Below are 144179 nucleotides of genomic sequence, written 5' to 3'. Positions count from 1 at the left end.
TAAAAAAAATATTAAACTTACGTGGAGTAATACATAATGACATCTTAATAAAATGAATATTTGATTTAAAAAAATGAATATTATAATTAATTATATACCTGATAAGCAGATTTTCCTATTCCAAAGTCAAAGGATGCAGGAAAACTTGCTCGATTAATTGAAATATTATTTTCATTCCCACAAGCTATAGTGGAAATGTCACGTTCGTATCCAAAAATATTATTTATGATGTGAGATTAGACTATATAATATTTTCAAAATCATTGATTAACTAGTTAGGTGTTAAAAGTGTATATTGAGAGTTATTTCTATATCAAGAGTTATATCAATTATTTAAAGTCATAAGATCAATTTGGAATTTATAAATTTGGATGATTACTATATTGTATTGGTAAATTGTATTAAGTAAGATTTTAGAAATGTCAAAGTAAAATAAAAAAAAATAAACGACAACTTTCTTTTTAGTAGAAGCATAATGTCCTGAATTTTTTTATGTATTCATTATATTTTATAATGCAAAATTTATTTTGTGAATTTTTATTTTTCATGTATATAATATAAATTTATATAATGTGCATGTATCAGTTAAGATTAAATTTATTCTACATATATATATGGTATAAATCTTATATTGTGCCAAGTAGATGGCATGTGTCATTTAAGAAATCAATGATCTAACATGTGTCATTAAAAGATGAAATGTTATGGCATGTGTCATTTAAGAAATCAATATTATAGCATGTGTCCCTTATGAAAACATCTTCATGGAAGTAAAAAAATCATTTTTAGAAAATGATTAAAAAGGAGAGATAGGGAAGTTTTTCAAAGGTTGTCTGGGAGAGGTATAAAAAAAAGATAAATATTAGAAACCATGAATTACAAGAGGAAGAAAATTCAAATCCTTCTTGCTTTTCTTCTTAAGAGGATTCTTGGTGGTGCTAAAGGATCATTCATTTTTTTTTTATAAAACCCAATCTTCTTAAATCTTTGTGGGGTTTAATTCCGTGCTTGTATACGGCGGTGGAGATCCGAAGTCTTTCACGGGGTTTTTCTCGAAACTCCTAGTGGTTCGAATTGAACATGCACTACGGTGTTCAAAGGTAAAATTGTATTTAGGTTCCTGTTCTTGATTTCTCATGTTCTGATATTTATACTGACATAGTTTCGTGATATATGATATATGTTATTATTGTCTGAGTTCTTTGATCGAACCGAGAGCGCGGGTTTTTCAGGTTTTCTGTTTGGGGTTCGGATTGAAATAGGATGAAGGAGGAAGATGACCTCCTATACTGATTTTCTAGGATATTTTTTTTCTTTCAGATTAGGAACATGGTTTTCTTTATTTAATAACATGAGTTGTTACAGTAATTGAGTTGGTTCTTGGTTGTGAGTTATTCTTGTGTTTGGATCTGATGCTAGCTGCAAAATACTATGTTTGTCTTGAAATTAAGTATCCTTTTTAATCCCAGTCAGCTTATTAAGAATTTTGGAGACTAGTTTTCACGAGTAGAAAAAAATGAGAAACAGGCAACATTTCTTGTGCTTGGCGGCGGCGGGCCATGAAGGGACGTTAGGCGTTACTACCCTTCCTGTTTCCCCTAGTTTCATCTCTCATCTTCTCTTAGAAGATAGGATTGGGGTTAGCTTCCCTAGGCTAATTCCTGGGTAGTTTGTTGTTATTCGTTTTTCTTTTCCTTTTCTACCAAAAAAAAAAAAAAAAAAAAGTACTATAAAGAAAAATATTATTATTAAGCAAAAGGACTATAAACAATTATTTATTTATATTATAGTTTCAAAATGATATTATTAGTAAAAGGTAGGATGCTGAAAATTTATCTTAAACGCATTATTATTAATGTGGGACTACAAAATTTTAATAAAAACGGTTCTTTGGTAAAAGAGGCGTGTTAGACCTTGGGTTAATTCGTTTTGTAAAAGAGTCGTATTAGACTTGGTTAATTCGTTTGATAAAAACGGTTCAGTGATAAAAAAATAGTCGGGTTAGACTTGGAATTTGATTCGTTTATGAGTCAATATGTATATATATGGGTCATTTTAGCACGTTGGGATGATTTTGAATATAATCGGGTATATTTGATAGAATGAGTAGTTTTAGAATTTAAAATTTTGAAATTATATCCTATGGTAAAACAAAATGGTTTAAACCTTGGTTGAATTGGTTTGGTAAAAAGAGTCGTTTATGGAGTAAAATGAGTTCGGTTAGTAACTGTTGGGGGCTAATTAAAAATTTTGTATTTTAGCATAAGTTATAGTTTTTACTCTATAGTTTTTTATTTTAATTAAATTCATCTCTCAACAAAATAAAAATGTGACAAAAAATAGAAAATAGTATCAAAATATTATTATAAAAAACAGAAATAAAAAGAAAAGAAAAAAAATAAATAATAAAAATCAGGGGCAAATTTGCACCATTTTTCAGCAACCCGTCTAGCAACTTCGACGATGAAAACGGATCCCGAAACAGCAAGATATCAAGCAGTTATATTTTTTTCTAGAAAGTTCGGGATATTAGCTTTCCAGAATGTCAAAAACGGAGCAAAACGGAGATAAAACGAAGCCGGTAGAATTTTTCAAAGGGAAGTGGTGCTGAAAAACGGGTTTGAACATTTCCAACACATCCGGGACATATTCAACGCATTATCTCCATTCTTCTAACTCCCCACTCACCCACTTTCTTTCTTCAACTAATGGGAAGGTAGTAGGATCATGTTTGAGAAAAATAAGGGCCACTAACCTTGAATTTGTTGCTCAAAATCCTATAAATAGAGCCTAATCCTTTCATTCCAAACCCCACTCAAAAATCAATCAAACTCAATCAAACACAGACAACTCAAATTTTTCTCTCAAATTCTCTGCCAAAATCGGCTTCTTTATCAATCCTTAGATTCGTAGAAATCGTTCTCTAGCATCTATTTAGTCTAAACAAGGTCTCAATTCTCAGAATTAGTTGTTTAATCTTGAGTTCCTCAAAAAAGCTTTCAATTCTCAGAAACTTGAAATCCGAAATTCTCTTAGTTTAATCAATCAATTCTCAAATCGTTTTTTGCAATCTCTTAGTTAAGTCAGTAGAATCATTACCCAATCCTCGGTTCAAGCTTTCTTAGTCTAAACCAAATTTCGCCATTGTTAAGTTCTTCGAAGCTTCAAGTATTTTCCGTGAAACCAAGATCACCGAAACCCCATTTTCGAGTCATTCTTAGTTTACACACCTATTCCAAATCATATTTGGGAACTTTTTATTGATCTCAATCGATTAAAAAGACCCAGAAACAAGCTTTTGAGTTTTTCATCATTGAAAAATTCATCAAACAACCTTTCTGGTGAGCCGTTTTCCAAATTTTATTTAGAGTTCGTTAGCTTATCGTTTTAGCCCATATTTAGAGTTCTAGTTGATGTCAAGCTCATTATGCCATTAAATATGGCATTAGCTCTCGGGAAATCCGTAGGCGACATAATGACGTCAGAAATTTCCGTCTCAGCTTTTACCGGAGAAATTGCTAAAACCTATGGGGTTTTACCTGTGTAACTTACCATCGGTACCCAAACCACTACGACGACATTTTTTATGGTGAGCTCTACAGCAAGTTATCAAGCTTTGCTCGGTCGAGATTGGATTCACTCTAACTCATGCATTCTATCATCTTTGCACCAACTTTTACTACTATGGAAAGGGGATGACGTTGAGGTGATTCGGGCAAATGAAAAACCTATTGAGACACATTCGGATATGGTGGAGTCTCGATTATACGAAGATAGCATTGGTCCAATCAAGATCAAGACTAAAGGAAAAACCAAGTCATGCGCCAATCAAGTGAAGAGCATCTTCAAGATGAGCACCATTGTGTCTTACCATATGCCGGTTAGCAATGAACCTCTCATCGAAGAGGTTTAATGATTTTGTCACAGCCGAAGGACAAAGCGGTAGCATCAGCCGCTATAGAAAAAATAAAGATGTGATAAGGTACGAGGTGCCTTTTATTTTTTGTTTTCTTCCGTTTTTGCATCATTTTACATTTTAGTTTTTCTTTTAAGTTGTTAATTAGCATCATTGATATTTTTAGCGTGCTTAGAGGTAATAAATCATCCATTTCAAAAAAAAAATGTGTAAAAAACGAAATGATAAAAGACATAAATGAAAAGAAAAATAATAATGAAGAAAAACAATAAAAGTCCATCTACATGTCCCAAAAAATTAAAAAAAGAATAAAAGAGCTGCGAGATATATATATATAAAAAGCAATCGAGACAAAAAAGCTCAATGTAGCATTTTCCACCCGATCCGTCGTCCACTCACTCAGTTTTTATCCCCATCAAATACGAGACAACAACATGTGCATCACCGATGGCATCCAAGCTCGAAGACGTCGGGGGGAAGGTTCCGTCATGTACAATATATCCATATCATCAAATGGATTCTCAACTCCAAGCTCAAGAGGTTCAAGACGGATATTGGCCAATCATGATTCTTGAGAAAAAGAAGTGATAATTCAATTTATTTCCGCTAATTAGTAGCTCAAAGAAGTTTATTAACAACGGAAGTGAAGTCGCGAATTCATAGAAGGAGTTAAACCAATTTTAGTAAGAAACAAATCTATATGGATATAAATCGGATTCAACTTCAACATTTTCCAGGAATAAGCTCAACTCAAGATCAATTTTTATACTATTTAAATAAAATGGCAGCAGCTATTTTGTTTAAATGAGAAAAAAAAACAGATTGCAAATTGATCCTAGTTACGAAGAAAAATAGAGGCAGACACGAGCTTATTCAGCATCAACAAACATGGCGTGATTGATGAAAATTTCAGTAGCAGCGAAGCATATCAGTCAAAGCCGAAGCAAGCAAAAAATCAAGATTCCAATATTAGAAAATGCAGCAGCAGATGTACATGTCTTGTAATTCAAAGAAAAATTCAACAAGTCATCCAGCAATTCCATCACACACCGTCAATTTTCATACAAATTTACCTCGGCGATCTTTATTTTCTTTCTGAGCCATCAACGAGCAGAAATCATGTCTGAAAATGACGAGGAAGCTGCAAAGAGTACAATTTCAGCTTCAACAAAATCAGTACTGACGGGTAAAAAAAAATAATAAAAGACTTATTTTATGTGCAAAATTCATTTTCAAATCTTGTACACATAAAATAGGGGGCAATTGTTGGGGGCTAATTAAAAATTTTGTATTTTAGCATAGGTTATAGTTTTTACTCTATAGTTTTTTATTTTAATTAAATTCATCTCTCAACAAAATAAAAATGTGACAAAAAATAGAAAATAGTATCAAAATATTATTATAAAAAACAGAAATAAAAAGAAAAGAAAAAAAATAAATAATAAAAATCAGGGGCAAATTTGCACCATTTTTCAGCAACCCGTCTAGCAACTTCGACGATGAAAACGGACCCCGAAACAGGGATGTTAGCATTCCAGAATGTCAAAAACGGAGCAAAACGGAGCTAAAACGAAGCCGGTAGAATGTTTCAAAGGGAAGTGGTGCTGAAAAACGGGTTTGAACATTTCCAACACATCCAGGACATATTCAACGCATTATCTTCATTCTTCCAACTCCCCACAAAACCCACTTTCTTTCTTCAACTAATGGGAAGGTAGTAGGATCATGGTTGAGAAAAATAAGGGCCACTAACTTGGAATTTGTTGCTCAAAATCCTATAAATAGAGCCTAATCCTTTCATTCCAAACCCCACTCAAAAATCAATCAAACTCAATCAAACACAGACAACTCAAATTTTTCTCTCAAATTCTCTGTCAAAATCGGCTTCTTTATCAATCCTTAGATTCGTAGAAATCGTTCTCTAGCATCTATTTAGTCTAAACAAGGTCTCAATTCCCAGAATTAGTTCTTTAATCTTCAGTTCCTCAAAAAAACTTTCAATTCTCAGAAACTTCAAATCCGAAATTCTCTTAGTTTAATCAATCAATTCTCAAATCGTTTTTTGCAATCTCTTAGTTAAGTCAGTAGAATCATTACCCAATCCTCGGTTCAAGCTTTCTTAGTCTAAACCAAATTTCACCATTGTTAAGTTCTTCGAAGCTTCAAGCATTTTCCGTGAAACCAAGATCACCGAAACCCTATTTTCGAGTCATTCTTAGTTTACACACCTATTCCAAATCATATTTGGGAACTTTTTATTGATCTCAATCGATTAAAAAGACCCAGAAACAAGCTTTTGAGTTTTTCATCATTGAAAAATTCATCAAACAACCTTTCTGGTGAGCCGTTTTCCAAATTTTATTTAGAGTTCGTTAGCTTATAATTTTAGCCCAAATTAATTTTAATCTCTTTATCGACATCAATTCTAGAACTCTCAATTTTTATTTCGTAAAAAACGACATCCTATACCCTTCTAAATCGCCCCTAAAGTACCCTCCACGAAACAGAATCAAGCTTTTGGTTTTTTCAACCATCAAACAATTATTCTGTCGCCCAATTTTCAATAATTTATTCCGACTCATTTACTCAATTTTTTTCTAAAATTCCAGCTCTAAACCCTTCCTTCGCACACTAACTTTAAATACTAGCCTTCGTTTCGCTATAATTCGACCTTTACAGCTCCCGAAATTGAGCCCGAAAGTCCCACAAAAGCATCAATTTAGTCCCATTTTGCTGTTGACTTGGTGGTAAATTTCTGCTGAAGTCCCTGAACTCTCCGAATTACTTCAAATTCACCCAGCACTACCCGGACAACGCTACAGCCCCCGAGCCGATTTTCTGGAGGTCCAATCCTCAATTTCACGCATCCCAACGGCATCAAAGAGATCGGTTAATTTTATTTCATCCCGCACATATTTGTTTTTGTGACTTATTTGCGTTTCTAGCTTTAAAGTTATTATTTCTTTTTAAGTTGTAATTTTCATGCTTTATTATTATTTGTAATACAAAAAACATTGAAAAATATTTACAAAATCAATAAAAATATAAAAGAAAATTAAAAAATTTATATCTTGTGTCGTTTTATTGCCTTTATTTTTAGTACTTATCTTAAAAATTGCTTTTTCCGACCGTAACGTCGGGGCCCAAGACCGTTGTTTTTATTTTCAGTCCTTGTAACGGTCGTCAATCGCTTTTCGTTTAGAATTCAAGTAAATTAGGCGCATTTTATTTATTTACTGTATTCAATTACCATTTTATCCTTTGAGAATTAGCTTCTCCGGCACACCCGCATTATTTTTACCATTTTTAATCCCCGCAAACGCGTATCAAGGTTGAAAATTGGGATATTTCGAAAATATCGCCAACAGTAACAAATTCTTTAAATAAATAAATTAAAATCGTATATATATATTCTAGTGAACATAAGTAGTGAGAATGGGGTTAAATATGTATATACCGTGAATAATTTAATTCGAAAAATGAATTGCATAAACAATTTATCATTTTAAGATATATTCCCTTCATGCCCGATGCCGTTAAGGGTCTGGTGTGACAGGAAACTAGTAAATGGGTAATTATGTAAACAAGACATCCAATTTTCTTGTTGAATTCAATTTCAAAATCAAATATTTTGTTCGTGTAGAAGATGTTGAAGAATGTGTTTCTTTTTAAAACAAGTGAAAACCTCAACTGATGTTTATTATTGTTAATGTACACATTTATATACACAATTAGTGGAAGTCTATCGTAAGTTGTAACAACTAACAATATAGGACCTCTTATAACATGTGTGGGTCCATGTTACACGTGTCAAAATATGTATGGAAGGTCCTCCATTTGACATGGAGAACCCGGTGCTTCTAATAATTTGCCACAATATAGACATGGTTTCAGTTTCTATGCAAACAATTAATTACAATATTACAACAAAACTATTCTATAATAAGAAAAATAATAATGATGATATAATAAATTCTTCATTAAAAGCATTTCTTTTATAAATATAATGTGGATACATAAAACCCCTTATTAAATATTTCTCATTAATAACTAAATATTTTTTTTTTTTGGTAGAAATTAATAACTAAATAACTAAATATTTAATTTGGCAAAAACTAAAAAAAACTTTCCTCATTAATGTTCTCCAAATCACTACAAAGAAAAAACACACACACATATACCAATAATTTTTTAGATGCGTTTTTATAGATCGTCATTATTAAAAACATTAAATAATTTGTACATAATCTTATGCCCCTAACGCATATCTCTATCTATATATAAAAGTTGAGTTCAAAACATATTATGTGAACATACCATGTCAGCAATAGATGAGTTGTAAAAATTATAAAATCTATTATAGTGAAACACGCAGTTGATAACAAAAATAATCTTAATTTTTTTAAGTAGATTAATGTTCATCCCCTCCATCGTCGGTTACAAAAATCATACAACCCTTCCCATATTTATCGGTTATAAAGAAACTTCAAATCATTTCATTCCATATTTGTCGGTTACAAAAAATTTAAAACCTTTTGATTCTCATATCTGTTACAAACCTTAAAACCGTCTAATTAAAAGAAGATTAATGTTCATTATACCCATCATCGGTTACAAAAAGCTTAAAACCATTTGATTCTCATAACTGTCGGTTATAAAAAGTATAAAACTTTTTGACCCAATATATTGTTGAAGCCTGTAAAATGGATAAACTTAAAGAACAATTTTTATTGGGACTAAATCGTAAGAAATCCCGCTTCGACCCAAGAATTAAAGTTTCTTGGAATAATGTTTTACATTTTCTGGAATTTTTTTAGAATTTTCTGGGTACTTGTTTTCTCGCCAGAAAACGCCCACCCGGATTCCGTTCACCGGAATTTTGAAGCACGTTGGGAGGTGATGAAAAAGTATATTGTTGAAACACCTTTCTACATAATTTTGATTTGACAAAAATTGTTAAAATACATATTCTAAACACACTAAGTTTAAATGCTTTGATTTATTCTACTAATGTGTTTGTTCAATGTTGAGTATAAATGTTATAAGTCATAAGGATTGGAAGGCCCAAGCCCAATACGGAAGCCAAGGCCCAAGTCAAACAACTCAGTACACTCGGCCCGCGTATATCAAGACGTTGCCGTTTTGTTCAAAACGCAACTCAGCAATCGGAAGGATCTAGAAGACCTTCGGGAACAACTTCAAGATGAAGCTGCTGAGTAGTCTCGACAAAGCGTACAAGACAGCAGCTGGCAAAGGAAAACTTCCAGACAAAGTGTTTCCTCTTTTGGCAAAGTTCAGACGACACAGTATGCTGTCCAGTTGACTTTACCATAAAAGGAGAGACCATCTGCTGTGCTAACCGAGGACAGAAGATACACAATTGTGATTGGCCGAGAGCTCTGTGCAAGTCAGGATGACAACGACACATAGCCGTTTCCCTCCAACGGTTATTTCGAAATTCGAAATGACCAAATGACCAGATGTCTCTATAAATAGTGCCATCACAAGCTTCACAAAATACAGAACTTGATCAAGCCATTACGCTGACCAAATCTCTACAAGTTCTGCAAGCAAGAAGTAAAGCAAAATTCTTACACTACATTTTCATATCTGTGTAGAAGTCTAGAGTGATTGTAAATCATCTAAAGTGTCTTAGCACATCTTTGTATTAGGACAAAAACACTTATCATTTCTAGAGATAGAAAGGAGAGGCTGAGTACTCGGTTTTAAGTACTCAGCGGAGAGATTAGGATTGAGTAGAAGTATAGAGGAAGGTACTAGAGGAAGGTACTCTTGTCATACTCAATTGCTGATATTGTAAAAGGTTTGAGGCTCTACCTTTAAAGAGCTCAGTAGAGGATTTGAAATCTCGGACGTGTTCCGGGGACAGGACGTAGGCTTAGAAGAAGCCGAACCTGGATAAATCTGCTGAGTGAAGTATTTCTAAACCTTTGACTCCTTATTTATATTGCTTGCTGAAACAATCAAAACTGACCAAGTCAAGAGGTCAAGTTGAGTTGTGCGCATTAAAACGTAAGAGCTCAGGAATAGACTCTAAGTGCTATCTCCTGACTCAAGCTAAGAAACTGACCTAGTCACCTGTTGACTAAGCCAGTATCTTACTGTTTACTCAGCGCCGCTGTTCAAACCTTTTCTTTAGTAAAAGAAGTCTGCCTAAGTTTGGAAAAAGTTTAAATAGTTCCTAACCCCCCCCCTTTGGAACTATACTTGCAACTAAATAAGGGACCAACATATATGTCCATGGTCAAACTACCTTTGCAAGAAGGAAAGCCCGAAGGTTGTAGTCTTAAAGTTCAATGAATCCCTAGGGAGGAGAGTCCTTTTCCAAATAACACACCGAATCTTATGAAAAAGTAAAAATGGAATGGCTCTAAAGCCAATTAATTACTTAGACGTGGAAAGGTACTCAATCTCAGGTATATTTTCAGATCTCTATAAATAGCCCATTGACAAACGCCACAAGGTATGCATTCATTCTTCAAACACATACTGTTTTCAAATTTACTTCCTTAAAGTAGATCACTGAGTTGAGCGGCCCCTCCCTAACTGTTTGTTGATTGTTTTAGGTCTTTTCAAGTCCGATCGTGATCATCGTGTGGATTGAGAGACATCACTAAGAGACTAATAGAGATAATATTATCATATTTTACTACAGTTCTAATTCATATGGTTATAAATTAAAATAAATGATGCTTTAAAGGCTTGGTCCATGAGATGAATTCGTATTAGCAAAGAGTTTTCTAAATAGTAAAAAAAAATTGATTTTTGGACAAAACACGTGGCTGACACACCGGCCACACCATATATATTCTAGTTTGAATCTCCTAGACATATTTCCTTCTGAAGTACTTTTGCAATTCTTTTTAGAACATCCCCCATTCTCGTTTTCCATTAGTTGATCTTTCACATATGTCATTACTATTTTCATTATAAGAAAGACAAAATCTCATGCTTTAGCTAAATTATTTTTAGATAGGTAATAGTTTTGAAACATTGCTCATTGACATAACTAGCTTCACCATATGTACAAGAAGGTAAAGGTCATTTCTTATCAAAATTTGTTCAATTGAGTGAAATATGAGGAAATAAAAGAAGGTTGATTGTCATTAGAAGAAGCTAAAATAAACTGAATGATGCAATATGGGGGAGTTTGTTGAAACACCTTTCTACATAATTTTGATTTGACAAAATTGTTAAAATACATATTCTAAACACACTAAGTTTAAATGCTTTGATTTATTCTACTAATGTGTTTGTTCAATGTTGAGTATAAATGTTATAAGTCATAAGGATTCGAAGGCCCAAGCCCAATACGGAAGCCAAGGCCCAAGTCAAACAACTCAGTACACTCGGCCCGCGTATATCAAGACGTTGCCGTTTTGTTCAAAACGCAACTCAGCAATCGGAAGGATCTAGAAGACCTTCGGGAACAACTTCAAGATGAAGCTGCTGAGTAGTCTCGACAAAGCGTACAAGATAGAAGCTGGCAAAGGAAAACTTCCAGACAAAGTGTTTCCTCTTTTGGCAAAGTTCAGACGACACAGTATGCTGTCCAGTTAACTTTACCATAAAAGGAGAGACCATCTGCTGTGCTGACCGAGGACAGAAGATACACAATTGTGATTGGCCGAGAGCTCTGTGCAAGTCAGGATGACAACGACACATAGCCGTTTTCCTCCAATGGTTATTTCGAAATTCAAAATGACCGAATGACCAGATGTCTCTATAAATAGTGCCATCACAAGCTTCACAAAATACAGAACTTGATCAAGCCATTACGCTGACCAAATCTCTACAAGTTCTGCAAGCAAGAAGCAAAGCAAAATTCTTACACTACATTTTCATATCTGTGTAAAAGTCTAGAGTGATTGTAAATCGTCTAAAGTGTCTTAGCACATCTTTGTATTAGGACAAAAACACTTATCATTTCTAGAGATAGAAAGGAGAGGCTGAGTACTCGGTTTTAAGTACTCAGCGGAGAGATTAGGATTGGGTAGAAGTATAGAGGAAGGTACTCTTGTCATACTCAATTGCTGATATTGTAAAAGGTTTGAGGCTCTACCTTTAAAGAGCTCAGTAGAGGATTTGAAATCTCGGACGTGTTCCGGGGACAGGACGTAGGCTTAGAAGAAGCCGAACCTGGATAAATCTGCTTAGTGAAGTATTTCTAAACCTTTGACTCCTTATTTATATTGCTTGCTGAAACAATCAAAACTGACCAAGTCAAGAGGTCAAGTTGAGTTGTGCGCATTAAAACGTAAGAGCTCAGGAATAGACTCTAAGTGCTATCTCCTGACTCAAGCTAAGAAACTGACCTAGTCACCTGTTGACTAAGCCAGTATCTTGCTGTTTACTCAGCGCCGCTGTTCAAACCTTTTCTTTAGTAAAAGAAGTCTGCCTAAGTTTGGAAAAAGTTTAAATAGTTCCTAACCCCCCCCCCCCCCCCCTTTGGAACTATACTTGCAACTAAATAAGGGACCAACAAGTGGTATCAGAGCCTAAAAGCTCACTGTAAAAGGTCTAACAACCTCGAGTTGATCCCTACCATGGGCGAAAACAGCACTCGGTTTCTCCCTGGAAACCAAACAACTCAAATACTGCCTGAGGGGCTGTCCATTACTAGGCCTCCCCTATTCTTCGGGTCAAACTATACCTTCTGGAAGAATAGGATGAAAAACTTCATTCAGGCTACAAACATGAGTGCCTAGCTATCTATAGTCCAAGGGCCGTTTGTACCTGTTGAGGTTGTGGCTGGCCAAACAGTTATAAAAGTTGAGGCCAAATGGACAGAGGATGATCTCAAGAAGCTTCAAAACCATGATTCGGCTATCAATATGCTTCACTGTGCGCTCGATGCTGTAGAATATAACAAAATCTCAGGTTGTGAGTCGGCACAAGAGATCTGGAAGAAGCTGGAAGTCACCTACGAGGGAACAAACAAAGTAAAAAATCCAAGGTGAATCAGCAGATGAGACTGTACGAGCTGTTCGAGATGAACAATGATGAGGGCATTTCAGACATGAACGCAAGGTTCACCAACATCATTAATGAGCTCAAGAGACTTGGGAAAATCTTCACTGAGGAAGAACAAGTCAAAAAGATACTCAGGAGTCTTCCAAAAGACTGGCAAGCAAAGAAGACAGCAGTTGAGGAAGCTCAGGATTTAACCACCTACAAATATGACGAACTCATCGGTTCATTGCTGACCCATGAGATATCCATGAAAAACTTTGAGGTGAAGGAAAAATCTGATGACAAGAAGCAGAAGTCACTTGTCATGAAGGCTGACTCCACTGACGGGAGTTCAACTGATGATGAGGAGATGGCCATGTTCACAAGAAAGATGAAGAGGCTGTTCAGGAAGAACGACAAATATTCTAAAAAGCCTTACAAAAAGTTTGATAAGTATAAGGCTGACTCAAGCGACAGCAAATATAGAAAGGACAGCTCAAAGCCCATTACATGCTTTGAGTGCCATCAAGCTGGCCATATTAAGTCGAACTGCCCCACGCTGAGGAAAGACAAGAAGAGTGGGAAGAAGGCAATGGTGGCTACTTAGAGTGACAGTGATGAATCTTCATCAACAGAAACTGAGGCCACCGAGTCAGCAAAGATATGCTTTATGGCTGATGAACTTGCTGAGCCATGCGTCTCTGAGCATGCTGACCCATCCATCGCATCAAATGATGAAAAGCAATCAAATGAGGTAATCTCTCTTCCCCAGCTCAGAAACGATATGGTTAATGCCCTGAGTGATCTCTATACACTTGTTAAGAAGTGTAATAAAAAGGTTAGAGCACTCAGCAGGCGCTGTGACGAAGTGGAAGAGGTCAAACTAAGTGACCTCAGATACCTTCTTCAGGACAATTCGACTCTGCATGATAACTTGAAGATCATGCATGAGTATGTGTCTGAAGTCCAGTCAGTTTCAAAGAAACTGAGGAAGGACGTCACAACCATCCAGAACCAACTAAAGGTTCCTAAGAAAAATAACATTCCTCTGAGAACTCAGTACCAAGGTACTCAGCAGAGATGGAATCCCCAGCGAAAAGTCCAGTGTGACTTTTGTGGGAAGTTAGGACACACTACTAAAGTGTGCTGGCACGCTCAGCACTGGGGTGTTGACAAGTCAGTAAAAAATCCTAAACAGAAGGTCAGTTGTGACTTCTGTGGAAAGAATGGTCATACTGTCCATGTATGTCTCCATAAAATAAAATATGATGTTATACCTGTCGCACCTAACAAGTCAAGACCCAAAAAGAATTGGGTACCTAAAAGTAACTAGCTACAATGCAGGTAAGCCTGAGATGTGCCGAGAAGTCAAAGATGTGGTATATTAACAGTGCATGCTCAAGGCATATGACGGGTGATGAAACTCAGTTCATCACGTTTGAACGTAAACGAGGAGGGAGTGTAAGTTTTGGAGACAACAAGAAGGGTAAGATAGTAGGCTCAGGAACCATCGGAGGTAATCCTACTATTGAATATGTCTCCCTAGTCAGCGGACTCAAATATAACTTACTCAGCGTAGCTCAGCTATGTGACAATGGGAGAAAAGTTATATTTGATGCTACTGGATGTAAAATATACGAGGGTAAAACTAATGAGTTAATTTTAACTGCCCCTCGGATAGATAATGTCTTTATGCTAGACTTAGAGAAAAAGTTTTCAAAAACTGTGTGCTTAGTAACAAAGGAAGAAAATTCCTGGCTATGGCACAGGAGACTTGGTCATGTAAGCATGGACCTCCTGGCCAAACTAGCAAGAAAGCAATTGGTTGAGGGACTGCCTGAACTTAAATTTCAAAAAGATCAATTATGCCACGCTTGTCAAGCTGGAAAACAAACCAAACAATCTTTTCACAGTAAAAACATTGTCTCAACTAAACGTCCGTTAGAATTACTACACTTGGATCTCTTTGGTCCAGTCCAGCCGCTGAGTCTGGGTGGAAGAAGATTTTCCTTGGTCATTGTAGATCATTTCTCTCGGTATACGTGGGTTATCTTGCTGACCAGCAAGGATGAGACCTTTGAGACATTTTCAAATTTGGTTAGGAAAATTGAAAATGAAAAAGACCTAAAATTAGCTCATATCCGTAGTGATAACGGTGGAGAATTCAAAAACCAAAAGTTTGTTGAATTCTATGAAGCCAGCGGCATTGACCACAATTTTTCTGCTCCTAGAACACCTCAGCAAAATGAGGTTGTAGAAAGGAAGAACAGAACTCTGGTTGAAATAGCCAGGACAATGCTGGATGAGCATAGGCTTCCAAAGTATTTTTGGGGAGAGGCTGTTAACACAGCATGCTACATTCTTAATAGGGCTCTAGTTAGACCTATACTCAAGAAAACCCCCTATGAACTTTGGAAAGGACGGAAGCCCAACATTGGATACTTTCGTGCCTTTGGCTGTAGATGTTTTATTTTAAATACCAAAGATACTTAGCAAAGTTTGATTCAAAAGCTGATGAAGCTATCTTTCTAGGCTACTCAACAAACAGCAAAGCATACAGAGTTTTTAATAAGCGAACTCAAGTTTTAGAAGAGTCAATACATGTAGAGTTCGATGAAACTGACCCTGCAGGTAGATACCAGCTGCTGACCGAAGATGATCCAAACTCAGTAACCATCGCTGACTCAGAACCAGCTACTGAGTCATTCACGAAAAGGCTGACCAAGAGTAAGAGTGAACCTAAGATTACTTTTACTGACCCATCTACTTCTGCAGAGATTGTTGGAACAGGAACAGCACAAGACATGAATCTACCCAAAGAAATAAGGATTCCAAGAGGGCACTCCGAAAGTGCAATCCTTGATTCTGCTGGGAATACCCTGATGATGAGGAATCAACTCAGGAAGTACCTCAGCAATGTTGCCTTCATCTCAGTACAAGAACCGAAGAATTTCGCTGAAGCTGAGTACGATGAATTCTGGATGAACGCAATGCAAGAGGAGCTCGATCAATTTCGAAGAAATGATGTATGGGAGTTAGTGCCTCATCCAAAGAGTCAAAAGACCATCGGAACAAGATGGGTCTTCAGGAACAAGATGGACGAACAAGGAAACGTAGTCAGGAACAAAGCAAGGCTTGTAGCTCAGGGCTACAGTCAGCAAGAAGGTATAGACTACGGTGAGACCTTTGCCCCAGTGGCGAGGCTAGAGGCAATTAGAATATTATGTGCATATGCATCTTACATAAATTTTAAATTATTCCAAATGGATGTCAAAAGTGCATTTCTTAATGGAGTTATAAACGAGGAGGTTTATGTAAATCAACCTCCAGGTTTTGAGGACCCTAAGTTCCCAAACCATGTTTACAAACTCAAAAAGGCTCTGTACGGCCTCAAACAAGCACCACGTGCTTGGTATGAGAGGCTGACCAGTTTCCTGCTGACTAGAAATTACGTCAGGGGCAAAGCTGATACAACCTTATTCATTAAGAAAAAGGGTAAAGATACCCTGCTGGCCCAAATTTATGTTGATGATATAATATTTGGTGCAACTAACGAATCAATGTGCAAGGAGTTTAGCAAACAAATGCAGACTGAGTTTGAAATGTCTATGATGGGAGAACTCAACTTCTTCCTCGGTCTTCAAATTAAACAAGGAAACAATGGCATCTTCATCAGTCAAGCCAAATATGCCAAGGAGATCTTAAAGAAATATGACTTGGAAAATTGCAAGCCAATATCCACTCCTATGGGCACTGACACTGTCCTCTGCACTGATGAGAATGGTAAGTCAGTAGACAGCAAGTTATATCGAGGTATGATAGGCTCTCTACTTTACTTAACAGCCAGTAGACCGGACATTCAGTTTTCAGTATGCTACTGTGCTAGATATCAATCTAACCCTAAGGAATCTCATTACATTGCTGTAAAAAGAATCCTTAGATATTTGCAAAGCTCAGTGAACGCAGGTTTGTGGTATCCAAATACTCATGATTTTACACTTATCGGATACACTGACGCTGACTATGGACGAGATAAGCTGGAACGTAAAAGCACCTCTGGAGGATGCCACTTCTTAGGAAGCTGTCTTGTATCCTGGTTCAGCAAAAAGCAGGCGTTAGTAGCCTTGTCCACCACTGAAGCTGAGGACATTGCTGCTGGTCATTGTGTTGCTCAAGTCCTGTGGATCAAGCAACAACTTGAAGATTATGGTGTTCAAACGAAGACAATTGAGGTCAAATGTGACAACAAAAGTGCAATTGATCTGTCCAAGAACCCAATTCAACACAGTAGAATGAAACATGTCAGCATCAGACATCACTTCATTAGAGACCATGTACTCAAGGGTGAGATCAAGCTGACCTTTGTCCCAACGGACGAACAGCTTGCGGATATCTTCATGAAGCCACTGGCTCGTGAGCAGTTCAGCATACTGAGAGAAGCAATTGGTATGTTTAATCCTCTTCAGTGAATTCCTGTGCTAAATGAATATGAATGCTGAGTGAATTACATACTGAATGATTTATTGTTTGCTGAGTTACTCATCGGAACTGTCTGAATATACAATAACTGAGTAAAACTTGCATACTGAGTAAATTAGTTTAGAACTTGAACTTAAAATCATCCTTAAATACTGCACTGACCACTCAGAATATCAAACGCTTGACATTCTAAATACTGAGTGATTAATCCGTTAGCATAAATGCAAAGCACGCGTATAGCCTAGGATGACGTATTCGCCGTAATGTGTCATAAATGCCATGATTATTGTCGGTACATGATCCCAAGGCAAAACTGACACATGGATTCGATTAAGATCCACACCGTTCATTTCGTCTATAAATTATGGGTATTTCCCCATCTTTTACTCTTTACGCTTAATCAATTCTTAAGGCAAAGAAATCACTTAGAACTTCATTTCTCTCAAATTCCTCTAATTCCTCCATATTCGAAGAATGACTAAGTTGTCTTTCAACGTCTCCGGTGCCGGCCACCAAAAGTCCAGCTCCGATGAACCTTCACGAAACCCTTCTACACCAAGCAAGGGTAAAACTGGCCAAACTTCTGGCCAAGGGAAAGCTGTTAAGATCAGGACCTACTCCAAGGTCTTCGACAATGTACGAGAATGGAAGGTAGAACCCTCCAGATGGGTTTCGGAGCACTTTGTACAGAACGAACAGCCATTTGCTGAGTGGATTTCCAAGAACGAATGGACTGGGCTGTTCTCGGTCAGGGATGAGACATATCCTGACCTAGTGAGGGAATTTTACCACAACCTCAAGGTTGCCAGTGACTCCGCCGACTACCTGAGCACTGAAGTAAAAGGGAAAACCATCTTCATCAACCCTCTGTACATAGGAAATCTCCTCCAGCTCAAAACTGAGGGAGTAAGGCTGAGGAAGTCAGGAGATCAGGACAAAACCGACTACGTCCATACCTTCTGCAAACCTGAGGGTCACTCAGGAGAGATCTCAGCATCTTCGATGGGACAGCATCAGAAGATGGCTCACTACCTACTTAGCTACTTCATTTACCCAAAGATCAACTGCACTACATCAGCAACCAACTTTGAACAGTGCTTCATATGGCACATGCTGACGTACACCCCCATCAACATGCCGGTTTTCTTAGTTGCTGGGTTCCTACGCAGCACGGGTACAATGAGGTTGGGATCAATCATCACCAGGATCCTCATCGACCACAAGATTGACCTCGAAGGTGAGGAATCTTTCAGAGGAACCGAAATCATAGCTGCCTCGCTGAGGGCACTTAAATTTGGACAGCCCTTGAAGAAAGGAAAAGCTGCTGCTGCTGCTGGCCAAGCTGATCAGACTGAGGAAACTATTGATGAGCCTAAGAAAGGGCGAAGAACTAAGGCCCCAGTTTCTCGCAAGAGAAAATCTGCTGAGGCACCTAATATTGTGTCTCCAGCAAAGAGGCAGAGGTCAGCTGGAAAGTCAGCTGAGAAGAGAAGCAGGCAAGATGAGCCTGACACTGAGGAAGCTGTTGAGCTACCTCAGAAGAAGTAGAAGTCTTCAACACTGGCACCTCTCGACGTCATGCCGACATATTTTATTGTACCGGGTGATTCTCATTTCACTCAATGCCAAGGTGCTGATGCTGAGGAACCTGAGGTCCAGTTAGATGACCACTTCATCTCCCAAGTTGAGGAAGAACTTGATGGAGATAATACTGAGGAGGAAGAAGAAGACGATGAAACCAGCGGTCAGGATGACGCTGAGGAGTCTGAAGAGTATGACAGCGAAATTGAAGCTGAGGACGCTAACACTGGGTTAGCTGGTGGAGCTGTGCAGACTGACACTGAGTTAGCTGCTAGAGTTGAGCAAGTTGATCAAGCTGACCAGACCCATACTGAGGAAAAGGAACCTACTCCTACTCACTCCGAAGAACCTGCTCATCATACCACTCCACCACGTAGAAGGCGAAAGCTGGTTAAAGCCAGTGAGAAAATGGTCAGTGAACCCCCGTGCAATCACCATCTATTCCTGAACTTGTCCTCTCCAAGACAACAAAGGATCCTTCTACCGTCCAATTAAAATTTTTCAAACGGCCCTCAACTTCCTCTACTACAACGCCGTTGGAAAAACAAGCCTCTATTTCTTCTCAACAGGAACATGCCGAGCATACCACTTCCACCACTTCAACAAGTCAGGTTGAACCAAGCACTGTCCATGCTGTTTCCTCAAGCATGGTGCTGACTCCTCATCCTTCTGCCGTCAGCACAGACAGTGTTCGGGTTATGACTTCCATCACCAACCTCTCTGCTGATCAATCAACCTTACCTCCAACTCAAGTGCAGATTGAGCCAAGTCATCCAGTCACTGACCAGGGTACTCCTTTCACTCCACTTTCTTCTGGTCATACTGATGTACATCGGGATGCCACTGAGTCCGGGAAAAAGCTCATTGACTCAATGCAAGCACTCCTCCACGATCTTCAACATTCCGCTTCGCCTGTTGCTGGATCTTCGATTCCTGAGACAACTCAGCTCTCCCAAGTCACTCTACTTCTCAACGAAGTCAAAGGACTCAAGGATCTGCTGAATGTAGTCTTGTCATTCCAAGCCCAGCAAGCTAAGCAGGATTCACTTGCCAAGTTGGCAGAGATACAGTTGTCAACAATTCAACATCTGAACTCTCTCCATCGGCAAGTTCAGAAGTTATCTGCTGTGAACACTGAATACGCCACTTCCTCAGAACTCAAGATGCTTTTTGCTCAGCTTCATACTGAGCAACTTAAGACAAATGAGCAAATGGTGTCCTATAGTCAGTGCTCAGTCGAGCAAATCGGTGAGGCCATCAGGCTACTTAATCTCAACAAACAAGAGATGGATACTGACGCGTTGAGACAGAATGAGTTGCTATCTCTCGCACAGCAATCCTTCAATCACATCCGTCATAATAATATCCAGCGTCATCATTATGACTCAGCTCTCTTAAAAACTTTCCACCAAGTCTTTGCTGGCCTCTCTGAAGCTCTCATCTGGCAAGCCAAAGCTCAAGCTTTCAGTGTAAATATGCTCAGTGCTGCTGATCTTCATATACCAGTAGAAGTATCAGCTGATGGAGTTGCCATTTTTGATGGCGTAAACGAAAGTGCTGACAAACTAAAAGAGCTTTCCCAAGAACTTTCTCGTGCTATCTTAACCGATGCGTTCAAGCTCCTTGAAGTTGACAAAACGGGGGAGAAAGCGCAAGATGCCAGAGCTCAGCATGAGCGATGTCAGTACGAGCGAAGTCAGTCACAGGGCAAGAAAAAGAAATAGATAGGCTAGGTCTTAACATTTGTAATTTATGTTGTTTATTTCTTTTGCCGTGTAACTGCTGACTTCTTTCAACTTATATATCATACTTACTTTTCTTATTCAAATACTGAGTTATGATATATGCTAATAAGTACTGAGTTATTATGTATTTTCATTTATATCAGCTTTGTTTAACACTTACAATATTTGACTAAAAGATATGCTGATAACATGTTTGACATGAACCTATACACTTATGAAATATTCTGATAAGAACTCATTGAACAACAAATTACTCAACGCGCTCTATATGTCTAAAAACTTTCGCCTAACACTGAGTAAATAGAATATGTGATATAGCTGACCTATATCTGAAAACTGACCTTAGACTTACTCATTTAAATCCTTAAATGTCTTAAGAAAAACTAAGTCAGTAGCTCAACCCTTACAGGGGAGTTTGCTTAATTATACTAGGTCAACTATCATGGGGGAGCTCATACTGAGTTCCTTGCTGAACAGTTTTGCCAACATCAAAATGGGGGAGTTTGTTGAAACACCTTTCTACATAATTTTGATTTGACAAAATTGTTAAAATACATATTCTAAACACACTAAGTTTAAATGCTTTGATTTATTCTACTAATGTGTTTGTTCAATGTTGAGTATAAATGTTATAAGTCATAAGGATTGGAAGGCCCAAGCCCAATACGGAAGCCAAGGCCCAAGTCAAACAACTCAGTACACTCGGCCCGCGTATATCAAGACGTTGCCGTTTTGTTCAAAACGCAACTCAGCAATCGGAAGGATCTAGAAGACCTTCGGGAACAACTTCAAGATGAAGCTGCTGAGTAGTCTCGAAAAAGCGTACAAGACAGCAGCTGGCAAAGGAAAACTTCCAGACAAAGTGTTTCCCCTTTTGGCAAAGTTCAGACGACACAGTATGATGTCCAGTTGACTTTACCATAAAAGGAGAGACCATCTGCTGTGCTGACCGAGGACAGAAGATACACAATTGTGATTGGCCGAGAGCTCTGTGCAAGTCAGGATGACAACGACACATAGCCGTTTCCCTCCAACGGTTATTTCGAAATTCGAAATGACCAAATGACCAGATGTCTCTATAAATAGTGCCATCACAAGCTTCACAAAATACAGAACTTGATCAAGCCATTACGCTGACCAAATCTCTACAAGTTCTGCAAGCAAGAAGCAAAGCAAAATTCTTACACTACATTTTCATATCTGTGTAAAAGTCTAGAGTGATTGTAAATCATCTAAAGTGTCTTAGCACATCTTTGTATTAGGACAAAAACACTTATCATTTCTAGATATAGAAAGGAGAGGCTGAGTACTCGGTTTTAAGTACTCAGCGGAGAGATTAGGATTGAGTAGAAGTATAGAGGAAGGTACTCTTGTCATACTCAATTGCTGATATTGTAAAAGGTTTGAGGCTCTACCTTTAAAGAGCTCAGTAGAGGATTTGAAATCTCGGAAGTGTTCCGGGGACAGGACGTAGGCTTAGAAGAAGCCGAACCTGGATAAATCTGCTGAGTGAAGTATTTCTAAACCTTTGACTCCTTATTTATATTGCTTGCTGAAACAATCAAAACTGACCAAGTCAAGAGGTCAAGTTGAGTTGTGCGCATTAAAACGTAAGAGCTCAGGAATAGACTCTAAGTGCTATCTCCTGACTCAAGCTAAGAAACTGACCTAGTCACCTGTTGACTAAGCCAGTATCTTACTGTTTACTCAGCGCCGCTGTTCAAACCTTTTCTTTAGTAAAAGAAGTCTGCCTAAGTTTGGAAAAAGTTTAAATAGTTCCTAACCCCCCCCTCCTTTGGAACTATACTTGCAACTAAATAAGGGACCAACATATATGTCCATGGTCAAACTACCTTTGCAAGAAGGAAAGCCCGAAGGTTGTAGTCTTAAAGTTCAATGAATCCCTAGGGAGGAGAGTCCTTTTCCAAATAACACACCGAATCTTATGAAAAAGTAAAAATGGAATGGCTCTAAAGCCAATTAATTACTTAGACGTGGAAAGGTACTCAATCTCAGGTATATTTTCAGATCTCTATAAATAGCCCATTGACAAACGCCACAAGGTATGCATTCATTCTTCAAACACATACTGTTTTCAAATTTACTTCCTTAAAGTAGATCACTGAGTTGAGCGGCCCCTCCCTAACTGTTTGTTGATTGTTTTAGGTCTTTTCAAGTCCGATCGTGATCATCGTGTGGATTGAGAGACATCACTAAGAGACTAATAGAGATAATATTATCATATTTTACTACAGTTCTAATTCATATGGTTATAAATTAAAATAAATGATGCTTTAAAGGCTTGGTCCATGAGATGAATTCGTATTAGCAAATAGTTTTCTAAATAGTAAAAAAAAATTGATTTTTGGACAAAACACGTGGCTGACACACCGGCCACACCATATATATTCTAGTTTGAATCTCCTAGACATATTTCCTTCTGAAGTACTTTTGCAATTCTTTTTAGAACATCCCCCATTCTCGTTTTCCATTAGTTGATCTTTCACATATGTCATTACTATTTTCATTATAAGAAAGACAAAATCTCATGCTTTAGCTAAATTATTTTTAGATAGGTAATAGTTTTGAAACATTGCTCATTGACATAACTAGCTTCACCATATGTACAAGAAGGTAAAGGTCATTTCTTATCAAAATTTGTTCAATTGAGTGAAATATGAGGAAATAAAAGAAGGTTGATTGTCATTAGAAGAAGCTAAAATAAACTGAATGATGCAATTAGACATTATCCTTAGGAAACCCCATATTAACAGGAATACTTTATTATGCTTATTAATTTATGTTGTGTACATTGAACAAGTAAAAGAAGAGAGCCACGTAAGCTACTCTATACTAGTAACAGTAAGAAATTTTTTGAACCAAAATGATGATTGTTTTGGGTATCTTTTGAATCCATTTTTGAAGTCAACATGAACTATTCCAGATTTGGCTGTGTAGCCAGCTGTCCACTCAAAATTGTCTAAAAACGACCATGCTATATACCCCTTTACGTTTACTCCAAGCCTGTTCAAGCCATCAATTCATTTTTTTATCAACAAAATCACCATTATTGTTTTTTTTTTTGTAATTTATAATACTCACCTTATTGCTTCAAGAGTGCGACTTAGATGACTATGAAGATATTCTATTCTCACTTTATCATCTTCCAAAATAGAATTTGTGTTATCTTTATGCTCAGCAACTCCTAATACAAAACAAAATAAATGTAAGAATATGAAATAATTGTTTATTATTCTTATGTGTGTAGTTGTTTTTTACCATTCTCTGTAATATAGATTACAGGGTCATTGTACTTGTTTCTAATGTAAAGTAGATAATATTGAAGCCCTTCTGGATAGATATACATCCAAGTACCCTATTCAATTAAATTAGATTTAGGAACTTTAATTACTCTCTACATAATTAAATGATAACAATATTTAAAATTCTAATAAAAATATTTCAAGAAATAAAGAGTAGCATGATAAATAAAAAAGTCACTTTATGATACTTAAGTTTTATATTAATTTATAAATTATACCTCTATATGAGGACCAATTGGAATTCCATTTCGTTCACCTAAAGTAAGTAATTTCTTTGATTAGAAAATAATAAGGTAATTTTAGTGAAGAAAAAAGTTGATTTACATACTTTTAATATCGATACAAGAGTCATTGATGTAGTTCAAATTTTGAGTTCGACAAGGAGTATCAGCAATATATCTCGCAGTATAGTAATTGATTCCGATGAAATCATAAGATCCTTTAATCGTATTGGTTTCCTCCTTAGTAAAATTTGGTAATCTTTTTCCCACATTAACAATCATTTCTAGTGGGTAAGATCCAGAATATAGTGGCTCCATAAACCTTCAACAGAACAAAAAAGTAAATTCAGTTCCATTTTATTTTATTTTGATATACATATCCATATTTATATAAATTCAAACATAAATATAAATAAATAAATACATACCAACCATATGTAAAAGCAAAACCTCGATCTGTTGCTAGTTGGTCTTTTTGTGAATTTGAGTATGGCACCATCCAGTTAGTATTTAGTGAAATTCCAATTTGACCTTTTTGCGAAATCTACAAAGTTTTAATTGAAAGAAATTAAATAAATTAATAAATATTTTATCATTTTTTGTTTGTGAGTCTATTAAGCGTGTTAGGTTTCCATAACTTAACTAATTAAGATGTTATTAGTAGAGTCTCGTACAATGGATTATTTATTTTATGATTTCTCTTTATGCTTGCATTCTAAGGATTTTTTTTGGCAAACAAGGAAATTATTATCAATTATGCTATAAAATTATAGTTTTACGAGTATTTATATTTTAAAAATGATTATTTATTTTATTTACACATTAATATTCAGAATGAATATAGATTTCACCTGATATTTTTCTTTATATAGTTTGACCGCGGCAGCATGAGCAAGGAGTAGATGGTGTGCTACTGTGTATGGTTCAACACTGGAATCACCTACAGAGCATCTTGAACGATTTGAACATCTACCTGGAGCAAACGTTGCACTTGCATAACCTTGTTGTGCATACATCATTGGCTCATTTATAGTTACCCAAAGCTTTACTCGATCGCCAAATGTATTAAAGCACAACTCAGCATAATCACGAAAATCATCACTGGACAATATGAATTATGAGTTCTCACATAAATAATTAAAGCAGATTAATATGAATAGTCGTTTCTCATACACATATTTAAAATTGTACTTACATAATTTTAGGGTTTAGAAAACCTTGATATTGATCTTCTATAACTTGTGGAAGATCCCAATGGAATAGAGTTACAATCGGTTTGATACCTTCAAAATAAACAAGTATTCATTATTTAATATATTTGTTTCCTTCTAAATGACATTTGGAAGAAATAAAGGTCAATTTATGGAAAAGTCTTTAAACATGAGTTCTTGTTTATCTTAATATTTTATGCAAAATATTTATAAAATTTAAGTGTCAAAATTTGTCAAATAAAGTGAAAATATATCAAAGATTAAAGCACAGTCTAAGGTTTGTTAGCTATGGAAAAGATGGCCATTTTCTAAGAAATTTTTTCAACGAAATCGAAAGACATGACTTTTTGTTTAGTTGTATAAATTACTCAATTGAGGATTTAGAAAATAAGACTTTTTTTGTCATATTTTATGCTCTAATACATTTTATACTTTATACGACCACTATTCATATATATTTTAATTCTTTTTCTTGCTTTTTACTTAGTCACTCCCACGTGTGTATGTATATATATATATTATGTTCTTTTGGTTTTCATATATTTTACTATTTATAGTTTTTAATAATTTTATAAATAATAATTCTTATCACAATAATGTATTTATATTGTTGAATTTAAATAAAATTTTAAAATATAATAATCTTTAGTAAAAAAATATTTTGCACTAATTCGATATATAATAATGATTACTACAAAAAGAAATGAAAAAGAAACTATTTTGATTTTTTAATACACAAACTGCAAATAGAAATTGTTTCCTAGAACTAACCAAAATATTAGGCTTTAAAATTAGTAATGTATTACTTATTTAAAATTGCAAAGTAAATAAAATATATTAATAAGGGAAAGGGACATTGCTATTAAACCTTTTGATAATAGGTGATTAATGAGTTTATTATAGAGGTTGATGCCTTTTTTATTTACTCCTCCACGTCGCCCTCCTTCTAAATTATTGTACAAAATATAAGAGAAATAAAGTTAGAAAAAGTAACTATTTTTTTTTTCAAAAGAGCTAATAAATAAAAATATATAACGGTAAACTTACTAGGTAAAACTCTAGACCAAGAGATGGAAAATCTATAAATATCAAAACCTATGTCTTTCAGTATACGCACATCTTCGTGGTGAAATATATATGTATGTTATTAGATTATTTAAGAAATATATTTATGACATATAAAAACAACATATCTACCTTGTATCTATGATACTGGTCAGTGGTAATACTAGCATTACTGTGGTCAGCTACAGAACCTGCACCATATCCAAATTTTATATTAAAAAAATATATACATTTTTTAAATAATCATAAAGTTTGAGCAGTTTAGGTTTGATTAAAAACATATGAAACCTGAGGATTTTTTAATGAAGGTATCCCATATGTATGGTCCTCTCCCGTCTTTAGTTGTTGCACCTTCATACTATTCAATAAAAAAATATTAAACTTATGTAGAGTAATACATAATGACATCTTAATAAAATGAATATTTGGTTTAAAAAAATGAATATTATAATTAGTTATATACCTGATAAGCAGATGATCCTATCTCAAAGTCAAAGGATGCAGGAAAACTTGCTCGATTAATTGAAATATTATTTTCATTCCCACAAGCTATAGTGGAAACTAGTAAATGGGTAATTATGTAAACAAGACATCCAATTTTTTTGTTGAATTCAATTTCAAAATCAAACATTTTGTTCGTGTAGAAGATGTTGAAGAATGTGTTTCTTTTTATAACAAGTGAAAACCTCAACTGATGTTTATTATTCTTAATGTATATGCTTATATACACAATTAGTGGAAGTCTATCGTAAGTTGTAACAACTAACTTTATAGACATGGTTTCAGTTTCTATGCAAAAAATTAATTACAATATTACAACAAAACTATTCTATAATAAGAAAAATAATAATGATGATACAATAAATTCTTCATTAAAAGCATTTCTTTTATAAATATAATGTGGATACATAAAACCCCTTATTAAATATTTCTCATTAATAACTAAATATTTAATTTGGCAAAAACTAAAAAAAACTTTCCTCATTAATGTTCTCCAAATCACTACAAAGAAAAACACACACACACATATACCAACAATTTTTTAGATGCATTTTTATAGATCATCATTATTAAAAACATTAAATAATTTGTACATAATCTTATGCCCCTAACGCATATCTCTATCTATATATAAAAGTTCAGTGCAAAACATATTATGTGAACATATCATGTCAGCAATAGATGAGTTGTAAAAATTATAAAATCTATTATAGTGAAACACACAGTTGATGACAAAATATCACACTAGATATAAAATTACAGGTAAAAAAATAAAAAAATCTTAATTTTTTTAAGTAGATTAATGTTCATCCCCTCCATCGTCGGTTACAAAAATCATACAACCCTTCCCATATTTATCGGTTATAAAGAAACTTCAAATCATTTCATTCCATATTTGTCGGTTACAAAAAATTTAAAACCTTTTGATTCTCATATCTGTTACAAAGCTTAAAACCCTCTAATTAAAAGAAGATTAATGTTCATTATACCCATCATCGGTTACAAAAATCTTAAAACTCTTTGATTCTCATAACTGTCGATTATAAAAAGTATAAAACCTTTTGACCCAATATATTGTTGAAGCCTGTAAAATGTATAAACTTAAAGAACAATTTTTATTGGGACTAAATCGTAAGAAATCCCGGTTCGACCCAAGAATTAAAGTTTCTCGGAATAATGTTTACATTTTCTGGAATTTTTTGAGTGGGGTTTGGAATGAAAGGATTAGGCTCTATTTATAGGATTTTGAGCAACAAATTCCAAGTTAGTGGCCCTTATTTTTCTCAAACATGATCCTACAACCTTCCCATTAGTTGATTAAAAACATATGAAACCTGAGGATTTTTTAATGAAGGTATCCCATATGCATGATCCTCTCCCATCTTTAGTTGTTGCACCTTCATTGTCACGTCCGTGTTCAAAAATATCACTTATAATTTATATTTTAAAATCATAATGTTAATGCCTTATATCTATATGCACGTACATCTTTTCTTCCTAAAATGAAATTGGATCCAACTGGTGATTTACCAGTTTAATAAAAGTAAATCACCATATGCATAATTTATTCATTAAACAAGTCTTAATTAATTAAGTACTAACTACTGTTTTTAATCAAATTGTTAATTATTTTCATAGATCAAAAGTAGAGCCACTGTCTATTCATATCTAAATAAGTATGGTATGAAGGAGTTCTAGAAATATCTAAAAATTAAGTTAGTTGTTCCTTATATCAATTTGAGCAAAAATGCATCACAGAAACACTTAAAAAGCAACAAAAGAGATCCGTGTTATGATAGATATATATAATGGGATTATTAGAGGGGAGAGAAATTTTAATTTGGGGGAGATTGTTGTTGCACAAACTCAGAAAATAGGAACAGACCGAACAAAAATTAAATGGGCAGAGTTGTGGACAATGTCGCTTTCTTTAAGACGTTCGTGGAACTGCCGGAAATTAGCAAATAGTATAAACTCTGGTCGCCTCCAGGATAAAACAGCCCTCTTAATTACGATTTTGTATTGCACCGTACAAAAATCGTTTCTGTAATACACTCTGTAACTTGCTCAGTTTTTGTAATCGAAAAGAAGAAAGAATGAATTCAATTGTATTTTCTGTATGCCAGTCTCACCTATTTATACAGGAAAAAAGAGCTGTTGAGCTCTGATTTCATAGAGAAGGTGAAGGAGGAAAATCAGGAAGACTGGGTTTGGAGAAGACACGTTCAGAAGAAGAGAGACGTTATGAATAACGTTCTGAAAGACTGAATCAGAGGCAATTAAATTTAATAAAAAATAAAAACCGAATTTAATAAAAAAATATTATTATTAATAATTTTTTTTCAATAAAAAATTATATTGTTCACACCACACCACACCACACCCAACCCAACCCGGCCCGGTTCGGTCGAACGGACGGCGCGTGTGTGTGGTCAACCAAAGAGATAGGTCCTCACCCTTTCATAAAAGTGGGTACCCCTTGGGGCACACCCCAAGCATGTGAGGACCTTCCTTATAAACATCTCCACCAAGTGCTTTGAAAGCAATGTGGGATGTTTTTCACTTGAGAAAATTTAAAGGCATATGAGTGGGCTAATTTTATAAATTCTAATTGGGCCAAGCCCAACAATCCCCCACTAGAATTTTTGAAATCGTTTTACTGAGCAGTTATATATGGTCAGACATAAACAGAGGTATCTTTCGATTTGAACCTTTGCGTAGTGAGTATAGTTCAGATTTTAATAGAGTGACTCGTAGTCTTGAACTCTATCTCTGATGTATATCACGCCATAACCTTTTCAGAGTGTAGTTCTAGTAGCCCGTGCGTTTATGGCCATGCACGTCTATCCCGATTTAATGAATGCTCTAGAGTTTTGCCCTAAACTCATAGGAAGCAGCCTCACTTCCACATTCATATAGGTGAGTCTATCAAAAGTACCCCTGTAGCTATGTACTTCACTCCAAATGAAGTATAGACTTCATTAAGAGTTTCTATTATCTCAACCTCAAATCGCTTCAGGATATTCATGCTTCAAATTGCATGATCTGACTCATATTACAACACAACTTGTTATTACCCATTGAACCTATTTCTTGGGATCTCCAGTCTATAGGTTGGGTTACCATTGTGTGTAACTCATCACTGTAGGGGCATAAGTCCCATACTCTTTGCCGTATTATGGACTTTCTCTCTAGCTAATCCTTTCGTCAAAGGATCGGCTAGATTCTCTTCTGAGCATATGTGATCCACTCTAACAGCTCCTTTAGTGAGTAGCTCTCTCACAGTGCTGTGCTTACGATGTATCTGTCGTTTCTTATCGTTGTAATAACGATTCTGAATCTTAGCAATAGCCGCGGTACTATCGTAGTGGATCAATACAGCTGGAATTGGTTTTTCCCATAGGGGAATCTCAGCTAACAGACTTCTCAACCAACCTGCTTCTTCACTAGCCACAGCTAGTGCAATCAGTTGTGATTCCATGGTTGATTGAGCTAAGATAGTCTGTTTCTTAGACTTCCATGAAACAGCACCACCGGCTATATTGAAAATATAGCCACTGGTAGCCTTGGAATCATATGATAAGGTACTCCAGTCAGCATCACTAAATCCTTCAAGGACTACTGGAAACCTTTGATAATGTAATCCAAGTTTCATGGTTCTTTTAAGGTATCTCATGACCCTTTCTATAGCATTCCAATGCTCCACACTAGGTCTACTAGTAAATCTGCATAGCAATCCTACGACATACACGATGTCGGGTCTAGTACAATCAGTGGCGTAGCGAAGGCTGCCAATTATGCTAGCATACTCTGATTGTCTTACACTGTCTCTAGTGTTCTTAAAAAGTTTTATACTATGGTCATAAGGTGTACATGCATGTTTACAATCAAAGTAGTTATATTTCTTTATAATCTTCTCAACGTAGTGAGATTGATCTAAAGAAATTCCAGTTTCAGACCTAGTTATCTTTATGCCAAGAATGACGTTCGCTTCTCCTAGATCTTTCATGTCAAAGTTTTCACACAACATTGACTTAACAACATTCACAACATGAATATTAGATCCAAAAATAAGCAAGTCATCAACATATAAGCAAATAATGGTGCAAAGACCATTTTCATATTTATAGTAGATACACTTATCACTTTCATTCACCTTAAAGCCATTTGAAAAAATCAAGTTATCAAACTTTGCATGCCATTGCTGAGGTGCTTGTTTTAGCCCATATAAAGACTTATCTAACTTACATACCTTATGGGCTTGACCAAAGACTACAAAGCCCTCAGGTTGATCCATATAAACCTCTTCTTCTAGTTCACCATTCAAAAACGCAGTTTTAGCATCCATTTGGTGCACCACTAGATTGTGCACAGAAGCAATAGCAATCAAAACACGTATAGACGTAATCCTAGTGACAGGTGAATAAGTATCAAAGAAATCAACATTTTCTCTTTGTCTAAAGCCTTTAGCTACAAGGCGAGCCTTAAACTTATCTACTGAACCATCAGGATTCAGTTTCTTCTTAAGGATCCATTTACAACCTATTGGTTTACAGCCTGGTGGTAAGTCTACTAAGTGTCAAGTTTGGTTTGACTCAAGTGAGTCCATTTCATCATTAATGGCTTCTTGCCATAAATCAGCATCTAATGAGGTTAAGGCTTCTTGTATAGTAAGTGGATCCTCTTCTACTGTGAAAGCGTAAAAGTCAGAACCAAAGTCTTTAGATACTCTAGGTCTCTTACTTCTCCTAGGTTCAGATTCCTCAATCTCTTTTTGTACTATAGGTCTAGTAGCAGGTATGCTACTCGATGATGCACCCCCACTATTTCTTAATTTAAAAGGAAACCTATCTTCATAAAAGTCAGCATCATTTGACTCCAAGATGACTTTTGCATTCAAATCATAGAACCTATATGCTTTGCTATTCACAGCATATCCAATAAACACACATTCATAAGCCCTACTAGCAAGTTTGACTCTCTTAGGGTCAGGAATCCTAACATAAGCCAAACAACCCCAAGTTCTAAAATATGAAAGACTAGGTGTTTTATTTTTCAAGATCTCATAAGGAGAGATTTTGCTTCTGGATTTAGGGACCCTATTTAGCACATAGCAAACAGTCAAAAGGATTTCTCCCCACCAATGTGAGGCAGCACCTGAACTAAGCATAATAGCTACTACAGATTCGGTAAGTGTCCTATTTTTCCTTTCAGCCTTTCCGTTCATTTCTGGTGAGTAAGGTGCTGTGGTTTTATGTATAATGCCATGTGTTTTATAGAAATCAATAAACAGGCTAGAACCATATTATGTGCCTCTATCGCTACGAAGTCTCTTGACTTTCCTATTGTATTGATTTTCTATTTCAACTATGAACAACTTAAACATGTCAAACGCTTCACTTTTATTTTTCATAAGATAAACAAAAGTAAAGTCAGAACAATCATCAATAAAGGTTATAAAGTACCGTTTGTCATTTCTAGTCAACTTTCCATCTAATTCACATATATCTGAATGAATTAAATCTAGAGGTTCAGAATCCCTAACAACAGATTTATGAGGTGTTTTTGTGATTTTTGCCTGACTACAATAATCACATTTAAGAAATTCATTCAAATTCAATTTTGGAATTAATCCTAAGTTACTCATATTTTTAATGATACGCTTATTAACATGACAAAAACGAGCATGCCAAACATTAAAAGTACACAAGGAGTAAACAGAAGCATTCACTTTATTAACCTCAACATTCAACTTAAACATGCCTTCAGTAGCATAACCTTTTCCTACAAATACATTGTTCTTAGTCAAAGTAAATAAATCTGCTCCTATAGTCTGAGTAAAACCAGCCTTGTTGAGAAGATAGCCCGAAACCAAATTTTTCCTCATTTCTGGAGTATGCATCACATCTTTCAAAGTTAAGGTTTTTCCATATGTGAAGTTCAATTCCACACTACCAATTCCAGCAACAATAGTGGTATGGGAATCACCCAATAACACTTTCTTATCTTCGGTCACATCACTGTATGTTTTGAACATACTTCTATCATAGCAAACATGGCGAGAAGCACCAGTGTCTACCCACCACCCATCTGATCCACCTATGAGGTTGATCTCAGAAATCATATCAACAAAGTTATGTTGCTCTTCAGTCGGGTTAACACTAGGAGTAGTGTTTGGCCTGTTCATGCACTTACGTGCCATATGACCTGGTTTCCCACAGTTAAAGCATAGGAAAGCAACATCATTTCTAGGTGGTTGTTGCTGTGGCCTATTTTAGTTCCTTTGAGGGTTCCAATTCAAATTAACTCGGGTGTTGCGGTTTTGGATTGGTTTGCGGTTCTGATTCTTAAAATTCTTTTGAGTGGGTTTCAGAACCGCAGTGAACCTTTTAGTGCTATTAGAAACAATAAGCACTTCCTCTTTTAAATATTGTTTTCGAGCTTCCTCCTCAATTCGGAGGCGAGTAATCAAACTTTCCATCGAAAATTCTTTTGTTTTGTGCCTCAAAATATTTTTAAAATCTTTCCACGAAGGAGGCAATTTGTCAATAATGACAGCAACTTGAAATTGATCGTTTAAAGGTATACCTTCAGAAATAATTTCATGTGCTATCTTCTGTAATTCATGAGATTGAATTTCCACTAACTTGTCATCAGTCATCTGGAATTTGAGGTAGCGGCTTACAGCGTACTTTTTCGATCCGGCCTCCTCAGTGTCATATTTCCTCTGCAGTGCTTCTCATATTTCTTTGGCAGATTTTTCTTCAGCAGTGTAATAATCATACAGATCATCTGTCAGCCCATTGAGAATATAGTTTTTGCACAGAAAATCATTTTCTGTGTGAGGTAGAACAACATCTTCTGTCTCCATCTTCGGAAATGAGCTCCTTCAAACCGAAATGGTTTGTTGATCTCATCAATCCCATTTGATTGTTCGGTAGCCATTAGCAGTGATTGAATCGTCTTAAAATTGTCGTTGCATGAACTCGGAAAATAGGACCGAACAAAAATTAAATGGGCAGAGTCGCGGACAATGTCGCTTTCTTTAAGGCGTTCGTGGAACTGCCGGAAATTAGCAAACAGTATAAACTCCGGTCGCCTCCAGGATAAAACAGCCCTCTTAATTATGATTTTGTATTGCACCGTACAAAAATCGTTTCTGTAATACACTCTATAACTTGCTCAGTTTTTGTAATCGAAAAGAAGAAAGAATGAATTCAATTGTATTTTCTGTATGCCAGTCTCACCTATTTATACAGGACAAAAGAGCTGTTGAGCTCTGATTTCATGGAGAAGGTGAAGGAGGAAAATCAGGAAGACTGGGTTTGGAGAAGACACGTTCAGAAGAAGAGAGACAATAAAAAAATTTATTGTTCACACCACACCAACCCAACCCAACCCAACCCAACCCAACCTGGCCTGGTTCGGTCGGTCGGACGGACGGCGCGCGCGCGCGTGTGTGGTCAACCAAAGAGATAGGTCCTCACCCTTTCACAAAAGTGGGTATCCCTTGGGGCACACTCCAAGCATGTGAGGACCTTCCTTATAAACATCTCCACCAAGTGCTTTGAAAGCAATGTGGGATGTTTTTCACTTGAGAAAATTTAAAGGCATATGAGTGGGCTAATTTTATAAATTCTAATTGGGCCAAGCCCAACAGAAAGGGGTGCATTTAGGAATTTAGGAGAAAATAAAAAGAAAGGAGTTTCTCTCTCTAAGAAAGGGACCGTTCATCTATCTCAACGGAAAAAGAAAAATCTTTCATTTTTAGGAGACCCTTCCCACTCATTTCCATATTCTCCATTGATGCTTATAGAACAACCAGGTTATTGGTTTTTGTGTTCACTGGCATTTGAATCTGTCTTTCTCTCACCATTGCCGAACGGTTTTCTGAGGTTTTCGCTCAAGGTTCTCTTACTTTGAAGAACTTTCAGACTATTTCACTTAGGGAAAACGGAGCAACTTACTCCGATTTACACTTCCGGCGGGGTTTGGCAGAGGTTCCAACCCTCCCAAAGGGTTAATGGTTATCGATTATATCCTCGGGACTCCTAATGGTCCGATTAGAACATGCAACATGATTTCCAAAGGTAAATTGTCTCCATTCGCGAGTTCTATGATTTCTTCTTTTCTAAGATCTTTGCTTATAGTTGCCTACTATGTTATTATTCTCTGAATTCTTGGTATGTGGTTGTTCCGTTTGGCGTTCGGATTAAAATAGGAAGGAGGAGGAAGATGACCTCCTAGACTGGTTTTAAAATTTATTCTGCAGATTTGAGCTAGTTGGGATTTTTCCCCAAATTAGAGATAAATGTGTTTTCCAATGGTTGTTTTCTTCATTTATTTAAAATTGATAAAAAATGGTTCGTTGTTGTTTAAACTGGTTTCATTTGATAGAAATCGTTTTATATTTGAGTTATTCCGTTTGTTAAATCGTTTTAGATTTGAGTTGTTCTATATGATTAAACTTGGTAAAAATCGTTTTAAAATTGAGATATTCCGTTTGGTAAAACTCGTTTTAGATTTGAGTTTTTCCATATGATTAAACTTGGTAAAAATCGTTTTAGAATTGAGTTATTCCGTTTGGTAAAACTCGTTTTAGATTTGAGTTTTTCCATATGATAAAACTTGGTAAAAATCATATCAGACTTGAGTTATTTTGTTTGATAAAAATCATATTAGGCTTAAGAGATTCATTTGGTAAAAAGAAATCGTGTTAGAGTTTTGCGAAAATCGGTTGATAAAATTATTCGTATAGTAACAAGAGTCTTCTTAGGTGTTTGAGTTAGATTCTTTTGGTAAAAGGGTCATTTTAGAACTTGAGTTGGATTGATTTGGTTAAAAGAGCTGTTTTAAACGTGTTAGGTTGTTTTGCCTGGTAAAATGAGTTTGGCTAATTGCATAAAATTCATAAATAAATAATATGGATAAAATAAACGTAATACCTCAAGGTGATCATACTATATGATTTAATGAAAATAGAAGCTTGTTTGAATAGGTCACATGGATATTTCATTACGATAGAAGTAGGTTGTGCTGGATGAGAATTTATATTATAAGAAAATGGAAGTTTTAGAAGACTTCTAAAATGAATTAATATGAGGTATTTTAGTGCCAATTATAAGAATTCTAAAGGATAAGATATGTGAACAAAAAGGAAGGAGAAATAGGGTCATTCCGAAAATGTGAGATTTCTGTACTATAAGAATTAAACAGTATAAATTGCAAGTCGTTGAGCTTGCATTATTTGAAGGAAATCGAAATGAGGTAGAACTAATAGATTGGTTACTTAAAGATTGGCGGAAGTATATTGAATAAGAGGATGTTCTTACTAGAAATAGTTTCTATCATGAATTAAAATATTTTATCAATGTAATAATGAAGTTAAGTTGAATATGAGAAATATAACCATATTAGATCATTTAAAACTCTAGAGAACTATGTGGCTTTGATTCCCTATTTGAAAATATTGGGATACGTAGGAAGCTTGATAATGGTATATTATCAAGTCCAAGCCAAATAGATACTTTAATTTAGAGAATTTAAGGAAAAATATTTATTTAAGTTTATTTGATTGTTAGATTAGACTAGTAAAGATACAAGTGTTAAAATTATCGTATTCGTGCGGTGTGACTAAATTTGTGATAGAAATATAGATTTTATAACATTATAGAGAGAATTGGAGTTTGAGAATAAAAGAACGATTAGAGAGCAAAAATAAAGGAAATTAGTTATAGTTCGGTTTGCCTTCGATCATGGTATTATATTAGGTATTTGTAACTTCTCTCTATCAGACCTGATGCCTTTTAGGGTCGGGTGTGACATTCATACTATTCAATAAAAAAATATTAAACTTACGTGGAGTAATACATAATGACATCTTAATAAAATGAATATTTGATTTAAAAAAATGAATATTATAATTAATTATATACCTGATAAGCAGATTTTCCTATTCCAAAGTCAAAGGATGCAGGAAAACTTGCTCGATTAATTGAAATATTATTTTCATTCCCACAAGCTATAGTGGAAATGTCACGTTCGTATCCAAAAATATTATTTATGATGTGAGATTAGACTATATAATATTTTCAAAATCATTGATTAACTAGTTAGGTGTTAAAAGTGTATATTGAGAGTTATTTCTATATCAAGAGTTATATCAATTATTTAAAGTCATAAGATCAATTTGGAATTTATAAATTTGGATGATTACTATATTGTATTGGTAAATTTTAGAAATGTCAAAGTAAAATAAAAATAAAATAAACGACAACTTTCTTTTTAGTAGAAGCATAATGTCCTGAATTTTTTTATATATTCATTATATTTTATAATGCAAAATTTATTTTGTGAATTTTTATTTTTCATGTATATAGTATAAATTTATATAATGTGCATGTGTCACTTAAGATTAAATTTATTCTACATATATATATGGTATAAATTTTATATTGTGCCAAGTAGATGGCATGTGTCATTTAAGAAATCAATGATCTAACATGTGTCATTAAAACATGAAATGTTATGGCATGTGTCATTTAAGAAATCAATATTATAGCATGTGTCACTTATGGAAACATCTTCATGGAAGTAAAAAAAAAAATCATTTTTAGAAAATGATTAAAAAGGAGAGATAGGGAAGTTTTTCAAAGGTTGTCTGGGAGAGGTATAAAAAAAAAAGATAAATATTAGAAACCATGAATTACAAGAGGAAGAAAATTCATATCCTTCTTGCTTTTCTTCTTAAGAGGATTCTTGGTGGTGCTAAAGGATCATTCATTTTTTTTATAAAACCCAATCTTCTTAAATCTTTGTGGGGTTTAATTCCGTGCTTGTATACAGCGGTGGAGATCCGAAGTCTTTCACGGGGTTTTTCTCGGAACTCCTAGTGGTTCGAATTGAACATGCACTACGGTGTTCAAAGGTAAAATTGTATTTAGGTTCCTGTTCTTGATTTCTCATGTTCTGAGATTTATACTGACATAGTTTCCTGATATATGATATATGTTATTATTGTCTGAGTTCGTTGATTGAACCGAGAGCGTGGGTTCTTGAGGTTTTCTGTTTGGGGTTCGGATTGAAATAGGATGAAGGAGGAAGATGACCTCCTCTACTGATTTTCTGGGATATTTTTTTTCTTTCAGATTAGGAACATGGTTTTCTTTGTTTAATAACATGAGTTGCTACAGTAATTGAGTTGGTTCTTGGTTGTGAGTTATTCTTGTGTTTGGATCTGATGCTAGCTGCAAAATACTATGTTTGTCTTGAAATTAAGTATCCTTTTTAATCCGAGTCAGCTTATTAAGAATTTTGGAGAGTAGTTTTCACGAGTAGAAAAAAATGAGAAACATGCAACATTTCTTGTGGTTATATAATTACAATATAAGTAGTTTCACATAATTAAGTACTATAAAGAAAAATATTGTTATTAAGCAAAAGGACTATAAACAATTATTTATTTATATTATAGTTTCAAAATGATATTATTAGTAAAAGGTAGGATGCTGAAAATTTATCTTAAACGCATTATTATTAATGTGGGACTACAAAATTTTAATAAAAACGGTTCTTTGGTAAAAGAGGCGTGTTAGACCTTGGGTTAATTCGTTTTGTAAAAGAGTCGTATTAGACTTGGTTAATTCGTTTGATAAAAACGGTTCAGTGATAAAAAAAATAGTCGGGTTAGACTTGGAATTTGATTCGTTTATGAGTCAATATGTATATATATGGGTCATTTTAGCACGTTGGGATGATTTTGAATATAATCGGGTATATTTGATAGAATGAGTAGTTTTAGAATTTAAAATTTTGAAATTATATCCTATGGTAAAACAAAATGGTTTAAACCTTGGTTGAATTGGTTTGGTAAAAAGAGTCGTTTATGGAGGAAAATGAGTTCGGTTAGTAACAAATTCTTTAAATAAATAAATTAAAATCGTATATATATATATATATATATATTCTAGTGAACATAAGTAGTGAGAATGGGGTTAAATATGTATATACCGTGAATAATTTAATTCGAAAAATGAATTGCATAAACAATTTATCATTTCAAGTAAGTTATGAGATACAAGGGTAAATGAAAAATAAATGGTGTGTAGTAAAATCTAAGAAGAACTACGTGGCTTTGATTCCCATTTTAAATTTTAAATGACGTTGTGTTTGGGATACGTAGGAAGCTTGATAGAGTTATCAAGTACAAGCCAAATAAATAATAAAATTTAGATAATTTGTGATAGAGTTTCTTACGAATTGTTAAGAAATTGGTTTAAGATATATTCCCTTCATGCCCGATGCCGTTAAGGGTCGGGTGTGACATTTTGGTATCAGAGCCTAGGTTAAATTCTTCGGACCTAACTTAAGGTATATTAGAAATATGAATTCATGATAATAGTTCATAAAGAAATTGGAATGAAATTTTGGAGTTGACACTATAATAGAGAATAATTTTAAATTTAATATCAATATTGTATTTGTTAAAGTACAAAATATATAATTATATGATATATATCAAATATTTTTCTGAATCCTTAGTAAAAACATATGACCAAAGGTTTTCTAGAATTTGGACATTTAGGGGGTTATGGAGGTATGATATTAATAAAAGTTCATGGGTTGATTTTAAGTTTTCATTATAAGTTTTGGAAATTTTTATGAAGTTATAAGGTTAGGAGAATCTAAACTGATAGTTTGTTATGTTTCATTTATAATACAATAAATGTATTATTAAGGCTAATTTAATTCTTATTTGTAAGAGGGGTTTGTGAGAATTTATATAAAATTCAATTTAGAAGTATATAGTGATTGGGCATGAAAAAAAAGGAAGGAAAATAATTTGGAGAGTGGGTTTCCATAGAATCTTCAGTGTTCCGAATTCAGTAGGGTTTTCGGTTCGATTTAACTATTCTGGTTAAAAGTTTCTAGTCCGGTGATTGGAAATATGCTGCTAAGAATATTTGGATTTAAAATTGTTTTAAATGTTATCTGTATAATATTGGGAACAACTTTAACTTTTACAATTTACTTTGTTAAATTAAAATTATCAAAATTTTCATAAACTGACTTTTATTTGTGATTTATGGCTTAAGTTGAAAAAAAAGAGTATATTTATGAGTATTTTGTGTATATATTTTAGGTTTTTGGTTTTGATAAGCTTATGTTGAATTTTGGGTTATGAAATGTTGGACTTTTGATAAGAGAAAATGTCAGAATTAATGTTGGAAACTTTTTAAGATTTTTCTATAAGAAAAGAACTTATGTATATAAGTTGGAAAGAAAGTATTTTCAGTATCCATCAGAAGTAGTCCGGATAGGTGGGTTTTATTATCTAAAGACCATATTTAGTGAGAAATGTGGCCTGTGTACACAGTCTAAAGACCTAATCGGTATAGGCGGCGAAGTGTTGGGTAAGACCAATACGGGATTAGGCAATGTTAAAGAGATGTCTCGAATATATTTATGTGTTATGGATCGATATATGAGGGGATACTCGGTGATGGATACAATATTGAAATTTGATTTGAAGTTTGGTTTTAGTAAGGTGTTAATATAATGATCATTATGTTTTGAATATGTTTGAATTTGATGGTCTTTATGGAATTTTGATTAAATTGCTACTTTCATGGAAACATTTATATAAATCAAAGTTTGGTTGGATATTTGGTATTTTAATAACAAAATGTTTAGTATCCATCGGGAGTAGTCCGGACCGGTGGTTTTGATATTTGAAGACCATGTTTAGTGAGGGACATGACATGTGTACACAATTGAAAGACCTACCGGGTATGGCAAAGAAGTGTTGGGTAAGACCATACGGGGATAAGCAATGTTATGAGACATCTCGAGCATGAATATGATTAGAGATATGATAAAAGGGATACTTTCTGATGGATACATATGTTAAACTGATTAAAATATCATGTTTTTAAAGAAATGCTTTGTTGAAATGATATTTTGAAAGATGTTGATAAACGATGAATGGGTATATTTGACTATTCAATTTAATTGACTATTCAATTTAGAGAGATTTGAAAAAGAAAATTTGGGATTTAAAATAGATGAGATTGAGTATAAGATTTAGGAATTTTGAGGACAAAATTTCTTAAGGAGGAGAGAATTGTCACGTTCGTATCCAAAAATATTATTTATGATGTGAGATTAGACTATATAATATTTTCAAAATCATTGATTAACTAGTTAGGCGTTAAAAGTGTATATTGAGAGTTATTTCTATATCAAGAGTTATATCAATTATTTAAAGTCATAAGATCAATTTGGAATTTATAAATTTGGATGATTACTATATTGTATTGGTAAATTGTATTAAGTAAGATTTTAGAAATGTCAAAGTAAAATAAAAAAAAATAAACGACAACTTAAGATTAAATTTATTTTGTGAATTTTTATTTTTCATGTATATAATATAAATTTATATAATGTGCATGTGTCACTTAAGATTAAATTTATTCTACATATATATATGGTATAAATTTTATATTGTGCCAAGTAGATGGCATGTGTCATTTAAGAAATCAATGATCTAACATGTGTCATTAAAAGATGAAATGTTATGGCATGTGTCATTTAAGAAATCAATATTATAGCATGTGTCCCTTATGAAAACATCCTTATAGAAGTAAAAAAATCATTTTTAGAAAATGATTAAAAAGGAGAGATAGGGAAGTTTTTCAAAGGTTGTCTGGGAGAGGTATAAAAAAAAAGATAAATATTAGAAACCATGAATTACAAGAGGAAGAAAATTCATATCCTTCTTGCTTTTCTACTTAAGAGGATTCTTGGTGGTGCTAAAGGATCATTCATTTTTTTTTATAAAACCCAATCTTCTTAAATCTTTGTGGGGTTTAATTCCGTGCTTGTATACGACGGTGGAGATCCGAAGTCTTTCACGGGGTTTTTCTCGGAACTCCTAGTGGTTCGAATTGAACATGCACTACGGTGTTCAAAGGTAAAATTGTATTTAGGTTCCTGTTCTTGATTTCTCATGTTCTGATATTTATACTGACATAGTTTCCTGATATATGATATATGTTATTATTGTCTGAGTTCTTTGATCGAACCGAGAGCGCGGGTTTTTCAGGTTTTCTGTTTGGGGTTCGGATTGAAATAGGATGAAGGAGGAAGATGACCTCCTATATTGATTTTCTGGGATATTTTTTTTCTTTCAGATTAGGAACATGGTTTTCTTTGTTTAATAACATGAGTTGTTACAGTAATTGAGTTGGTTCTTGGTTGTGAGTTATTCTTGTGTTTGGATCTGATGCTAGCTGCAAAATACTATGTTTGTCTTGAAATTAAGTATCCTTTTTAATCCGAGTCAGCTTATTAAGAATTTTGGAGAGTAGTTTTCACGAGTAGAAAAAAATGAGAAACAGGCAACATTTCTTGTGCTTATATAATTACAATATAAGTAGTTTCACATAATTAAGTACTATAAAGAAAAATATTATTATTAAGCAAAAGGACTATAAACAATTATTTATTTATATTATAGTTTCAAAATGATATTATTAGTAAAAGGTAGGATGCTGAAAATTTATCTTAAACGCATTATTATTAACGTGGGACTACAAAATTTTAATAAAAACGGTTCTTTGGTAAAAGAGGCGTGTTAGACCTTGGGTTAATTCGTTTTGTAAAAGAGTCGTATTAGACTTGGTTAATTCGTTTGATAAAAACGGTTCAGTGATAAAAAAAATAGTCGGGTTAGACTTGGAATTTGATTCGTTTATGAGTCAATATGTATATATATGGGTCATTTTAGCACGTTGGGATGATTTTGAATATAATCGGGTATATTTGATAGAATGAGTAGTTTTAGAATTTAAAATTTTGAAATTATATCCTATGGTAAAACAAAATGGTTTAAACCTTGGTTGAATTGGTTTGGTAAAAAGAGTCGTTTATGGAGTAAAATGAGTTCGGTTAGTAACTGTTGGGGGCTAATTAAAAATTTTGTATTTTAGCATAGGTTATAGTTTTTACTCTATAGTTTTTTATTTTAATTAAATTCATCTCTCAACAAAATAAAAATGTGACAAAAAATAGAAAATAGTATCAAAATATTATTATAAAAAACAGAAATAAAAAGAAAAGAAAAAAATAAATAATAAAAATCAGGGGCAAATTTGCACCATTTTTCAGCAACCCGTCTAGCAACTTCGACGATGAAAACGGACCCCGAAACAGTAAGATATCAAGCAGTTATATTTTTTTCAGAAAGTTCGGGATGTTAGCTTTCCAGAATGTCAAAAACTGAGCAAAACGGAGCTAAAACGAATCCGGTAGAATTTTTCAAAGGGAAGTGGTGCTGAAAAACGGGTTTGAACATTTCCAACACATCCGGGACATATTCAACGCATTATCTCCATTCTTCCAACTCCCCACTCACCCACTTTCTTTCTTCAACTAATGGGAAGGTAGTAGGATCATGTTTGAAAAAATAAGGGCCACTAACTTGGAATTTGTTGCTCAAAATCCTATAAATAGAGCCTAATCCTTTCATTCCAAACCCCACTCAAAAGTCAATCAAACTCAATCAAACACAACACAGACAACTCAAATTTTTCTCTCAAATTCTCTGCCAAAATCGGCTTCTTTATCAATCCTTAGATTCGTAGAAATCGTTCTCTAGCATCTATTTAGTCTAAACAAGGTCTCAATTCCCAGAATTAGTTCTTTAATCTTCAATTCCTCAAAAAAGCTTTCAATTCTCAGAAACTTCAAATCCGAAATTCTCTTAGTTTAATCAATCAATTCTCAAATCGTTTTTTGTAATCTCTTAGTTAAGTCAGTAGAATCATTACCCAATCCTCGGTTCAAGCTTTCTTAGTCTAAACCAAATTTCGCCATTGTTAAGTTCTTCGAGCTTCAAGCATTTTCCTTGAAACCAAGATCACCGAAACCCCATTTTCGAGTCATTCTTAGTTTACACACCTATTCCAAATCATATTTGGGAACTTTTTATTGATCTCAATCGATTAAAAAGACCCAGAAACAAGCTTTTGAGTTTTTCATCATTGAAAAATTCATCAAACAACCTTTCTGGTGAGCCGTTTTCCAAATTTTATTTAGAGTTCGTTAGCTTATTGTTTTAGCCCAAATTAATTTTAATCTCTTTAAATACTAGCCTTCGTTTCGCTATAATTCGACCTCTACAGCTCCCGAAATTGAGCCCGAAAGTCCCACAAAAGCATCAATTTAGTCCCATTTTGCTGTTGACTTGGTGGTAAATTTCTGCTCAAGTTCCTGAACTTTCCGAATTACTTCAAATTCGCCCAGCACTACCCGGACAACGCTATAGCCCCCGAGCCGATTTTCTGGAGGTCCAATCCTCAATTTCACGAATCCCAACGGCATCAAAGAGATCGGTTAATTTTATTTCATCCCGCACATATTTGTTTGTGTGACTTATTTGCGTTTCTAGCTTTAAAGTTATTATTTCTTTTTAAGTTGTAATTTTCATGCTTTATTATTATTTGTAATACAAAAAACATTGAAAAATATTTACAAAATCAATAAAAATATAAAAGAAAATTAAAAAATTTATATCTTTGTGTCGTTTTATTGCCTTTATTTTTAGTACTTATCTTAAAAATTGTTTTTTCCGATCGACCTGTCAAGTAACGTCGGGGCCCAAGACCGTTGTTTTTATTTTCAGTCCTTGTAACGGTCGTCAATCGCTTTTCGTTTAGAATTCAAGTAAATTAGGCGCATTTTATTTATTTACTGTATTCAATTACCATTTTATCCTTTGAGAATTAGCTTCTCTGGCACGCCCGCATTATTTTTACCATTTTTAATCCCCGCAAACGCGTATCAAGGTTGAAAATTGGGATATTTCGAAAATATCGCCAATAATTTTTGGCACGCCCAGTGGGACCTAAGAACATTTTTATTAGTACCAAAACTACGGTTTCTTAAGTTTTGCCAAAAAATTAAAATTTTATATATATATATATATATCATTTTTTTTTACTAAGTACATTTTTTTTTGTGGTATTTTCTGCTTTGATAATCTGTTTTGGCAATTTATTTCCAAACTTTTCTAATATCGTTTGTTGTTTAAGATGCCACCAAGGAAAAATACAGGTCAAGAACTACCCATTCCGGAGTCTGATGAAAATCAGAATAGGGGTCAAGATGAAAACGTCGACACAAACGTACCTGAGGGTCACGTTGCCGAGACCATAAGCCACTTGGAAGACGTTCATCGGACATCAATACCACAACCGGACTTCAACGCATTTTTTGCGAGACAAGAGGCCCATATGCCCAACCTTGAAAGACTTGTAGCCGAGATGGTGCAAGCTTGTAAACAACCCAATTTGGAAAACAGGATTAATAATCTCACCGATGAGATAAATAGGATCCCAGATAGGTGTGCTGAAATTTATGCTAAAAATTTGAATTCTCACAATATTTCAGATAACACGAGGGAAGGCGCTCCCCAAGGCGATCGATATAGGCTACCGCCTAATCGTGAGGAAAACATGAGATTCAATGAGCGAGGAGATCGAAGAACCTCGGAACAATTTTCAATACCCTCAAATGCGCCTCATTTCAGGTCAAACACCGGACCTAATACCCACTCAGAGCACTATGGTGACAACAACGCCCGTGGTTCGGGGGGCACGTGGAGAAACCAAGACCGTGATCATACCCGCGAATATACTCGTGAAAATATTCATGAGAACTCTCGTGATAATAATAATGTATCTCGTGTTTCAGGTGTGAGGAGCGAAATATGTAATGAAGCAGAGGATAGGCAACGTATTCGGAGCATCGTGCAAGAAATTTATGGACCTACGGTCCGTGAGGTGTACCGCCCGGATTTTTAGAAAGCCTACCCAAGGGAATACGACCAACGATACCCATTTCCTCACCATTTTAGAATTCCAAATTTTTCTTTATTTTCAGGTGAAAATGGACAATCTACCATCGAGCACGTTGCCCGATTTTCATTCCAATGCAGCGGGATTAGTGCGGAGCAAGACTTCGATATGCTTCGTTTGCGTTTATTCCCTGGATCACTAACTGGACCGGCTTTCACATGGTATACGACATTACAACCTGAATCCGTCAGAAGCTGGGGTCGTATGGAACAATTATTTCATGCTCAGTTCTATCGAACTGAGCCTAAGGTATGTGTCGCCGAACTATCTCGTATGGTTCAGCGCTCAGGTGAGTCCGTTGAAAGTTTTATTAATCGTTTCAAGAAAATGAGGCATAGATGTCGAGTTAATATTCCTGAAATAGAATTTGTTAAAATTGATCAACGTGGTTTAGAGTTTGAAAATAGGAAGAAATTCCAGGGCATTGATTTTTGTGACTATTACGAACTTGTTGCTAAAGTGTCAGAATATGAAGAATTAATACGTGAGGATAATCGTAGGAAGAAAAACTCTATAGGTAGTTACCATCAGGATATAGAAACCAATAAGGCACATGAGGTAGCTATAGCCGAACTAACTAGAACAGGATCTCGCATTTGTCCAATGCTAGCAAAAATTCCAAAAGCTCCCGAAGTGGTTAGACGAAATACAAATGTGCAATACACATTTGATGTTTCTAAAACTGGAGAATTGTTTGATTATTTGCTAAAAGAGGGTTTTATCACCTTACCACATGGACACATTATTCCATCGAGAGATGACACCAGTGGAAAAACTTACTGTAAATATCATGATAGTTGGAGCCACGACATACAATCTTGCTTTATTTTTAAGAATGTGGTGCAGGATAGAATAAACAAAGGCGTGCTTAAATTTCCTGAAAAGAAATAGAGCATGTTGATTGATGATGATCCATTTCCAGCCGCTATAATGATAAATGCAACTTCCATTGAGATGCCACCTCTTAAGCATAATGTCCATAGCAACACCTCGATTCAGAGAAAAGGGCGCCTCGACCATCCAAAGACAAAACAAATTTGGGTACCAAAGGGCACTTTGCCAACCGCCAAGGAGAAAGAAAAGCCACGGAGAAAACGAAAGCCAATAAATAAAAATAAAAGTGGCGCAAACCAAGGCCGATCACGCTTCGTTACTCCACTAGCGCAAGTTCCCCTCGAAAAATGGTTCATCAACCGACATAAAAAATTTCCACAACCTCTCTCAAAAAATGCAAAAAGAAGAATAAGAAAGAGAGAGGCAGAAAAAAGAAGGAAAAATGAAATGGAGTTGTCTAGTGTCGATTCTAGCAACATTTCGAAAGAAAAAATAAAAGAAAAGAAAAAAGTGGAAATTCGTGTGAGAGACCTTTTGATCCAAGTTGGATGTGCGGCTACTTCTTTGATTTTACCAATAAATTTCAAAAGTGAAGATCCAAAGGATGAAAGGAACGAAGTCCAAGAAGAACGACAAAGTAGTGTTACAACACAAGCTTCATCGGAAGATCGAATGAAACGAGTTTATTTTGATAAACCCACTTCAAAGATGACACAACACATCAAGCCTTTGTATGTCAAAGCACATATTGATGGCAAGCCATTGTCGAGGGTTCTAGTTGATAATGGATCAGCCGTTAACATTATGCCATTAAATATGACATTAGCTCTCGGGAAATCCGTAGGCGACATAATGACGTCAGAAATTTCCGTCTCAGCTTTTACCGGTGAAATTGCTAAAACCTATGGGGTTTTACCTGTGCAACTTACCATCGGTACCCAAACCACTACGACGGCATTTTTTATGGTGAGCTCTACAGCAAGTTATCAAGCTTTGCTCGGTCGAGATTGGATTCACTCTAACTCATGCATTCTATCATCTTTGCACCAACTTTTACTACTTTGGAAAGGGGATGACGTTGAGGTGATTCGGGCAAATGAAAAACCTATTGAGACACATTCGGATATGGTGGAGTCTCGATTATACGAAGATAGCATTGGTCCAATCAAGATCAAGACTAAAGGAAAAACCAAGTCATGCGCCAATCAAGTGAAGAGCGTCTTCAAGACGAGCACCATTGTGTCTTACCATATACCGGTTAGCAATGAACCTCTCATCGAAGAGGTTTAATGATTTTGTCACAGCCGAAGGACAAAGCGGTAGCATCAGCCGCTATAGAAAAAATAAAGATGCGATAAGGTACGAGGTGCCTTTTATTTTTTGTTTTCTTCCGTTTTTGCATCATTTTACATTTTAGTTTTTCTTTTAAGTTGTTAATTAGCATCATTGATATTTTTAGCGTGCTTAGAGGTAATAAATCATCCATTTCAAAAAAAAAATGTGTAAAAAACGAAATGATAAAAGACATAAATGAAAAGAAAAATAAAAATGAAGAAAAACAATAAAAGTCCGTCTACATGTCCCAAAAAATTAAAAAAGAATAAAAGAGCTGCGAGATATATATATATATATATAAAAAAGCAATCGAGACAAAAAAGCTGAATGTAGCATTTTCCACCCGATCCGTCGTCCACTCACTCAGTTTTTGTCCCCATCAAATACGAGACAACAACATGTGCATCACCGATGGCATCCAAGCTCGAAGACGTCGGGGGAAGGTTCCGTCATGTACAATATATCCATATCATCAAATGGATTCTCAACTCCAAGCTCAAGAGGTTCAAGACGGATATTGGCCAATCATGATTCTTGAGAAAAAGAAGTGATAATTCAATTTATTTCCGCCAATCAGTAGCTCAAAGAAGTTTATTAACAACGGAAGTGAAGTCGCGAATTCATAGACGGAGTTAAACCAATTTCAGTAAGCAACAAATCTATATGGATATAAATCGGATTCAACTTCAACATTTTTCAGGAATAAGCTCAACTCAAGATCAATTTTTATACTATTTAAATAAAATGGCAGCAGCTATTTTGTTTAAATGAGAAAAAAAAAACAGATTGCAAATTGATCCTAGTTACGAAGGAAAATAGAGGCAGACACGAGCTTATTCAGCATCAACAAACATGGCGTGATTGATGAAAATTTCAGCAGCAGCGACGCATATCAGTCAAAGCCGAAGCAAGCAAAAAATCAAGATTCCAATATTAGAAAATGCAGCAGCAGATGGACATGTCTTGTAATTCAAAGAAAAATTCAACAAGTCATCCAGCAATTCCATCACACACCGTCAATTTTCATACAAATTTACCTCGGTGATCTTTATTTTCTTTCTGAGCCATCAACTAGCAGAAATCATGTCTGAAAATGACGAGGAAGCTGCAAAGAGCACAATTTCAGCTTCAACAAAATCAGTACTGACGGGTAAAAAAAATAATAATAAAAGACTTATTTTATGTGCAAAATTCATTTTCAAATCTTTTACACATAAAATAGGGGGCAATTGTTGGGGGCTAATTAAAAATTTTGTATTTTAGCATAGGTTATAGTTTTTACTCTATAGTTTTTTATTTTAATTAAATTCATCTCTCAACAAAATAAAAATGTGACAAAAAATAGAAAATAGTATCAAAATATTATTATAAAAAACAGAAATAAAAAGAAAAGAAAAAAATAAATAATAAAAATCAGGGGCAAATTTGCACCATTTTTCAGCAACCCGTCTAGCAACTTCGACGATGAAAACGGACCCCCAAACAACAAGATATCAAGCAGTTATATTTTTTTCAGAAAGTTCGGGATGTTAGCTCTCCAGAATGTAAAAAACGGAGCAAAATGGAGCTAAAACGAAGCCGGTAGAATTTTTCAAAGGGAAGTGGTGCTGAAAAACGGGTTTGAACATTTCCAACACATCCAGGACATATTCAACGCATTATCTCCATTCTTCCAACTCCCCACTCACCCACTTTCTTTCTTCAACTAATGGGAAGGTAGTAGGATCATGTTTGAGAAAAATAAGGGCCACTAACTTGGAATTTGTTGCTCAAAATCCTATAAATAGAGCCTAATCCTTTCATTCCAAACCCCACTCAAAAATCAATCAAACTCAATCAAACACAACACAGACAACTCAAATTTTTCTCTCAAATTCTCTGCCAAAATCGGCTTCTTTATCAATCCTTAGATTCGTAGAAATCGTTCTCTAGCATCTATTTAGTCTAAACAAGATCTCAATTCCCAGAATTAGTTCTTTAATCTTCAGTTCCTCAAAAAAGCTTTCAATTCTCAGAAACTTCAAATCCGAAATTCTCTTAGTTTAATCAATCAATTCTCAAATCGTTTTTTGCAATCTCTTAGTTAAGTCAGTAGAATCATTACCCAATCCTCGGTTCAAGCTTTCTTAGTCTAAACCAAATTTCGCCATTGTTAAGTTCTTCGAAGCTTCAAGTATTTTCCGTCAAACCAAGATCACCGAAACCCCATTTTCGAGTCATTCTTAGTTTACACACCTATTCCAAATCATATTTGGGAACTTTTTATTGATCTCAATCGATTAAAAAGACCCAGAAACAAGCTTTTGAGTTTTTCATCATTGAAAAATTCATCAAACAACCTTTGTGGTGAGCCGTTTTCCAAATTTTATTTAGAGTTCGTTAGCTTATTGTTTTAGCCCAAATTAATTTTAATCTCTTTATTGACATCAATTCTAGAACTCTCAATTTTTATTTCGTAAAAAACGACATCCTATAGCCTTCTAAATCGCCCCTAAAGTACCCTCCACGGAACAGAATCAAGCTTTTGGTTTTTTCAACCATCAAACAATTATTGTGTCGCCCAATTTTCAATAATTTATTCCGACTCATTTACTTGATTTTTTTCTGAAATTCCAGCTCTAAACCCTTCCTTCGCACACTAACTTTAAATACTAGCCTTCGTTTCGCTATAATTTCGACCTCTACAGCTCCCGAAATTGAGCCCGAAAGTCCCACAAAAGCATCAATTTAGTCCCATTTTGCTGTTGACTTGGTGGTAAATTTCTGCTGAAGTCCCTGAACTCTCCGAATTACTTCAAATTCGCCCCAGCACTACCTGGACAACGCTACAGCCCCCGAGCCGATTTTCTGGAGGTCCAATCCTCAATTTCACGCATCCCAACGGCATCAAATAGATCGGTTAATTTTATTTCATCCCGCACATATTTGTTTTTGTGACTTATTTGCGTTTCTAGCTTTAAAGTTATTATTTCTTTTTAAGTTGTAATTTTCATGCTTTATTATTATTTGTAATACAAAAAACATTGAAAAATATTTACAAAATCAATAAAAATATAAAAGAAAATTAAAAAATTTATATCTTTGTGTCGTTTTATTGCCTTTATTCTTAGTACTTATCTTAAAAATTGTTTTTTCCGACCGACCTGTCAAGTAACGTCGGGGCCCAAGACCGTTGTTTTTATTTTCAGTCCTTGTAACGGTCGTCAATCGCTTTTCGTTTAGAATTCAAGTAAATTAGGCGCATTTTATTTATTTACTGTATTCAATTACCATTTTATCCTTTGAGAATTAGCTTCTCCGGCACACCCGCATTATTTTTACCATTTTTAATCCCCGCAAACGCGTATCAAGGTTGAAAATTGGGATATTTCGAAAATATCGCCAACAGTAACAAATTCTTTAAATAAATAAATTAAAATCGTATATATATATTCTAGTGAACATAAGTAGTGAGAATGGGGTTAAATATGTATATACCGTGAATAATTTAATTCGAAAAATGAATTGCATAAACAATTTATCATTTCAAGTAAGTTATGGAGATACAAGGGTAAATGAAAAATAAATGGTGTGTAGTAAAATCTAAGAAGAACTACGTGGCTTTGATTCCCATTTTAAATTTTAAATGACGTTGCGTTTGGGATACGTAGGAAGCTTGATAGAGTTATGAAGTCCAAGCCAAATAAATAATAAAATTTAGATAATTTGTGATAGAGTTTCTTACGAATTGTTAAGAAATTGGTTTAAGATATATTCCCTTCATGCCCGATGCCGTTAAGGGTCGGGTGTGACAGGAAACTAGTAAATGGATAATTATGTAAATAAGACATCCAATTTTCTTGTTGAATTCAATTTCAAAATCAAATATTTTGTTCGTGGAGAAGATGTTGAAGAATGTGTTTCTTTTTAAAACAAGTGAAAACCTCAACTGATGTTTATTATTGTTAATGTACACATTTATATACACAATTAGTGGAAGTCTATCGTAAGTTGTAACAACTAACAATATAGGACCTCTTATAACATGTGTGGGTCCATGTTACACGTGTCAAAATATGTATGGAAGGTCCTCCATTTGACATGGAGAACCCGGTGCTTCTAATAATTTGCCACAATATAGACATGGTTTCAGTTTCTATGCAAACAATTAAATATAATATTACAACAAAACTATTCTATAATAAGAAAAATAATAATGATGATACAATAAATCCTTCATTAAAAAAAAGCATTTTTTTATAAATATAATGGGGATAAATAAAACCCCTTATTAAATATTTCTCATTAATAACTAAATATTTAATTTGGCAAAAACTTAAAAAAACTTTCCTCATAATGTTCTCCAAATCACTACAAAGAAAAACACACACACATATACCAATAATTTTTTAGATGCATTTTTATAGATCGTCATTATTAAAAACATTAAATAATTTATACATAATCTTATGCCCCTAACGCATATCTCTATCTATATATAAACGTTGAGTTCAAAACATATTATGTGAACATACCATGTCAGCAATAGATGAGTTGTAAAAATTATAAAATCTATTATAGTGAAACACACAGTTGATAACAAAATATCACACTAGATATAAAAATTACAGGTAAAAAAATAAAAAAATCTTAATTTTTTTAAGTAGATTAATGTTCATCCCCTCCATCGTCGGTTACAAAAATCATACAACCCTTCCCATATTTATCGGTTATAAAGAAACTTCAAATCATTTCATTCCATATTTGTCGGTTACAAAAAATTTAAAACCTTTTGATTCTCATATCTGTTACAAATCTTAAAACCGTCTAATTAAAAGAAGATTAATGTTCATTATACCCATCATCGGTTACAAAAAGCTTAAAACCATTTGATTCTCATAACTGTCGGTTATAAAAAGTATAAAACCTTTTGAACCAATATATTGTTGAAGCTTGTAAAATGGATAAACTTAAAGAACAATTTTTATTGGGACTAAATCGTAAGAAATCCCGCTTCAACCCAAGAATTAAAGTTTCTCGGAATAATGTTTTACATTTTCTGGAATTTTTTTAGAAATTTCTGGGCACTTGTTTTCTCGCCAGAAAACGCCCACCCGGATTCCGTTCACCGGAATTTTGAAGCACGTTGGGAGGTGATGAAAAAGTATATGTCCATGGTCAAACTACCTTTGCAAGAAGGAAAGCCCGAAGGTTGTAGTCTTAAAGTTCAATGAATCCCTAGGGAGGAGAGTCCTTAAATAGGCTCATATCAACTAGAAACTTTAGCATTCATTCTCAGGTAGGAGAGTCCTTAAATAGTCCTTAAAGTTCAATGAATCCCTAGGGAGGAGAGTCCTTTTCCAAATAACACACAGAATCTTATGAAAAAGTAAAAATGGAATGGCTCTAAAGCCAATTAATTACTTAGACGTGGAAAGCTACTCAATCTCAGGTATATTTTCAGATCTCTATAAATAGTCCATTGACAAACGCCACAAGGTATGCATTCATTCTTCAAACACATACTGTTTTCAAATTTACTTCCTTAAAGTAGATCACTGAGTTGAGCGGCCCCTCCCTAACTGTTTGTTGATTGTTTTAGGTCTTTTCAAGTCTGATCATGATCATCGTGTGGATTGAGAGACATCACTAATAGACTAATAGAGATAATATTATCATATTTTACTACAGTTCTAATTCATATGGTTATAAATTAAAATAAATGATGCTTTAAAGGCTTGGTCCATGAGATGAATTCGTATTAGCAAAGAGTTTTCTAAATAGTAAAAAAAAATTGATTTTTGGACAAAACACGTGGCTGACACACCGGCCACACCTTATATATTCTAGTTTCAATCTCTTAGACATATTTCCTTCTGAAGTACTTTTGCAATTCTTTTTAAAACATCCCCCATTCTCGTTTTCCATTAGTTGATCTTTCACATATGTCATTACTATTTTCATTATAAGAAAGACAAAATCTCATGCTTTAGCTAAATTATTTTCTTCTTGAAACCACTCTTTAACCAATTTAGATAGGTAATAGTTTTGAAACATTGCTCATTGACATAACTAGCTTCACCATATGTACAAGAAGGTAAAGGTCATTTCTTCTCAAAATTATTTATGACATAATTGAGGAAAGTTTTTTTAAGTTTTTGCCAAATTAAATATTTAGTTATTAATGAGAAATATTTAATAAGGGGTTTTATGTATCCACATTATATTTATAAAAGAAATGCTTTTAATGAAGAATTTATTGTATCATCATTATTATTTTTCTTATTATAGAATAGTTTTGTTGTAATATTGTAATTAATTTTTTGCATAGAAACTGAAACCATGTCTATAATGTTAGTTGTTACAACTTACGATAGACTTCCACTAATTGTGTATATAAACATATACATTAACAATAATAAAAATCAGTTGAGGTTTTCACTTGTTATAAAAAGAAACACATTCTTCAACATCTTCTACACGAACAAAATGTTTGATTTTGAAATTGAATTCAACAAGAAAATTGGATGTCTTGTTTACATAATTACCCATTTACTAGTTTCCACTATAGCTTGTGGGAATGAAAATAATATTTCAATTAATCGAGCAAGTTTTCCTGCATCCTTTGACTTTGGGATAGGATCATCTGCTTATCAGGTATTTAACTAATTATAATATTCATTTTTTTAAACCAAATATTCATTTTATTAAGATGTCATTATGTATTACTCCACATAAGTTTAATATTTTTTTATTGAATAGTATGAAGGTGCAACAACTAAAGACGGGAGAGGACCATGCATATGGGATACCTTCATTAAAAAATCCTCAGGTTTCATATGTTTTTAATCAAACCTAAACTGCTCAAACTTTATGATTATTTAAAAAATGTATATATTTTTTTAATATAAAATTTGGATATGGTGCAGGTTCTGTAGCTGACCACAGTAATGCTAGTATTACCACTGACCAGTATCATAGATACAAGGTAGATATGTTGTTTTTATACGTCATAAATATATTTCTTAATTAATCTAATAACATACATGTATATTTCACCAGGAAGATGTGCGTATACTGAAAGACATAGGTTTTGATATTTATAGATTTTCCATCTCTTGGTCTAGAGTTTTACCTAGTAAGTTTACCGTTATATATTTTTATGATGACCCGCGAGGCTAAACCGGGTCATATTCATTTCGCAGGCCCAGCCCATACTTAGACCCATGGTCTAAGATCGGATGGGACCCGAATAAAGGAAGCGGGCGCAGCGAGTAACCGCCCCGAATGGGACCCGAATAAGCGGAAACGGGTGAAGCGAGTAACCGCCCCGAATTCCTAAACGGAGCATCAAGACTCCCACTCAGAACCACGTTCGTTGCCATGAAAGCCACGAAAGGGACATGGTCTAAAAAGGGGAACCGCCCTCAGAACGTGGCCCACTAAGGAGTAACCGCCCTCGGCGGTTACCTAAAAAAAACACCTATAAAAGGCCTTAAGAACAAGGGAAAAAGGTACGTTCACATTTTTTGCCCTACAATATTATTGTCAAATTACCAACCCTCTTACAAAAACTGACTTGATCGTCGGAGAGTTTTCCCGGAGATCCCGTCTCCGGTTCTATTTTGCAGGTAACTCCGACAGGGAATATCAAATCGGATCCGGCAAGTTATCATTGGTGCGATGAACGTGGACCTTTTTTACCAACATTTGGTTAAAGGTACGCGAAGAACATGTCAGAACCATCACGAACGACCGGCGTTACCACTAGATCAACCAGTATGAACTCCAGGGGACCACGGATTGCGAATTCGCAACCTGCAAGTACGCAGCCTGTGGTGCCTAGCTCATCGGGTCCTTCGGGACAATTGAGTCCCTTATTGGAAGTCCAAGTGCAAACTGAGATGGAAATGTCCAATAGTGATTTCGTGCAGATGGCAGGACAAGTCTTGGCTTCGAACATGAGCCAGGCGGCTGGAGATCGAATGATTAATTTACTAACTGCCCTCGCCGAACACAATACCGCCGTGGCGGCTGCTCCTCAAGAACCTGTGGTTATCTCAACACAATCACCGACTATCCCTGTCATATCGGCCCTCCCGCAGCCATCTCAGGCGCCAAATCAAGTGGGCCAGAGTAGTCGCACAAACCCACACAGCCACCCGAGCAACTACTCGCACCCAGATCTCATTACGACGATACATCCGACCTGGTAGCCATCCCAACCGTTGCCAGGAGTGCAAGGCACTCTTCCGCTACAGCAAGTGGAACCTTTTCCTCACACACATTCGGAGTTGATGACTCCTGGGCGAGAGCACACATGGAACTTTGATCCTATAACGGGACAGCGGTTAGTCCCCCAACAGGCACACGTCTCAACACCGATGGGCGGGTGGATGCCACCCAGAATTCACCAGCAGCGGATGGAAGAAGTCCGGCGAATACCCGATATTGACTTAGAAGATCAATTACGAAGCATGATGGAGCGAATAGGGTACTCGCCTAGGCCGAGAGCAGAGGTCCAGAGCGATTCACCTTTTGCCCCTTCGTTGCGGGAATTCATTCCAGATCACAGAATCAAAGCGCCCGCGATACCTAAATACTATGGGGATCCAAATTCTGATCCTGAGGCTTATGTCAGGAACTACAGAGAACTAATGGATGTTGCAGGAGTGAGTGAAAGCATCATTTGCAGGTTATTCTCGACAACTTTGGGCGGAGCCGCATCTGATTGGTTTCGATCTTTACCCGCAGAATCTATTCACAATTGGCATCAATATAGTCGGGATTTCTGTGCGAAATTTGTGGGCTGTAAAGCAGCGGATGTGACGGATAGGCAGCTGAAGGAGATCAAATAGAGGAACTATAATTCCCTAAGGGAATTTGTTGTCGCATTCAACGATATTCTGGTGCGATTGCAAAACCCGGATATCGTGAGCATCCGCAACATCATGGCAGATGGAACCACAGATTGGAGTATGCGGGAGGAAATCATCCGCAACAAGCCGCGCACAGTGGCCGAACTTATGAAGATAGCAAAGGAATTCATGGAAGTGGATGATGTCAACAGGGAACATAGGGCTCAAACCCGGCGAGAAAGAGATGCCGCTAGATCCACTTCGGACAATCGGCGCCAGATCCAGTCCAAAAGCAATTCTGTTCGAAGAGGCGATCGCCCCTTTCAAAGTGGAGGATATCAGACACCATTAAACACGACTCGCCAGGAGGTGTTACTTTGGATCGAAAAGAGCCCCCTGAAGAAGGATATGCGGTTCCCCGAGGTAAAAGGTCGAACCAGTTTGGGGCGACATCCTAACAAATATTGCAGGTTCCACAGATTGAACGGCCATGACACGAATGATTGCTATGAATTAAAGAAGGAGATTGAAAGGCTGATCGAAAGGGGCAAACTGAGTCAATTTGTACGAAAAGAGGCTAATAATGAGAAAGCAACGTTACCGCATGAAGCAGAGGTAAGGCCCGAAAAGAAGCAGAAAAAAGGAGTGATAAACGTGATAGCCGGCGGGATCTATGAGCCTCCAACAAAAAGAGCTCGCCGTGAACAGCGAAAAAGCAACACTCATAGGGGGGATGCCCTCAACTACTCATTTGCGCGAATCACGGAGCCGCATGCGGATGCTTTGGTGATCACAATGGCTGTGGAAGGCTGGGACGTCAAGCGGGTCCTTATTGATACTGGCAGTTCTTGTAATGTTATTACTCGGACTGCATTCAACAAGTTGGGAATTAATGACGAGCGAGTGGAACATACATTCATGGATGTAACTGGTTTTGGGGGTCAATCCTCTCAAACAAGTGGACAGGTGGTGTTGGAGGCAGAAATGGGCGATAAAAACCTAAAATGGCGAGGTGATTTAGAATTCGCAATTGTGGATCTCCCATTGGCCTACAACATAATTCCGGGACGCCCATTCTTGTCGGAAACGGAGTCGCTCATCTCAATGAAACATTTAACATTACATTTGCCAACACACCAAGGGCGAGCCATAGTTGAAGGTGATCAACTTGTATCTCAACAGGCCTATACATTGTCACTTGAACCAAAGCCAGACGAGGAAGATAGGGTAGAGGAGAAATTGCCAGCGGAAGCATTGGGAGAAACGGAACTATTCGCCATCTCAAGCGACAAAAATGTGCGAATAGCGACGGGCCTCCCCGAAGAAACGAAGAAAGCCATTGCCGAGGTGATGGTCCAATGTGAGTCGGCATTTGCCGCCCCAAATGAAATACTGAAAGGAATAAGTCCAGACGTAGCAACCCATCGTTTGAATGTAGACAAAGGTGCAACCCCAGTGCGACAGAAAAAGAGAGGACATGCTCCTGAGCGGCAAAAGGCGATTGAAAAAGCAGTGGCGGATTTGCTAAAGTCAGATTCAATTCGAGAAGTCACCTATCCGGAGTGGTTAGCCAATGTGGTGCTAGTCAAAAAGCCGAATGGAACGTACAGAATGTGCGTCGACTTCAAAGATCTGAACAAGGCATGTCCGAAGGATATGTATCCGCTTCCTAACATTGATATATTAGTAGATGGAACTGCAGGATATGAAGTTTTATCATTCACCGACGTGAAATCCAGTTACCATCAGATACCCATGGAGAAGGGGGATGAAATCAAAACATCGTTCATAACTCACCAGGCGACTTATTGCTTCAAGGTGATGCCCTTTGGATTGAAAAACGCGGGAGCAACATACCAGAGGATGATGAACAAGATATTTTCAGACAAATCCGGCGAGAACTTCTCGATCTATGTTGATGACATGATCATCAAAAGCAAGAAAATGCAAGACCACCCGTAAGATATCAAAGAAATCCTGGAAGTGCTAATCAAATATGGCCTCAAATTGAACCCAGAGAAATGCACATTCGGAGCAAGAGCGGGAAAGTTCCTGGGTTTCATTGTTAGCGGCAAGGGAGTTGAGGCGAATCCCGAGAAGGTTAAAGCAGTAATGGAGATGAAAACGCCGAGGAGCATAAGAGAAGTACAGAGACTAAATGGGCGGTTGGTGGCATTAGGGCGATTCATATCATGCTCAGCTAGGAGATGTCTACCTTTCTACAATGCCATCAAAAAATCCAAGTCCTTTGAATGGACGCCGGATTGTCAAGAAGCATTCGAGGGGATAAAGCGATTACTGTGTTATCCGCCCTTAATGAGTAGGCCGGAGGATGGAGAAGATTTATTTCTCTACGTATCCGTCACCAATATGGCGATATGCACTGTGATGGTGCGAGAAGAAGAAGGACAACAATATCCAGTGTACTACGTGAGCAAAGTCCTGAAGGATGCAGAACTCCGGTATTCGAAGTTGGACAAAATGGCCCTCGCAGTGATAACCACGGCGGCTAGATTGAAACCATACTTTCAGGCGCATACTATCATTGTGAGAACTGGCATCCCAATGCGAAAGGTATTACAGAAACCTGACGCATCCGGCCGGTTGATGGAATGGTCAATTCGCCTGGGAGAATTCGATATTCGCTATGAAGGGAGACAAGCGCTAAAGAGCCAAGTACTCGCAGATTTCGTGAACGAATTCACCTGGGATGACGATGAATGTCCGAAGGCACAAAAAGAAGAGTGGAGCATGTACACAGATGGGGCATTATCTACAGATGGAGCTGGGCTGGGAGTCGTCATCAAGGGCCCGGAGCTTATTCGCCTGTGCTATGCAGCAAAATTAACTTTCAAAACTACCAATAATGCCGCAGAATATGAAGCAATGATATGTGGATTGAAGTTGCTCAATGAACTCACCCCAGAAAGAGTGGTAATCTACAGCGATTCCAAACTCATGATAAACCAGATCACAAAAAATTATCTGGTGAAACAGGAGGAGCTAGTAAAATACCATCAGGTAGTCGGCAGATTGACACAAGAGTTAACGCACAAGGGAGTCGTTTGGGAGATGGTGCATGTTCCGCGAGGCCAAAATGCAAAGGCTGACGAATTGGCAAAAGCAGCGGCAAGTAGGGAACCATGGAGTCAAAAGGCATGCAATTTGGAAATAAAATCGGCACCAGCATTCGAGGTCGATCAGATTATGGTCATCGAAGAACCGGAAGACGATGAAGATTGGTGGATGCCCATTCGCCAATATCTGGAGCAGGGAGATTTACCGGTTGATAAGAGCTTAGCCAGAAAGCTAATTGGGCAGTCAGCTCGATACTCAATTCGGGATGGAACTTTGTATCGGAAATCGTATACATGTCCATGGTTGAAATGCATTAGTCGCAACGAAGGAGACTACGTGCTGCGAGAATTACATGAAGGAATTTGTGGCGTGCACGAAGCTTCGGCGGCGTTGGCAAGAAAGGTCAAACTGACGGGATACTACTGGCCCAAGGTGGTGGAAGATTCCCAGAAGATGGTTGTGGAATGTCACAATTGTCAAATACATGCGAATGAAAAGCATGTTCCCGGAGCCGAACAAATCGCTATAATGACGGCGTGGCCATTCGCAACATGGGGAATCGATATAGTGGGTCCATTCCCAGAAACGACAAAGAAAAGGAAGTACTTGATAGTCACAGTTGACCACTTCAGCAAATGGGTAGAAGCGGAGGCAGTAACCGCACAAACACCTGAGCGAATGATCGAGTTCTTACGAGAGAACATTATCATGCGATTTGGAATCCCGCAAAAGCTTATAACCGACAATGGCATCCAGTTCAACTGTGCCAAGTTCAAAGCATACTACGAAAGCATGGGGATCAAAAATCATTTTTCTTCCGTAAACCATCCCCAATCGAATGGTATGACGGAGGTTACCAACAGGGCCATGATTCAAGGCATCAAGAAGCGGCTAGGAGACAAAAAAACAGGTTGGGCGGATGAGATACCCCATATGTTGTGGGCATACAGAACCTCTGTAAAGGCAGCAACAGGCGAAACACCTTTCTCGCTAGTTTATGGAGCTGAAGCAGTCCTACCTGTAGAAATCAAGTCGCCAACAGATCGGATAATTTATTATTGCGACACACAAAATCCTATCAACATTAGAGATGCTTTGGATTCTGTGGAGGAACGAAGAGAAAAAGCTTACATGCGAATGGCAGTATACCGCAATAGAATCAAGAAATATCATGACAGAAGAGTGCGAAAAGTAATAATCAACGAGAACGACTTGGTCTTGAAAAAAGCGGATAAAATACAATCTAGAGATGGCAAAGGCAAGCTGGGCGTCAACTGGATCGGACCATACAAAGTATCCAAGAAGCTGGGACCAGCCACTTTTGAAATAGAAGAAATGAGCGGAAAGAAGCTCCCGCGCACCTGGAATCTAGAGAATCTACGCCTATATAAAAAGGCCGAGTAGTTCGAGGAAATGACGAGTACTCTTTTTCCTTTTATGAGTTTTTCCCATTGGGTTTTCTGATAAAAGGTTTTAATGAGGCTTTGATCCCACACAGTTTGTGTACCTATGTAATAAACCTTTTCTCTTTATCAATAAAGGTATTCAATTATTACATTTATTCAATATGTTACGCCCGAATGCGGATTGTTCTTAAAAACACATAAATGTGTTGCCTATTAAAGAAAGGCGGATGCATGATTACGCATCACTCGCAAAACCCTTAGGGTTAAACTCAAAAAACACATAAATGTGTTGCCTATTAAAGAAAGGCGGATGCATGATTACGCATCACTCGCAAAACCCTTAGGGTTAAACTCAAAAAACACATAAATGTGTTGTCTATTAAAGAAAGGCGGATGCATGATTACGCATCACTCGCAAAACCTTATGATTAACCTTATGATTATATTATTTTCGAAAGAAAAATAATAGAGTAAGGCATAAAATTAAGCGAATAAACGAGTACTCAAAAATTATCAAAAAGGGTTTGGCCACCCTAGCGAAAGCAAAAATTACTATGAAGAATTACAAGTATGAAGTCGGCAAAAGGCAAGGATCATACATGAAAATAAAGTGACAATAATCGCACGTATAGGCAAAGCGGAAAGTGAAAGAAAATTAATATATACGGGCAGTTTGTTACATACAAAAAGTCCAAATATAAATTAAACTATGCTACAGCTTCCTCTCCTTCACCCCTATTGCTTTCCTCGCCTCCAGCGACTCCCTCATCTCCTCCAGTGGGCGGATCTACTTCAAGCGAATCCTCAACCCTCGAATCAATAACTGCTTCAGAGGGCGGTACCTCTTGCTCAGGCTGAGAGATGTCCTGCGGTGCCCCTTCTTCCGCATTCTGGGTAGGGATCTCGCCGATAATTGGAGATTCCTGAAAACTCTTCCAATCTAAGAGGAGTACCTCATCCATATCAGCATCCTCGGCTTCCAGCTTGTCCCACTTCTCAGTTAAATCCTTTTCAGGGATGGGAACCTTGGGGCGGTTAAGTACGAGACCCTGATGTCCATGCTCATAAGCGGCATGAATCCGCTCCCCATACCAGTAGATGCGGGCACCGTCTTCAGCCAGAATTTCCTCAGCCCTCTTCTTTTGTGTCTCCTTGGAATCAGCTAGATCATCGAGGGCCTTTCGCAGCTCATCGGACTTAGCCTGAAGAGATTTAAGAGCCTCCTCCTTCTCGCTCACAGCCTTCTGAAGGGCGCCTTCTAGGACCTTCACCTTCCCTTGGGCATCATCATAAAGCGACTTCTGAGTCGCCAATTCAGTACCAAGACCTTCCAACTCCTTGGCTCGCTCGGCTTCGGAGAATGCCCTCAGCGAAATTGATAATCTGCATATAAGACGGCTCACGAATAAAAAAGGGCGAATAGAAATAGGCGGTTACAATGGACGCAAGATCCTTAAAAGAGAATGACAAGCAACAATATACCTCTACAGAACGCTTCTCGATCCCCTCCACAGCGGTAGGGAGCGGTACTTGTTCACGCACACGGGAAGCAGAGGGAAGCCGCCCGAGGACATTACATATGGAAGAGACAATGTCCTTGCAAGAAAAACTCACGGCCATGCCAAAGGTCCTAGTCCACTATCCGCTGATGTCGGGAATTGGCTGCAAAGGCGTAAAGAAAAATATCAAGAGAACAGCAGATAGCTCATGAGGAAAAAAGTAGCAATATAGAAAGAGGGAATAGATCAAGATACCTCGTGAATTGGGGTACTGCTCTTTCCTTTGGATGAGGCGGATACGGGTGTACCGCCAACAGTAAGGGACACAGAGGTGTTCTTCTTCTTGGGACGAGAAGACTCTGTATCCGCACTTATCTTCCGCTTCCTCGTCAAAGGAAGATCCTCGGAGGCAGAAGCGGGACCTTGTGAAACGGAGGCCCTTACAGGAGAAGCCGCCTCAATGGAAGGAATCGTTCCTCCAGAAGAATCCGCCCCTACAACGGAAGCGGTTCCCACCATCCGCTTCTTCCTTCTCGCTAGGGCTTTAGCCTCCCGATTTGCAGCGATTTGAGATAAAGGATCACCCCTGCAAAGGGTTAAAAGAAATCATCAACTTGGAAATAAAAAGTACCTTGTACAAAAACGCGATAAGGGATATAGACCACGCGATCCCCCTCGCGGTAGGCAATCGCTACTCGGCTCCTTAGCATATGGAAGGCCTGATCATATGTCCATACAAAAGGAGGGGTACTCTTCAGGAACTCGATGATAGCGGATTCTTCCTTGCTGGGGTAACCGAAGTTCAAACTCTTCACATTGGGCCGGCCCCAACGGCGAAGGAAGTTCAGATTTCCCTCATTAAACTTGATAAAAAAGTAAGAGCGATCCCACTCGCGGATCTTGTTCAGCTTCTCGTCAAAACCATAGTATCCGCTCTGGCGGATGAAAGTGAAATATCCCGCCGAACTCTTGAAATGATGAAGCTTGGAGAAAATTTTAAGCGAGAAAGGAACCTCCAAACAATCCGCCAGAAATTTATCCAGGGTCAAGTCGGCCCATCCATTTGGATGTAACTGCCCGGGTGCGATTCCGTAACCGCTGAGGACGGAAGCAATCTCATCCGCCAGCGGATAAGTGAAGCCGCAGATAATTTGGGCGACGAAAATGGTGAAATACCCCTTTGGGTAATCGCCCGGTCCTCTATCCTCCCCGGGAATGATGGGAATGATGGTCTCGAGACCTTGGAGCCAAGGATATTGCACCCGCAAATCCTCAATGGTCTCGCGACAAACTAGGCTTCCCGACCTGTCCCTCTTTGGTAACAAACGGGGGGTTGGGACAGGTGGCGGAATCAACTTCTTAGGGTCAAAATCTAGACCCTCGTCGATTGTATTCGCCAGATGGAGGAAGTCAGCGGGGTGGGAATCAGACCCATGAGAACTGGTTGAAACTTCATCAACCATCTCATCAACTTCATGAGAAACCTCGCGGAGGTAGTTCTCATCAAACGGTGCGAAGTCGAGGTCGGGGTTCGACATGTTGAGGAAAAGAAATAAACAGAAGTAAAAAGCCGAACAAGGTACAAGTTATGGAGAGGAAAACTTACATGGGAAAGACAACACAGAGAAGTGACGGAAATAAGAGGTCAACGCCGGAAAAGATGACGCCGGAAAAGAAATAACGAAAGAGGAAAAATTCACAAGTTTTTGAATTTTGAATAGACAAGCAAAAACGAAGCGTCCCCTATGAACAGACCCTAAAGGGCTCTTGTATCAAACTAAAGGGGAGGCATGTGATGACCCGCGAGGCTAAACCGGGTCATATTCATTTCGCAGGCCCAGCCCATACTTAGACCCATGGTCTAAGATCGGATGGGACCCGAATAAAGGAAGCGGGCGCAGCGAGTAACCGCCCCGAATGGGACCCGAATAAGCGGAAACGGGTGAAGCGAGTAACCGCCCCGAATTCCTAAACGGAGCATCAAGACTCCCACTCAGAACAACGTTCGTTGCCATGAAAGCCACGAAAGGGACATGGTCTAAAAAGGGGAACCGCCCTCAGAATGTGGCCCACTAAGGAGTAACCGCCCTCGGCGGTTACCTAAAAAAACACCTATAAAAGGCCTTAAGAACAAGGGAAAAAGGTACGTTCATATTTTTTGCCCTACAATATTATTGTCAAATTACCAACCCTCTTACAAAAACTGACTTGATCGTCGGAGAGTTTTCCCGGAGATCCCGTCTCCGGTTCTATTTTGCAGGTAACTCCGGCAGGGAATATCAAATCGGATCCGGCAAGTTATCATTTTATTTATTAGCTCTTTTGAAAAAAAAATAGTTACTTTTTCTAACTTTATTTCTCTTATATTTTGTACAATAATTTAGAAGGAGGGCGACGTGGAGGAGTAAATAAAAAAGGCATCAACCACTATAATAAACTCATTAATCACCTATTATCAAAAGGTTTAATAGCAATGTCCCTTTCCCTTATTAATATATTTTATTTACTTTGCAATTTTAAATAAGTAATACATTACTAATTTTAAAGCCTAATATTTTGGTTAGTTCTAGGAAACAATTTCTATTTCCAGTTTGTGTATTAAAAAATCAAAATAGTTTCTTTTTCATTTCTTTTTGTAGTAATAATTATTATATATCGAATTAGTGCAAAATATTTTTTTACTAAAGATTATTATATTTTAAAATTTTCTTTAAATTCAACAATATAAATACATTATTGTGATAAGAATTATTATTTATAAAATTATTAAAACTATAAATAGTAAACTATATGAAAACCAAAAGAACATAATATATATATACATACACACGTGGGAGTGACTAAGTAAAAAGCAAGAAAAATAATTAAAATATATGTGAATAGTGGTCGTATAAAGTATAAAATGTATTAGAGCATAAAATATGACAAAAAAAGTCTTATTTTCTAAATCCTCAATTGAGTAATTTATACAACTAAACAAAAAGTGATGTCTTTCGATTTCGTTGAAAAAATTTCTTAGAAAATGGCCATCTTTTCCATAGCTAACAAACCTTAGACTGTGCTTTAATCTTTGATATATTTTCACTTTATTTGACAAATTTTGACACTTAAATTTTATAAATATTTTGCATAAAATATTAAGATAAACAAGAACTCATGTTTAAAGACTTTTCCATAAATTGACCTTTATTTCTTCCAAATGTCATTTAGAAGGAAACAAATATATTAAATAATGAATACTTGTTTATTTTGAAGGTATCAAACCGATTGTAACTCTATTCCATTGGGATCTTCCACAAGTTATAGAAGATCAATATCAAGGTTTTCTAAACCCTAAAATTATGTAAGTACAATTTTAAATATGTGTATGAGAAACGACTATTCATATTAATCTGCTTTAATTATTTGTGTGAGAACTCGTAATTCATATTGTCCTATTATATGACAGTGATGATTTTCGTGATTATGTTGAGTTGTGCTTTAATACATTTGGCGATCGAGTAAAGCTTTGGGTCACTATAAATGAGCCAATGATGTATGCACAACAAGGTTATGCAAGTGCAACGTTTGCTCCAGGTAGATGTTCAAATCGTTCAAGATGCTCTGCAGGTGATTCTAGTGTTGAACCATACATAGTAGCACACCATCTACTCCTTGCTCATGCGGCGGCGGTCAAACTATATAAAGAAAAATATCAGGTGAAATCTATATTCATTCTGGATATTAATGTGTAAATAAAATAAATAATCATTTTTAAAATATAAATACTCGTAAAACTATAATTTTATAGCATAATTGATAATAATTTCCTTGTTTGCCAAAAAAAAATCCTTAGAATGCAAGCATAAAGAGAAATCATAAAATAAATAATCCATTGTACGAGACTCTACTAATAACATCTTAATTAGTTAAGTTATGGAAACCTAACATGCTTAATAGACTCACAAACATAAAATGATAAAATATTTATTAATTTATTTAATTTCTTTCAATTAAAACTTTGTAGATTTCGCAAAAAGGTCAAATTGGAATTTCACTAAATACTAACTGGATGGTGCCATACTCAAATTCACAAAAAGACCAACTAGCAACAGATCGAGGTTTTGCTTTTACATATGGTTGGTATGTATTTATTTATTTATATTTATGTTTGAATTTATATAAATATGGATATGTATATCAAAATAAAATAAAATGGAACTGAATTTACTTTTTTGTTCTGTTGAAGGTTTATGGAGCCACTATATTCTGGATCTTACCCACTAGAAATGATTGTTAATGTGGGAAAAAGATTACCAAATTTTACTAAGGAGGAAACCAATACGATTAAAGGATCTTATGATTTCATCGGAATCAATTACTATACTGCGAGATATATTGCTGATACTCCTTGTCGAACTCAAAATTTGAACTACATCACTGACTCTTGTATCGATATTAAAAGTATGTAAATCAACTTTTTTCTTCACTAAAATTACCTTATTATTTTCTAATCAAAGAAATTACTTACTTTAGGTGAACGAAATGGAATTCCAATTGGTCCTCATATAGAGGTATAATTTATAAATTAATATAAAACTTAAGTATCATAAAGTGACTTTTTTATTTATCATGCTACTCTTTATTTCTTGAAATATTTTTATTAGAATTTTAAATATAGTTATCATTTAATTATGTACAGAGTAATTAAAGTTCCTAAATCTAATTTAATTGAACAGGGTACTTGGATGTATATCTATCCAGAAGGGCTTCAATATTATCTACTTTACATCAGAAATAAGTACAATGACCCTGTAATCTATATTACAGAGAATGGTAAAAAAAAACTACACACATAAGAATAATAAACAATTATTTCATATTCTTACATTTATTTTGTTTTGTATTAGGATTTGCTGAGCATAAAGATAACATAAGTTCTATTTTGGAAGATGATAAAGTGAGAATAGAATATTTTCATAGTCATCTAAGTCGCACTCTTGAAGCAATAAGGTGAGTATTATAAATTACAAAAAAAAACAATAATGGTGATTTTGTTGATAAAAAAATGAATTGATGACTTGAACAGGCTTGGAGTAAACGTAAAGGGGTACATAGCATGGTCGTTTTTAGACAATTTTGAGTGGACAGCTGGCTACACAGCCAAATCTGGAATAGTTCATGTTGACTTCAAAAATGGATTCAAAAGATACCCAAAACAATCATCATTTTGGTTCAAAAAATTTCTTACTGTTACTAGTATAGAGTAGCTTACGTGGCTCTCTTCTTTTACTTGTTCAATGTACACAACATAAATTACTAAGCATAATAAAGTATTCCTGTTAATATGGGTTTTCCTAAGGATAATGTCTAATTGCATCATTCAGTTTATTTTAGCTTCTTCTAATGACAATCAACCTTCTTTTATTTCCTCATATTTCACTCAATTGAACAAATTTTGAGAAGAAATGGCCTTTACCTTCTTGTACATATGGTGAAGCTAGTTATGTCAATGAGCAATGTTTCAAAACTATTACCTATCTAAATTGGTTAAAGAGTGGTTTCAAGAAGAAAATAATTTAGCTAAAGCATGAGATTTTGTCTTTCTTATAATGAAAATAGTAATGACATATGTGAAAGATCAACTAATGGAAAACGAGAATGGGGGATGTTCTAAAAAGAATTGCAAAAGTACTTCAGAAGGAAATATGTCTAGGAGATTCAAACTAGAATATATATGGTGCGGCGGGTGTGTCAGCCACGTGTTTTGTCCAAAAATCAATTTTTTTTTACTATTTAGAAAACTCTTTACTAATACGAATTCATCTCATGGACCAAGCCTTTAAAGCATCATTTATTTTAATTTATAACCATATGAATTAGAACTGTAGTAAAATGTGATAATATTATCTCTATTAGTCTATTAGTGATGTGTCTCAATCCACACGATGATCATGATCAGACTTGAAAAGACCTAAAACAATCAACAAACAGTTAGGGAGGGGCCGCTCAACTCAGTGATCTACTTTAAGGAAGTAAATTTGAAAACAGTATGAGTTTGAAGAATGAATGCATACCTTGTGGCGTTTATCAATGGGCTATTTATAGAGATCTGAAAATATACCTGAGATTGAGTAACTTTCCACGTCTAAGTAATTAATTGGCTTTAGAGCCATTCGATTTTTACTTTTTCATAAGATTCGGTGTGTTATTTGGAGAAGGAGCATATCTTTGGAGTCCAGAATGCTCATTAGTTCATGTGTCCAGTTAGTTAAGCTTTATGCTAAAGTTTCTAGTTGATATGAGCCTATTTAAGGACTCTCCTCCCTAGGGATTCATTGAACTTTAAGACTACAACCTTCGGGCTTTCCTTCCTGCAAAGGTTGTTTGACCATGGACATATACTTTTTCATCACCTCCCAACGTGCTTCAAAATTCCGGTGAACGGAATCCGGGTGGGCGTTTTCTGGCGAGAAAACAAGTGCCCAGAAAATTCTAAAAAAATTCCAGAAAATGTAAAACATTATTCCGAGAAATTTTAATTCTTGGGTCGAAGCGGGATTTCTTACGATTTAGTCCCAATAAAAATTGTTCTTTAAGTTTATCCATTTTACAGGCTTCAACAATATATTGGGTCAAAAGGTTTTATACTTTTTATAACCGACAGTTATGAGAATCAAAGAGTTTTAAGCTTTTTGTAACCGATGATAGGTATAATGAACATTAATCTTCTTCTAATTAGAGGGTTTTAAGCTTTGTAACAGATATGAGAATCAAAAGGTTTTAAATTTTTTGTAACCGACAAATATAGAATGAAATGATTTGAAGTTTCTTTATAACCGATAAATATGGGAAGGGTTGTATGATTTTTGTAACCGACGATGGAGGGGATGAACATTAATCTACTTAAAAAAAATTAAGATTTTTTTATTTTTTTACCTGTAATTTTATATCTAGTGTGATATTTTGTTATCAACTGTGTGTTTCACTATAATAGATTTTATAATTTTTACAACTCATCTATTGCTGACATGATATGTTCACATAATATGTTTTGCACTGAACTTTTATATATAGATAGAGATATGCGTTAGGGGCATAAGATTATGTACAAATTATTTAATGTTTTTAATAATGACGATCTATAAAAATGCATCTAAAAAATTGTTGGTATATGTGTGTGTTTTTCTTTGTAGTGATTTGGAGAACATTAATGAGGAAAGTTTTTTTAAGTTTTTGCCAAATTAAATATTTAGTTATTAATGAGAAATATTTAATAAGGGGTTTTATGTATCCACATTATATTTATAAAAGAAATGCTTTTAATGAAGAATTTATTGTATCATCATTATTATTTTTCTTATTATAGAATAGTTTTGTTGTAATATTGTAATTAATTTTTTGCATAGAAACTGAAACCATGTCTATAATTTAGTTGTTACAACTTACGATAGACTTCCACTAATTGTGTATATAAACATATACATTAACAATAATAAAAATCAGTTGAGGTTTTCACTTGTTATAAAAAGAAACACATTCTTCAACATCTTCTACACGAACAAAATGTTTGATTTTGAAATTGAATTCAACAAGAAAATTGAATGTCTTGTTTACATAATTACCCATTTACTAGTTTCCACTATAGCTTGTGGGAATGAAAATAATATTTCAATTAATCGAGCAAGTTTCCTGCATCCTTTGACTTTGGGATAGGATCATCTGCTTATCAGGTATTTAACTAATTATAATATTCATTTTTTTAAACCAAATATTCATTTTATTAAGATGTCATTATGTATTACTCCACATAAGTTTAATATTTTTTTATTGAATAGTATGAAGGTGCAACAACTAAAGACGAGAGAGGACCATGCATATGGGATACCTTCATTAAAAAATCCTCAGGTTTCATATGTTTTTAATCAAACCTAAACTGCTCAAACTTTATGATTATTTAAAAAATGTATATATTTTTTTAATATAAAATTTGGATATGGTGCAGGTTCTGTAGCTGACCACAGTAATGCTAGTATTACCACTGACCAGTATCATAGATACAAGGTAGATATGTTGTTTTTATACGTCATAAATATATTTCTTAATTAATCTAATAACATACATGTATATTTCACTAGGAAGATGTGCGTATACTGAAAGACATAGGTTTTGATATTTATAGATTTTCCATCTCTTGGTCTAGAGTTTTACCTAGTAAGTTTACCGTTATATATTTTTATTTATTAGCTCTTTTGAAAAAAAAATAGTTACTTTTTCTAACTTTATTTCTCTTATATTTTGTACAATAATTTAGAAGGAGGGCGACGTGGAGGAGTAAATAAAAAAGGCATCAACCACTATAATAAACTCATTAATCACCTATTATCAAAAGGTTTAATAGCAATGTCCCTTTCCCTTATTAATATATTTTATTTACTTTGCAATTTTAAATAAGTAATACATTACTAATTTTAAAGCCTAATATTTTGGTTAGTTCTAGGAAACAATTTCTATTTCCAGTTTGTGTATTAAAAAATCAAAATAGTTTCTTTTTCATTTCTTTTTGTAGTAATCATTATTATATATCGAATTAGTGCAAAATATTTTTTTTACTAAAGATTATTATATTTTAAAATTTTCTTTAAATTCAACAATATAAATACATTATTGTGATAAGAATTATTATTTATAAAATTATTAAAAACTATAAATAGTAAAATATATGAAAACCAAAAGAACATAATATATATATATACATACATACGTGGGAGTGACTAAGTAAAAAGCAAGAAAAATAATTAAAATATATGTGAATAGTGGTCGTATAAAGTATAAAATGTATTAGAGCATAAAATATGACAAAAAAAGTCTTATTTTCTAAATCCTCAATTGAGTAATTTATACAACTAAACAAAAAGTGATGTCTTTCGATTTCGTTGAAAAAATTTCTTAGAAAATGGCCATCTTTTCCATAGCTAACAAACCTTAGACTGTGCTTTAATCTTTGATATATTTTCACTTTATTTGACAAATTTTGACACTTAAATTTTATAAATATTTTGCATAAAATATTAAGATAAACAAGAACTCATGTTTAAAGACTTTTCCATAAATTGACCTTTATTTCTTCCAAATGTCATTTAGAAGGAAACAAATATATTAAATAATGAATACTTGTTTATTTTGAAGGTATCAAACCGATTGTAACTCTATTCCATTGGGATCTTCCACAAGTTATAGAAGATCAATATCAAGGTTTTCTAAACCCTAAAATTATGTAAGTACACTTTTAAATATGTGTATGAGAAACGACTATTCATATTAATCTGCTTTAATTATTTGTGTGAGAACTCGTAATTCATATTGTCCTATTATATGACAGTGATGATTTTCGTGATTATGTTGAGTTGTGCTTTAATACATTTGGCGATCGAGTAAAGCTTTGGGTCACTATAAATGAGCCAATGATGTATGCACAACAAGGTTATGCAAGTGCAACGTTTGCTCCAGGTAGATGTTCAAATCGTTCAAGATGCTCTGCAGGTGATTCTAGTGTTGAACCATACATAGTAGCACACCATCTACTCCTTGCTCATGCGGCGGCGGTCAAACTATATAAAGAAAAATATCAGGTGAAATCTATATTCATTCTGAATATTAATGTGTAAATAAAATAAATAATCATTTTTAAAATATAAATACTCGTAAAACTATAATTTTATAGCATAATTGATAATAATTTCCTTGTTTGCCAAAAAAAAATCCTTAGAATGCAAGCATAAAGAGAAATCATAAAATAAATAATCCATTGTACGAGACTCTACTAATAACATCTTAATTAGTTAAGTTATGGAAACCTAACATGCTTAATAGACTCACAAACATAAAATGATAAAATATTTATTAATTTATTTAATTTCTTTCAATTAAAACTTTGTAGATTTCGCAAAAAGGTCAAATTGGAATTTCACTAAATACTAACTGGATGGTACCATACTCAAATTCACAAAAAGACCAACTAGCAACAGATCGAGGTTTTGCTTTTACATATGGTTGGTATGTATTTATTTATTTATATTTATGTTTGAATTTATATAAATATGGATATGTATATCAAAATAAAATAAAATGGAACTGAATTTACTTTTTTGTTCTGTTGAAGGTTTATGGAGCCACTATATTCTAGATCTTACCCACTAGAAATGATTGTTAATGTGGGAAAAAGATTACCAAATTTTACTAAGGAGGAAACCAATACGATTAAAGGATCTTATGATTTCATCGGAATCAATTACTATACTGCGAGATATATTGCTGATACTCCTTGTCGAACTCAAAATTTGAACTACATCACTGACTCTTGTATCGATATTAAAAGTATGTAAATCAACTTTTTTCTTCACTAAAATTACCTTATTATTTTCTAATCAAAGAAATTACTTACTTTAGGTGAATGAAATGGAATTCCAATTGGTCCTCATATAGAGGTATAATTTATAAATTAATATAAAACTTAATTTATTTCTTGAAATATTTTTATTAGAATTTTAAATATTGTTATCATTTAATTATGTACAGAGTAATTAAAGATCCTAAATCTAATTTAATTGAACAGGGTACTTGGATGTATATCTATCCAGAAGGGCTTCAATATTATCTACTTTACATCAGAAACAAGTACAATGACCCTGTAATCTATATTACAGAGAATGGTAAAAAAACAACTACACACATAAGAATAATAAACAATTATTTCATATTCTTACATTTATTTTGTTTTGTATTAGGAGTTGCTGAGCATAAAGATAACACAAGTTCTATTTTGGAAGATGATAAAGTGAGAATAGAATATTTTCATAGTCATCTAAGTCGCACTCTTGAAGCAATAAGGTGAGTATTATAAATTACAAAAAAAAAAACAATAATGGTGATTTTGTTGATAAAATGAATTGATGACTTGAACAGGCTTGGAGTAAACGTAAAGGGGTACATAGCATGGTCGTTTTTAGACAATTTTGAGTGGACAGCTGGCTACACAGCCAAATCTGGAATAGTTCATGTTGACTTCAAAAATGGATTCAAAAGATACCCAAAACAATCATCATTTTGGTTCAAAATTTTTTTACTGTTACTAGTATAGAGTAGCTTACGTGGCTCTCTTCTTTTACTTGTTCAATGTACACAACATAAATTAATAAGCATAATAAAGTATTCCTGTTAATATGAGTTTTCCTAAGGATAATGTCTAATTGCATCATTCAGTTTATTTTAGCTTCTTCTATGACAATCAACCTTCTTTTATTTCCTCATATTTCACTCAATTGAACAAATTTTGAGAAGAAATGGCCTTTACCTTCTTGTACATATGGTGAAGCTAGTTATGTCAATGAGCAATGTTTCAAAACTATTACCTATCTAAATTGATTAAAGAGTGGTTTCTAGTTGATATGAGCCTATTTAAGGACTCTCCTCCCTAGGGATTCATTGAACTTTAAGACTACAACCTTCGGGCTTTCCTTCCTGCAAAGGTTGTTTGACCATGGACATATACTTTTTCATCACCTCCCAACGTGCTTCAAAATTCCGGTGAACGGAATCCCGGTGGGCGTTTTCTGGTGAGAAAACAAGTGCCCAGAAAATTCTAAAAAAATTCCAGAAAATGTAAAACATTATTCCGAGAAACTTTAATTCTTGGGTCGAAGCGGGATTTCTTACGATTTAGTCCCAATAAAAATTGGTCTTTAAGTTTATCCATTTTACAGGCTTCAACAATATATTGGGTCAAAAGGTTTTATACTTTTTATAACCGACAGTTATGAGAATCAAAGAGTTTTAAGCTTTTTGTAACCGATGATGGGTATAATGAACATTAATCTTCTTTTAATTAGAGGGTTTTAAGCTTTGTAACAGATATGAGAATCAAAAGGTTTTAAATTTTTTGTAACCGACAAATATAGAATGAAATGATTTGAAGTTTCTTTATAACCGATAAATATGGGAAGGGTTGTATGATTTTTGTAACCGACGATGGAGGGGATGAACATTAATCTACTTAAAAAAAATTAAGATTTTTTTATTTTTTTACCTGTAATTTTATATCTAGTGTGATATTTTGTTATCAACTGTGTGTTTCACTATAATAGATTTTATAATTTTTACAACTCATCTATTGCTGACATGATATGTTCACATAATATGTTTTGCACTGAACTTTTATATATAGATAGAGATATGCGTTAGGGGCATAAGATTATGTACAAATTATTTAATGTTTTTAATGATGACGATCTATAAAAATGCATCAAAAAAATTGGTGGTATATGTGTGTGTGTTTTTCTTTGTAGTGATTTGGAGAACATTAATGAGGAAAGTTTTTTTAAGTTTTTGCCAAATTAAATATTTAGTTATTAATGAGAAATATTTAATAAGGGGTTTTATGTATCCACATTATATTTATAAAAGAAATGCTTTTAATGAAGAATTTATTGTATCATCATTATTATTTTTCTTATTATAGAATAGTTTTGTTGTAATATTGTAATTAATTTTTTGCATAGAAACTGAAACCATGTCTATAATGTTAGTTGTTACAACTTACGATAGACTTCCACTAATTGTGTATATAAACATATACATTAACAATAATAAAAATCAGTTGAGGTTTTCACTTGTTATAAAAAGAAACACATTCTTCAACATCTTCTACACGAACAAAATGTTTGATTTTGAAATTGAATTCAACAAGAAAATTGAATGTCTTGTTTACATAATTACCCATTTACTAGTTTCCACTATAGCTTGTGGGAATGAAAATAATATTTCAATTAATCGAGCAAGTTTCCTGCATCCTTTGACTTTGGGATAGGATCATCTGCTTATCAGGTATTTAACTAATTATAATATTCATTTTTTTAAACCAAATATTCATTTTATTAAGATGTCATTATGTATTACTCCACATAAGTTTAATATTTTTTTATTGAATAGTATGAAGGTGCAACAACTAAAGACGAGAGAGGACCATGCATATGGGATACCTTCATTAAAAAATCCTCAGGTTTCATATGTTTTTAATCAAACCTAAACTGCTCAAACTTTATGATTATTTAAAAAATGTATATATTTTTTTAATATAAAATTTGGATATGGTGCAGGTTCTGTAGCTGACCACAGTAATGCTAGTATTACCACTGACCAGTATCATAGATACAAGGTAGATATGTTGTTTTTATACGTCATAAATATATTTCTTAATTAATCTAATAACATACATGTATATTGCACTAGGAAGATGTGCGTATACTGAAAGACATAGGTTTTGATATTTATAGATTTTCCATCTCTTGGTCTAGAGTTTTACCTAGTAAGTTTACCGTTATATATTTTTATTTATTAGCTCTTTTGAAAAAAAAAATAGTTACTTTTTCTAACTTTATTTCTCTTATATTTTGTACAATAATTTAGAAGGAGGGCGACGTGGAGGAGTAAATAAAAAAGGCATCAACCACTATAATAAACTCATTAATCACCTATTATCAAAAGGTTTAATAACAATGTCCCTTTCCCTTATTAATATATTTTATTTACTTTGCAATTTTAAATAAGTAATACATTACTAATTTTAAAGCCTAATATTTTGGTTAGTTCTAGGAAACAATTTCTATTTCCAGTTTGTGTATTAAAAAATCAAAATAGTTTCTTTTTCATTTCTTTTTGTAGTAATCATTATTATATATCGAATTAGTGCAAAATATTTTTTTACTAAAGATTATTATATTTTAAAATTTTCTTTAAGTTCAACAATATAAATACATTATTGTGATAAGAATTATTATTTATAAAATTATTAAAAACTATAAATAGTAAAATATATGAAAACCAAAAGAACATAATATATATATATACATACACACGTGGGAGTGACTAAGTAAAAAGCAAGAAAAATAATTAAAATATATGTGAATAGTGGTCGTATAAAGTATAAAATATGATAATATTATCTCATGGACCAAGCCTTTAAAGCATCATTTATTTTAATTTATAACCATATGAATTAGAACTGTAGTAAAATATGATAATATTATCTCTATTAGTCTATTAGTGATGTGTCTCAATCCACACGATGATCACGATCGGACTTGAAAAGACCTAAAACAATCAACAAACAGTTAGGGAGGGGCCGCTCAACTCAGTGATCTACTTTAAGGAAGTAAATTTGAAAACAGTATGTGTTTGAAGAATGAATGCATACCTTATGGCGTTTGTCAATGGGCTATTTATGGAGATCTGAAAATATATCTGAGATTGAGTACCTTTCCACGTCTAAGTAATTAATTGGCTTTAGAGCCATTCCATTTTTACTTTTTCATAAGATTCGATGTGTTATTTGGAAAAGGAGCATATCTTTGGAGTCCAGAATGCTCATTAGTTCATGTGTCCAGTTAGTTCAGCTTTATGCTAAAGTTTCTAGTTGATATGAGCCTATTTAAGGACTCTCCTCCCTAAGGATTCATTGAACTTTAAGACTAAAACCTTCGGGCTTTCCTTCTTGCAAAGGTAGTTTGACCATGGACATATACTTTTTCATCACCTCCCAACGTGCTTCAAAATTCCGGGGAACGGAATCCGGGTGGGGGTTTTCAGGCGAGAAAACAAGTGCCCAGAAAATTCTAAAACAATTCCAGAAAATGTAAAACATTATTCAGAGAAACTTTAATTCTTGGGTCGAAGCGGGATTTCTTACGATTTAGTCCCAATAAAAATTGTTCTTTAAGTTTATACATTTTACAGGCTTCAACAATATATTGAGTCAAAAGGTTTTATACTTTTTATAATCGACAGTTATGAGAATCAAGGGGTTTTAAGCTTTTTGTAACCGATGATGGGTATAATGAACATTAATCTTCTTTTAATTAGAGGGTTTTAAGCTTTATAACAGATATGAGAATCAAAAGGTTTTAAATTTTTTGTAACCGACAAATATAGAATGAAATGATTTGAAGTTTCTTTATAACGATAAATATGGGAAGGGTTGTATGATTTTTGTAACCGACGATGGAGGGGATGAACATTAATCTACTTAAAAAAATTAAGATTTTTTTTATTTTTTTACCCGTAATTTTTATATCTAGTGTAATATTTTGTTATCAACTTTGTGTTTCACTATAATAGATTTTATAATTTTTACAACTCATCTATTGCTGACATGATATGTTCACATAATATGTTTTGAACTGAACTTTTATATATAGATAGAGATATGCGTTAGGGGCATAAGATTATGTACAAATTATTTAATGTTTTTAATAATAACGATCTATAAAAATGCATCTAAAAAATTGTTGGTATATGTGTGTGTGTTTTTCTTTGTAGTGATTTGGAGAACATTAATGAGGAAAGTTTTTTTAAGTTTTGGCAAATTAAATATTTAGTTATTAATGAGAAATATTTAATAAGGGATTTTATGTATCCACATTATATTTATAAAAGAAATGCTTTTAATGAAGAATTTATTGTATCATCATTATTATTTTTCTTATTATAAAATAGTTTTGTTGTAATATTGTAATTAATTTTTTTGCATAGAAACTGAAACCATGTCTATAATGTTAGTTGTTACAACTTACGGTAGACTTCCACTAATTGTGTATATAAGCATATACATTAATAATAATAAACATCAGTTGAGATTTTCACTTGTTATAAAAAGAAACACATTCTTCAACATCTTCTACACGAACAAAATGTTTGATTTTGAAATTGAATTCAACAAGAAAATTGGATGTCTTGTTTACATAATTACCCATTTACTAGTTTCCACTATAGCTTGTGGGAATGAAAATAATATTTCAATTAATCGAGCAAGTTTACCTGCATCATTTGACTTTGGGATATGATCATCTGCTTATCAGGTATATAACTAATTATAATATTCATTTTTTTAAAACCAAATATTCATTTTATTAAGATGTCATTATGTATTAATCCACATAAGTTTAATATTTTTTTTATTGAATAGTATGAAGGTGCAACAACTAAAGACGGGAGAGGACCATGCATATAGGATACCTTTATTAAAAAATCCTCAGGTTTCATATGTTTTTAATCAAACCTAAACTGCTCAAACTTTATGATTATTTAAAAAATGTATATATTTTTTTAATATAAAATTTGGATATGGTGCACGTTCTGTAGCTGACCACAGTAATGCCAGTATTACCACTGACCAGTATCATAGATACAAGGTAGATATGTTGTTTTTATACGTCATAAATATATTTCTTAATTAATCTAATAACATACATATATACTTCACCAGGAAGATGTGCGTATACTGAAAGACATAGGTTTTGATATTTAAAGATTTTCCATCTCTTGCTCTAGAATTTTACCTAGTAAGTTTACCGTTATATATTTTTATTTATTAGCTATTTTGAAAAAAAAAATAGTTACTTTTTCTAACTTTATTTCTCTTATATTTTGTACAATAATTTAGAAGGAGGGCGACGTGGAGGAGTAAATAAAAAAAAGGCATCAACCACTATAATAAACTCATTAATCACATATTATCAAAAGGTTTAATAGCAATGTCTCTTTCCCTTATTAATATATTTTATTTACTTTGCAATTTTAAATAAGTAATACATTACTAATTTTAAAGCCTAATATTTTGGTTAGTTCTAGGAAACAATTTCTATTTCCATTTTGTGTATTAAAAAATCAAAATAGTTTTTTTTTCATTTCTTTTTGTAGTAATCATTATTATATATCGAATAAGTGAAAAATATTTTTTTACTAAAGATTATTATATTTTAAAATTTTATTTAAATTCAATAATATAAATACATTATTGTGATAAGAATTATTATTTATAAAATTATTGAAAACTATAAATAGTAAAATATATGAAAACCAAAAGAACATAATATATATACATACACACGTGGGAGTGACTAAGTAAAAAACAAGAAAAATAATTAAAATATATGTGAATAGTGGTCGTATAAAGGATAAAATGTATTAGAGCATAAAATATGACAAAAAAAGTCTTATTTTCTAAATCCTCAATTGAGTAATTTATACAACTAAACAAAAAGTCATGTCTTTCGATTTCTTTGAAAAAATTTCTTAGAAAATGGCCATCTTTTCCATAGCTAACAAACCTTAGTCTGTGCTTTAATCTTTGATATATTTTCACTTTATTTGACAAATTTTGACACTTAAATTTTATAAATATTTTGCATAAAATATTAAGATAAACAAGAACTCATATTTAAAGACTTTTACATAAATTGACCTTTATTTCTTCCAAATGTCATTTAGAAGGAAACAAATATATTAAATAATGAATATTTGTTTATTTTGAAGGTATCAAACCGATTGTAACTCTATTCCATTGGGATCTTCCACGAGTTATAGAAGATCAATATCAAGGTTTTCTAAACCCTAAAATTAAGTAAGTACAATTTTAAATATGTGTATGAGAAACGACTATTCATATTAATCTGCTTTAATTATTTGTGTGAGAACTAGTAATTCATATTGTCCTATTATATGACAGTGATGATTTTCGTGATTATGCTGAGTTGTGCTTTAATACATTTGGCGATCGAGTAAAGCTTTGGGTCACTATAAATGAGCCAATGATGTATGCACAACAATTGCTCCAGGTAGATGTTCAAATCGTTCAAGATGCTCTACAGGTGATTCTAGTGTTGAACCATACATAGTAGCACACCATCTACTCCTTGCTCATGCTGCCGCGGTCAAACTATATAAAGAAAAATATCAGGTGAAATCTATATTCATTCTGAATATTAATGTGTAAATAAAATAAATAATCATTTTTAAAATATAAATACTCGTAAAACTATAATCCATTGTACGAGACTCTACTAATAACATCTTAATTATTTAAGTTATGGAAACCTAACATGCTTAATAGACTCACAAACATAAAATGATAAAATATTTATTAATTTATTTAATTTCTTTCAATTAAAACTTTGTAGATTTCGCAAAAAGGTCAAATTGGAATTTCACTAAATACTAACTGGATGGTGCCATACTCAAATTCACAAAAAGACCAACCGGCAACAGATCGAGGTTTTGCTTTTACATATGGTTGGTATGTATGTATTTATTTTTATTTATGTTTGAATATATATAAATATGGATATGTATATCAAAATAAAATAAAATGGAACTGAATTTACTTTTTTGTTCTGTTGAAGGTTTATGGAGCCACTATATTCTGGATCTTACCCACTAGAAATGATTGTTAATCTGGGAAAAAGATTACCAAATTTTACAAAGGAGGAATCCAATATGATTAAAGGATCGTATGATTTCATCGGAATCAATTACTATACTGCGAGATATATTGCTGATACTCCTTGTCGAACTCAAAATTTGAACTACATCACTGACGCTTGTATCGATATTAAAAGTATGTAAATCAACTTTTTTCTTCACTAAAATTACCTTATTATTTTCTAATCAAAGAAATTACTTACTTTATGTGAACGAAATGGAATTCCAATTGGTCCTCATATAGAGGTATAATTTATAAATTAATATAAACCTTAAGTATCATAAAGTGACTTTTTTATTTATCATGCTACTCTGTATTTCTTGAAATATTTTTATTAGAATTTTAAATATTGTTATCATTTAATTATGTAGAGAGTAATTAAAGTTCCTAAATCTAATTTAATTGAACAGGGTACTTGGATGTATATCTATCCAGAAGGGCTTCAATATTATCTACTTTACATCAGAAACAAGTACAATGACCATGTAATCTATATTACAGAGAATGGTAAAAAACAACTACACACATAAGAATAATAAACAATTATTTCATATTCTTACATTTATTTTGTTTTGTATTAGGATTTGCTGAGCATAAAGATAACATAAGTTCTATTTTGGAAGATGATAAAGTGAGAATAGAATATTTTCATAGTCATCTAAGTCGCACTCTTGAAGCAATAAGGTGAGTATTATAAATTACAAAAAAAACAATAATGGTGATTTTGTTGATAAAAAAATGAATTGATGACTTGAACAGGCTTGGAGTAAACGTAAAGGGGTACATAGCATGGTCGTTTTTAGACAAATCTGGAATAGTTCATGTTGACTTCAAAAATGGATTCAAAAGATACCCAAAACAATCATCATTTTGGTTCAAAAAATTTCTTACTGTTACTAGTATAGAGTAGCTTACGTGGCTCTCTTCTTTTACTTGTTCAATGTACACAACATAAATTAATAAGCATAATAAAGTATTCCTGTTAATATGGGTTTTCCTAAGGATAATGTCTAATTGCATCATTCAGTTTATTTTAGCTTCTTCTAATGACAATCAACCTTCTTTTATTTCCTCATATTTCACTCAATTGAACAAATTTTGAGAAGAAATGACCTTTACCTTCTTGTACATATGGTGAAGCTAGTTATGTCAATGAGCAATGTTTCAAAACTATTACCTATCTAAATTGGTTAAAGAGTGGTTTCAAGAAGAAAATAATTTAGCTAAAGCATGAGATTTTGTCTTTCTTATAATGAAAATAGTAATGACATATGTGAAAGATCAACTAATGCAAAACGAGAATGGGGGATGTTCTAAAAAGAATTGCAAAAGTACTTCAGAAGGAAATATGTCTAGGAGATTCAAACTAGAATATATATGGTGTGGCCGGTGTGTCAGCCACGTGTTTTGTCCAAAAATCAATTTTTTTTTACTATTTAGAAAACTCTTTACTAATACGAATTCATCTCATGGACCAAGCCTTTAAAGCATCATTTATTTTAATTTATAACCATATGAATTAGAACTGTAGTAAAATATGATAATATTATCTCTATTAGTCTATTAGTGATGTCTCTCAATCCACACGATGATCATGATCAGACTTGAAAAGACCTAAAACAATCAACAAACAGTTAGGGAGGGGCCGCTCAACTCAGTGATCTACTTTAAGGAAGTAAATTTGAAAACAGTATGAGTTTGAAGAATGAATGCATACCTTGTGGCGTTTGTCAATGGGCTATTTATAGAGATCTGAAAATATACTTGAGATTGAGTAACTTTCCACGTCTAAGTAATTAATTGGCTTTAGAGCCATTCGATTTTTACTTTTTCATAAGATTCGGTGTGTTATTTGGAAAAGGAGCATATCTTTGGAGCCCAGAATGCTCATTAGTTCATGTGTCCAGTTAGTTAAGCTTTATGCTAAAGTTTCTAGTTGATATGAGCCTATTTAAGGACTCTCCTCCCTAGGGATTCATTGAACTTTAAGACTACAACCTTCGGGCTTTCCTTCCTGCAAAGGTTGTTTGACCATGGACATATACTTTTTCATCACCTCCCAACGTGCTTCAAAATTCCGGTGAACGGAATCCCAGTAGGCGTTTTCTGGCGAGAAAACAAGTGCCCAGAAAATTCTAAAAAAAATCCAGAAAATGTAAAACATTATTCCGAGAAACTTTAATTCTTGGGTCGAAGAGGGATTTCTTACGATTTAGTCCCAATAAAAATTGTTCTTTAAGTTTATCCATTTTACAGGCTTCAACAATATATTGGGTCAAAAGGTTTTATACTTTTTATAACCGACAGTTATGAGAATCAAAGAGTTTTAAGCTTTTTGTAACCGATGATGGGTATAATGAACATTAATCTTCTTTTAATTAGAGGGTTTTAAGCTTTGTAACAGATATGAGAATCAAAAGTTTTTTTAAACCAAATATTCATTTTATTAAGATGTCATTATGTATTACTCCACATAAGTTTAATATTTTTTTTATTGAATAGTATGAAGGTGCAACAACTAAAGACGGGAGAGGACCATGCATATGGGATACCTTCATTAAAAAATCCTCAGGTTTCATATGTTTTTAATCAAACTTTATGATTATTTAAAAAATGTATATATTTTTTTAATATAAAATTTGGATATGGTGCAGGTTCTGTAGCTGACCACAGTAATGCTAGTATTACCACTGACCAGTATCATAGATACAAGGTAGATATGTTGTTTTTATACGTCATAAATATATTTTTTAATTAATCTAATAACATACATGTATATTTCACCAGGAAGATGTGCGTATACTGAAAGACATAGGTTTTGATATTTATAGATTTTCCATCTCTTGGTCTAGAGTTTTACCTAGTAAGTTTACCGTTATATATTTTTATTTATTAGCTCTTTTGAAAAAAAAAATAGTTACTTTTTCTAACTTTATTTCTCTTATATTTTGTACAATAATTTAGAAGGAGGGCGACGTGGAGGAGTAAATAAAAAAGGCATCAACCACTATAATAAACTCATTAATCACATATTATCAAAAGGTTTAATAGCAATGTCTCTTTCCCTTATTAATATATTTTATTTACTTTGCAATTTTAAATAAGTAATACATTACTAATTTTAAAGCCTAATATTTTGGTTAGTTCTAGGAAACAATTTCTATTTCCAGTTTGTGTATTAAAAAATCAAAATAGTTTCTTTTTCATTTCTTTTTGTAGTAATCATTATTATATATCGAATTAGTGCAAAATATTTTTTTACTAAAGATTATTATATTTTAAAATTTTCTTTAAATTCAACAATATAAATACATTATTGTGATAAGAATTATTATTTATAAAATTATTAAAAACTATAAATAGTAAAATATATGAAAACCAAAAGAACATAATATATATATATACATACACACGTGGGAGTAACTAAGTTAAAAGCAAGAAAAATAATTAAAATATATGAGAATAGTGGTCGTATAAAGTATAAAATGTATTAGAGCATAAAATATGACAAAAAAAGTCTTATTTTCTAAATCCTCAATTGAGTAATTTATACAACTAAACAAAAAGTCATGTCTTTCGATTTCGTTGAAAAAATTTCTTAGAAAATGGCCATCTTTTCCATAGTTAACAAACCTTAGATTGTGCTTTAATCTTTGATATATTTTCACTTTATTTGACAAATTTTGACACTTAAATTTTATAAATATTTTGCATAAAATATTAAGATAAACAAGAACTCATGTTTAAAGACATTTCCATAAATTGACCTTTATTTCTTCCAAATGTCATTTAGAAGGAAACAAATATATTAAATAATGAATACTTGTTTATTTTGAAGGTATCAAACCGATTGTAACTCTATTCCATTGGGATCTTCCACAAGTTATAGAAGATCAATATCAAGGTTTTCTAAACCCTAAAATTATGTAAGTACAATTTTAAATATGTGTATGAGAAACGACTATTCATATTAATCTGCTTTAATTATTTGTGTGAGAACTCGTAATTCATATTGTCCTATTATATGACAGTGATGATTTTCGTGATTATGTTGAGTTGTGCTTTAATACATTTGGCGATCGAGTAAAGCTTTGGGTCACTATAAATGAGCCAATGATGTATGCACAACAAGGTTATGCAAGTGCAACGTTTGCTCCAGGTAGATGTTCAAATCGTTCAAGATGCTCTACAGGTGATTCTAGTGTTGAACCATACATAGTAGCACACGATCTACTCCTTGCTCATGCGGCGGCGGTCAAACTATATAAAGAAAAATATCAGGTGAAATCTATATTCATTCTGAATATTAATGTGTAAATAAAATAAATAATCATTTTTAAAATATAAATACTCGTAAAACTATAATTTTATAGCATAATTGATAATAACACTACAAAAAAATTGACTATTGGGGACTGTTAAAATTGTCCCCAAAAATCAGAAAAAAGGTCCCCTATTCTTTTGGAGACAATTTTTTTCGTCCCTTTGTTCCATCCCCTATGCGAGCGTACCCTATTCTATAGGAGAAAAAAATGATGACTCGTCCCCATTTTTTTAGAGACGATTGTCGTCTCCATTTTTTGGGACAATTATCGTCCACATTCTAAGAGACGATTATCGTCCTTATTTTTAGGGACGATTTCCGTCCCGTGTATAGGAGACGGTTTTTGTCCCTACTTTTAGAGGACAATTTTTTTGTCCCCAAAAGAAGGGGCGACTGTCGTCCCCATGTAAAGGAGACAAATTTTGTCTCTTCATTAAGAGACAAATGTCATCCCTATGGAAAAGGGACAACATTTATCCTAAAAATTATTATTAGGCGTTTTGACACCAAAAAAAAAAAAGCTAAAAGATATATGAATATTTGGATTGAAGAGAGCTACTTCCAAATCTCACAGCTGCTAAGAACATTTTCATTAGATATCTTCCTAGATAAGTGACATAAGAGCTTGATGTCAAAGTATTATACAACTGCATAAAGTTGACAATGTAAGTGCCTATGATTAGCATCTAAAATCAAAACTCAATTGATCCTAATAGATGAAATTTCGGTATTGAAATATAATAATCCTACATCTTGCTATATAGAATTCTACTCATTCATCAATATATTTACAATATTTAACAAGATGCATGCTTGAATAACCAATGTCAATTACAGGCTACTAAAGATTCACAATGGATACTACTATACCAGCAGTGTAATCATTAAGAAAAACAAGGAAGAAATAGTGAATTACCTTGTCATCCATTTCATCCACCAATGGCTCGTCTGTCCATTTCCTGAAGACAAATTAGCAACCAGCTAACAAAAAAGAACTAGAACATTTAATAATTGTTAGAACTCCAAACATCAAGCTACACTGTCAAACCTCATTCACGTCATGAGCCATGTTTTTCAGAGTGTCTAACCCTTCTGCTATGACATCTAAGCCTTGATCCTGCATGAAGTCAGATATATATTATATTGATGAACAACTAATGTTATGTCGCCACCAAGAAAAGAAGTTCACACTAATTTCACTGATATGCTCCAACTAAACTATGGCAGATTGTTGTATTTTAACATATGACAGTAAAACATAGTCTAAAGCATAGTTCTAAGATAAATAAATGCACAAGCTTGCCTGTTTCACTCTACGTGTCTTATACTCCTGCCTAAATCAGTCCAACTCTTCAGATAGCTGGAAATATTCATTAATAAAACAATTGGAGAATCATCATGAGTATCATATTCATGAGGGTATACTTCAACAGTCAACTTCAAGACAGGTTGATAAATTACCATAAGTGGAGTCAAATTTGATTCCAGCATGAGAAGTGAAAGGTGCCCAATCACTAGTTTGTTTAACTGGCCCGTACTTTCATCTGGTATTGCTTCAATCCTGTCTTTTAATGCAGAAACTAAATCGCTACGAGCCTTGTTATTCTCTTGAAAGCCCTTTGACCTAGAATAGAGAAATTTAAACTAATTAGCTGCTTCGTTTTCTTCTTCTCCGGGGATTTAAAAACTTGCCGGGAGCAATCAAATTTAGGACCACATCCAAACAGAAAATGTCAGAAAACTAGGGGGAAAAAGAAAAGAAAGCTATATGGCAGACCTTTTTGAAGGCAAGTCTCTATAATTTGGGAATTTCCTCCAGCAATCGAGCCTTTATTGTTCGTATCTTAGCCTTTATAGCAATACCGATTTTCTTCTCATTTTTCTCCGCTACTGCCAACTCCGACTTCTACAATAATTTCCAATTTCAGAATTGAGAACTAGTACTTTTGTAGTCCACTGAAATCTTGCAGCAACAACCAAGAAAAAAAAGAAAAGGAAGAGGAAGAGGGGATAATTACTTCAATAGTAGCATCAAGGGCAGCCTCAACGATGCCGTAGAGCCGAGCAAAAGCACCTTGTGATGTTGGGATGATAAATCTACGAATGCCGCCAATTTTCGTTGATTTTACAATTACTTCAATCCCTGAAATGGCCTGCAAGCAGTTTTGAACAAAATTAAATCCATTTATATTATCTTTGTAATTCCACATTTCAATTCCAGTAGTTATTATTAGTGTTCTAAATTGACATCAAATTTTCCCATTCTAACTGTAAATCACAATATGTTCATCAAGTCCAATAGACTCTGGAGCTCTATAAGAATAATCACAAAACACTTTCAAATTAGTATATTAAAGCGACATGTATCAACATTTTAAGTGGAGTGCAATACACAAATTGGCCTATAAGATTCCAAAGATGAAGGAGCACAATAGCATACTTGTGGATTCAATACATCAATCTGATGGATAATGTTTTCCTGTCAACAATAGCATATTTGAAGCTGCTTTCAAATAGGCTTCCCTGGCAATGCAGGAGGTCCACTTGATACTGATTGATGCATTTTTCTAGTATCAGATGTTTATCCAAAATCATCAAATCCAATAGACTATGGAAGTTCTATAACAACCATCACAAACATGATTACTCATGAAATTAGTCCACGACTTCAAATTAGTAAATAAAACTAGCACGTATCAACATCAAAATGTATCAATTAAAACCAAACATCACCACAACGAATTCAATGACATTTTAAGACCATAAAATGCATCACATACTAGTCTATAAATGAAAAGAAGGAAACTGAACTAAGTAACCTATGGAAAGCAGCAAACACGAAAGCATTAATTAGCATATATATATATATAGATAGGAATCCAAACAAGAAAAGGAAAACTGACATGAGGGGCTAGCTCGGATTCATGCAGACTAGAAAGAGAATCATCCAATGGCCATAAAATAACAATAAAATTGTACACCTTTTGGTTCAGTTTTTGCTATTGGAACTCTTATAACTAGTTAACCTTAACATAATAGCCATAGTATCAGAAATAAACACTCAAATAGCATGTGAAATTTCCAATCTCTATACTCATATTCATCCTTATCTGTGCATAAATAATTTGGATAGAGACCTCTAATTGAATATAAAAATCAAACACCAATTAGGATATTAATCAAATGTTGGCCATGAAAGAAGGTTAACAAATAGTCCTGAGTAACTCAACATACAACAAAAGGAATAAACTAAATGAACTTTTAGAAGAATGAAAAATACCCAAATCGTTGTTCCTATCTCCGCGGGATTCCTGAAAGTGTTACTTGCAGTCGCACTTCATAAAATACTTCGAAGCAACATCGTGAAACTAGTAAAACAAAAGAAGGGCAATATATACAACTCTAGTTAGCCAGATGCTAGAAATACAGTTGTGCAAAGAACAAGTCTGAATATTTAACAAACAAGAAACAAGATGAACCAACAATGACCCACATAGCCCAATCACTCACCCTATATTCACAGATAGCAACTATCTTCAACACAATAAGGGCATAATTATCTATGTATGGAACTATATCAATATCACCAAAATATTTTGCTTCTTTCTTTAGCTTTATATGTTTATTTCATTTCCATTTAGTTGAATAAAACATGGTGTTCTAGTGATCTATTAACATTTTCAATTGATAACAATTTTATTAGATTTACTAGTTTATAAAACCTTAGTTGGGGTGAGAGCATCCAAGACCTTAGCTTTCCAAATTAAATTCCCATACAAAAGAATATAAGAAATTCATATTGTAATATTTAGTAGAATCACATAGCTAGTGGTTCAAACATGTCTCACTATCATTTGATAACTGACTTAAAGACAATTAGATAAACACAAACCAAAATTTCAGCTGTTACCTAGCATATAAGCAGAGTTTGGGCAATAATAACTAAACCATTAGAATCAATTTGAAACAGAGACTATAGAAAGAATCATCTAGGTTAAAAATATTCCATCTCAAGGACATTTTCCATTTCAGATTCAATGTGTTCTTATAGTGAATCTTTAACAAATAATATAGTAATAATAATATATTACAAATACTTTTAGCAATCAATATGCTAAAAGGACACTAAAATAGATCCATTAGAGGGAGACAAATATAAAAATAGTGAAACAAATATGTTACCTTACTAATACAACAATAAAAGATGAGATACAGAGCTTCTGATTTAGGAATGATGAAATTAACTAAAGAAATAATTATGTTCCAAAAAAATTAGTAGCATCCAAATATAAATTGAAGCATATAGTTGCAATTATTGCATACCATCACATGTTGCAATTATTGCATACCATCACATGGACACAATAAAAATATCCACACGCTAGCAAACTAAGATTCGGGTAGAAAGACTGCCCTCAAATTAAATACGCTCTATCTCATTTTCAACAACCAAAAATAAAAAGTTTGTTCAAGCACCTAAATAGACATAATCTCAAGGTTACACGGATCCTTCATAGTAGCAAAAGACAATGTGTTCAATCTACCATGGTACAATTTCTCCTTGACTGCATCAAGCTACTATCTCGAAGTGCCAGTGAAAGAGGAGCACGTCGAGTGAAGAAGGAGCAGTTGGGAGGAATAGCTCGAACTGTCAAAGGGCTACACATACTAGCAGGTCGAAGACAAGACACGAGGACGAATAGCACTAAAGTTATTTTATTAGAGCCATGCCGGAATTTGGACTGGAACAGGGGAAATGGCTATTAGCAAAATTATTTAAACTATACTGAATTAAATTTTGTGCAAAGGAATAGCCACAATTTGACCGGCGGTAGGACTATAGGTTCATAATTGGCAAATATCAAATTCATATATGCTTAAGAAGGAGGAATGAATGTAAGAAAATATTAGAATGTCCCCAATGAATCTGCCAAGTATAAAGTTTATTTTACATTTATAGGAGGAGGATCTCATGAGCTCCTTCAAAAATTCTAATCTAGATCCTCTACATCTTATGAAGAGGTAGGTAGTACAAAGAAAGAATCAATATATATATATATATATATATATATATATATATATATATATATATATATATATATATATAGGAATGTATAGTTTTAAGCATACAGCTGTGTAAAAAAGAAGAAACTAAGAAATTAACCATACCATCTAGAATTCTGAAAATTCAACAAGTTTGCACACTCAAACAAGGCCTTAGTTGTCATCTCCTTTTCCAACCTCCAAATATAATTCAAAACCACTAAATGTTCAGTAATGGCAACTTCAGTATTCTGCTTATTGGAAAAAAAAAAAATTAACGTTTTTATAAGGCTGGTTCTGTGATTCTGTCAAATCTTTGCTAATAACATCAGGAAATCCATTCTTCAAATTAAAACAAAAACCCTAACATGTGATTGACCTAAAATTGTTCAAAACCCTAAAAAAATCAATTCATAAAATTAAAAAACAAAAACCTGTTGTTCAAAAACCTGTTGCTCCACACACAGCTTCTATCGTTAGTCACCAGAGATACCAGTAGAGGTGTGCCTACCGGTAGACTAGAGAAGAAGGGAAGAAGATAGAAGGATCAGGGGAAGGGAAACAGGGAGAGAGCGAGCTTGGATTGAGGGAGCGAGACGAGTTTGATCGCACCGAGAGGGGGAGAGAGAGAAGCGGTGGAGAACTTGTGTCTACGAAAGAGGGATTTTCAATTTGAAGAATTTTTATTTTACTGAATTTCTTTGATTTTGTTTTTGGGGGGAGTTGTTCCCGCTGATTATTTTGGGACAATTAATGGAGATATATTTTTATATAAACACTCTTCAATTTATATTTGTCTCCTATTCTCACGTTACAAAGAATTGGGCACTATATTATCATTTGTCTTCCTTACAAATTTAACAATATAATTTGAGGACAATATAATTCAATTGTCTCTAACTATTTGTACCCAAAACTCCATTTTCTTGTAGTGTAATTTCCTTGTTTGCCAAAAAAAATCCTTAGAATGCAAGCATAAAGAGAAATCATAAAATAAATAATCCATTGTACGAGACTCTACTAATAACATCTTAATTAGTTAAGTTATGGAAACTTAACATGCTTAATAGACTCACAAAAATAAAATGATAAAATATTTATTAATTTATTTAATTTTTTTCAATTAAAACTTTGTAGATTTCGCAAAAAGGTCAAATTGAAATTTCACTAAATACTAACTGGATGGTGCCATACTCAAATTCACAAAAAGACCAACTAGCAACAGATCGAGGTTTTGCTTTTACATATGGTTGGTATGTATTTATTTATTTATATTTATGTTTGAATTTATATAAATATGGATATGTATATCAAAATAAAATAAAATGGAACTGAATTTACTTTTTTGTTCTGTTGAAGGTTTATGGAGCCACTATATTCTGGATCTTACCCACTAGAAATAATTGTTAATGTGGGAAAAAGATTACCAAATTTTACTAAGGAGGAAACCAATACGATTAAAGGATCTTATGATTTCATCGGAATCAATTACTATACTGCGAGATATATTGCTGATACTCCTTGTCGAACTCAAAATTTGAACTACATCACTGACTCTTGTATCGATATTAAAAGTATGTAAATCAACTTTTTTCTTCACTAAAATTACCTTATTATTTTCTAATCAAAGAAATTACTTACTTTAGGTGAACGAAATGGAATTCCAATTGGTCCTCATATAGAGGTATAATTTATAAATTAATATAAAACTTAAGTATCATAAAGTGACTTTTTTATTTATCATGCTACTCTTGATTTCTTGAAATATTTTTATTAGAATTTTAAATATTGTTATCATTTAATTATGTACAGAGTAATTAAAGTTCCTAAATCTAATTTAATTGAACAGGGTACTTGGATGTATATCTATCCAGAAGGGCTTCAATATTATCTACTTTACATCAGAAACAAGTACAATGACCCTGTAATCTATATTACAGAGAATGGTAAAAAACAACTGCACACATAAGAATAATAAACAATTATTTCATATTCTTACATTTATTTTGTTTTGTATTAGGAGTTGCTGAGCATAAAGATAACACAAGTTCTATTTTGGAAGATGATAAAGTGAGAATAGAATATTTTCATAGTCATCTAAGTCGCACTCTTGAAGCAATAAGGTGAGTATTATAAATTACAAAAAAAAAACAATAATGGTGATTTTGTTGATAAAAAAATGAATTGATGACTTGAACAGGCTTGGAGTAAACGTAAAGGGGTACATAGCATGGTCGTTTTTAGACAATTTTGAGTGGACAGCTGGCTACACAGCCAAATCTGGAATAGTTCATGTTGACTTCAAAAATGGATTCAAAAGATACCCAAAACAATCATCATTTTGGTTCAAAAAATTTCTTACTGTTACTAGTATAGAGTAGCTTACGTGGCTCTCTTCTTTTACTTGTTCAATGTACACAACATAAATTAATAAGCATAATAAAGTATTCCTGTTAATATGGGTTTTCCTAAGGATAATGTCTAATTGCATCATTCAGTTTATTTTAGCTTCTTCTAATGACAATCAACCTTCTTTTATTTCCTCATATTTCACTCAATTGAAAAATTTTTGAGAAGAAATGGCCTTTACCTTCTTGTACATATGGTGAAGCTAGTTATGTCAATGAGCAATGTTTCAAAACTATTACCTATCTAAATTGGTTAAAGAGTGGTTTCAAGAAGAAAATAATTTAGCTAAAGCATGAGATTTTGTCTTTCTTATAATGAAAATAGTAATGACACATGTGAAAGATCAACTAATGGAAAACGAGAATGGGGGATGTTCTAAAAAGAATTGCAAAAGTACTTCAGAAGGAAATATGTCTAGGAGATTCAAACTAGAATATATATGGTGTGGCCAGTGTGTCAGCCACGTGTTTTGTCCAAAAATCAATTTTTTTTTACTATTTAGAAAACTCTTTGCTAATACGAATTCATCTCATGGACCAAGCCTTTAAAGCATCATTTATTTTAATTTATAACCATATGAATTAGAACTGTAGTAAAATATGATAATATTATCTCTATTAGTCTATTAGTGATGTCTCTCAATCCACACGATGATCATGATCAGACTTGAAAAGACCTAAAACAATCAACAAACAGTTAGGGAGGGGCCGCTCAACTTAGTGATCTACTTTAAGGAAGTAAATTTGAAAACAGTATGTGTTTGAGGAATGAATGCATACCTTATGGCGTTTGTCAATGGGCTATTTATAGAGATCTGAAAATATACCTGAGATTGAGTAACTTTCCACGTCTAAGTAATTAATTGGCTTTAGAGCCATTCGATTTTTACTTTTTCATAAGATTCGGTGTGTTATTTGGAGAAGGAGCATATCTTTGGAGTCCAGAATGCTCATTAGTTCATGTGTCCAGTTAGTTAAGCTTTATGCTAAAGTTTCTAGTTGATATGAGCCTATTTAAGGACTCTCCTCCCTAGGGATTCATTGAACTTTAAGACTACAACCTTCGGGCTTTCCTTCCTGCAAAGGTTGTTTGACCATGGACATATACTTTTTCATCACCTCCCAACGTGCTTCAAAATTCCGGTGAACGGAATCCCGGTGGGCGTTTTTTGGCGAGAAAACAAGTGCCCAGAAAATTCTAAAAAAATTTCAGAAAATGTAAAACATTATTCCGAGAAACTTTAATTCTTGGGTCGAAGCGGGATTTCTTACGATTTAGTCCCAATAAAAATTGTTCTTTAAGTTTATCCATTTTACAGGCTTCAACAATATATTGGGTCAAAAGGTTTTATACTTTTTATAACCGACAGTTGTGAGAATCAAAGAGTTTTAAGCTTTTTGTAACCGATGATGGGTATAATGAACATTAATCTTCTTTTAATTAGAGAGTTTTAAGCTTTGTAACAGATATGAGAATCAAAAGGTTTTAAATTTTTTGTAACCGACAAATATAGAATGAAATGATTTGAAGTTTCTTTATAACCGATAAATATGGGAAGGGTTGTATGATTTTTGTAACCGACGATGGAGGGGATGAACATTAATCTACTTAAAAAAAATTAAGATTTTTTTATTTTTTTACCTGTAATTTTATATATAGTGTGATATTTTGTTATCAACTGTGTGTTTCACTATAATAGATTTTATAATTTTTACAACTCATCTATTGCTGACATGATATGTTCACATAATATGTTTTGCACTGAACTTTTATATATAGATAGAGATATGCGTTAGGGGCATAAGATTATGTACAAATTATTTAATGTTTTTAATAATGACGATCTATAAAAATGCATCTAAAAAATTGGTGGTATATGTGTGTGTGTTTTTCTTTGTAGTGATTTGGAGAACATTAATGAGGAAAGTTTTTTTAAGTTTTTGCCAAATTAAATATTTAGTTATTAATGAGAAATATTTAATAAGGGGTTTTATGTATCCACATTATATTTATAAAAGAAATGCTTTTAATGAAGAATTTATTGTATCATCATTATTATTTTTCTTATTGTAGAATAGTTTTGTTGTAATATTGTAATTAATTTTTTGCATAGAAACTGAAACCATGTCTATAATGTTAGTTGTTACAACTTACGATAGACTTCCACTAATTGTGTATATAAACATATACATTAACAATAATAAAAATCAGTTGAGGTTTTCACTTGTTATAAAAAGAAACACATTCTTCAACATCTTCTACACGAACAAAATGTTTGATTTTGAAATTGAATTCAACAAGAAAATTGAATGTCTTGTTTACATAATTACCCATTTACTAGTTTCCACTATAGCTTGTGGGAATGAAAATAATATTTCAATTAATCGAGCAAGTTTTCCTACATCCTTTGACTTTGGGATAGGATCATCTGCTTATCAGGTATTTAACTAATTATAATATTCATTTTTTTAAACCAAATATTCATTTTATTAAGATGTCATTATGTATTACTCCACATAAGTTTAATATTTTTTTATTGAATAGTATGAAGGTGCAACAACTAAAGACGAGAGAGGACCATGCATATGGGATACCTTCATTAAAAAATCCTCAGGTTTCATATGTTTTTAATCAAACCTAAACTGCTCAAACTTTATGATTATTTAAAAAATGTATATATTTTTTTAATATAAAATTTGGATATGGTGCCGGTTCTGTAGCTGACCACAGTAATGCTAGTATTACCACTGACCAGTATCATAGATACAAGGTAGATATGTTGTTTTTATACGTCATAAATATATTTCTTAATTAATCTAATAACATACATGTATATTTCACCAGGAAGATGTGCGTATACTGAAAAACATAGGTTTTGATATTTATAGATTTTCCATCTCTTGGTCTAGAGTTTTACCTAGTAAGTTTACCGTTATATATTTTTATTTATTAGCTCTTTTGAAAAAAAAAATAGTTACTTTTTCTAACTTTATTTCTCTTATATTTTGTACAATAATTTAGAAGGAGGGCGACGTGGAGGAGTAAATAAAAAAGGCATCAACCACTATAATAAACTCATTAATCACCTATTATGAAAAGGTTTAATAACAATGTCCATTTCCCTTATTAATATATTTTATTTACTTTGCAATTTTAAATAAGTAATACATTACTAATTTTAAAGCCTAATATTTTGGTTAGTTCTAGGAAACAATTTCTATTTCCAGTTTGTGTATTAAAAAATCAAAATAGTTTCTTTTTCATTTCTTTTTATAGTAATCATTATTATATATCGAATTAGTGCAAAACATTTTTTTACTAAAGATTATTATATTTTAAAATTTTCTTTAAGTTCAACAATATAAATACATTATTGTGATAAGAATTATTATTTATAAAATTATTAAAAACTATAAATAGTAAAATATATGAAAACCAAAAGAACATAATATATATATATATATACATACACATGTGGGAGTGACTAAGTAATATTATCTCATGGACCAAGCCTTTAAAGCATCATTTATTTTAATTTATAACCATATGAATTAGAACTGTAGTAAAATATGATAATATTATCTCTATTAGTCTATTAGTGATATCTCTCAATCCACACGATGATCACGATCGGACTTGAAAAGACCTAAAACAATCAACAAACAGTTAGGGAGGGGCCGCTCAACTCAGTGATCTACTTTAAGGAAGTAAATTTGAAAACAGTATGTGTTTGAAGAATGAATGCATACCTTATGGCGTTTGTCAATGGGCTATTTATAGAGATCTGAAAATATACCTGAGATTGAGTACCTTTCCACGTCTAAGTAATTAATTGGCTTTAGAGCCATTCCATTTTTACTTTTTCATAAGATTCGATGTGTTATTTGAAAAAGGAGCATATCTTTGGAGTCCAGAATGCTCATTAGTTCATGTGTCCAGTTAGTTAAGCTTTATGCTAAAGTTTCTAGTTGATATGAGCCTATTTAAGGACTCTCCTCCCTAAGGATTCATTGAACTTTAAGACTACAACCTTCGGGCTTTCCTTCTTGCAAAGGTAGTTTGACCATGGACATATACTTTTTCATCACCTCCCAACGTGCTTCAAAATTCCGGGGAACGGAATCCGGGTGGGGGTTTTCAGGCGAGAAAACAAGTGTCCAGAAAATTCTAAAAAAATTCCAAAAAATGTAAAACATTATTCAGAGAAACTTTAATTCTTGGGTCGAAGCGGGATTTCTTACGATTTAGTCCCAATAAAAATTGTTCTTTAAGTTTATACATTTTACAAGCTTCAACAATATATTGGGTCAAAAGGTTTTATACTTTTTATAATCGACAGTTATGAGAATCAAGGGGTTTTAAGCTTTTTGTAACCGATGATGGGTATAATGAACATTAATCTTCTTTTAATTAGAGGGTTTTAAGCTTTATAACAGATATGAGAATCAAAAGGTTTTAAATTTTTTGTAACCGACAAATATGGAATGAAATGATTTGAAGTTTCTTTATAACCGATAAATATGGGAAGGGTTGTATGATTTTTGTAACCGACGATGGAGGGGATGAACATTAATCTACTTAAAAAAATTAAGATTTTTTTATTTTTTTACCTGTAATTTTTATATCTAGTGTAATATTTTGTTATCAACTTTGTGTTTCACTATAATAGATTTTATAATTTTTACAACTCATCTATTGCTGACATGATATGTTCACATAATATGTTTTGAACTGAACTTTTATATATAGATAGAGATATGCGTTAGGGGCATAAGATTATGTACAAATTATTTAATGTTTTTAATAATGACGATCTATAAAAATGCATCTAAAAAATTGTTGGTATATGTGTGTGTGTTTTTCTTTGTAGTGATTTGGAGAACATTAATGAGGAAAGTTTTTTTAAGTTTTGGCAAATTAAATATTTAGTTATTAATGAGAAATATTTAATAAGGGATTTTATGTATCCACATTATATTTATAAAAGAAATGCTTTTAATGAAGAATTTATTGTATCATCATTATTATTTTTCTTATTATAAAATAGTTTTGTTGTAATATTGTAATTAATTTTTTGCATAGAAACTGAAACCATGTCTATAATGTTAGTTGTTACAACTTACGATAGACTTCCACTAATTGTGTATATAAGCATATACATTAATAATAATAAACATCAGTTGAGATTTTCACTTGTTATAAAAAGAAACACATTCTTCAACATCTTCTACACGAACAAAATGTTTGATTTTGAAATTGAATTCAACAAGAAAATTGGATGTCTTGTTTACATAATTACCCATTTACTAGTTTCCACTATAGCTTGTGGGAATGAAAATAATATTTCAATTAATCGAGCAAGTTTTCCTGCATCCTTTGACTTTGGGATAGGATCATCTGCTTATCAGGTATATAACTAATTATAATATTCATTTTTTTAAAACCAAATATTCATTTTATTAAGATGTCATTATGTATTAATCCACATAAGTTTAATATTTTTTTTATTGAATAGTATGAAGGTGCAACAACTAAAGACGGGAGAGGACCATGCATATGGGATACCTTCATTAAAAAATCCTCAGGTTTCATATGTTTTTAATCAAACCTAAACTGCTCAAACTTTATGATTATTTAAAAAATGTATATATTTTTTTAATATAAAATTTGGATATGGTGCAGGTTCTGTAGCTGACCACAGTAATGCTAGTATTACCACTGACCAGTATCATAGATACAAGGTAGATATATTGTTTTTATACGTCATAAATATATTTCTTAATTAATCTAATAACATATATATATACTTCACCAGAAAGATGTGCGTATACTGAAAGACATAGGTTTTGATATTAATAGATTTTCCATCTCTTGCTCTAGAGTTTTACCTAGTAAGTTTACCGTTATATATTTTTATTTATTAGCTATTTTGAAAAAAAAAATAGTTACTTTTTCTAACTTTATTTCTCTTATATTTTGTACAATAATTTAGAAGGAGGGCGACGTGGAGGAGTAAATAAAAAAAGGCATCAACCACTATAATAAACTCATTAATCACATATTATCAAAAGGTTTAATATCAATGTCTCTTTCCCTTATTAATATATTTTATTTACTTTGCAATTTTAAATAAGTAATACATTACTAATTTTAAAGCCTAATATTTTGGTTAGTTCTAGGAAACAATTTCTATTTCCATTTTGTGTATTAAAAAATCAAAATAGTTTTTTTTTCATTTCTTTTTGTAGTAATCATTATTATATATCGAATAAGTGCAAAATATTTTTTTACTAAAGATTATTATATTTTAAAATTTTATTTAAATTCAATAATATAAATACATTATTGTGATAAGAATTATTATTTATAAAATTATTGAAAACTATAAATAGTAAAATATATGAAAACCAAAAGAACATAATATATATACATACACACGTGGGAGTGACTAAGTAAAAAACAAGAAAAATAATTAAAATATATGTGAATAGTGGTCGTATAAAGTATAAAATGTATTAGAGCATAAAATATGACAAAAAAATCTTATTTTCTAAATCCTCAATTGAGTAATTTATACAACTAAACAAAAAGTCATGTCTTTCGATTTCTTTGAAAAAATTTCTTAGAAAATGGCCATCTTTTCCATAACTAACAAACCTTAGTCTGTGCTTTAATCTTTGATATATTTTCACTTTATTTGACAAATTTTGACACTTAAATTTTATAAATATTTTGCATAAAATATTAAGATAAACAAGAACTCATGTTTAAAGACTTTTACATAAATTGACCTTTATTTCTTCCAAATGTCATTTAGAAGGAAACAAATATATTAAATAATGAATATTTGTTTATTTTGAAGGTATCAAACCGATTGTAACTCTATTCCATTGGGATCTTCCACGAGTTATAGAAGATCAATATCAAGGTTTTCTAAACCCTAAAATTATGTAAGTACAATTTTAAATATGTGTTTGAGAAACGACTATTCATATTAATCTGCTTTAATTATTTGTGTGAGAACTCGTAATTCATATTGTCCTATTATATGACAGTGATGATTTTCGTGATTATGCTGAGTTGTGCTTTAATACATTTGGCGATCGAGTAAAGCTTTGGGTCACTATAAATGAGCCAATGATGTATGCACAACAATTGCTCCAGGTAGATGTTCAAATCGTTCAAGATGCTCTGCAGGTGATTCTAGTGTTGAACCATACATAGTAGCACACCATCTACTCCTTGCTCATGCTGCCGCGGTCAAACTATATAAAGAAAAATATCAGGTGAAATCTATATTCATTCTGAATATTAATGTGTAAATAAAATAAATAATCATTTTTAAAATATAAATACTCGTAAAACTATAATCGATTGTACGAGACTCTACTAATAACATCTTAATTATTTAAGTTATGGAAACCTAACATGCTTAATAGACTCACAAACATAAAATGATAAAATATTTATTAATTTATTTAATTTCTTTCAATTAAAACTTTGTAGATTTCGCAAAAAGGTCAAATTGGAATTTCACTAAATACTAACTGGATGGTGCCATACTCAAATTCACAAAAAGACCAACTGGCAACAGATCGAGGTTTTGCTTTTACATATGGTTGGTATGTATGTATTTATTTTTATTTATGTTTGAATATATATAAATATGGATATGTATATCAAAATAAAATAAAATGGAACTGAATTTACTTTTTTGTTCTGTTGAAGGTTTATGGAGCCACTATATTCTGGATCTTACCCACTAGAAATGATTGTTAATCTGGGAAAAAGATTACCAAATTTTACAAAGGAGGAATCCAATACGTTTAAAGGATCGTATGATTTCATCGGAATCAATTACTATACTGCGAGATATATTGCTGATACTCCTTGTCGAACTCAAAATTTGAACTACATCACTGACACGCTTGTATCGATATTAAAAGTATGTAAATCAACTTTTTTCTTCACTAAAATTACCTTATTATTTTCTAATCAAAGAAATTACTTACTTTATGTGAACGAAATGGAATTCCAATTGGTCCTCATATAGAGGTATAATTTATAAATTAATATAAACCTTAAGTATCATAAAGTGACTTTTTTATTTATCATGCTACTCTTTATAAATAAAAAAGTCACTTTATGATACTTAGGGTTTATATTAATTTATAAATTATACCTCTATATGAGGACCAATTGGAATTCCATTTCGTTCACCTAAAGTAAATATTTTCTTTGATTAGAAAATAATAAGGTAATTTTAGTGAAGAAAAAAGTTGATTTACATACTTTTAATATCGATACAAGCGTCAGTGATGTAGTTCAAATTTTGAGTTCGACAAGGAGTATCAGCAATATATCTCGTAGTATAGTAATTGATTCCGATGAAATCATAAGATCCTTTAATCGTATTGGATTCCTCCTTAGTAAAATTTGGTAATCTTTTTCCCACATTAACAATTATTTCTAGTGGGTAAGATCCAGAATATAGTGGCTCCATAAACCTTCAACAGAACAAAAAAGTAAATTCAGTTCCATTTTATTTTATTTTGATATACATATCCATATTTATATAAATTCAAACATAAATAAAAATAAATAAATACATACCAACCATATGTAAAAGCAAAACCTCGATCTGTTGCTAGTTGTTCTTTTTGTGAATTTGAGTATGGCACCATCCAGTTAGTATTTAGTGAAATTCCAATTTGACATTTTTGCGAAATCTACAAAGTTTTAATTGAAAGAAATTAAATAAATTAATAAATATTTTATCATTTTATGTTTGTGAGTCTATTAAGCATGTTAGGTTTCCATAACTTAAATAATTAAGATGTTATTAGTAGAGTGTCGTACAATGGATTATTTATTTTATGATTTCTCTTTATGCTTGCATTCTAAGGATTTTTTTTGGCAAACAAGGAAATTATTATCAATTATGCTATAAAATTATAGTTTTACGAGTATTTATATTTTAAAAATGATTATTTATTTTATTTACACATTAATATTCAGAATGAATATAGATTTCACCTGATATTTTTCTTTATATAGTTTGACCGCGGCAACATGAGCAAGGACTAGATGGTGTGCTACTATGTATGGTTCAACACTGGAATCACCTGTAGAGCATCTTGAACGGTTTGAACATCTACCTGGAGCAAACGTTGCACTTGCATAACCTTGTTGTGCATACATCATTGGCTCATTTATAGTGACCCAAAGCTTTACTCGATCGCCAAATGTATTAAAGCACAACTCAGCATAATCACGAAAATCATCACTGTCATATAATATGACAATATGAATTACGAGTTCTCACACAAATAATTAAAGTAGACTAATATGAATAGTCGTTTCTCATACACATATTTAAACTTGTACTTACATAATTTTAGGGTTTAGAAAACCTTGATATTGATCTTCTATAACTTGTGGAAGATCCCAATGGAATAGAGTTACAATCGGTTTGATACCTTCAAAATAAACAAGTATTCATTATTTAATATATTTGTTTCCTTCTAAATGACATTTGGAAGAAATAAAGGTCAATTTATGGAAAAGTCTTTAAACATGAGTTCTTGTTTATCTTAATATTTTATGCAAAATATTTATAAAATTTAAGTGTCAAAATTTGTCAAATAAAGTGAAAATATACCAAAGATTAAAGCACAATCTAAGGTTTGTTAGCTATGGAAAAGATGGCCATTTTCTAAGAAATTTTTTCAACGAAATCGAAAGACATGACTTTTTGTTTAGTTGTATAAATTACTCAATCGAGAATTTAGAAAATAAGACTTTTTTTTGTCATATTTTATGCTCTAATACATTTTATACTTTATACGACCACTATTCACATATATTTTAATTCTTTTTCTTGTTTTTTACTTAGTCACTCCCACGTGTGTATGTATATATATATTATGTTCTTTTGGTTTTCATATATTTTACTATTTATAGTTTTTAATAATTTTATAAATAATAATTCTTATCACAATAATGTATTTATATTATTGAATTTAAATAAAATTTTAAAATATAATAATCTTTAGTAAAAATATATTTTTCACTAATTCGATATATAATAATGATTACTACAAAAAGAAATGAAAAAGAAACTATTTTGATTTTTTAATGCACAAAATGGAAAATAGAAATTGCTTCCTAAAACTAACCAAAATATTAGGCTTTAAAATTAGTAATGTATTACTTATTTAAAATTGCAAAGTAAATAAAATATATTAATAAGGGAAAGGGACATTGCTATTAAACCTTTTGATAATAGGTGATTAATGAGTTTATTATAGTGGTTGATGCCTTTTTTATTTACTCCTCCACGTCGCCCTCCTTCTAAATTATTATACAAAATATAAGAGAAATAAAGTTAGAAAAAGTAACTATTTTTTTTTCCAAAAGAGCTAATAAATAAAAATATATAATGGTAAACTTACTAGGTAAAACTCTAGATCAAGAGATGGAAAATCTATAAATATCAAAACCTATGTCTTTCAGTATACGCACATCTTCCTGGTGAAATATATATGTATGTTATTAGATTAATTAAGAAATATATTTATGACGTATAAAAACAACATATTTACCTTGTATCTATGATACTGGTTAGTGGTAATACTAGCATTACTGTGGTCAGCTACAGAACCTGCACCATATCCAAGTTTTATTAAAAAACTATATACATTTTTTAAATAATCATAATGTTTGAACAGTTTAGGTTTGATTAAAAACATATGAAACCTGAGGATTTTTTAATGAAGGTATCCCATATGCATGGTCCTCTCCCATCTTTAGTTGTTGCACCTTCATTGTCACGTCCGTGTTCAAAAATATCACTTATAATTTATATTTTAAAATCATAATGTTAATGCCTTATATCTATATGCACGTACATCTTTTCTTCCTAAAATGAAATTGGATCCAACTGGTGATTTACCAGTTTAATAAAAGTAAATCACCATATGCATAATTTATTCATTAAACAAGTCTTAATTAATTAAGTACTAACTACTGTTTTTAACCAAATTGTTAATTATTTTCATAGATCAAAAGTAGAGCCACTGTCTATTCATATCTAAATAAGTATGGTATGAAGGAGTTCTAGAAATATCTAAAAATTAAGTTAGCTGTTCCTTATATCAATTTGAGCAAAAATGCATCAAAGAAACACTTAAAAAGCAACAAAAGAGATCTGGGTTATGATAGATATATATAATGGGATTATTAGAGGGGAGAGAAATTTTTATTTGGGGGAGATTGTTGTTGCACAAACTCAGAAAATAGGAACAGACCGAACAAAAATTAAATGGGCAGAGTCGCGGACAATGTCGCTTTCTTTAAGACGTTCGCGGAACTGCCGGAAATTAGCAAATAGTATAAACTCTGGTCGCCTTCAGGATAAAACAGCCCTCTTAATTACGATTTTGTATTGCACCGTACAAAAATCATTTCTGTAATACACTCTGTAACTTGCTTAGTTTTTGTAATCGAAAAGAAGAAAGAATGAATTCAATTGTATTTTCTGTATGCCAGTCTCACCTATTTATACAGGAAAAAAGAGCTGTTGAGCTCTGATTTCATGGAGAAGGTGAAGGAGGAAAATCAGGAAGACTGGGTTTGGAGAAGACATGTTCAGAAGAAGAGAGACGTTATGAATAACATTCTGAAAGACTGAATTAGAGGCAATTAAATTTAATAAAAAATAAAAACCGAATTTAATAAAAAAATATTATTATTAATAATTTTTTTTCAATAAAAAATTATATTGTTCACACCACACCCAACCCAACCCGGCCCGGTTCGGTCAGACGGACGGCGCGTGTGTGTGGTCAACCAAAGAGATAGGTTCTCACCCTTTCACAAAAGTGGGTACCCCTTGGGGCACACCCCAAGAATGTGAGGACCTTCCTTATAAACATCTCCACCAAGTGCTTTGAAAGCAATGTGGGATGTTTTTCACTTGAGAAAATTTAAAGGCATATGAGTGGGCTAATTTTATAAATTCTAATTGGGCCAAGCCCAACAATCCCCCACTAGAATTTTTGAAATCGTTTTACTGAGCAGTTACATAAGGTCAGACATAAACAGAGGTATCTTTCGATTTGAACCTTTGCATAGTGAGTATAGTTCAGATTTTACTAGAGTGACTCGTAGTCTTGAACTCTATCTCTGATGTATATCATGCCATAACCTTTTCAGAGTGTAGTTCTAGTAGCCCGTGCATTTATGGCCATGCACGTCTATCCCGGTTTAATGAATGCTCTAGAGTTTTGCCCTAAACTCATAGGAAGCAGCCTCACTTCCACATTCATATAGGTGAGTCTATCAAAAGTACCCCTGTAGCTATGTACTTCACTCCAAATGGAGTATAGACTTCATTAAGAGTTTCTATTATCTCAACCTCAAATCGCTTCAGGATATTCATGCTTCAAATTGCATGATCTGACTCATATTACAACACAACTTGTTATTACCCATTGAACCTATTTCTTGGGATCTCCAGTCTATAGGTTGGGTTACCATTGTGTGTAACTCATCACTGTAGGGGCATAAGTCCCATACTCTTTGCCGTATTATGGACTTTCTCTCTAGCTAATCCTTTCATCAAAGGATCGGCTAGATTCTCTTCTGAGCATATGTGATACACTCTAACAGCTCCTTTAGTGAGTAGCTCTCTCACAGTGCTGTGCTTACGACGTATCTGTCGTTTCTTATCGTTGTAATAATGATTCTGAATCTTAGCAATAGCCGCGGTACTATCGCAGTGGATCAATACAGCTGGAATTGGTTTTTCCCATAGGGGAATCTCAGCTAACAGACTTCTCAACCAACCTGCTTCTTCACTAGCCACAGCTAGTGCAATCAGTTCTGATTCCATGGTTGATTGAGCTAAGATAGTCTGTTTCTTAGACTTCCATGAAACAGCACCACCAGCTATATTGAAAATATAGCCACTGGTAGCCTTGGAATCATCTGATAAGGTATTCCAGTCAGCATCACTAAATCCTTCAAGGACTGCTGGAAACCTTTGATAATGTAATCCAAGTTTCATGGTTCTTTTAAGGTATCTCATGACCCTTTCTATAGCATTCCAATGCTCCACACTAGGTCTACTAGTAAATCTGCATAGCAATCCTACGACATACGCGATGTCGGGTCTAGTACAATCAGTGGCGTAGCGAAGGCTGCCAATTATGCTAGCATACTCTGATTGTCTTACACTGTCTCTAGTGTTCTTAAAAAGTTGTATACTAGGGTCATAAGGTGTACATGCATGTTTACAATCAAAGTAGTTATATTTCTTTAGAATCTTCTCAACGTAGTGAGATTGATCTAAAGAAATTCCAGTTTCAGACCTAGTTATCTTTATGCCAAGAATGACGTTCGCTTCTCCTAGATCTTTCATGTCAAAGTTTTCACACAACATTGACTTAACAGCATTCACAACATGAATATTAGATCCAAAAATAAGCAAGTCATCAACATATAAGCAAATAATGGTGCAAAGACCATTTTCATATTTATAGTAGATACACTTATCACTTTCATTCACCTTAAAGCCATTTGAAATAATCAAGTTATCAAACTTTGCTAGCCATTGCTTAGGTGCTTGTTTTAGCCCATATAAAGACTTATCTAACTTACATACCTTATGGGCTTGACCAAAGACTACAAAGCCCTCAGGTTGATCCATATAAACCTCTTATTCTAGTTCACCATTCAAAAACGCAGTTTTAGCATCCATTTGGCGCACCACTAGATTGTGCACAGAAGCAATAGCAAACAAAACACGTATAGACGTAATCCTAGTGACAGGTGAATAAGTATCAAAGAAATCAACATTTTCTCTTTGTCTAAAGCCTTTAGCTACAAGGCGAGCCTTAAACTTATCTACTGAACCATCAGGATTCAGTTTCTTCTTAAGGATCCATTTACAACCTATTGGTTTACAGCCTGGTGGTAAGTCTACTAAGTGTCAAGTTTGGTTTGACTCAAGTGAGTCCATTTCATCATTAATGGCTTCTTGCCATAAATCAGCATCTAATGAGGTTAAGGCTTCTTGTATAGTAAGTGGATCCTCTTCTACTGTGAAAGCGTAAAAGTCAGAACCAAAGTCTTTAGATACTCTAGGTCTCTTACTTCTCTTAGGTTCAGATTCCTCAATCTCTTTTTGTACTATAGGTCTAGTAGCAGGTATGCTACTCGATGATGCACCCCCACTATTTCTTAATTTAAAAGGAAACTTATCTTCATAAAAGTCAGCATCATTTGACTCCAAGATGACTTTTGCATTCAAATCATAGAACCTATATGCTTTGCTATTCACAGCATATCCAATAAACACACATTCATAAGCCCTACTAGCAAGTTTGACTCTCTTAGGGTCAGGAATCCTAACATAAGCCAAACAACCCCAAGTTCTAAAATATGAAAGACTAGGTGTTTTATTTTTCAAGATCTCATAAGGAGAGATTTTGCTTCTAGATTTAGGGACCCTATTTAGCACATATCAAATAGTCAAAAGGATTTCTCCCCACCAATGTGAGGCAGCACCTGAACTAAGCATAATAGCTACTACAGATTCGGTAAGTGTCCTATTTTTCCTTTCAGCCTTTCCGTTCATTTCTGGTGAGTAAGGTGCTGTGGTTTCATGTATAATGCCATGTGTTTTATAGAAATCAATAAACAGGCTAGAACTATATTCTGTGCCTCTATCGCTACGAAGTCTCTTGACTTTCCTATTGTATTGATTTTCTATTTCAACTATGAACAACTTAAACATGTCAAACGCTTCACTTTTATTTTTCATAAGATAAACAAAAGTAAAGTCAGAACAATCATCAATAAAGGTTATAAAGTACCGTTTGTCATTTCTAGTCAACTTTCCATCTAATTCACATATATCTGAATGAATTAAATCTAGAGGTTCAGAATCCCTAACAACAGATTTATGAGGTGTTTTTGTGATTTTTGCCTGACTACAATAATCACATTTAAGAAATTCATTCAAATTCAATTTTGGAATTAATCCTAAGTTACTCATATTTTTAATGATACGCTTATTAACATGACAAAAACGAGCATGCCAAACATTAAAAGTACACAAGGAGTAAACAGAAGCATTCACTTTATTAACCTCAACATTCAACTTAAACATGCCTTCAGTAGCATAACCTTTTCCTACAAATACATTGTTCTTAGTCAAAGTAAATAAATCTGCTCCTATAGTCTGAGTAAAACCAGCCTTGTTGAAAAGATAGCCCGAAACCAAATTTTTCCTCATTTCTGGAGTATGCATCACATCTTTCAAAGTTAAGGTTTTTCCATATGTGAAGTTCAATTCCACACTACCAATTCCAGCAACAATAGTGGTATGGGAATCACCCAATAACACTTCTATCATAGCAAACATGGCGAGAAGCACCAGTGTCTACCCACCACCCATCTGATCCACCTATGAGGTTGATCTCAGAAATCATAGCAACAAAGTTATGTTGCTCTTCAGTCGGGTTAACACTAGGAGTAGTGTTTGGCCTGTTCCTGCACTTACGTGCCATATGACCTGGTTTCCCACAGTTAAAGCATAGGAAAGCAGCATCATTTCTAGGTGGTTGTTGTTGTGGCCTATTTTGGTTCCTTTGAGGGTTCCAATTCAAATTAACTCGGGTGTTGCGGTTTTGGATTGGTTTGCGGTTCTGATTCTTAAAATTCTTTTGAGTGGGTTTCAGAACCGCAGTGGACCTTTTAGTGCTATTAGAAACAATAAGCACTTCCTCTTTTAAATCTTGTTTTCGAGCTTCCTCCTCAATTCAGAGGCGAGTAATCAAACTTTCCATCGAAAATTCTTTTGTTTTGTGCCTCAAAATATTTTTAAAATCTTTCCACGAAGGAGGCAATTTGTCAATAATGACAGCAACTTGAAATTGATCGTTTAAAGGCATACCTTCTGAAATAATTTCATGTGCTATCTTCTGTAATTCATGAGATTGAATTTCCACTGACTTGTAATCAGTCATCTGGAATTTGAGGTAGCGGCTTACAGCGTACTTTTTCGATCCGACCTCCTCAGTGTCATATTTCCTCTGCAGTGCTTCCCATATTTCTTTGGCAGATTTTTCTTCAGCAGTGTAATAATCATACAGATCATCTGTCAGCCCATTGAGAATATAGTTTTTGCACAGAAAATCATTTTCTATCCATCTTTCAGCAGCACGAACATCTGCCTCATCACCATCTTCAGGAACAATTGGTTTTTCAGAAGTTAGAACAGAAGCTACCTTCTTTGTTGTGAGGTAGAACAGCATCTTCTGTCTCCATCTTCGGAAATGAGCTCCTTCAAACCGGAATGGTTTGTTGATCTCAGCAATCCCATTTGATTGTTCGGTAGCCATTAGCAGTGATTGAATCGTCTTAAAATTGTTGTTGCACGAACTCAGAAAATAGGACCGAACAAAAATTAAATGGGCAGAGTCGCGGACAATGTCGCTTTCTTTAAGGCGTTCGCGGAACTGCCGGAAATTAGCAAACAGTATAAACTCCGGTCGCCTCCAGGATAAAACAGCCCTCTTAATTACGATTTTGTATTGCACCGTACAAAAATCGTTTCTGTAATACACTCTATAACTTACTCAGTTTTTGTAATCGAAAAGAAGAAAGAATGAATTCAATTGTATTTTCTATATGCCAGTCTCACCTATTTATACAGGAAAAAAGAGCTGTTGAGCTCTGATTTCATGGAGAAGGTGAAGGAGGAAAATCAGGAAGACTGGGTTTGGAGAAGACAGGTTCAGAAGAAGAGAGACAATAAAAAATTATATTGTTCACACCACACCACACCAACCCAACCCGGCCTGGTTCGGTCGGACGGACGGCGCGCGCGCGCGTGTGTGGTCAACCAAAGAGATAGGTCCTCACCCTTTCACAAAAGTGGGTATCCCTTGGGGCACACCCCAAGCATGTGAGGACCTTCCTTATAAACATCTCCACCAAGTACTTTGAAAGCAATGTGGGATGTTTTTCACTTGAGAAAATTTAAAGGCATATGAGTGGGCTAATTTTATAATTTCTAATTGGGCCAAGCCCAACAGAAAGGGGTGCATTTAGGAATTTGGGGGAAAATAAAAAGAAAGGAGTTTCTCTCTCTAAGAAAGGGACCGTTCATCTATCTCAACGGAAAAAGAAAAATCTTTCATTTTTAGGAGACCCTTGCCACTCATTTCCATATTCTCCATTGATGCTTATAGAACAACCAGGTTATTGGTTTTTGTGGTCACTGGCATTTGAATCTGTCTTTCTCTCACCATTGCCGAACGGTTTTCTGAGGTTTTCGCTCAAGGTTCTCTTACTTTGAAGAACTTTCAGACTATTTCACTTAGGGAAAACGGAGCAACTTACTCCGATTTACACTTCCGGCGGGGTTTGGCAGAGGTTCCAACCCTCCCAAAGGGTTAATGGTTATCGGTTATATCCTCGGGACTCCTAATGGTCCGATTAGAACATGCAACATGATTTCCAAAGGTAAATTGTCTCCATTCGCGAGTTCTATGATTTCTTCTTTTCTAAGATCTTTGCTTATAGTTGCCTACTATGTTATTATTCTCTGAATTCTTGGTATGTGGTTGTTCCGTTTGGCGTTCGGATTAAAATAGGAAGGAGGAGGAAGATGACCTCCTAGACTGGTTTTAAAATTTATTCTGCAGATTTGAGCTAGTTGGGATTTTTCCCCAAATTAGAGATAAATGTGTTTTCCAATGGTTGTTTTCTTCATTTATTTAAAATTGATAAAAAATGGTTCATTGTTGTTCCTGTTGTTTAAACTGGTTTCGTTTGATAGAAATCGTTTTATATTTGAGTTATTCCGTTTGTTAAATCGTTTTAGATTTGAGTTGTTCTATATGATTAAACTTGGTAAAAATCGTTTTAAAATTGAGATATTCCGTTTGGTAAAACTCGTTTTAGATTTGAGTTTTTCCATATGATTAAACTTGGTAAAAATCGTTTTAGAATTGAGTTATTCGGTTTGGTAAAACTCGTTTTAGATTTGAGTTTTTCCATATGATAAAACTTGGTAAAAATCATATCAGACTTGAGTTATTTTGTTTGATAAAAATCATATTAGGCTTAAGAGATTCATTTGGTAAAAAGAAATTGTGTTAGAGTTTTGCGGAAATCGGTTGATAAAATTATTCGTATAGTAACAAGAGTTTTCTTAGGTGTTTGAGTTAGATTCTTTTGGTAAAAGGGTCATTTTAGAACTTGAGTTGGATTGATTTGGTTAAAAGAGCTGTTTTAAACGTGTTAGGCTGTTTTGCCTGGTAAAATGAGTTTGGCTAATTGCATAAAATTCATAAATAAATAATATGGATAAAATAAACGTAATACCTCAAGGTGATCATACTATATGATTTAATGAAAATAGAAGCTTGTTTGAATAGGTCACATGGATATTTCATTACGATAGAAGTAGGTTATGCTGGATGAGAATTTATATTATAAGAAAATGGAAGTTTTAGAAGACTTCTAAAATGAATTAATATGAGGTATTTTAGTGCCAATTATAAGAATTCTAAAGGATAAGATATGTGAACAAAAAGGAAGGAGAAATAGGGTCATTCCAAAAATGTGAGATTTCTGTACTATAAGAATTAAACAGTATAAATTGCAAGTCGTTGAGCTTGCATTATTTGAAGGAAATCGAAATGAGGTAGAACTAATAGATTGGTTACTTAAAGATTGGCGGAAGTATATTGAATAAGAGGATGTTCTTACTAGAAATAGTTTCTATCATGAATTAAAATATTTTATCAATGTAATAATGAAGTTAAGTTGAATATGAGAAATATAACCATATTAGATCATTTAAAACTCTAGAGAACTACGTGGCTTTGATTCCCTATTTGAAAATATTGGGATACGTAGGAAGCTTGATAATGGTATATTATCAAGTCCAAGCCAAATAGATACTTTAATTTAGAGAATTTAAGGAAAAATATTTATTTAAGTTTATTTGATTGTTAGATTAGACTAGTAAAGATACAAGTGTTAAAATTATCGTATTCGTGCGGTGGGACTAAATTTGTGATAGAAATATAGATTTTATAACATTATAGAGAGAATTGGAGTTTGAGAATAAAAGAATGATTAGAGAGCAAAAATAAAGGAAATTAGTTATAGTTCGGTTTGCCTTCGATCATGGTATTATATTAGGTATTTGTAACTTCTCTCTATCAGACCTGATGCCTTTTAGGGTCGGGTGTGACATTCATACTATTCAATAAAAAAAATATTAAACTTACGTGGTGTAATACATAATGACATCTTAATAAAATGAATATTTGATTTAAAAAAAATGAATATTATAATTAATTATATACATGATAAGCAGATTTTCCTATTCCAAAGTCAAAGGATGCAGGAAAACTTGCTCGATTAATTGAAATATTATTTTCATTCCCACAAGCTATAGTGGAAATGTCATGTTCGTATCCAAAAATATTATTTATGATGTGAGATTAGACTATATAATATTTTCAAAATCATTGATTAACTAGTTAGGTGTTAAAAGTGTATATTGAGAGTTATTTCTATATCAAGAGTTATATCAATTATTTAAAGTCATAAGATCAATTTGGAATTTATAAATTTGGATGATTACTATATTGTATTGGTAAATTTTAGAAATGTCAAAGTAAAATAAAAATAAAATAAACGACAACTTTCTTTTTAGTAGAAGCATAATGTCCTGAATTTTTTTATATATTCATTATATTTTATAATGCAAAATTTATTTTGTGAATTTTTATTTTTCATGTATATAGTATAAATTTATATAATGTGCATGTGTCACTTAAGATTAAATTTATTCTACATATATATATGGTATAAATTTTATATTGTGCCAAGTAGATGACATGTGTCATTGAAGAAATCAATGATCTAACATGTGTCATTAAAACATGAAATGTTATGGCATGTGTCATTTAAGAAATCAATATTATAGCATGTGTCACTTATGGAAACATCTTCATGGAAGTAAAAAAAAATCATTTTTAGAAAATGATTAGAAAGGAGAGATAGGGAAGTTTTTCAAAGGTTGTCTGGGAGAGGTATAAAAAAATAGATAAATATTAGAAACCATGAATTACAAGAGGAAGAAAATTCATATCCTTCTTGCTTTTCTTCTTAAGAGGATTCTTGGTGGTGCTAAAGGATCATTCATTTTTTTTATAAAACCCAATCTTCTTAAATCTTTGTGGGGTTTAATTCCGTGCTTGTATACGGCGGTGGAGATCCGAAGTCTTTCACGGGGTTTTTCTCGGAACTCCTAGTGGTTCGAATTGAACATGCACTATGGTGTTCAAAGGTAAAATTGTATTTAGGTTCCTGTTCTTGATTTCTCATGTTCTGAGATTTATACTGACATAGTTTCCTGATATATGATATATGTTATTATTGTCTGAGTTCTTTGATCGAACCGAGAGCGCGGGTTCTTAAGGTTTTCTGTTTGGGGTTCGGATTGAAATAGGATGAAGGAGGAAGATGACCTCCTCTACTGATTTTCTGGGATATTTTTTTTCTTTCAGATTAGGAACATGGTTTTCTTTGTTTAATAACATGAGTTGCTACAGTAATTGAGTTGGTTCTTGGTTGTGAGTTATTCTTGTGTTTGGATCTGATGCTAGCTGCAAAATACTATGTTTGTCTTGAAATTAAGTATCCTTTTTAATCCGAGTCAGCTTATTAAGAATTTTGGAGAGTAGTTTTCACGAGTAGAAAAAAATGAGAAACAGGCAACATTTCTTGTGCTTATATAATTACAATATAAGTAGTTTCACATAATTAAGTACTATAAAGAAAAATATTGTTATTAAGCAAAAGGACTATAAACAATTATTTATTTATATTATAGTTTCAAAATGATATTATTAGTAAAAGGTAGGATGCTGAAAATTTATCTTAAATGCATTATTATTAATGTGGGACTACAAAATTTTAATAAAAACGGTTCTTTGGTAAAAGAGGCGTGTTAGACCTTGGGTTAATTCGTTTTGTAAAAGAGTCGTATTAGACTTGGTTAATTCGTTTGATAAAAAACGGTTCAGTGATAAAAAAAATAGTCGGGTTAGACTTGGAATTTGATTCATTTATGAATCAATATATATATATATATATATATATATATATATATATATATATATATATATATATATATATATATATGGGTCATTTTAGCACGTTGGGATGATTTTGAATATAATCGGGTATATTTGATAGAATGAGTAGTTTTAGAATTTAAAATTTTGAAATTATATCCTATGGTAAAACAAAATGGTTTAAACTTTGGTTGAATTGGTTTGGTAAAAAGAGTCGTTTATGGAGGAAAATGAGTCAGCTTATTAAGAATTATTATTTATAAAATTATTAAAAACTATAAATAGTAAAATATATGAAAACCAAAAGAACATAATATATATATACATACACACGTGGGAGTGACTAAGTAAAAAACAAGAAAAAGAATTAAAATATATGTGAATAGTGGTCGTATAAAGTATAAAATGTATTTGAGCATAAAATATGACAAAAAAGTCTTATTTTCTAAATCCTCAATTGAGTAATTTATACAACTAAACAAAAAGTCATGTCTTTCGATTTCGTTGAAAAAATTTCTTAGAAAATGGCCATCTTTTCCATAGCTAACAAACCTTAGACTGTGCTTTAATCTTTGATATATTTTCACTTTATTTGACAAATTTTGACACTTAAATTTTATAAATATTTTGCATAAAATATTAAGATAAACAAGAACTCATGTTTAAAGACTTTTCCATAAATTGACCTTTATTTCTTCCAAATGTCATTTAGAAGGAAACAAATATATTAAATAATGAATACTTGTTTATTTTGAAGGTATCAAACCGATTGTAACTCTATTCCATTGGGATCTTCCACAAGTTATAGAAGATCAATATCAAGGTTTTCTAGACCCTAAAATTATGTAAGTACAATTTTAAATATGTGTATGAGAAACGACTATTCATATTAATCTGCTTTAATTATTTGTGTGAGAACTCGTAATTCATATTGTCCTATTATATGACAGTGATGATTTTCGTGATTATGCTGAGTTGTGCTTTAATACATTTGGCGATCGAGTAAAGCTTTGGGTCACTATAAATGAGCCAATGATGTATGCACAATAAGGTTATGCAAGTGCAACGTTTGCTCCAGGTAGATGTTCAAATCGTTCAAGATGCTCTGCAGGTAGATGTTCAAATCGTTCAAGATGCTCTGCAGGTGATTCCAGTGTTGAACCATACATAGTAGCACACCATTCTGAATATTAATGTGTAAATAAAATAAATAATCATTTTTAAAATATAAATACTCGTAAAACTATAATTTTATAGCATAATTGATAATAATTTCCTTGTTTGCCAAAAAAAATCCTTAGAATGCAAGCATAAAGAGAAATCATAAAATAAATAATCCATTGTAAGAGACTCTACTAATAACATCTTAATTAGTTAAGTTATGGAAACCTAACATGCTTAATAGACACACAAACATAAAATGATAAAATATTTATTAATTTATTTTATTTCTTTCAATTAAAACTTTGTAGATTTCGCAAAAAGGTCAAATTGGAATTTCACTAAATACTAACTGGATGGTGCCATACTCAAATTCACAAAAAGACCAACTGGCAACAGATCGAGGTTTTGCTTTTACATATGGTTGGTATGTATGTATTTATTTTTATTTATGTTTGAATTTATATAAATATGGATATGTATATCAAAATAAAATAAAATGGAACTGAATTTACTTTTTTGTTCTGTTGAAGGTTTATGGAGCCACTATATTCTGGATCTTACCCACTAGAAATGATTGTTAATGTGGGAAAAAGATTACCAAATTTTACTAAGGAGGAAACCAATACGATTAAAGGATCTTATGATTTCATCGGAATCAATTACTATACTGCGAGATATATTGCTAATACTCCTTGTCGAACTCAAAATTTGAACTACATCACTGACGCTTGTATCGATATTAAAAGTATGTAAATCAACTTGTTTCTTCACTAAAATTACCTTATTATTTTCTAATCAAAGAAATTACTTACTTTAGGTGAACGAAATGGAATTCCAATTGGTCCTCATATAGAGGTATAATTTATAAATTAATATAAAACTTAAGTATCATAAAGTGACTTTTTTATTTATCATGCTACTCTTTATTTCTTTAAATATTTTTATTAGAATTTTAAATATTGGTCGTATAAAGTATAAAATGTATTAGAGCATAAAATATGACAAAAAAAGTCTTATTTTCTAAATCCTCAATTGAGTAATTTATACAACTAAACAAAAAGTCATGTCTTTCGATTTCGTTGAAAAAATTTCTTAGAAAATGGCCATCTTTTCCATAGCTAACAAGACTTTAATCTTTTAATCTTTGATATATTTTCACTTTATTTGACAAATTTTGACACTTAAATTTTATAAATATTTTGCATAAAATATTAAGATAAACAAGAACTCATGTTTAAAGACTTTTCCATAAATTGACCTTTATTTCTTCCAAATGTCATTTAGAAGGAAACAAATATATTAAATAATGAATACTTGTTTATTTTGAAGGTATCAAACCGATTGTAACTCTATTCCATTGAGATCTTCCACAAGTTATAGAAGATCAATATCAAGGTTTTCTAAACCCTAAAATTATTTAAGTACAATTTTAAATATGTGTATGAGAAACGACTATTCATACTAATCTGCTTTAATTATTTGTGTGAGAACTCGTAATTCATATTGTCCTATTATATGACAGTGATGATTTTCGTGATTATGCTGAGTTGTGCTTTAATACATTTGGCGATCGAGTAAAGCTTTGGGTCACTATAAATGAGCCAATGATGTATGCACAACAAGGTTATGCAAGTGCAACGTTTGCTCCAGGTAGATGTTCAAATCGTTCAAGATGCTCTGCAAGTGATTCCAGTGTTGAACCATACATAGTAGCACACCATCTACTCCTTGCAGGTAGATGTGTGTGTGTTTTTATTTGTAGTGATTTGGAGAACATTAATGAGGAAAGTTTTTTTTAGTTTTTGCCAAATTAAATATTTAGTTATTAATGAGAAATATTTAATAAGGGGTTTTATGTATCCACATTATATTTATAAAAGAAATGCTTTTAATGAAGAATTTATTGTATCATCATTATTATTTTTCTTATTATAGAATAGTTTTGTTGTAATATTGTAATTAATTTTTTGCATAGAAACTGAAACCATGTCTATAATGTTAGTTGTTACAACTTACGATAGATTTCCACTAATTGTGTATATAAACATATACATTAACAATAATAAACATCAGTTGAGGTTTTCACTTGTTATAAAAAGAAACACATTCTTCAACATCTTCTACATGAACAAAATGTTTGATTTTGAAATTGAATTCAACAAGAAAATTGGATGTCTTGTTTACATAATTACCCATTTACTAATTTCCACTATAGCTTGTGGGAATGAAAATAATATTTCAATTAATCGAGCAAGCTTTCCTGCATCCTTTGACTTTGGGATAGGATCATCTGCTTATCAGGTATATAACTAATTATAATATTCATTTTTTAAACCAAATATTCATTTTATTAAGATGTCATTATGTATTACTCCACATAAGTTTAATATTTTTTATTGAATAGTATGAAGGTGCAACAACTAAATACGAGAGAGGCCATGCATATGGGATATCTTCATTAGAAAATCCTCAGGTTTCATATGTTTTTAATCAAACCTAAACTGCTCAAACTTTATGATTATTTAAAAAATGTATATATTTTTTTAATATAAAATTTGGATATGGTGCAGATTATGTAGCTGACCACAGTAATGCTAGTATTACCACTGACCAGTATCATAGATACAAGGTAGATATGTTGTTTTTATACGTCATAAATATATTTCTTAATTAATCTAATGACATACATATATATTTCACCAGGAAGATGTGCATATACTGAAAGACATAGGTTTTGATATTTATAGATTTTCCATCTCTTGGTCTACTAATGTGTTTGTTCAATGTTGAGTATAAATGTTATAAGTCATAAGGATTGGAAGGCCCAAGCCCAATACGGAAGCCAAGGCCCAAGTCAAACAACTCAGTACACTCGGCCCGCGTATATCAAGACGTTGCCGTTTTGTTCAAAACGCAACTCAGCAATCGGAAGGATCTAGAAGACCTTCGGGAACAACTTCAAGATGAAGCTGCTGAGTAGTCTCGACAAAGCGTACAAGACAGCAGCTGGCAAAGGAAAACTTCCAAACAAAGTGTTTCCTCTTTTGGCAAAGTTCAGACGACACAGTATGCTGTCCAGTTGACTTTACCATAAAAGGAGAGACCATCTGCTGTGCTGACCGAGGACAGAAGATACACAATTGTGATTGGCCGAGAGCTCTGTGCAAGTCAGGATGACAACGACACATAGCCGTTTCCCTCCAACGGTTATTTCGAAATTCGAAATGACCGAATGACCAGATGTCTCTATAAATAGTGCCATCACAAGCTTCACAAAATACAGAACTTGATCAAGCCATTACGCTGACCAAATCTCTACAAGTTCTGCAAGCAAGAAGCAAAGCAAAATTCTTACACTACATTTTCATATCTGTGTAAAAGTCTAGAGTGATTGTAAATCGTCTAAAGTGTCTTAGCACATCTTTGTATTAGGACAAAAACACTTATCATTTCTAGAGATAGAAAGGAGAGGCTGAGTACTCGGTTTTAAGTACTCAGCGGAGAGATTAGGATTGAGTAGAAGTATAGAGGAAGGTACTCTTGTCATACTCAATTGCTGATATTGTAAAAGGTTTGAGGCTCTACCTTTAAAGAGCTCAGTAGAGGATTTGAAATCTCGGACGTGTTCCGGGGACAGGACGTAGGCTTAGAAGAAGCCGAACCTGGATAAATCTGCTGAGTGAAGTATTTCTAAACCTTTGACTCCTTATTTATATTGCTTGCTGAAACAATCAAAACTGACCAAGTCAAGAGGTCAAGTTGAGTTGTGCGCATTAAAACGTAAGAGCTCAGGAATAGACTCTAAGTGCTATCTCCTGACTCAAGCTAAGAAACTGACCTAGTCACCTGTTGACTAAGCCAGTATCTTGCTGTTTACTCAGCGCCGCTGTTCAAACCTTTTCTTTAGTAAAAGAAGTCTGCCTAAGTTTGGAAAAAGTTTAAATAGTTCCTAACCCCCCCCCCTTTGGAACTATACTTGCAACTAAATAAGGGACCAACATATATGTCCATGGTCAAACTACCTTTGCAAGAAGGAAAGCCCGAAGGTTGTAGTCTTAAAGTTCAATGAATCCCTAGGGAGGAGAGTCCTTTTCCAAATAACACACCGAATCTTATGAAAAAGTAAAAATGGAATGGCTCTAAAGCCAATTAATTACTTAGACGTGGAAAGGTACTCAATCTCAGGTATATTTTCAGATCTCTATAAATAGCCCATTGACAAACGCCACAAGGTATGCATTCATTCTTCAAACACATATTGTTTTCAAATTTACTTCCTTAAAGTAGATCACTGAGTTGAGCGGCCCCTCCCTAACTGTTTGTTGATTGTTTTAGGTCTTTTCAAGTCCGATCGTGATCATCGTGTGGATTGAGAGACATCACTAAGAGACTAATAGAGATAATATTATCATATTTTACTACAGTTCTAATTCATATGGTTATAAATTAAAATAAATGATGCTTTAAAGGTTTGGTCCATGAGATGAATTCGTATTAGCAAAGAGTTTTCTAAATAGTAAAAAAAAATTGATTTTTGGACAAAACACGTGGCTGACACACCGGCCACACCATATATATTCTAGTTTGAATCTCCTAGACATATTTCCTTCTGAAGTACTTTTGCAATTCTTTTTAGAACATCCCCCATTCTCGTTTTCCATTAGTTGATCTTTCACATATGTCATTACTATTTTCATTATAAGAAAGACAAAATCTCATGCTTTAGCTAAATTATTTTTAGATAGGTAATAGTTTTGAAACATTGCTCATTGACATAACTAGCTTCACCATATGTACAAGAAGGTAAAGGTCATTTCTTCTCAAAATTTGTTCAATTGAGTGAAATATGAGGAAATAAAAGAAGGTTGATTGTCATTAGAAGAAGCTAAAATAAACTGAATGATGCAATTAGACATTATCCTTAGGAAAACCCATATTAACAGGAATACTTTATTATGCTTATTAATTTATGTTGTGTACATTGAACAAGTAAAAGAAGAGAGCCACGTAAGCTACTCTATACTAGTAACAGTAAGAAATTTTTTGAACCAAAATGATGATTGTTTTGGGTATCTTTTGAATCCATTTTTGAAGTCAACATGAACTATTCCAGATTTGGCTGTGTAGCCAGCTGTCCACTCAAAATTGTCTAAAAACGACCATGCTATATACCCCTTTACGTTTACTCCAAGCCTGTTCAAGCCATCAATTCATTTTTTTATCAACAAAATCACCATTATTGTTTTTTTTTTGTAATTTATAATACTCACCTTATTGCTTCAAGAGTGCGACTTAGATGACTATGAAGATATTCTATTCTCACTTTATCATCTTCCAAAATAGAATTTGTGTTATCTTTATGCTCAGCAACTCCTAATACAAAACAAAATAAATGTAAGAATATGAAATAATTGTTTATTATTCTTATGTGTGTAGTTGTTTTTTACCATTCTCTGTAATATAGATTACAGGGTCATTGTACTTGTTTCTAATGTAAAGTAGATAATATTGAAGCCCTTCTGGATAGATATACATCCAAGTACCCTATTCAATTAAATTAGATTTAGGAACTTTAATTACTCTCTACATAATTAAATGATAACAATATTTAAAATTCTAATAAAAATATTTCAAGAAATAAAGAGTAGCATGATAAATAAAAAAGTCACTTTATGATACTTAAGTTTTATATTAATTTATAAATTATACCTCTATATGAGGACCAATTGGAATTCCATTTCGTTCACCTAAAGTAAGTAATTTCTTTGATTAGAAAATAATAAGGTAATTTTAGTGAAGAAAAAAGTTGATTTACATGCTTTTAATATCGAGACAAGAGTCATTGATGTAGTTCAAATTTTGAGTTCGACAAGGAGTATCAGCAATATATCTCGCAGTATAGTAATTGATTCCGATGAAATCATAAGATCCTTTAATCGTATTGGTTTCCTCCTTAGTAAAATTTGGTAATCTTTTTCCCACATTAACAATCATTTCTAGTGGGTAAGATCCAGAATATAGTGGCTCCATAAACCTTCAACAGAACAAAAAAGTAAATTCAGTTCCATTTTATTTTATTTTGATATACATATCCATATTTATATAAATTCAAACATAAATATAAATAAATAAATACATACCAACCATATGTAAAAGCAAAACCTCGATCTGTTGCTAGTTGGTCTTTTTGTGAATTTGAGTATGGCACCATCCAGTTAGTATTTAGTGAAATTCCAATTTGACCTTTTTGCGAAATCTACAAAGTTTTAATTGAAAGAAATTAAATAAATTAATAAATATTTTATAATTTTTTGTTTGTGAGTCTATTAAGCGTGTTAGGTTTCCATAACTTAACTAATTAAGATGTTATTAGTAGAGTCTCGTACAATGGATTATTTATTTTATGATTTCTCTTTATGCTTGCATTCTAAGGATTTTTTTTGGCAAACAAGGAAATTATTATCAATTATGCTATAAAATTATAGTTTTACGAGTATTTATATTTTAAAAATGATTATTTATTTTATTTACACATTAATATTCAGAATGAATATAGATTTCACCTGATATTTTTCTTTATATAGTTTGATCGCGGCAGCATGAGCAAGGAGTAGATGGTGTGCTACTATGTATGGTTCAACACTGGAATCACCTACAGAGCATCTTGAACGATTTGAACATCTACCTGGAGCAAACGTTGCACTTGCATAACCTTGTTGTGCATACATCATTGGCTCATTTATAGTTACCCAAAGCTTTACTCGATCGCCAAATGTATTAAAGCACAACTCAGCATAATCACGAAAATCATCACTGGACAATATGAATTATGAGTTCTCACATAAATAATTAAAGCAGATTAATATGAATAGTCGTTTCTCATACACATATTTAAAATTGTACTTACATAATTTTAGGGTTTAGAAAACCTTGATATTGATCTTCTATAACTTGTGGAAGATCCCAATGGAATAGAGTTACAATCGGTTTGATACCTTCAAAATAAACAAGTATTTATTATTTAATATATTTGTTTCCTTCTAAATGACATTTGGAAGAAATAAAGGTCAATTTATGGAAAAGTATTTAAACATGAGTTCTTGTTTATCTTAATATTTTATGCAAAATATTTATAAAATTTAAGTGTCAAAATTTGTCAAATAAAGTGAAAATATATCAAAGATTAAAGCACAGTCTAAGGTTTGTTAGCTATGGAAAAGATGGCCATTTTCTAAGAAATTTTTTCAACGAAATCGAAAGACATGACTTTTTGTTTAGTTGTATAAATTACTCAATTGAGGATTTAGAAAATAAGACTTTTTTTTGTCATATTTTATGCTCTAATACATTTTATACTTTATACGACCACTATTCACATATATTTTAATTCTTTTTCTTGCTTTTTACTTAGTCACTCCCACGTGTGTATGTATATATATATATTATGTTCTTTTGGTTTTCATATATTTTACTATTTATAGTTTTTAATAATTTTATAAATAATAATTCTTATCACAATAATGTATTTATATTGTTGAATTTAAATAAAATTTTAAAATATAATAATCTTTAGTAAAAAAATATTTTGCACTAATTCGATATATAATAATGATTACTACAAAAAGAAATGAAAAAGAAACTATTTTGATTTTTTAATACACAAACTACAAATAGAAATTGTTTCCTAGAACTAACCAAAATATTAGGCTTTAAAATTAGTAATGTATTACTTATTTAAAATTGCAAAGTAAATAAAATATATTAATAAGGGAAAGGGACATTGCTATTAAACCTTTTGATAATAGGTGATTAATGAGTTTATTATAGTGGTTGATGCCTTTTTTATTTACTCCTCCACGTCGCCCTCCTTCTAAATTATTGTACAAAATATAAGAGAAATAAAGTTAGAAAAAGTAACTATTTTTTTTTTCAAAAGAGCTAATAAATAAAAATATATAACGGTAAACTTACTAGGTAAAACTCTAGACCAAGAGATGGAAAATCTATAAATATCAAAACCTATGTCTTTCAGTATACGCACATCTTCCTGGTGAAATATATATGTATGTTATTAGATTAATTAAGAAATATATTTATGACATATAAAAACAACATATCTACCTTGTATCTATGATACTGGTCAGTGGTAATACTAGCATTACTGTGGTCAGCTACATAACCTGCACCATATCCAAATTTTATATTAAAAAAATATATACATTTTTTAAATAATCATAAAGTTTGAGCAGTTTAGGTTTGATTAAAAACATATGAAACCTGAGGATTTTTTAATGAAGGTATCCCATATGCATGGTCCTCTCCCGTCTTTAGTTGTTGCACCTTCATACTATTCAATAAAAAAATATTAAACTTATGTAGAGTAATACATAATGACATCTTAATAAAATGAATATTTGGTTTAAAAAAATGAATATTATAATTAGTTATATACCTGATAAGCAGATGATCCTATCTCAAAGTCAAAGGATGCAGGAAAACTTGCTCGATTAATTGAAATATTATTTTCATTCCCACAAGCTATAGTGGAAACTAGTAAATGGGTAATTATGTAAACAAGACATCCAATTTTTTTGTTGAATTCAATTTCAAAATCAAACATTTTGTTCGTGTAGAAGATGTTGAAGAATGTGTTTCTTTTTATAACAAGTGAAAACCTCAACTTATGTTTATTATTCTTAATGTATATGCTTATATACACAATTAGTGGAAGTCTATCGTAAGTTGTAACAACTAACATTATAGACATGGTTTCAGTTTCTATGCAAAAAATTAATTACAATATTACAACAAAACTATTCTATAATAAGAAAAATAATAATGATGATACAATAAATTCTTCATTAAAAGCATTTCTTTTATAAATATAATGTGGATACATAAAACCCCTTATTAAATATTTCTCATTAATAACTAAATATTTAATTTGGCAAAAACTAAAAAAAACTTTCCTCATTAATGTTCTCCAAATCACTACAAAGAAAAACACACACACACATATACCAATAATTTTTTAGATGCATTTTTATAGATCATCATTATTAAAAACATTAAATAATTTGTACATAATCTTATGCCCCTAACGCATATCTCTATCTATATATAAAAGTTCAGTGCAAAACATATTATGTGAACATATCATGTCAGCAATAGATGAGTTGTAAAAATTATAAAATCTATTATAGTGAAACACACAGTTGATGACAAAATATCACACTAGATATAAAATTACAGGTAAAAAAATAAAAAAATCTTAATTTTTTTAAGTAGATTAATGTTCATCCCATCCATCGTCGGTTACAAAAATCATACAACCCTTCCCATATTTATCGGTTATAAAGAAACTTCAAATCATTTCATTCCATATTTGTCGGTTACAAAAAATTTAAAACCTTTTGATTCTCATATCTGTTACAAAGCTTAAAACCCTCTAATTAAAAGAAGATTAATGTTCATTATACCCATCATCGGTTACAAAAAGCTTAAAACTCTTTGATTCTAATAACTGTCGATTATAAAAAGTATAAAACCTTTTGACCCAATATATTGTTGAAGCCTGTAAAATGTATAAACTTAAAGAACAATTTTTATTGGGACTAAATCGTAAGAAATTCCGGTTCGACCCAAGAATTAAAGTTTCTCGGAATAATGTTTACATTTTCTGGAATTTTTTGAGTGGGGTTTGGAATGAAAGGATTAGGCTCTATTTATAGGATTTTGAGCAACAAATTCCAAGTTAGTGGCCCTTATTTTTCTCAAACATGATCCTACAACCTTCCCATTAGTTGATTAAAAACATATGAAACCTGAGGATTTTTTAATGAAGGTATCCCATATGCATGGTCCTCTCCCATCTTTAGTTGTTGCACCTTCATTGTCACGTCCGTGTTCAAAAATATCACTTATAATTTATATTTTAAAATCATAATGTTAATGCCTTATATCTATATGCACGTACATCTTTTCTTCCTAAAATGAAATTGGATCCAACTGGTGATTTACCAGTTTAATAAAAGTAAATCACCATATGCATAATTTATTCATTAAACAAGTCTTAATTAATTAAGTACTAACTACTGTTTTTAATCAAATTGTTAATTATTTTCATAGATCAAAAGTAGAGCCACTGTCTATTCATATCTAAATAAGTATGGTATGAAGGAGTTCTAGAAATATCTAAAAATTAAGTTAGTTGTTCCTTATATCAATTTGAGCAAAAATGCATCACAGAAACACTTAAAAAGCAACAAAAGAGATCCGGGTTATGATAGATATATATAATGGGATTATTAGAGGGGAGAGAAATTTTAATTTGGGGGAGATTGTTGTTGCACAAACTCAGAAAATAGGAACAGACCGAACAAAAATTAAATGGGCAGAGTTGTGGACAATGTCGCTTTCTTTAAGACGTTCGTGGAACTGCCGGAAATTAGCAAATAGTATAAACTCTGGTCGCCTCCAGGATAAAACAGCCCTCTTAATTACGATTTTGTATTGCACCGTACAAAAATCGTTTCTGTAATACACTCTGTAACTTGCTCAGTTTTTGTAATCGAAAAGAAGAAAGAATGAATTCAATTGTATTTTCTGTATGCCAGTCTCACCTATTTATACAGGAAAAAAAGAGCTGTTGAGCTCTGATTTCATAGAGAAGGTGAAGGAGGAAAATCAGGAAGACTGGGTTTGGAGAAGACACGTTCAGAAGAAGAGAGATGTTATGAATAACGTTCTGAAAGACTGAATCAGAGGCAATTAAATTTAATAAAAAATAAAAACCGAATTTAATAAAAAAATATTATTATTAATAATTTTTTTTCAATAAAAAATTATATTGTTCACACCACACCACACCACACCCAACCCAACCCGGCCCGGTTCGGTCGAACGGACGGCGCGTGTGTGTGGTCAACCAAAGAGATAGGTCCTCACCCTTTCACAAAAGTGGGTACCCCTTGGGGCACACCCCAAGCATGTGAGGACCTTCCTTATAAACATCTCCACCAAGTGCTTTGAAAGCAATGTGGGATGTTTTTCACTTGAGAAAATTTAAAGGCATATGAGTGGGCTAATTTTATAAATTCTAATTGGGCCAAGCCCAACAATCCCCCACTAGAATTTTTGAAATCGTTTTACTGAGCAGTTATATATGGTCAGACATAAACAGAGGTATCTTTCGATTTGAACCTTTGCGTAGTGAGTATAGTTCAGATTTTACTAGAGTGACTCGTAGTCTTGAACTCTATCTCTGATGTATATCACGCCATAACCTTTTCAGAGTGTAGTTCTAGTAGCCCGTGCGTTTATGGCCATGCACGTCTATCCCGATTTAATGAATGCTCTAGAGTTTTGCCCTAAACTCATAGGAAGCAGCCTCACTTCCACATTCATATAGGTGAGTCTATCAAAAGTACCCCTGTAGCTATGTACTTCACTGCAAATGGAGTATAGACTTCATTAAGAGTTTCTATTATCTCAACCTCAAATCGCTTCAGGATATTCATGCTTCAAATTGCATGATCTGACTCATATTACAACACAACTTGTTATCACCCATTGAACCTATTTCTTGGGATCTCCAGTCTATAGGTTGGGTTACCATTGTGTGTAACTCATCACTGTAGGGGCATAAGTCCCATACTCTTTGCCGTATTATGGACTTTCTCTCTAGCTAATCCTTTCGTCAAAGGATCGGCTAGATTCTCTTCTGAGCATATGTGATCCACTCTAACAGCTCCTTTAGTGAGTAGCTCTCTCACAGTGCTGTGCTTACGATGTATCTGTCGTTTCTTATCGTTGTAATAACGATTCTGAATCTTAGCAATAGCCGCGGTACTATCGCAGTGGATCAATACAGCTGGAATTGGTTTTTCCCATAGGGGAATCTCAACTAACAGACTTCTCAACCAACCTGCTTCTTCACTAGCCACAGCTAGTGCAATCAGTTGTGATTCCATGGTTGATTGAGCTAAGATAGTCTGTTTCTTAGACTTCCATGAAACAGCACCACCGGCTATATTGAAAATATAGCCACTGGTAGCCTTGGAATCATCTGATAAGGTACTCCAGTCAGCATCACTAAATCCTTCAAGGACTGCTGGAAACCTTTGATAATGTAATCCAAGTTTCATGGTTCTTTTAAGGTATCTCATGACCCTTTCTATAGCATTCCAATGCTCCACACTAGGTCTACTAGTAAATCTGCATAGCAATCCTACGACATACACGATGTCGGGTCTAGTACAATCAGTGGCGTAGCAAAGGCTGCCAATTATGCTAGCATACTCTGATTGTCTTACACTGTCTCTAGTGTTCTTAAAAAGTTTTATACTAGGGTCATAAGGTGTACATGCATGTTTACAATCAAAGTAGTTATATTTCTTTATAATCTTCTCAACGTAGTGAGATTGATCTAAAGAAATTCCAGTTTCAGACCTAGTTATCTTTATGCCAAGAATGACGTTCGCTTCTCCTAGATCTTTCATGTCAAAGTTTTCACACAACATTGACTTAACAACATTCACAACATGAATATTAGATCCAAAAATAAGCAAGTCATCAACATATAAGCAAATAATGGTGCAAAGACCATTTTCATATTTATAGTAGATACACTTATCACTTTCATTCACCTTAAAGCCATTTGAAAAAATCAAGTTATCAAACTTTGCATGCCATTGCTGAGGTGCTTGTTTTAGCCCATATAAAGACTTATCTAACTTACATACCTTATGGGCTTGACCAAAGACTACAAAGCCCTCAGGTTGATCCATATAAACCTCTTCTTCTAGTTCACCATTCAAAAACGCAGTTTTAGCATCCATTTGGTGCACCACTAGATTGTGCACAGAAGCAATAGCAATCAAAACACGTATAGACGTAATCCTAGTGACAGGTGAATAAGTATCAAAGAAATCAACATTTTCTCTTTGTCTAAAGCCTTTAGCTACAAGGCGAGCCTTAAACTTATCTACTGAACCATCAGGATTCAGTTTCTTCTTAAGGATCCATTTACAACCTATTGGTTTACAGCCTGGTGGTAAGTCTACTAAGTGTCAAGTTTGGTTTGACTCAAGTGAGTCCATTTCATCATTAATGGCTTCTTACCATAAATCAGCATCTAATGAGGTTAAGGCTTCTTGTATAGTAAGTGGATCCTCTTCTACTGTGAAAGCGTAAAAGTCAGAACCAAAGTCTTTAGATACTCTAGGTCTCTTACTTCTCCTAGGTTCAGATTCCTCAATCTCTTTTTGTACTATAGGTCTAGTAGCAGGTATGCTACTCGATGATGCACCCCCACTATTTCTTAATTTAAAAGGAAACCTATCTTCATAAAAGTCAGCATCATTTGACTCCAAGATGACTTTTGCATTCAAATCATAGAACCTATATGCTTTGCTATTCACAGCATATCCAATAAACACACATTCATAAGCCCTACTAGCAAGTTTGACTCTCTTAGGGTCAGGAATCCTAACATAAGCCAAACAACCCCAAGTTCTAAAATATGAAAGACTAGGTGTTTTATTTTTCAAGATCTCATAAGGAGAGATTTTGCTTCTGGATTTAGGGACCCTATTTAGCACATAGCAAACAGTCAAAAGGATTTCTCCCCACCAATGTGAGGCAGCACCTGAACTAAGCATAATAGCTACTACAGATTCGGTAAGTGTCCTATTTTTCCTTTCAGCCTTTCCGTTCATTTCTGGTGAGTAAGGTGCTGTGGTTTTATGTATAATGCCATGTGTTTTATAGAAATCAATAAACAGGCTAGAACCATATTATGTGCCTCTATCGCTACGAAGTCTCTTGACTTTCCTATTGTATTGATTTTCTATTTCAACTATGAACAACTTAAACATGTCAAACGCTTCACTTTTATTTTTCATAAGATAAACAAAAGTAAAGTCAGAACAATCATCATAAAGGTTATAAAGTACCGTTTGTCATTTCTAGTCAACTTTCCATCTAATTCACATATATCTGAATGAATTAAATCTAGAGGTTCAGAATCCCTAACAACAGATTTATGAGGTGTTTTTGTGATTTTTGCCTGACTACAATAATCACATTTAAGAAATTCATTCAAATTCAATTTTGGAATTAATCCTAAGTTACTCATATTTTTAATGATACGCTTATTAACATGACAAAAACGAGCATGCCAAACATTAAAAGTACACAAGGAGTAAACAGAAGCATTCACTTTATTAACCTCAACATTCAACTTAAACATGCCTTCAGTAGCATAACCTTTTCCTACAAATACATTGTTCTTAGTCAAAGTAAATAAATCTGCTCCTATAGTCTGAGTAAAACCAGCCTTGTTGAGAAGATAGCCCGAAACCAAATTTTTCCTCATTTCTGGAGTATGCATCACATCTTTCAAAGTTAAGGTTTTTCCATATATGAAGTTCAATTCCACACTACCAATTCCAGCAACAATAGTGGTATGGGAATCACCCAATAACACTTTCTTATCTTCGGTCACATCACTGTATGTTTTGAACATACTTCTATCATAGCAAACATGGCGAGAAGCACCAGTGTCTACCCACCACCCATCTGATCCACTTATGAGGTTGATCTCAGAAATCATATCAACAAAGTTATGTTGCTCTTCAGTCGGGTTAACACTAGGAGTAGTGTTTGGCCTGTTCCTGCACTTACGTGCCATATGACCTGGTTTCCCACAGTTAAAGCATAGGAAAGCAACATCATTTCTAGGTGGTTGTTGCTGTGGCCTATTTTGGTTCCTTTGAGGGTTCCAATTCAAATTAACTCGGGTGTTGCGGTTTTGGATTGGTTTGCGGTTCTGATTCTTAAAATTCTTTTGAGTGGGTTTCAGAACCGCAGTGAACCTTTTAGTGCTATTAGAAACAATAAGCACTTCCTCTTTTAAATATTGTTTTCGAGCTTCCTCCTCAATTCGGAGGCGAGTAATCAAACTTTCCATCGAAAATTCTTTTGTTTTGTGCCTCAAAATATTTTTAAAATCTTTCCACGAAGGAGGCAATTTGTCAATAATGACAGCAACTTGAAATTGATCGTTTAAAGGTATACCTTCAGAAATAATTTCATGTGCTATCTTCTGTAATTCATGAGATTGAATTTCCACTAACTTGTCATCAGTCATCTGGAATTTGAGGTAGCGGCTTACAGCGTACTTTTTCGATCCGGCCTCCTCAGTGTCATATTTCCTCTGCAGTGCTTCTCATATTTCTTTGGCAGATTTTTCTTCAGCAGTGTAATAATCATACAGATCATCTGTCAGCCCATTGAGAATATAGTTTTTGCACAGAAAATCATTTTCTGTGTGAGGTAGAACAACATCTTCTGTCTCCATCTTCGGAAATGAGCTCCTTCAAACCGAAATGGTTTGTTGATCTCAGCAATCCCATTTGATTGTTCGGTAGCCATTAGCAGTGATTGAATCGTCTTAAAATTGTCGTTGCATGAACTCGGAAAATAGGACCGAACAAAAATTAAATGGGCAGAGTCGCGGACAATGTCGCTTTCTTTAAGGCGTTCGTGGAACTGCCGGAAATTAGCAAACAGTATAAACTCCGGTCGCCTCCAGGATAAAACAGCCCTCTTAATTATGATTTTGTATTGCACCGTACAAAAATCGTTTCTGTAATACACTCTATAACTTGCTCAGTTTTTGTAATCGAAAAGAAGAAAGAATGAATTCAATTGTATTTTCTGTATGCCAGTCTCACCTATTTATACAGGACAAAAGAGCTGTTGAGCTCTGATTTCATGGAGAAGGTGAAGGAGGAAAATCAGGAAGACTGGGTTTGGAGAAGACACGTTCAGAAGAAGAGAGACAATAAAAAAATTTATTGTTCACACCACACCACACCAACCCAACCCAACCCAACCTGGCCTGGTTCGGTCGGTCGGACGGACGGCGCGCGCACGCGTGTGTGGTCAACCAAAGAGATAGGTCCTCACCCTTTCACAAAAGTGGGTATCCCTTGGGGCACACTCCAAGCATGTGAGGACCTTCCTTATAAACATCTCCACCAAGTGCTTTGAAAGCAATGTGGGATGTTTTTCACTTGAGAAAATTTAAAGGCATATGAGTGGGCTAATTTTATAAATTCTAATTGGGCCAAGCCCAACAGAAAGGGGTGCATTTAGGAATTTAGGAGAAAATAAAAAGAAAGGAGTTTCTCTCTCTAAGAAAGGGACCGTTCATCTATCTCAACGGAAAAAGAAAAATCTTTCATTTTTAGGAGACCCTTCCCACTCATTTCCATATTCTCCATTGATGCTTATAGAACAACCAGGTTATTGGTTTTTGTGTTCACTGGCATTTGAATCTGTCTTTCTCTCACCATTGCCGAACGGTTTTCTGAGGTTTTCGCTCAAGGTTCTCTTACTTTGAAGAACTTTCAGACTATTTCACTTAGGGAAAACGGAGCAACTTACTCCGATTTACACTTCCGGCGGGGTTTGGCAGAGGTTCCAACCCTCCCAAAGGGTTAATGGTTATCGGTTATATCCTCGGGACTCCTAATGGTCCGATTAGAACATGCAACATGATTTCCAAAGGTAAATTGTCTCCATTCGCGAGTTCTATGATTTCTTCTTTTCTAAGATCTTTGCTTATAGTTGCCTACTATGTTATTATTCTCTGAATTCTTGGTATGTGGTTGTTCCGTTTGGCGTTCGAATTAAAATAGGAAGGAGGAGGAAGATGACCTCCTAGACTGGTTTTAAAATTTATTCTGCAGATTTGAGCTAGTTGGGATTTTTCCCCAAATTAGAGATAAATGTGTTTTCCAATGGTTGTTTTCTTCATTTATTTAAAATTGATAAAAAATGGTTCGTTGTTGTTTAAACTGGTTTCATTTGATAGAAATCGTTTTATATTTGAGTTATTCCGTTTGTTAAATCGTTTTAGATTTGAGTTGTTCTATATGATTAAACTTGGTAAAAATCGTTTTAAAATTGAGATATTCCGTTTGGTAAAACTCGTTTTAGATTTGAGTTTTTCCATATGATTAAACTTGGTAAAAATCGTTTTAGAATTGAGTTATTCCGTTTGGTAAAACTCGTTTTAGATTTGAGTTTTTCCATATGATAAAACTTGGTAAAAATCATATCAGACTTGAGTTATTTTGTTTGATAAAAATCATATTAGGCTTAAGAGATTCATTTGGTAAAAACAAATCGTGTTAGAGTTTTGCGGAAATCGGTTGATAAAATTATTCGTATAGTAACAAAAGTCTTCTTAGGTGTTTGAGTTAGATTCTTTTGGTAAAAGGGTCATTTTAGAACTTGAGTTGGATTGATTTGGTTAAAAGAGCTGTTTTAAACGTGTTAGGTTGTTTTGCCTGGTAACATGAGTTTGGCTAATTGCATAAAATTCATAAATAAATAATATGGATAAAATAAACGTAATACCTCAAGGTGATCATACTATATGATTTAATGAAAATAGAAGCTTGTTTGAATAGGTCACATGGATATTTCATTACGATAGAAGTAGGTTGTGCTGGATGAGAATTTATATTATAAGAAAATGGAAGTTTTAGAAGACTTCTAAAATGAATTAATATGAGGTATTTTAGTGCCAATTATAAGAATTCTAAAGGATAAGATAAGTGAACAAAAAGGAAGGAGAAATAGGGTCATTCCGAAAATGTGAGATTTCTGTACTATAAGAATTAAACAGTATAAATTGCAAGTCGTTGAGCTTGCATTATTTGAAGGAAATCGAAATGAGGTAGAACTAATAGATTGGTTACTTAAAGATTGGCGGAAGTATATTGAATAAGAGGATGTTCTTACTAGAAATAGTTTCTATCATGAATTAAAATATTTTATCAATGTAATAATGAAGTTAAGTTGAATATGAGAAATATAACCATATTAGATCATTTAAAACTCTAGAGAACTATGTGGCTTTGATTCCCTATTTGAAAATATTGGGATACGTAGGAAGCTTGATAATGGTATATTATCAAGTCCAAGCCAAATAGATACTTTAATTTAGAGAATTTAAGGAAAAATATTTATTTAAGTTTATTTGATTGTTAGATTAGACTAGTAAAGATACAAGTGTTAAAATTATCGTATTCGTGCGGTGTGACTAAATTTGTGATAGAAATATAGATTTTATAACATTATAGAGAGAATTGGAGTTTGAGAATAAAAGAACGATTAGAGAGCAAAAATAAAGGAAATTAGTTATAGTTCGGTTTGCCTTCGATCATGGTATTATATTAGGTATTTGTAACTTCTCTCTATCAGACCTGATGCCTTTTAGGGTCGGGTGTGACATTCATACTATTCAATAAAAAAATATTAAACTTACGTGGAGTAATACATAATGACATCTTAATAAAATGAATATTTGATTTAAAAAAATGAATATTATAATTAATTATATACCTGATAAGCAGATTTTCCTATTCCAAAGTCAAAGGATGCAGGAAAACTTGCTCGATTAATTGAAATATTATTTTCATTCCCACAAGCTATAGTGGAAATGTCACGTTCGTATCCAAAAATATTATTTATGATGTGAGATTAGACTATATAATATTTTCAAAATCATTGATTAACTAGTTAGGTGTTAAAAGTGTATATTGAGAGTTATTTCTATATCAAGAGTTATATCAATTATTTAAAGTCATAAGATCAATTTGGAATTTATAAATTTGGATGATTACTATATTGTATTGGTAAATTTTAGAAATGTCAAAGTAAAATAAAAATAAAATAAACGACAACTTTCTTTTTAGTAGAAGCATAATGTCCTGAATTTTTTTATATATTCATTATATTTTATAATGCAAAATTTATTTTGTGAATTTTTATTTTTCATGTATATAGTATAAATTTATATAATGTGCATGTGTCACTTAAGATTAAATTTATTCTACATATATATATGGTATAAATTTTATATTGTGCCAAGTAGATGGCATGTGTCATTTAAGAAATCAATGATCTAACATGTGTCATTAAAACATGAAATGTTATGGCATGTGTCATTTAAGAAATCAATATTATAGCATGTGTCACTTATGGAAACATCTTCATGGAAGTAAAAAAAAAAATCATTTTTAGAAAATGATTAAAAAGGAGAGATAGGGAAGTTTTTCAAAGGTTGTCTGGGAGAGGTATAAAAAAAAAGATAAATATTAGAAACCATGAATTACAAGAGGAAGAAAATTCATATCCTTCTTGCTTTTCTTCTTAAGAGGATTCTTGGTGGTGCTAAAGGATCATTCATTTTTTTTATAAAACCCAATCTTCTTAAATCTTTGTGGGGTTTAATTCCGTGCTTGTATACGGCGGTGGAGATCCGAAGTCTTTCACGGGGTTTTTCTCGGAACTCCTAGTGGTTCGAATTGAACATGCACTACGGTGTTCAAAGGTAAAATTGTATTTAGGTTCCTGTTCTTGATTTCTCATGTTCTGAGATTTATACTGACATAGTTTCCTGATATATGATATATGTTATTATTGTCTGAGTTCGTTGATTGAACCGAGAGCGTGGGTTCTTGAGGTTTTCTGTTTGGGGTTCGGATTGAAATAGGATGAAGGAGGAAGATGACCTCCTCTACTGATTTTCTGGGATATTTTTTTTCTTTCAGATTAGGAACATGGTTTTCTTTGTTTAATAACATGAGTTGCTACAGTAATTGAGTTGGTTCTTGGTTGTGAGTTATTCTTGTGTTTGGATCTGATGCTAGCTGCAAAATACTATGTTTGTCTTGAAATTAAGTATCCTTTTTAATCCGAGTCAGCTTAGTAAGAATTTTGGAGAGTAGTTTTCACGAGTAGAAAAAAATGAGAAACATGCAACATTTCTTGTGGTTATATAATTACAATATAAGTAGTTTCACATAATTAAGTACTATAAAGAAAAATATTGTTATTAAGCAAAAGGACTATAAACAATTATTTATTTATATTATAGTTTCAAAATGATATTATTAGTAAAAGGTAGGATGCTGAAAATTTATCTTAAACGCATTATTATTAATGTGGGACTACAAAATTTTAATAAAAACGGTTCTTTGGTAAAAGAGGCGTGTTAGACCTTGGGTTAATTCGTTTTGTAAAAGAGTCGTATTAGACTTGGTTAATTCGTTTGATAAAAACGGTTCAGTGATAAAAAAATAGTCGGGTTAGACTTGGAATTTGATTCGTTTATGAGTCAATATGTATATATATGGGTCATTTTAGCACGTTGGGATGATTTTGAATATAATCGGGTATATTTGATAGAATGAGTAGTTTTAGAATTTAAAATTTTGAAATTATATCCTATGGTAAAACAAAATGGTTTAAACCTTGGTTGAATTGGTTTGGTAAAAAGAGTCGTTTATGGAGGAAAATGAGTTCGGTTAGTAACAAATTCTTTAAATAAATAAATTAAAATCGTATATATATATTCTAGTGAACATAAGTAGTGAGAATGGGGTTAAATATGTATATACCGTGAGTAATTTAATTCGAAAAATGAATTGCATAAACAATTTATCATTTCAAGTAAGTTATGAGATACAAGGGTAAATGAAAAATAAATGGTGTGTAGTAAAATCTAAGAAGAACTACGTGGCTTTGATTCCCATTTTAAATTTTAAATGACGTTGTGTTTGGGATACGTAGGAAGCTTGATAGAGTTATCAAGTACAATCCAAATAAATAATAAAATTTAGATAATTTGTGATAGAGTTTCTTACGAATTGTTAAGAAATTGGTTTAAGATATATTCCCTTCATGCCCGATGCCGTTAAGGGTCGGGTGTGACATTTTGGTATCAGAGCCTAGGTTAAATTCTTCGGACCTAACTTAAGGTATATTAGAAATATGAATTCATGATAATAGTTCATAAAGAAATTGGAATGAAATTTTGGAGTTGACACTATAATAGAGAATAATTTTAAATTTAATATCAATATTGTATTTGTTAAAGTACAAAATATATAATTATATGATATATATCAAATATTTTTCTGAATCCTTAGTAAAAACATATGACCAAAGGTTTTCTAGAATTTGGACATTTAGGGGGTTATGGAGGTATGATATTAATAAAAGTTCATGGGTTGATTTTAAGTTTTCATTATAAGTTTTGGAAATTTTTATGAAGTTATAAGGTTAGGAGAATCTAAACTGATAGTTTGTTATGTTTCATTTATAATACAATAAATGTATTATTAAGGCTAATTTAATTCTTATTTGTAAGAGGGGTTTGTGAGAATTTATATAAAATTCAATTTAGAAGTATATAGTGATTGGGCATGAAAAAAAAGGAAGGAAAATAATTTGGAGAGTGGGTTTCCATAGAATCTTCAGTGTTCCGAATTCAGTAGGGTTTTCGGTTCGATTTAACTATTCTGGTTAAAAGTTTCTAGTCCGGTGATTGGAAATATGCTGCTAAGAATATTTGGATTAAAATTGTTTTAAATGTTATCTGTATAATATTGGGAACAACTTTAACTTTTACAATTTACTTTGTTAAATTAAAATTATCAAAATTTTCATAAACTGACTTTTATTTGTGATTTATGGCTTAAGTTGAAAAAAAAGAGTATATTTATGAGTATTTTGTGTATATATTTTAGGTTTTTGGTTTGATAAGCTTATGTTGAATTTTGGGTTATGAAATGTTGGACTTTTGATAAGAGAAAATGTCAGAATTAATGTTGGAAACTTTTTAAGATTTTTCTATAAGAAAAGAACTTATGTATATAAGTTGGAAAGAAAGTATTTTCAGTATCCATCAGAAGTAGTCCGGATAGGTGGGTTTTATTATCTAAAGACCATATTTAGTGAGAAATGTGGCCTGTGTACATAGTCTAAAGACCTAATCGGTATAGGCGGCGAAGTGTTGGGTAAGACCAATACGGGATTAGGCAATGTTAAAGAGATGTCTCGAATATGTTTATGTGTTATGGATCGATATATGAGGGGATACTCGGTGATGGATACAATATTGAAATTTGATTTGAAGTTTGGTTTTAGTAAGGTGTTAATATAATGATCATTATGTTTTGAATATGTTTGAATTTGATGGTCTTTATGGAATTTTGATTAAATTGCTACTTTCATGGAAACATTTATATAAATCAAAGTTTGGTTGGATATTTGGTATTTTAATAACAAAATGTTTAGTATCCATCGGGAGTAGTCCGGACCGGTGGTTTTGATATTTGAAGACCATGTTCAGTGAGGGACATGGCATGTGTACACAATTGAAAGACCTACCGGGTATGGCAAAGAAGTATTGGGTAAGACCATACGGGGATAAGCAATGTTATGAGACATCTCGAGCATGAATATGATTAGAGATATGATAAAAGGGATACTTTCTGATGGATACATATGTTAAACTGATTAAAATATCATGTTTTTAAAGAAATGCTTTGTTGAAATGATATTTTGAAAGATGTTGATAAACGATGAATGGGTATATTTGACTATTCAATTTAATTGACTATTCAATTTAGAGAGATTTGAAAAAGAAAATTTGGGATTTAAAATAGATGAGATTGAGTATAAGATTTAGGAATTTTGAGGACAAAATTTCTTAAGGAGGAGAGAATTGTCACGTTCGTATCCAAAAATATTATTTATGATGTGAGATTAGACTATATAATATTTTCAAAATCATTGATTAACTAGTTAGGCGTTAAAAGTGTATATTGAGAGTTATTTCTATATCAAGAGTTATATCAATTATTTAAAGTCATAAGATCAATTTGGAATTTATAAATTTGGATGATTACTATATTGTATTGGTAAATTGTATTAAGTAAGATTTTAGAAATGTCAAAGTAAAATAAAAAAAAAATAAACGACAACTTAAGATTAAATTTATTTTGTGAATTTTTATTTTTCATGTATATAATATAAATTTATATAATGTGCATGTGTCACTTAAGATTAAATTTATTCTACATATATATATGGTATAAATTTTATATTGTGCCAAGTAGATGGCATGTGTCATTTAAGAAATCAATGATCTAACATGTGTCATTAAAAGATGAAATGTTATGGCATGTGTCATTTAAGAAATCAATATTATAGCATGTGTCCCTTATGAAAACATCTTTATAGAAGTAAAAAAATCATTTTTAGAAAATGATTAAAAAGGAGAGATAGGGAAGTTTTTCAAAGGTTGTCTGGGAGAGGTATAAAAAAAAAGATAAATATTAGAAACCATGAATTACAAGAGGAAGAAAATTCATATCCTTCTTGCTTTTCTACTTAAGAGGATTCTTGGTGGTGCTAAAGGATCATTCATTTTTTTTATAAAACCCAATCTTCTTAAATCTTTGTGGGGTTTAATTCCGTGCTTGTATACGGCGGTGGAGATCCGAAGTCTTTCACGGGGTTTTTCTCGGAACTCCTAGTGGTTCGAATTGAACATGCACTACGGTGTTCAAAGGTAAAATTGTATTTAGGTTCCTGTTCTTGATTTCTCATGTTCTGATATTTATACTGACATAGTTTCCTGATATATGATATATGTTATTATTGTCTGAGTTCTTTGATCGAACCGAGAGCGCGGGTTTTTCAGGTTTTCTGTTTGGGGTTCGGATTGAAATAGGATGAAGGAGGAAGATGACCTCCTATACTGATTTTCTGGGATATTTTTTTTCTTTCAGATTAGGAACATGGTTTTCTTTGTTTAATAACATGAGTTGTTACAGTAATTGAGTTGGTTCTTGGTTGTGAGTTATTCTTGTGTTTGGATCTGATGCTAGCTGCAAAATACTATGTTTGTCTTGAAATTAAGTATCCTTTTTAATCCGAGTCAGCTTATTAAGAATTTTGGAGAGTAGTTTTCACGAGTAGAAAAAAATGAGAAACAGGCAACATTTCTTGTGCTTATATAATTACAATATAAGTAGTTTCACATAATTAAGTACTATAAAGAAAAATATTATTATTAAGCAAAAGGACTATAAACAATTATTTATTTATATTATAGTTTCAAAATGATATTATTAGTAAAAGGTAGGATGCTGAAAATTTATCTTAAACGCATTATTATTAATGTGGGACTACAAAATTTTAATAAAAACGGTTCTTTGGTAAAAGAGGCGTGTTAGACCTTGGGTTAATTCGTTTTGTAAAAGAGTCGTATTAGACTTGGTTAATTCGTTTGATAAAAACGGTTCAGTGATAAAAAAAATAGTCGGGTTAGACTTGGAATTTGATTCGTTTATGAGTCAATATGTATATATATGGGTCATTTTAGCACGTTGGGATGATTTTGAATATAATCGGGTATATTTGATAGAATGAGTAGTTTTAGAATTTAAAATTTTGAAATTATATCCTATGGTAAAACAAAATGGTTTAAACCTTGGTTGAATTGGTTTGGTAAAAAGAGTCGTTTATGGAGTAAAATGAGTTCGGTTAGTAACTGTTGGGGGCTAATTAAAAATTTTGTATTTTAGCATAGGTTATAGTTTTTACTCTATAGTTTTTTATTTTAATTAAATTCATCTCCCAACAAAATAAAAATGTGACAAAAAATAGAAAATAGTATCAAAATATTATTATAAAAAACAGAAATAAAAAGAAAAGAAAAAAAATAAATAATAAAAATCAGGGGCAAATTTGCACCATTTTTCAGCAACCCGTCTAGCAACTTCGACGATGAAAACGGACCCCGAAACAGTAAGATATCAAGCAGTTATATTTTTTTCAGAAAGTTCGGGATGTTAGCTTTCCAGAATGTCAAAAACTGAGCAAAACGGAGCTAAAACGAATCCGGTAGAATTTTTCAAAGGGAAGTGGTGCTGAAAAACGGGTTTGAACATTTCCAACACATCCGGGACATATTCAACGCATTATCTCCATTCTTCCAACTCCCCACTCACCCACTTTCTTTCTTCAACTAATGGGAAGGTAGTAGGATCATGTTTGAAAAAATAAGGGCCACTAACTTGGAATTTGTTGCTCAAAATCCTATAAATAGAGCCTAATCCTTTCATTCCAAACCCCACTCAAAAATCAATCAAACTCAATCAAACACAACACAGACAACTCAAATTTTTCTCTCAAATTCTCTGCCAAAATCGGCTTCTTTATCAATCCTTAGATTCGTAGAAATCGTTCTCTAGCATCTATTTAGTCTAAACAAGGTCTCAATTCCCAGAATTAGTTCTTTAATCTTCAATTCCTCAAAAAAGCTTTCAATTCTCAGAAACTTCAAATCCGAAATTCTCTTAGTTTAATCAATCAATTCTCAAATCGTTTTTTGCAATCTCTTAGTTAAGTCAGTAGAATCATTACCCAATCCTCGGTTCAAGCTTTCTTAGTCTAAACCAAATTTCGCCATTGTTAAGTTCTTCGAGCTTCAAGCATTTTCCTTGAAACCAAGATCACCGAAACCCCATTTTCGAGTCATTCTTAGTTTACACACCTATTCCAAATCATATTTGGGAACTTTTTATTGATCTCAATCGATTAAAAAGACCCAAAAACAAGCTTTTGAGTTTTTCATCATTGAAAAATTCATCAAACAACCTTTCTGGTGAGCCGTTTTCCAAATTTTATTTAGAGTTCGTTAGCTTATTGTTTTAGCCCAAATTAATTTTAATCTCTTTAAATACTAGCCTTCGTTTCGCTATAATTCGACCTCTACAGCTCCCGAAATTGAGCCCGAAAGTCCCACAAAAGCATCAATTTAGTCCCATTTTGCTGTTGACTTGGTGGTAAATTTCTGCTCAAGTTCCTGAACTTTCCGAATTACTTCAAATTCGCCCAGCACTACCCGGACAACGCTACAGCCCCCGAGCCGATTTTCTGGAGGTCCAATCCTCAATTTCACGCATCCCAACGGCATCAAAGAGATCGGTTAATTTTATTTCATCCCGCACATATTTGTTTTTGTGACTTATTTGCGTTTCTAGCTTTAAAGTTATTATTTCTTTTTAAGTTGTAATTTTCATGCTTTATTATTATTTGTAATACAAAAAACATTGAAAAATATTTACAAAATCAATAAAAATATAAAAGAAAATTAAAAAATTTATATCTTTGTGTCGTTTTATTGCCTTTATTTTTAGTACTTATCTTAAAAATTGTTTTTTCCGACCGACCTGTCAAGTAACGTCGGGGCCCAAGACCGTTGTTTTTATTTTCAGTCCTTGTAACGGTCGTCAATCGCTTTTCGTTTAGAATTCAAGTAAATTAGGCGCATTTTATTTATTTACTGTATTCAATTACCATTTTATCCTTTGAGAATTAGCTTCTCTGGCACGCCCGCATTATTTTTACCATTTTTAATCCCCGCAAACGCGTATCAAGGTTGAAAATTGGGATATTTCGAAAATATCGCCAATAATTTTTGGCACGCCCAGTGGGACCTAAGAACATTTTTATTAGTACCAAAACTACGGTTTCTTAAGTTTTGCCAAAAAATTAAAATTTTATATATATATATATATATATACCATTTTTTTTTACTAAGTACATTTTTTTTTGTGGTATTTTCTGCTTTGATAATCTGTTTTGGCAATTTATTTCCAAACTTTTCTAATATCGTTTGTTGTTTAAGATGCCACCAAGGAAAAATACAGGTCAAGAACTACCCATTCCGGAGTCTGATGAAAATCAGAATAGGGGTCAAGATGAAAACGTCGACACAAACGTACCCGAGGGTCACGTTGCCGAGACCATAAGCCACTTGGAAGACGTTCATCGGACATCAATACCACAACCGGACTTCAACGCATTTTTTGCGAGACAAGAGGCCCATATGCGCAACCTTGAAAGACTTGTAGCCGAGATGGTGCAAGCTTGTAAACAACCCAATTTGGAAAACAGGATTAATAATCTCACCGATGAGATAAATAGGATCCCAGATAGGTGTGCTGAAATTTATGCTAAAAATTTGAATTCTCACAATATTTCAGATAACACGAGGGAAGGCGCTCCCCAAGGCGATCGATATAGGCTACCGCCTAATCGTGAGGAAAACATGAGATTCAATGAGCGAGGAGATCGAAGAACCTCGGAACAATTTTCAATACCCTCAAATGCGCCTCATTTCAGGTCAAACACCGGACCTAATACCCACTCAGAGCACTATGGTGACAACAACGCCCGTGGTTCGGGGGGCACGTGGAGAAACCAAGACCGTGATCATACCCGCGAATATACTCGTGAAAATATTCATGAGAACTCTCGTGATAATAATAACGTATCTCGTGTTTCAGGTGTGAGGAGCGAAATATGTAATGAAGCAGAGGATAGGCAACGTATTCGGAACATCGTGCAAGAAATTTATGGACCTACGGTCCGTGAGGTGTACCGCCCGGATTTTCAGAAAGCCTACCCAAGGGAATACGACCAACGATACCCATTTCCTCACCATTTTAGAATTCCAAATTTTTCTTTATTTTCAGGTGAAAATGGACAATCTACCATCGAGCACGTTGCCCGATTTTCATTCCAATGCAGCGGGATTAGTGCGGAGCAAGACTTCGATATGCTTCGTTTGCGTTTATTCCCTAGATCACTAACTGGACCGGCTTTCACATGGTATAGGACATTACAACCTGAATCCGTCAGAAGCTGGGGTCGTATGGAACAATTATTTCATGCTCAGTTCTATCGAACTGAGCCTAAGGTATGTGTCGCCGAACTATCTCGTATGGTTCAGCGCTCAGGTGAGTCCGTTGAAAGTTTTATTAATCGTTTCAAGAAAATGAGGCATAGATGTCGAGTTAATATTCCTGAAATAGAATTTGTTAAAATTGATCAACGTGGTTTAGAGTTTGAAAATAGGAAGAAATTCCAGGGCATTGATTTTTGTGACTATTACGAACTTGTTGCTAAAGTGTCAGAATATGAAGACTTAATACGTGAGGATAATCGTAGGAAGAAAAACTCTATAGGTAGTTACCATCAGGATATAGAAACCAATAAGGCACATGAGGTAGCTATAGCCGAACTAACTAGAACAGGATCTCGCATTTGTCCAATGCTAGCAAAAATTCCAAAAGCTCCCGAAGTGGTTAGACGAGATACAAATCTGCAATACACATTTGATGTTTCTAAAACTGGAGAATTGTTTGATTATTTGCTAAAAGAGGGTTTTATCACCTTACCACATGGACACATTATTCCATCGAGAGATGACACCAGTGGAAAAACTTACTGTAAATATCATGATAGTTGGAGCCACGACATACAATCTTGCTTTATTTTTAAGAATGTGGTACAGGATAGAATAAACAAAGGCGTGCTTAAATTTCCTGAAAAGAAAGAGAGCATGTTGATTTATGATGATCCATTTCCAGCCGCTACAATGATAAATGCAACTTCCATTGAGATGCCACCTCTTAAGCATAATGTCCATAGCAACACCTCGATTCAGAGAAAAGGGCGCCTCGACCATCCAAAGACAAAACAAATTTGGGTACCAAAGGGCACTTTGCCAACCGCCAAGGAGAAAGAAAAGCCACGGAGAAAACGAAAGCCAATAAATAAAAATAAAAGTGGCGCAAACCAAGGCCGATCACGCTTCGTTACTCCACTGGCGCAAGTTCCCCTCGAAAAATGGTTCATCAACCGACATAAAAAATTTCCACAACCTCTCTCAAAAAATGCAAAAAGAAGAATAAGAAAGAGAGAGGCAGAAAAAAGAAGGAAAAATGAAATGGAGTTGTCTAGTGTCGATTCTAGCAACATTTCGAAAGAAAAAATAAAAGAAAAGAAAAAAGTGGAAATTCGTGTGAGAGACCTTTTGATCCAAGTTGGATGTGCGGCTACTTCTTTGATTTTACCAATAAATTTCAAAAGTGAAGATCCAAAGGATGAAAGGAACGAAGTCCAAGAAGAAC

General features: G+C 33.2%; 5 protein-coding genes and 2 pseudogenes across 5 annotated transcripts; 4 read left to right on the top strand and 3 right to left on the bottom strand.

Moving 5' to 3' along the window:
* Positions 1–23537: 23537 nt before the first annotated feature.
* On the bottom strand, positions 23538–33676 carry LOC136229824 (beta-glucosidase 12-like). Its single transcript, XM_066018709.1, has 17 exons — positions 33604–33676; positions 32966–33222; positions 30547–31171; positions 30181–30396; positions 26978–27075; positions 26803–26872; positions 26647–26705; positions 26497–26572; positions 26318–26395; positions 25434–25521; positions 25090–25339; positions 24667–24782; positions 24346–24560; positions 24236–24273; positions 23974–24070; positions 23797–23899; positions 23538–23718 (listed from the first exon to the last, which is right to left on the bottom strand). Exons 1-17 carry the CDS (start codon positions 33674–33676, stop codon positions 23538–23540), a joined length of 2640 nt encoding a protein of 879 aa, XP_065874781.1.
* A 20893-nt stretch (positions 33677–54569) lies between these two features.
* Positions 54570–68170, top strand: LOC136229823 (beta-glucosidase 12-like). Its single transcript, XM_066018708.1, has 13 exons — positions 54570–54737; positions 54843–54912; positions 55010–55068; positions 55143–55218; positions 65306–65383; positions 66177–66264; positions 66370–66619; positions 66928–67043; positions 67150–67364; positions 67437–67474; positions 67640–67736; positions 67811–67913; positions 67990–68170. Exons 1-13 carry the CDS (start codon positions 54570–54572, stop codon positions 68168–68170), a joined length of 1539 nt encoding a protein of 512 aa, XP_065874780.1.
* Positions 68171–68524: 354 nt separating this feature from the next.
* Positions 68525–74040, top strand: LOC136229822 (beta-glucosidase 14-like). Its single transcript, XM_066018706.1, has 12 exons — positions 68525–68591; positions 70617–70633; positions 70739–70808; positions 70906–70964; positions 71039–71114; positions 71215–71292; positions 72090–72177; positions 72283–72532; positions 72841–72956; positions 73063–73277; positions 73688–73790; positions 73866–74040. Exons 1-12 carry the CDS (start codon positions 68525–68527, stop codon positions 74038–74040), a joined length of 1314 nt encoding a protein of 437 aa, XP_065874778.1.
* Positions 74041–74753: 713 nt separating this feature from the next.
* On the top strand, positions 74754–82123 carry LOC136229821 (beta-glucosidase 14-like; annotated as a pseudogene).
* Positions 82124–82514: 391 nt separating this feature from the next.
* LOC136229820 (cyanogenic beta-glucosidase-like) lies at positions 82515–104681 on the top strand. Its single transcript, XM_066018705.1, has 16 exons — positions 82515–82544; positions 83716–83785; positions 83868–83926; positions 84001–84076; positions 84178–84255; positions 85052–85139; positions 85245–85494; positions 91718–91833; positions 91940–92154; positions 92227–92264; positions 92430–92526; positions 92601–92703; positions 100045–100186; positions 100496–100611; positions 100718–100825; positions 104558–104681. The coding sequence occupies exons 1-16, from the start codon at positions 82515–82517 to the stop codon at positions 104679–104681; spliced, it is 1710 nt and encodes a 569-aa protein (XP_065874777.1).
* On the bottom strand, positions 86111–90204 carry LOC136229033 (syntaxin-71-like; annotated as a pseudogene).
* Positions 104682–120335: 15654 nt separating the features above from the next.
* Positions 120336–140668, bottom strand: LOC136229819 (beta-glucosidase 12-like). The gene is made up of 14 exons (XM_066018704.1): positions 140656–140668; positions 133744–133829; positions 123601–123670; positions 123445–123503; positions 123295–123370; positions 123116–123193; positions 122231–122318; positions 121887–122136; positions 121464–121579; positions 121143–121357; positions 121033–121070; positions 120771–120867; positions 120594–120696; positions 120336–120516 (listed from the first exon to the last, which is right to left on the bottom strand). The coding sequence occupies exons 1-14, from the start codon at positions 140666–140668 to the stop codon at positions 120336–120338; spliced, it is 1470 nt and encodes a 489-aa protein (XP_065874776.1).
* Between the last annotated feature and the right edge of the window lie 3511 nt (positions 140669–144179).

Source organism: Euphorbia lathyris, chromosome 5, assembly GCF_963576675.1.
Source record: "Euphorbia lathyris chromosome 5, ddEupLath1.1, whole genome shotgun sequence".
NCBI lineage: Eukaryota > Viridiplantae > Streptophyta > Magnoliopsida > Malpighiales > Euphorbiaceae > Euphorbia > Euphorbia lathyris.
This window is presented reverse-complemented; position numbering and strand designations above follow the sequence as displayed.

Coding starts and splice junctions, on each gene's coding strand:
- LOC136229823 (XM_066018708.1), top strand. CDS start 54,570: ATGTTTGATTTTGAAATTGAATTCAACAAGAAAATTGGATGTCTTGTT. Junction 67,475..67,639: donor CAATTGGTCCTCATATAGAG/GTATAATTTATA, acceptor TTAATTGAACAG/GGTACTTGGATGTATATCTA. Junction 67,737..67,810: donor AATCTATATTACAGAGAATG/GTAAAAAAAAAC, acceptor GTTTTGTATTAG/GATTTGCTGAGCATAAAGAT.
- LOC136229819 (XM_066018704.1), bottom strand. Junction 123,504..123,600: donor CTTCATTAAAAAATCCTCAG/GTTTCATATGTT, acceptor GATATGGTGCAG/GTTATGTAGCTGACCACAGT. Junction 123,371..123,444: donor ACCAGTATCATAGATACAAG/GTAGATATGTTG, acceptor ATATTTCACCAG/GAAGATGTGCGTATACTGAA.
- LOC136229820 (XM_066018705.1), top strand. CDS start 82,515: ATGGGGGATGTTCTAAAAAGAATTGCAAAA. Junction 84,077..84,177: donor TTGGTCTAGAGTTTTACCTA/GTAAGTTTACCG, acceptor ACAATAATTTAG/AAGGAGGGCGACGTGGAGGA. Junction 92,527..92,600: donor AATCTATATTACAGAGAATG/GTAAAAAACAAC, acceptor GTTTTGTATTAG/GAGTTGCTGAGCATAAAGAT.
- LOC136229822 (XM_066018706.1), top strand. CDS start 68,525: ATGACATATGTGAAAGATCAACTAATGGAAAACGAGAATGGGGGATGT. Junction 71,293..72,089: donor TAATCACCTATTATCAAAAG/GTTTAATAGCAA, acceptor TTTATTTTGAAG/GTATCAAACCGATTGTAACT. Junction 72,957..73,062: donor TTTGCTTTTACATATGGTTG/GTATGTATTTAT, acceptor GTTCTGTTGAAG/GTTTATGGAGCCACTATATT.
- LOC136229824 (XM_066018709.1), bottom strand. CDS start 33,676: ATGACTGATGACAAGTTAGTGGAAATTCAATCTCATGAATTACAGAAG. Junction 25,522..26,317: donor TAATCACCTATTATCAAAAG/GTTTAATAGCAA, acceptor TTTATTTTGAAG/GTATCAAACCGATTGTAACT. Junction 23,719..23,796: donor CGCACTCTTGAAGCAATAAG/GTGAGTATTATA, acceptor TGGCTTGAACAG/GCTTGGAGTAAACGTAAAGG.